This window comes from Pan troglodytes, chromosome 2 (assembly GCF_028858775.2).
Source record: "Pan troglodytes isolate AG18354 chromosome 2, NHGRI_mPanTro3-v2.0_pri, whole genome shotgun sequence".
In the NCBI taxonomy this organism is placed as follows: Eukaryota; Metazoa; Chordata; class Mammalia; order Primates; family Hominidae; genus Pan; species Pan troglodytes.
In genome coordinates this window covers 125,450,748-125,594,926 of record NC_086015.1, presented here as the reverse complement: position 1 = coordinate 125,594,926, position 144,179 = coordinate 125,450,748, and the positions used below count along the sequence as shown (strand labels likewise).

The following is a 144,179-nucleotide window of genomic DNA, read 5'->3' as shown; positions in this document are numbered from 1 at the left end:
CACTTAGTATTATCAAGTGCCTTTCCCCTCCAAAGCCTGATAAGCCAAGAGAAAGGGGAAACAGGCAGTACATTTCAGGTATCATTCCAAGGAAGTCTAGATTCACAGAAAGGCATGTGGAAGCATACATTATATGGTTGTTACATTTGTCTTTCCTTGCCCTTAAGAACAATATTCCTATTTTGTACAGATGCACCTTGACTTATGATGGGTTATGTCCTGATAAACCCATCATAAGTCAAAAATATCATAAATCAAATATGCATTTAATGCCCACAATAAGCCCATTGTAAAGTCAAAAAATTGTAAGTTAAACCACTGTAAGTCCACATGTTCCTGAACTTAAAATGAGGTTATGTCCTGATAAACCCATCCCATAAATAAAAAATATAAGTCAAAAATGCATTTAATACTCTGATAAACCCATCTTAAAGTTGAAAAAGCTCAAGTTGAACCACTGTAAGTTGGCGACTATCTTCTTCTTTTTTTCTTTTCTTCTTCTTCTTCTTTTTCTTTGACACATTTATTCAGCATCATGATTGGACTATTATACTTAGCAATCTACAGCATGGGTGTAACAATAAATGGATTAATTAAGAAATGTACATTAAAACCTTTTGTTGGAATGCTTTCTACTTTCCACAGAACAGAAACTAGAATAACCTGCTATACAATTAGTCACAAATACACTCCTTGAGGTTTTTTTTTGCCGATGCACATGAGTATTGTCTAAAATATGCCTTCTTTGTAGCAGCTAGGCCCTGCCACCACTATGCTTGGCTAAGTTCACAAATCTATTGTAACCTGTAAGCTCCCTGTCACTTCTCTGGCTCTCCTCTCCTGCTAAGCTGTGTTTCCTGGCAGGAATTGAAGTCTTCTGCCATTGCCATAGCTACTGCTGTTGCTGGAGCTGCCATAGCCACCTTGGTTTTGTGGTTTGGCAAAGTATTGGTCTCCACCACTATAGGGGCCAGAGATTCTGCCTCCAAAGTTCCCTCCCTTCATGAGTCCAAATTTTAAGATTGATTGTTGTTTTTTCAGAAATCACTGTAGCTTCCACCCCCTCCCAAATTGCTTCCACTCTCACCACCAAAGTCACTGATGCCTACTCCATTGTTATAGCTGTCATGGCTGCCACCCCCATCATAGCCACTGCCCTGGTTTCCAGAATCCTGTCCACCACTTCCATAGCCTCTGCTTCCTCCAGAGTAACTAGGGCTGCCTCCTTCATAACCACTATCACTACCAAATCCATTATAGCCATCCTTATTGCCACCATATCCACCATCACCACAGCTGCCACCAAAGGCACCATAACACTGAAGTTTCCTCTGTGACCAAAGTTGTTATTCCCACCAAAACCACCTCCATGACCACCACCAAAGTTTCCAGAACCACTGCAGCCTCTTTGGCTGAACAAAAAACTAGCCATCTCTTGCTACTACAGGACTTTCTTTACTTCACAGTGGTGGCCATTCACAGTATGGTATTTCTGAATGACAGTCTTATCTACGGAGCCATGATTACAAAAACAAAGTCCCTCTTTTTGCCAAAGGTTACAAAAGCAACGCCCCTCTTTTTGCCACTGTCTCATCCAGTCATGATTTCAATCACTTCAATTCTTCCCATACTCTTCAAAATAATCTCTTAGGTGATGTTCTTCAGTGTCTTCTTTAATGCCACCAACAAATATCTTTTTCAGAGTTAAGTGGGCACCTAGTCTCTGAGAATCTTCTCTTGAGACAGCTCTCTTTGGTTCCACAACTCTTCCATCCTCCTTGTGTGGCCTTGCATTCATGGCTGCATCCACCTCCTCAATAAGGGCATATGTGACAAACCCAAAGCCCCTGGAGTGTTTGGTGTTGGGATCTCTTATTACCACACAGTTGGTGTGTGGTAATTGTCCCCATTGCTCAGAACGGCTCTTCAGAGTCTCGTCGGTTGTTTCAAAGCTCAACTCTCAGATGAAGAGCGTCTGCAGCTGTTTGGGTTCTTTAGGAGACTCTGACTTAGACATGACAGCAGTGGGAAGAGAGACTTTATGCTTCTTCGGCGGTGTCCATTGGCATAAAAGACTTAGCTAATGGATGAATCTGTGTATATAATTCTTCTGTTGGTAAAGCAGTTCCAGGCTTAATGAATTTATGGATTGCTGAAGCCAAAACCATCAGGCTCTCAGATTTCCTTCCTTTCCCCAATCCCCATAGATGTATCTGTCCTCTTCTACTTTTCCTATGTCATCTATTTAAATGGACTCTTACTGAGTCTAAAGGATATGAAAAAAAAATAGAATGAACTCTTAGAAAAGACTGCAAATCTTTTGCAAAATGGTACACATTAAAAAATCTTATGGGTATCTACATTTTGACGGAGTAAGTGCTTTAAGATGAAGAAATAGAATGGTGAAATTTTATGGATGAGGTGAACAAATACATTTTGGGAAGTAAGGTGGTTTATAGCATCTATGCATCACATCAGTTAGATAATCACCTCTCAGTTTACCTGTAAAACTGGTGTTTCTTTGATTTAAAAACTTGTTCTGATTTGTTAAACCACAAGAGTCTATTCTACTCCCATACTTCTCTAGGAACCTGCCTGTATCCATTTCAACAGCCTGAAGTTGGCAAGGGTGGCAGTTCAGAAGTTGCTGCACAAGGCAGGAGGAAGTTTTATAATATGTGAAAAATAATGTTGGAGTAAATAATTCTAGAGAAGTGTTGAGAACTTAACAAAAATGTATCTAAACATAACTATTTATATTACTTACATTTTCTCTAGATTATAAACTCTTTTTAAATATACAGTTCATCTAGGAGCAGGGGCTCATACCTATAATCCCAGCACTTTAGGGGGCCAGAGTGGCAGGGTAGCTTGAGGGCAGGAGTTTGAGACCAGCCTGGGCAACTCGGTGAGACCCTGTCTCTACAAAAAACAAACAAAAAAAGTAAGCCGGTCATGGTGGTGCATACCTATAAGTCCCAGCTCTGCAGGAGGCTGAGGCGGGAGGATCGTTTGAGCCCAAGAGTTCAAGGTTACAGTGAGCTATGATCACACCACTGCACTGCAGCCTGGGCAACAGAGTGAGACCCCGTCTCAAATACGTATACACAGTCTGCATTAAATTTTCTTTAATGATTATCTTTAATTGAGCTGATAGTTATTTCTCAAAAAGTATAATGTACATATGAATTTACGTCTCTTAGCTAACCACATACTAATTATTGGGGTCATGATATTCTAGTCACTTGGAGTTTCTTGGCCATCCTTGACTTCTCTGGCTATAGAAAATTCCTAAAAGTACAGGAAAAACTTTTTTATTGTAAAAAGTAACAAAAATTGTAGCCAAGACAAGGCAAATTTAAAAAACTCATTCTGGCCACAGAGTGCTCTGGCTTTCCACTGGGGCTGGTTGTCAGTAACAGCCAGGGAGTGAGGCCATAAGGAGATCCCCAAAAGGTGAGTTCTGAGCCTCCGTGAGTTAGAGGTTAGTACTTTGCAGTGAATTAGGGATGGAGATGCTTTAGGCGAAAGGAAGGCTGGGATTGGAATGTGAGGGGATTATTTAACCCATATGTGCTTCTACGGTCCTGGACTTGGCTAACTTCAATGAGGCTTACGCAGATGCACTGAGAATGAAGATGGAAGATGGGATGAACATAACTAAAGCCAACAAGGCTGGGGGTGTACCTGCCCTAGGGCTCCCCTCTGGGTGCCAGGACATAGAGGGTGAGCGGTGGGAGTGAAACGGGAAGAGTTCCCTTGTCCCCCTCACAGGGCGTGTGACAGGGGGAATGGCTCACTTCTTCAGTGCCCAGCTGCTCAAACCTCTAGGGGGAGCATGCAGAAGGGTAGGTTGTGGGGCTCCGACCCCACAGCAGCATCTAGGGCTGAATGCTTACAGCTCCTGAAGCCCCAGTGGGTGTGTGTTACAGAGTGCTCTTTTAGCTTTGCTGTCTGTAGGTGGCTTGTGTCAATCAGCTCTATTAGACCCTCTGCCTTATAAGGACAGAGGGCGTTCTGTATCCCGGGGTTTTTGCCTTGGTGTACCAGAAGAACCAGGTCACATGTGGGCTTGGAGAATGAGTGTAAGGATTTTTATTGAGTGGTAGCTCTCAGCGAGGTAGATGGGAAGGCCAGAAGGGGGCTGGAGTGGGAAGGTGGTTTTCCCCCTGCAATCGGGCTTCCGGGCAGCTGGGCTCTTCTCCGACCACCCCAGCCAAACTCTGCATTGTTCCACCAGTCGATGGCCTGCCGAAGTCTGTCAGTGCCTGTGGGTGTGCTCTTACGCTGGTGTGTTCCTTTCCAGCATCTGCCGGTCCCTGCCGGTGTGCTCTTACGCGGGTGTGTTCCTCTCAATTTCCAGCCGCTTGTGTCCTCAGCCATTGGTGTGTTCCTCTTGATGTCCAGCTGCTTGTGTGTGTGCCCGCTAGGATCTTGGAGTTTTTATAGGCACAAGATAGGGGCATGGCAGCCCAGGGTGGTCGTGGGAAATGCAATATTTGGGCATGAGAACAGAAATGCCCATCCTCACCAAGGTCTGTGAGCACAGGTCTGGGGCTGGATCCCCAGCGAGGGACTACGCCTTTCCCTTCCCAGCACTTTCCCGCCCCACTTGCCCCACTCTGTATCAGGAGCATAGTTTGCAGGGCTGCAGGAACAAAGAGCTACCCAACATCTTTTCAGAGTAAAATTTTCAGCCACCCGCAACTTTTCTCACTTCAAAGTGAGTGTAGCAGCAATCATTTCCCTCTCTCTTCTCTTCAGGACAAAGAAACTAGTGGTCTCAACAATCCCAGTGGCTTTTGGGTCCTCTCAGAACAATGTAGAGAAGCTTGTATGGGCTCAGGGGTCATTCAAACCTTTGCTCAGTAGCCTGGATTGTGAGTTGAGTTGCGTTTTTGCCCTTTAGGGGAGAAAGAAGTTGTTGTAGAGGCCTACCCACCCTGAATACTCATCAAATGAACCAGCAATACTGGAGTTGCCTCAGTTTTTATGACTAATAGTAAATTCCAGGGTGGAGTAATGTTATACAATCAATGTTGCTGTGCCTGTCAATATAGAGAAAATTCTGCCCTGCCAGAAATATACACGGATCATAGGCTCTCCCAGTGTGACTTAGTATCAGTTTACGCCCTAGGAAAAATGAGCCCTAAGACTCATACATAATCATAGAACCAAGCTCTCAAAGGCTTCTTGATAAATGTTAATTTATGAGTTTGGTTTTAGCATGGATTAATTAATTATGCTGCTAGGTTCAACTTAGCAGTGCTCTGGTAAGTTGGGCTGGGAACCACCCACACCAGAGTCAGCTGGGATGCCTGTTCAGTGCAGATTCCTGAGTCCCATTCCTAGATTCATTAAATTACAGTCTCTTGAGGGTGGGCTCTAGAGTCTGCATTTCAAAAAGAGCTCCCAGGTGATTCTCATATGCATTACATTTAGAAGCCTAGTAACTTACAATGTTGGTGTCCTAAGTTTATAGAGGCAGGAGGGAGGTGAAAAGGTGGAAATCTGGAAGAGTAGTCCACTGCTAGGTGGAAAACATTTTTACAAAGAGAAAACACGTGAAAACAGCTGAAGAAAGAGCCAAAGCAGATGTTGGCAACACGTGCTATTCATATTGAGGTGGGTGCAGGTGGATTCTGGGTTCCTGTTGCAGCACATCTAGTATATACTACATGGGGGCCTATAACGTGTCAGTCCTGCAAAGTTTTGTCCTAGCTGAGGATGCTGTGCCTAGGCAGGTGGAGCTCTTTAATCAACAGGGACAGGTGGTGGCTATAGCTTCACCACTTCATGGGAGTGTCATTATCTTCTATGTCATTTCCATTTGGATCCTTCTAGTGTTCCTTTTCCCCTGCACTGACACAGCCACGTGGGAGAGAAGGGAAGGGAGAGTTAAACTTTAAAACTTCTATTTATTTGTATCCATTGATATTTAGAAACACTGGATTCTTACAGAGGAAGTTTTAAAGACTGAAATAGCATATTAGCAACCCAAACCTTACATTAAACTAAACAAATGAGGTCTTGGCATAATACTTCTAAGATGTTGGCAATTTACAACTTAAAAGCTCATTGCATAGAAACTGAGGGGGAATATTGCCAGGAATTATGCAAACATACTGGCGGTGATGACTTTGCAACATCTTTCAAATTCACCCTTCCTTGCTGTTTTCATAGCTATCACTCCCTTAAAGCTTTCATCACCCTCTTATTGGCTTATTGTTGACACTCCCTGGTTGGATCCTACCCTTCTAGTTTCTCCTGAAAACCAAGCTCTTTCTCATACACTGAAAAAATATTGCTTCCTAACTTGGGTACTTCCTGTCATCTATCAAATTCATTTACAATTTTAAGAATAGCCTCCAAGTACTCACAGGTCTTCCTGAACCAGATTCTCTCTCAGAGTTTCTCTCTAGCTGGGTCCTCTTAGATCCTCTTGCACCTCTTTCTCATTCTCATTCTTGCTCCTGTCTCCTTGTTCATACAATGCCCCTTGAAAAGGATGTCATTCCTTCTGTTCTCCATTAATCTATATGCAATACTGCTTTCAAAAACCACACTACCCAAAGCCTTCTGTGGTTTCCTCTAGTTCTTGGTTTGTACTACATATTCCTCTTATCTCAGTTATAACACATATATTTTCTGTTTATCTTCTTGCTGATCTGATTATAATCTCTTCCATGGCAGAAACTGTTGTCTTGATTGTTAGCCATCACATCTCCCAGATTATGAAACACAGCAGCTGCCCAGCAAATATGTGAACAAATTCATAGATCTCACCACTTTCTCATTGGGAGAAGAGGGCAACCAGCCAACATGGACTTCTGGAGTCCTTGAAGGGCATTGGATAAACATGTCTTTGTCAAGTTTTAGGCCAGGCGCGGTGGCTCACGCCTGTAATCCCAGCACTTTGGGAGGCTGAGGCGGGTGGATCATGAGGTCAGGAGTTCAAGACCTGCCTGGCCAACATAGTGAAATCCTGTCTCTACTAAAAATACAAAAATTAGCCGGGCACGGTGGCACCTGCCTGTAGTCTCAGCTACTCAGGAGGCTGAAGCAGGAGAATCGCTTGAACCTGGGAGGTGGAGATTGTAGTGAGCCGAGATCATGCCACTGCACTCCAGCTTGGGCAACAGAGTGAGACTTCGTCAAAAAAAAAAAAAAAAAAAAAGAAAGAAAAAAAAAAAAGAATCCAAAGTAAAGAAAATACAACAGAACAGCCAGGAGTTCAAGGTTATATTCCCTGATGATCACAGGGCTCCAGTTTCTCTGCATTGCTGGCCAAGGGATGGCCCAGATGCTTGGACAGTTTGATCAGTAACTTAACAAGTCTGTTCGTATAAGTGAGTTGGTTGGCAGTCTCTATACATGGCCTGAATTAAGCCTGAGGCCTGGTAGTTTGATCTCAGCCAGCACAGTTATGGACCTGCTGGGTTGCACAGTTCCAGGAGCATTATTCATACTGTATTCTAAAATGGAGCTCAAGTTCGTGGGATGTTTTACTAAGAATATTTTATTATTTTTCAGTAAAAAAAGGTATGAAAAAAAGAAGGCTTTTGTGGAATGGCTTTAACTTCATCCCAATTTTCAAAAGAGGGCTTTCTGGAGGTAGAGTACCACAGCAGTTAACAGCATGGGCTTTGGAGTGAGGGACAGCTGAATTCAATAATCTGCATAGCTGTGTAAACCTGGGCAGGTGACTTCACCTTTCTGAGCATCTGTTTCCTTGTCTGTAAAATGGAGATAATAATAACTACCTCACAGGGTTGTGAGAATTAAATGGAAAATGTATGTAGAAAATTTAACTCTGTGTCTGGTATATGTGTAGTTAGTGTTCCTAAATGGAAACATATTTTTGTTTCCAGACATCTTATAAACTATAGCAACCATCCTTACGTTTTTTGTCCTCAGCTGCATTGTGAAGGGTCTAGAAATATAAAGGGAGATGAATAAAGTAAAACAGGATAGAAGGATGCATTTCGATTTTTGGATTAATTTTTCAATATTTGAAATAGAAGAGATAAAAGTCTCATCACTATAACCAAGCCAGTTTGGATACCTAAGTAGTTTTTCTTCTTTCCTTTCATAATGTAAAATGTGGCACTTAGTAGAGATGTTGGGTGGATAATATTGGGTGGTCTCTTGGTTACAGGGTCTACTTCCGACTGACTCCTTTACCTTCTCCTGTATATTGTCATCCTTTCACAGTCCATGCCTTGGTCTTCTCATTTCCCAAGTCAGAAAGATGGGTGTTATCCTCCAGTCTTCTTTCATGCTCAGCTCTCTCATCCAGGAATTCCCAGCGCTTGTCAGTTACATCGACTCCCCTCACTTCTGTCCATCTGGCCTGCACTACCCTGGCTCAGGCCATGGTTATCTCACCACTGAAGAACAGCAATAGCTTCCCCTGGCCTCCTCCTGCAACCATGCTCCTCTTTCTACACACAATATCCAAATATTTCTTCTAGAAAGCAAAGCCAATTGTATTGTTTCCTTAATGAAAGTCCTTCAATAGTTTTCCATTATCCTTAGAGTGTACTTCTCAGTCTTTAGCACAGCCCTCTCTGACCTGGCTCCTGTCAAGTTCTCCTAAGCTGCCCTATTCCTCTTGCTTCTTTGCTTAGGTTGGAAACACTTCCTTTTGCTTCCGTTTGCCAGCGTGATTTCTATTGATCCTTCATGCCTGTTATGGTTTGAACTGTGTCCCCACCTAAATTCATATGTTGAAGTTCTAACCCACAGTACCTCACAGTGTGACCGTATTTGTGTGCCCAGATTTGGCAATGACAGGGGAGCTCTTCTTCATCACATTCAAAATTTTTCACTAGTTATGCCTAAGACCAGTGCTGTTCCTGCTTCTGATACCATTCCTCTACCTTATCTGACCTACAAGCCTATGTGAGAAGGTGAGGCTGTCAGATTTCTCCTGAAATAAATGAGACAGAGCAGAGCCTGAAGAGAGAGGGTGGGGTCAGCAGTTACGAAGTCTAGGATAAGTAGTTAGACCAGATGTTTACACAACAGGTTCTTCATGACTGAACCTGTGAGCCAGGACATTCATCAACTATATGACATAGCAAGGTTACTTCCTGGTTCTGTAGTCATTTGTGGGGCGATAGTACAATCATAGTACAGTCTTCTCTTTGGATCAGTAATTAGTATACGTATGATTTGAAAAATATTTTTATTAAGCACAATATCTGAGAATTAAAACAATAAGATAGTACATTTTCCATGGGACAGACAGGAAATTTAATTAGTATAAACAATTTCCTTGGTGAGCAAGAAAGCCCAACCAGAGACTGAGATAATTTCAGGGAAGCTTTCTTTTCTTTATTATTCTCGTCATTGAAGATCCCTGCTCTTGTTTTTTTAAAACCATTTTTTGAAGTACAGCATATACATAGTGTACAAATCATACTTCAATAAATGCTTTTAGTTTTAAAAATATTTCTCTAATTATAAAAATAACACATGTGCATTGTAGAAATATAGCTGCCCAATGGGTTCACCTTGCCCGCTGTCTAGACAGAGCCCTATCAAGACAGGGAAATTGTAATGGAGAAGGAGTAATTCACATAGAGTCGGCTGTGTAGGAGACCAGGATTTTATTACTACTCAAACCAGTCTCCCTGAGCATTTGGGGATCAGAGGTTTTTTTTTTTTTTTTTTTTGAGATGGAGTTTCGCTTTTGTTGCCCAAGCTGGAGTGCAATGGCGCGATCTCGACTCACCGCAACCTCTGCCTCCTGTGTTCAAGCAATTCTCCTGCCTCAGCCTCCGGCATGTGCCACCACGCCCAGCTAATTTTTCTGTTTTCAGTAGAGACGGGGTTTCTCCATGTTGGTCAGGCTGGTCTCGAACTCCCGACCTCAGGTGATCTGCCTGCCTCGGCCTCCCAAAGTGCTGGGATTACAGGCATGAGCCACCGCACCCTGAAATAAAATTTCCCCAGCTGAGTCCTACACACATTAAACTTTGATAAGTATTGTCTTTTGTTTTTTGAGACGGAGTCTTGCTCTGTTGCCAAGCTGGAGTGCAGTGGCATGATCTCCGCTCACTGCAAACTCTGCCTCCCGGGTTCAAGCAATTCTCTTGCCTCAGCCTCCCAAGTAGCTGGGACTACAGGCACGCACCACCATGCCTGGCTAATTCTTGTATTTTTAGTAGAGATGGGGTTTCACCATGTTGGCCAGGATGGTCTTGATCTCTTGACCTTGTGATCTGCCCGTCTTGGCCTCCCAAAGTGCTGAGATTACAGGCGTGAGTCACCGCGCCTGCCCAAGATCAGAGTTTTTAAGGATAATTTGGTGGGTAGAGGCTTGGGAAGTGGGGAGTGCTGATTGGTCAGGTTGGAGATGGAATCATAGGGGTTCGAAGTGAATTTTTCTTGCTGTTTTTTGTTTCTGGGTGGGAGGGCAGCACCAGTTGAGCCAGATTGCCGGTCTGGTTAGTGTCGCCTGATTAGTGGAGTGCAGGGTCTCCGAAATATCTCAAGTACTGATCTTAGGTTTTACAATAATGATATTATCCCTAGGAACAATTTGGGGAGGTTCAGACTCTTAGTGCCAGAGACTACATGACCCCTAAACTGTAATTTCTAATCTTGTAGTTACTTTGTTAGTCCTACAAAGACAGACTGGTCCCCAGACCAGGAGAGGGTCTTTTCAGAAAGGGCTATTATCAATTTTGTTTCAGAGTCAAGCCATGAACTGAATTCCTTCCGTTAATTTGGCCTATGCTTAAGAATGAACAAGGACAACTTAAAGGTTAGAAGCGAGGTAGAGTCAGTTAGGTCTGATTTCTTTCACTGTCATAATTTTCTCAGTTATAATTCTGTAAAGGCAGTTTCAGAAATATTCAAACATATGAAAAGAAAATCATTATTACCAATAATCCCACTTGTAATTTCACCACTGAGAGATACATTTTAAAATTCTGGTGAGGAATTTTGCAACCTTTTTTAAAAGGCTATATTTAAGTATATACATTATAAAATTGTGATTGCACAGTTCCTTTATTATTGCATACACCTTTATCATTTTTATAGTGAATATTATCACATAGTCTTCCTCAATGTGACATTTAACAGTTGCATAAAATTTTTCAAGCGATCTTACTCTAATATGGAAACATAGGGCCACAGTACAGAGAAGTACTCAGTTGAGGAAAATGGGGTTAGAAGTAGAAAGTGTATTTGCCAATTAATTTCAGTAGATGGGGTGATGATTATAAATATGAAATTGTGCAAGCAAGTCATCTAAGAACTTATATAAATACTGAAAAATAAACATGTGGCTGGATAATATTTCAGGCATTTACCTGCACTTTTATTCTTCTTAAACTTCTCCCTGGCCTTTCCCCCATTAAAGCTAGTGGTCAGTCTGTCCTCATTGTCACAGGAAGGAGATGTTGCATGTTAGAAAGCAGAAGTCTGCAAGTCTTTCTGTTTTCTGCTTTTAAGACATGAAATTCTAGAATGGAGAGAGTGTAGAGAAGATGTCTGCATGTAATGGAAGTAAGACTTGAGAATATTGTCCCAGCTAAGTGGAAGGAAATAAATGCACAGAGAACTCTGAGGCCTGGAGCAAAGGAGGGTGGTAGTAAAACTCCAAAGGTGAAGTTGCTTCCAGCTGTGTCCAGGAAGATGATTCCTCAGCTGTCCCAAAGATGTTAATAGTCCCCACTGACTTCACATAGGAGAGATGCTGTGACCAAATGCAGCACGGCTACTGGCTTACTGAGGGCACTCAATGTGCATCGCCCCAGGGCTTCTCCTCTTTAGCAGTGAAGCTCCTTAACCTTGAAAGACTTATTTATGGAGATGGGGCATTTTATAATCGCTGTCTCCTTCTAGGAGTTGCTTTAAGGCGGCCTGTCACCAGGTATGGGTCTAAAAGCAGCTATCTTCTTTCTCTTCTCTACCATTTACAGGCATTTTTGCACAGACTGACCACAAGTATACATTTCCAACATTGTATTCTTGTAGCTATTAGAACCAGTTATGTGGCCATCAAGCTGATCAGATCTTGGTGGAAAGATGAGTGTTCTCACGGGTGAACAGGGGAGAAGAATGAATGCATGGATTCCTGTTTTGGCTCATACTTCAGATTCTGACCGTGTGGAAGAAAGGACTAACAGAAGGTCAAGTAGAGCTCTTACCTGGAACTCGCTGTTCCATGAAGTAAGTCTAAGTTAGCTGTTCTCATTTACAGCAGAGTTAGTGGAAAACTATTTTTTTTTTTTAACAGTAGAAAAGAGAAGTGAGGTTTTCTGGGGGCTTCCCAGTTGGGAATTTTCACGTCTAAACAACAGTAAGGCAGTGATTCTTAGACACATGAGGATAACTCTGGGAATCTGTGGTGAAGGGAGGCAGGGAGAAGGACATGTAAAATTTGGAAACCCACATACATATTTGGAAGAACAAAGATTGCTTTTCAAATAATATGAGCTGTATAAAAGATGTGACATCTTTCAAATTCTTGTTTAATGGGGATGTAAGTAAATAAAGTTTGAGGAACTGCTTTAGGCTGTAGAAAAATGTGCAAGATAGTGTAAAAGAAGTATAAACCTAGTGTTAGCTAAATAAGGAATCAATACCAGTTTAATCAACAGAGACACAAAGCTGGAGTTTAGAGAACATCTAGCCCAATGGTTTGCAAACTACAGCTCCGTGAGTCAAATCTAGTCCAGCTGCTTGTTTTATTTTGTTTTAAATAGCCCTCAGACAATGGTTTTTACATTTTTAAGTGTTTGAAAAAGAAATTAGAAGAATAGTATTTCATAATGTGTGAAAACTATGCAAAATTCAAATTTCAGTGTCCACCAATAAAGTTTTGTTGGAACACAGCCATGTATTGTCAATTGCTGCTTTCATGCTACAATGACAGAGTTGAGAAGTTGCAACAAACAACGTATGGCCTGCAAAGTTTTTTCATTTAAAAATGTTCTTTTCAGAGACAGAGTCTCATTCTGTTGCCCAGGCTAGAGTGGAGTGGGACAATCATACCTCACTGCAGGCTCCAACTCCTGGACTCAAGCAAGCCTGCCACCTCAGCTTGCTGAGTAGCTGGGATTACAGTGCCAGCCACTGCACCCTGCTGGCCTGCAAGGTTTTACCTGGTACTTTACAGAAAACATTTGCTGACCTCTGAGCTAGCTCACAGTTTAGGCAAAGAAATTGAAGCCCTGAAAGTTTAACTGATTTGTTCAAGCTCAGATGACTACACACAGTGGTAGGTTCTTAATATTATTAATGAAGTCTCTTTACAGTCTATGTATTTTTTGGTTATTGCTACTATGTCAGCAGTTTTACTTTCCCTCTGAATCTTTTCTAGCTCCAAAGATATTTCCTAATAGAATTTCCTAGAGAGTACCCACAAATACTTTTGGCAAACACAAGGTATGTTTTGCTTTGCTTCTAATGCACCTTTAAAGGATATTAAGCATTTAGCTGACCTTTCCAACTAAGGCACCTGTAAACTGCTTGAAATGTCTGCATAAATTAGCTTCCAAGTCTGTTAGCATGCTGTTTATTACCGTTTCAGAACTTTACACGCAATTAGGATGTATTGCCACCAAGTGGCCAATGGCACCTCTGTTATGCTTTCTCCACTGGGCTATCACAGAAGTATCATAGTTTCACAGGATCTAGTGGTTGGAGGGTATCTTAACTCCAGCCGCTTAGCAAGGAATTGTTGCTTAAAGAGATCATTATGCCGTCTGGTCAAGTGTTAGAAATAGAAAGAGTTGTTTTTTCAAAGTTAAGCATACATTCTTACTTAGTCACTTTTAAAGCCAGATAGAAAGAAATGCAAACTCACAAATAAGATTTGGTGTTATCCTGAGACTTCAATTGTTATTGATCATTGATAAAACTAACCCTGTTGTCAGGCTATGTAGCAGCTTCCTAACTCAGTTGGTTATTTTCAATTAAGTATCCCTCAGAGGTGTCTTAAAACAATCTGACATAAAAGCCCTTGCAGCCTGATTATTTCTCTTTTTATTAGAAAAGAAATGGTGCTAACTTTGCTTATAACCTATCAGGACAAGAGCCTGCTCACCTTCACAGCCTTTTCTTAACCTCATGTAATGGTGTGTTCGTGTCTTTTGCCCATTTTTATATTGAGTTTTGGGGTATTGCCCATCACCTATGACAGATGTTGCAAATATTTTTCTCTCAGTTTGACTTTGCCTTTGGTGCTCTTTTTTGTGATGTGCCAATTTTTTATTTTTACATAGTCAAATTTATCAATAAGTATTTTCTTTTACTGAACCTGGATTTGGAGTCACAGTTAGAAAGTCTTTCCTCAGGTTAATAATTCACCATTGCTTTCTCCTAGTATTTATATGGTTTAGCTGCTGCTGCTTTTTTTTTTTTTTTTTTTTTTTGAGACAGAGTCTCGCTCTGTCGCCCAGGCCAGAGTGCAGTGGCATGATCTCGGCTCACTGCAACCTCTGCCTCCTGGGTTCAAGTGATTCTCCAGCCTCAGCCTCCTGAGTAGCTGGGACTACAGGCATGCGCCCCCATGCCCGGCTAATTTTTGTATTTTTAGTAGAGATGGGGTTTCAACATATTGGCCAGGCTGGTCTTGAACTCCTGACCTCGTTATCTCCCAAAGTGCTGGGATTACAGGCGTGAACCACCATGCCTGGCCAGCATCATCTTTTAAGTTTAGATCTCTGATCTATTATGAGGTTATTCTTCTTCTTCTTTTTTTTTTTTTTAGATGGGGTCTCTCTCTGTCGTCCAGGCTGGAGTGCAGTGGAGCAATGTCGACTCACTGCAACTTCTGTCTCCTAGGCTCAAGCAATCCTCCCACTTCAGCCTCCTGAATAACTGGGAGTACACATGCGTGCTATCACGCCTGAGTAATTTTTGTACTTTTGTAGAGAGCGGGGGTCTCACTATGTTTCCCAGGATGGTCTGGAACTCCTGAGGTAAAGCGATCAGCCCACCTTGGCCTCCCTAAGTGCTGGGATTACAGGTGTGAGCGACAAAGCCCAGCAGAATTTATTCTTATGTATAGTTTAGAGTGTGGATTCAATTTTATCTTTCTCAAAATGGCTATCACGTTGTCTTCCCACCATATATTAAATAGTCATATTTGCCCCAGTGATTTTTTTAGATGCCATATGATTTTTTTCTACCATATTTTAAATTTACATTTATATTTAGGTTTAATTCTGGACTTTGAATTCATTTACACAGATCTATCTATGTATGTGCCAATACCAAACTTTCATTATGGAGCTTTTCTTTTTCTTTTTTATTTTATTTTATTTATTTATTTATTTTTGAGACAGAGTCTTGTTCTGTTGCCCAGGCTGGAGTACAATGGCACTCACTGCAACCTCCACCTCCTGGGTTCAAGCAATTCTCCTGCTTCAGCCTCCCAAGTAGCTGGGACTACAGGTGCCCCCCCACCATGCCCGGCTAATTTTTTGTATTTTTAGTAGAGACAGGGTTTCGCCATATTGGCCAGGCTGGTCTCGAACTCCTGACCTCAGGTGATCCACCCGCCTCAGCCTCCCAAAGTGCTGGGATTACAGGTGTGAGCCCTCACACCTGGCTGGAGATTTTAAAATATATTTTAATGTCTGGTAGTGCTACTTTTCCCTTATAGTCCTTCTTTTTCTTTTTTCTACCCACCTGACCACTGGCCTTATGGTTCTTTTTCAGTTTTTTTTTTTAAAGCTGTTCTTGCACATTTATCTTTTCACATGAACTTTAGTATCAACTTATCTAGTTTCAAAAAATCTTCTTGATATATTTAATTGTGAATCGACTTGGGAAGAACAGACATCTTTTGAATGTGATCCTATCCAAGAACATCTTTCCATTCATTCAAGTCTAGTTTTTGGTATTTTAGGAGTGTTTCAAAATTTTCTTCATACCGATTTTGCACATGTCTTGTTAAATTTATTCCTTAGAATTCATCTTTTCTTGTTGTTATTGTCAATAGGACTTTCTCCTCTATTTTATTTTCTGATTGGTTACTGTTAGTGTTTCTAAAGGCTGTTGATTTCTGTTATGTTAGTTTTATATCCTGCTAACTTTAGAATTTTTTAATTGCTTTGTTAGTTTTACTTTGTTTTTCTAAGATTTTACAAATATTATGTCATCTGTAAATTGCTAGCTTTAGGACTGAGGTGTATATATTTTATTACATTAATAAAAAAATACATTAATTCCTACATTCTTGAGTGCCTTTTTGACAGCATTGCTTCATCAGGTGTAGTGGAATGGTGATTTTTCTAGTCCTGTCATTACTTTTGCTATTTGTGCACGTTGTTATATTTAGTTTTTGACAGTTTTATTGTGGTATATAATTGATGTACAATACACATATTTAAAGCATACAATTTAATTAGTTTTGACATACTTATATAGCTAGATAGGTTATTATGTAGTCTGTTACTAAATTCTGTATATTAACTGAATACTTACATAAAGAAGAATTTTCCATCATCAATGATTTGATTACCCTGAAATACAGTTCAAGTAGAGAAAGGAAGGCTAAATGCTTGCTTCTTTCTCTTATCAATGAACAAATAATAACTTATTGCCCTGAAACTTCCAATTGTGAGAATTAAGTTTTTTAAAAATTCTTTTTTTGGGAGGATGGGGTTTAAGAGAGTGGTATTATGAACTAATGAATTTTTGTATATTTAAAATGTTTCAGACAACCTACAGAATGGGAGAAAATTTTTGCAAACTATGCATCTGACAAAGGTCTCATGTCTAGCATCTATAAGGAACTTAAATCTACGAGAAAAAACAAACAACCTCATTAAAAAGTGAGCAAAGGACATGAACAGGCACTTTTCAAGAGACATACATGCAGCCAACAAGCATATGAAAAAAAAAGCTCAACATCACTGATCATTAGAGAAATGCAAATCAAAACCACAATGAGATACCATTTCACACCAGTAAGAATGGCTATTATTAAAAAGTCAAAAAATAACAGGTACAGCCACGGTTGTGGAGAAAAAGGAATGCTTATACACTGTTGATGGGAGTGTAAATTAATGCAGCCATTGTGGAAAACAGTGTGGTGATTCCTCAAAGACCTAAAAACAGAACTACCGTTTGACCCAGAAATTCCATTGCTGGGTATATCCCGAAAGGAATAGAAATCATTCTGTCATAAAGAACTTGCATGTGTATGTTCATTGCAGCACTCTTCACAACAGCAGACACATGGAATCAACCTAAATGCTCATCAATGGTAGATTGCATAAAGAAAATATGGTACATATACACCATGGAATACTGTGCAGCCATAAAAAGAACAAGATCATGTCCTTTGCGGGAACATGGATGGAGCCGGAGGCCATTATCTTTAGCAAAGTCATGTAGGAACAGAAAACCAAATACCATATGTTCTTACTTATAAGTGGGAGCTAAATAATGAGAACACATGGATACATAGAGGGGAATAATAGAAACTAAGGCCTACTAAATGGTGGAGGGTGGAAGGAGGAAGAGGGTCAGGAAGAATAACTAATGGGTACTAGGCTTAGTACCTGGGTGATGAAATAAACAGAACAACAAACCCCCATGACATGAGTTTACCTATATAACAAACCTGCACATGTACTCCTGAACTTAAAAGTTAAAAAACTTTTCAATCAATTACAATCATCTTCTTTTACTGATGCTCATATTGTTCCATCTTAGGCTTATAGAAGCCCCTCAAGTTGGCTCTTATGTGTTTTTGATATAATTACAGTGGACTTTGATAGCTTCTTTGTTTTTTGGCACAATAACATATCATAGATTCAGCTTGTATATTTCCTACCACAGCCATGGAATCAATCATTTCTCTAAGAAGTCCTGGTTCCTTTTAATAGGGAATGGCACATAGAACTATGGGATATTTGTATATTCTCAAAAAAACTTTCTAAAATTATATGTTGGTTCAGTTACCAATGATGTACATTAATGACATACATTATTGGGATAATGCTTTTTAAATAAATTGTCTAAGTTAATAGTGTTTAGTTTTGTCTTTTTTATATCAGAGCCAAATAATTGATTTCAAGTAATATTATTCTATTTTGCCTATTATCTTTACTGATGATCTATATTTACTATGATCTATATTTACTTACCACAAAAACTGTTAAGAAAGGGAACAAGGACCAGCTAACAGGGAGGCCTGAGGACTTAGGCTCACTCTTTAGGTGACCGGAAACTTGAGCAAACAACCAGGTCTTTCTTTGTTTCTGACTCTTTGTCTACATAGGCAGGGGTAAAGGCAATGACCTGTCTTTGTGAATAGTTGGCTGCTGTGTATGTTACTTGGTCATTTGATGTTAGCAACCTGTTGGTCTTAGCCAGAGAAGCAAAGGCAGCCAAGAGAGGCCTATAAAAGGGGCCAGATAAATTAGAGACACTTTCATCTTTCAGACCCAGAAAAAGGAAGTGGGTATGAGTGAAAAAACAGACCCTGGCCATTCCTCACTTAAGTCTCTTAAGAGAAAGTTTTCTTGACAGAGTGATGGGGAGGAGAAAATGTGAGCCTTAAATTGGATTAGAAACTCAAGTTTTGGCTGGGCATGGTGGCTCACACCTTGTAATCCCAGCACATTGGGAGGCCAAGGCAGGCGGGGGGCAGGGAGGATTGCTTGAGTCCAGGAGTTTGAGATGAGCCTAGGAAACATGGCAAAAACTTGTCTCTACTTAAAAAAAAAAATTAGTGGGGAGCAGGGTGTGGTGGCACACTCCTGTAATCCCAGCTACTTGGGAGGCTGAATTGCTTGAACCCAGGAGTCAGAGGTTGCAGTGAGCCAAGATCATGCAACTGCACTGCAGCCTGGGTGACAGAGCGAGACTCAGTCTCAAAAGCTCAAGTTTTACACTAGACAAGACTTCTTTTTAATAAGTGAAAATGACTGGAAAGATGTAGGTTCTACCCAAAATTCTGGTAAGGGATGGGAAAAAAGATTTGGCAAAGCCTGGTCAAAGGCAGTAACTGGAGGAAAGTAAAACTATTTGAGTTTGTAGCCCACAATGTTCAATAAACTGGATATATTTGGTAAGCATAATGGAAGACGTCAAATTTTTGTGCATTAATATAAGAAATAAAGATTCTGGAATGAAGACTTAGGTAGGATTTTTATTTATTTATTTATTTTTGAGATGGAGTCTCACTCTGTCTCCCAGGCTAGAGTGCAGTGGTGCGACCTTGGCTCACTGCACCCTCCGCCTCCGAGGTTCAAGCAATTCTCCTGCCTCAGCCTCCTGAGTAGCTGGGATTACGAACACCTGCTACCATGTCCGGCTAATTTTTTTGATTTTTTTTTTTCGTAGAGACGGGGGGGGGGGGGGGTTCACCATTTTGGCCAGGTTGGTCTCGAACTCTTGACCTCAGGTGATCCGCCCAACTCAGCCTTCCAAAGTGTTGGGATTACAGGCGTGAGCCACTGCACCTGGCCTAGGTGGGATTTCTTTAAGCTAGATGTTGACAATCTCTCCTACCCTCTCATCTCAGGCTTTTACTGCAACTCAGTTATGCTCCACCAGGTGGTAGCAGATATCTTGGCTCTGTCATCCACAATATGATCAAATTATAATTTTCTGTATGAATTCCATTGTAGATTTAAACTATATATTTTCAAATAAAAATTAAAAACTAACCATTTTAATAAAAACTTTTAATCATTAAGTATTATTTTAGTACTTAATATCTAATATATTTATATTACTTATTTTAATACTTAATATCTAATATATTATATTAAGAATTATTTTAATATAAATAGAAATCAGTATTGACTAGTCATATTTTCTCAAGTCAAAAAGGCAAACTATATAAAAGTATTTTTCATTCTATCTCTAGCTAATCCTGTTCTTGTCTCTGGGCTTACTAGAATGATACTGTTTAATTTTTTCTCTGGCGTTCTCTTGTATGTCCGTAGAAAATGACTGGCACAGCTCTGGGACTTTAGTCAGACTTAGAAACACAAATTTCTTGCAGCCTCCTTCTGCTACTGGTTGTAGGATGTTGGTGTTTAGGGAATAATTTTTGTGCCTGCCTTCTTTTACTTGGCAATAATTTTCTATTTATCATATTCAGAGTTTCACTTTTATCCCTTCTGTTGGCAAAATCAAGAAATGAAAATCTCTGACCTGCTCAGACTAAAAATCCCCATTCCACCAAGTGAGGCTTTCTTCAATGAGAGGGCAGTAATTTCCCACTGATTCATAGAAGAACATCACTTTTTTTCCCATGAGCTTTTTGACTGGAAACTTATCTAAACTATTTTACATAAGGTGGTAGTTATCTTGCCACAAATCTGAGTTGCTACAAAATAGCTTTAAACAGTTCTATACAAAGGGAGCATCTTGAATCCAAAATGTAAAGTTTCTGAGCAAAAGTTTAACAAACATTTGTAAAGAGTTTTAAAAAACAAATCCCCCAACTTTTTGTTACCAAATTTCTAAACATTCAGAAACAGTGTAGCAAACACCTCTATATCACCACTCAGATTACATAATTATGAGCATCTTGCCATATATTTTAACATATATCTGTGTCTATTTTTTTGTATAAAACATTTAAAATTGAGTTGCAGATATTGTGACCAGTTACCTCAAAACTGTTTGGCATTCATCCCCTAAATATAAGGACATTTTGTTACATAACCACATTATCACCCCTAGGAAAACTAACAATACTTCCTCAATTTTATCTAAAAATCAGTTCAAATTCACATTTCCCAAATTTTTCTTTAATTCAAATGTTATAATTACATTTGGTTGCTATATCTCTTTAGACTTGTGTATTAGAAATGCCATATATGTGTGCCATGTATGTGTGTGTGTATCTATCTATCTATCTATCTATCTATCTATCTATCTATCTATCATCTAACTATCTACCTAGATACTGACCTTTTGATGAGACCAGAACAGTTGTCCTATAGAATTTCAGTATGTTGGATTTGTCTGATTTTTCTCTGTAGTGTCATTTAATCCTAACATCATATTGTCAAATGAATTTTATGACAACCAATTCCTATTACCATGTGAAAGTTTTCAGAAGTTGCAGTGGTTTGAACACACAAAATCTTTGTGGTCTGAGAAAGACCTGATTCTTTCATGGTTCAGGAAGACTCGCAACCATAGAATGTCAGAGCAGAACCACCCCTGCCTCCCCCAGTGGACACATTAGAAAACTGAGGCCTAGAAAGGGCAAGTGTGAAGGTGTCTGTTCTATTGCTGTTGTAACAAATGACTGCAAATTAGTGGCTTAAAACAACACAAATTTGTTACCTTATAGTTCTGGAGGTTGGAAGTCCAAAATGGATCTCACTGGGTTAAAGGTACTGGCATTTCTTTCTGGAAAGTTTAAGGGAAAATCTGCTCCTTGCTGTTTCTAGCTTTCAGAGGCCACCTGTGTTCCTTGGCTTCTCGTCACTTCTACCATCTTAAAATCTCTCTCTGACTCTGACCCTGACTCTCCTGCCTCCCTCTTCCACTTATAAGGACCCTTGTGATCCAGCCCACCTGGATACTTTTCCTATCTCAAGGTCATCTGATTAGTGATCATAATTCCATATGCAACCTAATTCCCCTTTGCCACAGAACATATTTACAGGTTCCAGGGATTAGGACATAGACATATTTGGGGGCCATTATTCTGCCTACCACAGTAAGTGATCTGACAAAAATTATACTGCGAGTTACTCGCAAGAATCCTTTAGTACACTGCCATCTGAAATGTTTGTTTGTTTTGCAGTGGAATTTGGTAAAAGGTGATACTATATTGAACCCTGTTCAAGAGAGTTTAATAGAAGAGGCATTAAAGGGACTTTTTTTATTATAGAATGGCATTTTTTTTGAGACGGAGCCTTGCTCTGGACGGAGTCTTGCTCTGTCGCCCAGGCTGGAGTGCAGTCGTGCTATCTCCGCTCACTGCAAGCTCCGCCTCCCGAGTTCACGCCATTCTCCTGCCTCAGCCTCCGGAGTAGCTGGGACTGCAGGCGCCCGCCACCACGCCCGGCTAATTTTTTGTATTTTTTTAAAGTAGAGACGGGGTTTCACTGTGTTAGCCAGGATGGTCTCGATCTCCTAACCTCGTGATCCCCCCACGTCGGCCTCCCAAACTGCTGGGATTTAGAATGAGATTGTTATAACCAGGTCGATGCAGTTTGGTTCTGGAGGATAGTACTAATTTGTGTATCTGATATATCTGAAGTCAGATCATTTTACCCGCTAGTTCTGTTAAGGAAGCTAAGTGTTTTCTTTGACTACAATTAGAGAATCCAAATCACTTGAATCTTACTATTAACTTCAACTTGACATCCTAAATTCTATTTGCCTTCTTTTATCAAGTACAGTGAAAGAATCCAAAAATGTAGGAGAGGCATACACACCTTTTGTGGGTTATCTGCTCAAATCAAATCCAAGAGGATCATCCATCAATGTCCAAACTCACGCAATGTCAAGACTTACTGCTTTACTAAAAGGTGAGTCTCTGCTGTGGTCTTAGATCCTTTCAAAGTCCATAAGGCTCTGTGGGGTTGACTCTTGTTAGGATAATTTCTATAACTGCCAATGTTGCAAAGAAATTTTTGTTTCTGGCTCGAATAAATATTTTCTCCAGATCAAAATTTTTGTTTCTGGCTTAAATAAATATTTTCTCCAGATCACACTCATTGATGTCTCATGAAATGCAATAGAATATGTCTCATTCATGTTGGTGGGGTTTTTCTGAAGTGGCAAATGAAAATCATTGAATATTGTTGATCAAGTAGGAAAATCCAGTTTATTGGGAAGGGTGAATTATGAGGTTTTAGTTAACAGAAGTGAAATGTTTTAAGTTAGTGGTTTTAGATCACTTATTGGGGGGAGTCAGACAAGATAGGAAGGAAGAAACTACAGAATCTTGCCTATATAACAGAACAGGGAGTTGAGCCAAGAAAATAGCTAGAGTCAAAACCAAATGTGTCGAGGGATTCAGTTGAACTTTGAAATCTCTACTCTTGGGTGTCCTGATTATGTGGCTGACTCCTTAAGGGTATTATAATGAAAAAAGCCACAGCTCCCACCTTAGGGGAATGTCTGGAAGGAGTTTGGGAGGGGGCTTGGGACCAAGGAAGTGATCTTGAGGGCATGATTTTGAATTTGAAATAATGGTTGTTAAAAAAAAGATTACCCAAGCACTAGGCAAGATGGTCAGGCAGATTTTACTGGAGGGGACCGTGGCAATAGGTGAAGGGACCACTGCAACAGGGTCTTGCCAATCAGACTTAACTCTGACCCCAACCAGGACAAGTGGGGATTCGTAGCGAAGGAGCAGGGTGGTGACTGTGGGTGGAAAATGACTAAGAGGAAACATCAGGGATAAGGGGTGTCTGGCTAAACTAACTTGATAGGATTCTTGCTGCAGGCAGGCCAGGGTGATAAGATATTGAGGGTGGTCAGATACGTAGAGTGGGGGATTTTCCCTAACCTGACTTAACAGGATTCTTGCTCACATTTGATTCAACAAGGACAGGGAGGGAAGCCCAAGGTTGGGCCTAGTTATGAGGAGCACTCAGAGGAGCTTGACTAAAGTTTTGGTCAAAGGAAAGAGTCTTTGTCCCTGTTATTATTCACACCTGTGAACTCAAGAACATTTTTGGGCATATCACCTGTGTTGAATCTTCCACGGAAGTGGCTGTCAGGGGAAGTAAATGGAGTGTTTCTGTGTATCTGCATTGCGTCATTTATTTTATCCGGTGGCCCTTGCTGCCTGGAAAAGAACCCCAGGACAATAGGAATTTAGAGTTTATTCTTTTGCATGTTCTTAGGTCCTGGTCAAGAGGGTTGCCTGGAGGGGCAAACAGAAACTATCTATATCAGAGGATGCTTCCAGGTGAGGAGAGTATATCACCCCCATTAAGGAACCTGGAGGAGACAGGTCTCCAGCAATGGAAGAAGGCTCCAAAGAACACATGAAAGTACCCACAAGCAAGAGTCAGCTGTAACTTGCTTTCCTTCCTCCCTGTGTCCCAGTTTCGGAGGGGTTAACCATGTGTGCACAGATGAAAGGGCACGGCTCAAATGGGGTGAAGGGGGAAATGGCTAACCACACCCTCTTCTCTGACTACAGGCTTGTTCATCTGCAGGAGGCCTGAGCTGAGGAAGGAGAAGAGGCCCAAATGAAACTGTGTTCAGAGTTTTGACTATCACATGAAATTGTACAAAAATGAAGTTACTTTAGGATTCTATCCCAAGAGCTTTGCTTGCTCAATAAGATTGTGACAGTTGTGATGGTCCAGGCTGGAGATGTCTGGGGCCTTCATTAGCATGGTGGGAGGTGGAGGAGGATGATGAGGCACAGAAAGAGGAGACCTTGAGCAATGCTGATAACATTTTGTCTGTTTTGTGTTTGGTTGCATAACAAAGTGATGTTAAAAAATTGTTCTTTGAATGTTTTGTCTTCCACCTTATCACAGGTCACCTAATATTGACCAGAGTGTGGGAAATGAATTAGCACTCTCCATAGCCTATCCAGTCAATAATTCTGCTGGATTTACCTCAAGAGCCCAAAACTGACTTCCTCTAATCTCCTGTCTCCTAGAATCTTGGCTTTCGTAGCCCTTAAATCACAGTTAAAATATATATCTCAGATCTCAGATAAGGCTTTCTTCTGTCCTCCCTTCTTTTCTTCCTTCCTTCCCTCTCTCCTTCCTTTTTACAGCAAAGTTATGTAACTTTACAAAAGAAAAGCAAATGAACAATAAACTCAGTTTCCTCCATCCTATTCCCTCGTTTTGCTTTTCAGTGAAATTGTATCCATGTTATCCTGTGTGGATATCCTATTCTGTGTCCTGTTCTTCCCTAAACATTATTTCTTGAACTTGATTGTGTTTTGACATAGTCCACATGTTTGCATAGCTAATGTCTGTGGGCTCCCTGACATGGAATTATAGCATAATTTCCTTAGCCTGGGTGTTGGGTGCTGGATCCTCTCCTGTTTTTCTCACAGGACGTCAGCAGTTGCCAGTGCTCCCCGGGTGCAGGCCTCCCCTCAATACGGCCCAGACAGGTTCTCTTTTAGCCTGAACACATTGGTAACTAATTAATTTTGCTGCCTGTTGGATTATTTACTTGGGACTGTGCATAAAAGAGAAATTTCTGGCACAAAGGCTAAGAAGGATCTGTTAAGAAATTTTTAACATTTTGCCAGAAGACGATAAAAAATGTGAACCAGCCAAGAGTTGGTTCATCTAAGGATAAGATCATAAATGGATGAAATGTTAGAAGATCTAGGGGACTTGTTTTTCATTAAGCTCCAGGAAGGCCTTTCTGATATAGTCCAAAGAATTACTTTTTAACCTTGTTGTAAAAGTCTTAATTTGATTTTAAATTTTTTGCTTTCCAACTACAATTTTAGCTGCCTGGCAGACTTTCAGGTTCTCTTTTTTTGTGAGTGTTTGACAAACTTTTCTTGTGGCTGATTGAACCAGTCAAATCAGTGAAATTCTTTTGTGTGATTTTTTTTTGACTAATAGTATTTTTTATCTTTCCACTGCTTTTTAACATTTTTTATTATGGGAAAAAATTTAAAACTAAAAAAAAAAGGGAAATAGAAAAACGAACCTTCCTTTACCTGTCACCCAGCTTCAATGACCATAATTTTCTACTCTTCCTGTTTTATTTTTCTCCCTTATTCCTTTTTTCCTCCCCATTCTAGTATTTTAAGGCAAATCCCAGACATCATATGATTTCATCCTTAAATACTTAATGTGCATCACATTTTGTTAAATGACCATGGCACAAAGGACAAAGCAAATGGGCTAAAATGTAAACAGTAACTGAATCTGGGCAGTGGGGATTCAAGTGTTCTTTGTACTACTTTTACTTTGGCAAATTTTCTGTAAGTCTGAAATTATGTCCAAATAAAGCTTAAACAAATGAACAAACCAAAAACATGACCATAATATTGTCCTATCTGAGAACTCAAGTGACAGATTTTTCTTGTTTTACGATACATTACGCTCATGGAAAGAAATTAAGGAACAAAAGCCCAGAAAAATATTACAAAGAAAATACAAATCACTAATAATTCTGACACCCAGACATAATCACTATTAAATCATTATGCATTTTCTCCAGGCTACTAAATAGACACTTGTTGTACTGGACCCGTATTAACTGCAGTAGGGATGGCACTAGGTTCAAGAGGCTGAAGAAGAGACCTGGAGCCAGCAAAGCAGGCACAGGGTTTCCTGAAGGGGACTTAAATACAGGGCAGTCCAGTGGTGGTGGACTGGATGGGAGAACCTCAACCTCTTGTAAAAAGCATGCAGTTCGCATAGCATGTTCACTTAGCACTCTCCCCCCAGCAACCTCCATCTGGAAACCCTCATTTCTTGTTAACTTATTACTATCAGGTCGGGTTACCATACAACACCAACACACACAAAGACACACATACAAACATATGTGTGTTATTTAAAAAGACAAATAGTACTAATTGGCTTATAACAAAACACACTTGTTGCCACACTCCCCTGTAGCACCCTCCCCTGCAGTGCAAGTTCCCGCTGTCTTTCCGTCTCCTCTGCCAGCAGGTTCTCCCTCATGGTAAAATGCCAGGTGTAGTTCAGCCCCCAGCACAGCATCTTGTGGATCTACCACAGCTGTGGAGATAAAAATAAATCATATTTTGCTTATATTTTTCTTAAGAGAGTGTGTTTTCCATGTTGTGTTTGATCTTAAAAATCTTTGTTTTGGGGTGGTAGACACTGCGGACGGGCTTGTTCAGTAGCCACTCTGACCCTCTTCTAGCAGGTCTTCCTCCACTATAGAGGCTGGGAAACAAATGCTACATTTCCAGACTCCTTGACAGCCAGGGCTCTGCATGTGGCTGATATGAGACTTGGAAAGTTGGTGTGAGTGGGGCCAAGCACAGGCAGAGGGATTTGGTTCCTCCAGCTTCAGTGAAGGTTCCAGTGTCTTGTTCTCTGTGTCTTGGTGCTAAGTGGAAGGCAGGGGAGGTTATGAAGCTTTTTCCAGAACACCCTCATAGGGGGATTAGGTATTTCTCCTGGGTGAATTGATCCTGATTGTATAGCAACTAAATTTGGATCACTGAGCCTCCCAAAATGTTATAAGCTTCCTAATACCATATAACAAGTACCTTTCTGCTTGAACTAGTTAGAGTGAATTCTATTGCCTCCAACTAAGAAACCTGACAGAAGAAATCATTGCATTCCATGGTACTTCCTGAGATTTCAAAAGCAAATCCTCTAAGCTTCAGTCACCCATGGTTTTAATAATTATTTATATTTTGCCTATATTCCTGAAGTTCCTTTCAAATCACTTGTTTTATTTGGCAAACAACCATAGTTGGTAATTAGGCAGGTAATAGTCTATCTACTTTTCTTTTTTTGAGACAAAGTCTGGCTCTGTTGCCCAGGCTGGAGTGCAGTGGCTACATCTTGCTTCATTGCAACCTCTGCCTCCTGGACCCAAGGGAGCCTTCCACCTCAGCCTCCCAAGTAGCTGGGATTACAGGTGCATGCCACCATGCCCAGCTAATTTTTTGTATTTTTTGTACAGATGAAGTTTCACCATGTTGCCCAGGCTTGTCTCACACTCCTGACCTCAAATGATCCACCTGCCTTGGCCTCCTAAAGTGCTGGGATTACAGGCGTGAGCTACCATGCCTGGCCTATGTACTTTTCATAGTGGAAAGTGAGACAAAGAAAGCTTAAGTGCCTCATCCAAAGACATGTAACTTATCTGTCATACTGCCTAGAATCCCCCTCTTTTCCACTATTCTATGTCCTCGGCCCGTTCAGAAATTTAAAAGTCCCATGAAAGTCTTGGGAGCTAATTAGAGCTCTAGAAAAATTTGTAGGAGGGGTGACCTACCCAATATGGTGATTCCTATCTAATATGATATGCTTATCTGTTTAAAATTTGGTTGCATGTTTATTTTAAATTCTTTTCTTTATTTTCCTGTTATAATTTTGTGCTTAATATACAAAACTTGGGAAAAATTTAGAAAATCCTAAAGAAGCAGAAACAATTATCCATTAGTCCACTACCAAGCAATCTTCATTTATAATGCTCATCATCACTGGCCATCAGAGAAATGCAAATCAAAACCACAATGAGATACCATCTCACACCAGTTAGAATGGCGATCATTAAAAAGTCAGGAAACAACAGGTGCTGGAGAGGATGTGGAGAAATAGGAACACTTTTACACTGTTGGTGGGACTGTAAACTAGTTCAACCATTGTGGAAGTCAGTGTGGCGATTCCTCAGGGATCTAGAACTAGAAATACCATTTGACCCAGCCATCCCATTACTGAGTATATACCCAAAGGATTATAAATCATGCTGCTATGAAGACACATGCATACATATGTTTATTGTGGCACTATTCACAATAGCAAAGACTTGGAACCAACCCAAATGTCCAACAATGATAGACTGGATTAAGAAAATGTGGCACATATACACCATGGAATACTATGCAGCCATAAAAAATGATGAGTTCATGTCCTTTGTAGGGACATGGATGAAGCTGGAAACCATCATTCTCAGCAAACTAACGCAAGGACAAAAAACCAAACACCACGTATTCTCACTCATAGGTGGGAATCGAACAATGAGAACACATGGACACAGGAAGGAGAACATCACACACCAGGGCCTATTGTGGGGTGGGGAAGGGGGGAGGGATAGCATTAGGAGATATACCTAATGGTAAATGATGAGTTAATGGGTGCAGCACACCAACATGGCACATGTATACATATGTAACAAACCTGCACGTTGTGCACATGTACCCTAAAACTTAAAGTATAATAAAAAAAAAAGAATAAAGAAAAATTTGGAGGAGGGGTGACTGACCCAGTATGGTGATTCCTATCTAATATGATATACTTATCTGTTTAAAATTTGGTTGCATGTTGATTTTAAATTCTTTTCTTTATTTTCCTGTTATAATTTTGTGCTTAATGTACAAAACTTGGGAAAAATTTAGAACATCCTAAAGAAGCAGAAACAATTATCCATTAGTCCATTACCAAGCAATCTTCATTTATAATGAGTGTATATTTATAATTTATAAGTTTCTCATTTATAATGAGAGGTCAGATAGAAACAAAACATTTAAAGAAAATCAGGACATTCTGAACAATAACCACATCTTTGGGTTGATATCAACGAAGACAATCACATTCTTCCAAAAACATTTCCTGATGCCTTTACAGGAAATCCTGTAATGACCCCAGGGTTTATTCTTGGGCCTTGATCTCTTACCTATTTTCACCAAACTTGAAAATATTTGCCATCCATGTGCTGAAACTTCAGTCACAGAGTTTGCTGCTTTTATTTGTTCTAACTTCCTGTGCTATCTAGTTACCCAGGTGCCCACATTTTAGAGGCAGGGAGCTGGTGCTGTATCTCTATTATTCCCCCCGCCTCTACCAATAAAACTGTTTTTCTTCTTCTTTTTTTTTTTTTTTTGGCAGGGTCTTGCTCTGTCACCCAGGCTGGAGTGCAGTGGTGCAATCACAGCTCAATGCAGCCTTCACCTCCTGGGCTCAAGCAGATCCTCCCACCTCAGCCTCCTATCTGCCACTACAGGCGCATGCCACCATGTCCAGCTGTTTTTTTTTTTTTTATTGTTTGTAGAGATGGGGTTTTGCCATGTTGCCCAGGCTGGTCTTCAACTCTTGGGGCTCAAGTGATCCTCCCACCTCAGCCTCCCAAAGTGCTGGGATTGCAGGCATGAGCCTCTGCATCTGGCCTCAGCTGTTGATTTAAACGGGTACCCCTGCTTGTCTCCACTCCAAGTGTCCTCCACTCTTGTCCAGGGGTCAGGGGAGGGGATGAATGTGGTGGTTATTCCCAACAGAGGAGAAGGTTCCCCTAGCCCCACTCGGTGCTAGAGTCACAGTTGTCCCTCCAGTTCCCAGAGGCACCTTCATGCTGGCTCTGCCCAGCTTCCTGCCCTGTTGGCCTTCACCTAGCAGTTCTCCATTTCTCATATCACTTGCTGAGCTTTTCCTCTCAAGGCTAAGACTCTTCTTTGGATCCTTGGAATGCACCTTTATTCCTGTGACAGGTTCTACCCTGTGCTTGTTGTTTCCCTGACCCCTGCCTCACTCCTTGCATAATAGCAAAGTCACTCAAAGTTGTCATCCAAGTCTTGATGTTTTTTTTCCATGATCTGGGCCAGGAAAACCAGCATCTCCCAGAGGCTGTGATCTCACTGTGGCAACTTCCTCCCACCTACCCTAATTCCATCTACCTTTGGGAGTATTCTTGTCTCCAGTGGACTCCTAAAATGACCACTCAGGCTCAGACAAATGAGGGCCACCTCCTCCGGTGATTAGCAGCCCTTATTGATGTTCCATTATTCTTGTAGCAATAATTATTTCAAATGCAGCAGATGAGCAAAGGGAAGCTCTGGCTGGGCAGAACCAGCCCGTAGCTATGTGATTTCAGCCAGAGCAAAACGACAGACAACATTGCCTTGAAATGTGCCTTTTGGAGACAGAGGTAGGGTAGCCCCAACTTCCCCAAAATCAAAATTAATGCAATTAGACAACGTGTGACGATCATAGGGACTTTCAGGGTATTGATGTTATATGCTGATTGTCACCTCTAAATTTCCAACCTAAATTCTTAAAATCTTCTAGGACACTTTCATTTGAGTGAAAATCTTTTTAACTTTATAATTCATTTTAATTTTCAAAAGAAATGTAAGCAGTTTCCCATTGTTAACAAAACCTAAGAAATATTTTAAAAAGTAATTAAAAGGTGATCATATATTTACCTCCTGACTTCCTTTATTCAAGAGAAAAGCAAACACTAGTTTGTTGAAGCTACCAATTTCAGGTTTCTGCTACTGACAGATAATAGAATGAGACAACATGGCTGTGTATTTTCTATAACCAAAGCCAGCAAAGACTTAGAATATGAGGTTTATACTTTCCCAAGCAGATGTAGAGGAATAGAATATTAGAGGGGAAGGAGTGAGCTAGGTGAAGGGAAGAGGACCACAGTAAGAACAGGAATAGATCTCTGAGACAGGCTCTGGCTGCCAAAACTCAGGGAAGGAGATAACAATACAAATGTATTTGTTTTCTGTTGCTGCTGAAACAAATTACTATAAACTTCATGGCTTAAAACAACACAAATGTATTATCTTACAGATCTGGAGGTCCAAAGTCCTACAAGGGTGTCACTGGGCTAAAATCAAGATGTTGGCAGGGCTGCATTCCTTTCTGGATGTTTTAGGGGAGAATCGGTTTTCTGGCATTTGCCAGCTTCTAGAAGCAGCCTGCCTTCCTCAGCTCATGTCCACTTCCCTACGCAAAGGCAGTACAGGCCAGTGGTGTTTTTCTCATACTGTATTGCTCTCACACTGACTCTTCTGCTTCGTCCACATTTAAGGGCCCTTGGGATTCCACTGGACCCACCTGGATAATTTGGGACGCTCTTCCTATCTCAAGGTCAGCTGATTAGCAATCTTAATTCCACTATACTTTAATTCACCCTTGCCATGTAACAACATAGCCATAGGTTCTAGAGATGAGGATGTGGGCATCTTTGGGTGACCATTATTTGCCCACTACGAAGTCTATTCAGGTTTGGAGACATGTACCCTGTTTCTTCTCTGGTACCCTGGAAGCTTTGTTAGCCTCCATAAGCTCTGTGTACTGTCATGGGGAGACAGCAGTCAAGTAGACATGGAAGTGAGGCTGCCAGTGATTTCTGGGCCTCAGGGATGAGCATGGAGGTAGCTGCAAGAGCTAGCAGGCCCCACAGGGACCGACTGGTTAGGACAGTGAGGCATGCGTGAAAACCACCACGAATCCCATGATGGGACCAGATGAGGATACAATGCCTCAGAGCACGCCAGCGAAGGCCAGATAAGATTGCTTTCAGCAATGTCATGAGGGAGCTGCTGATGACTGAGGAGGCCCACCCCAACATTACAAAAACCCTCCTGGAAGGGAGAAGGAACAACCTCTGAATTGATCCCCAAACATCTAAATTGGCTCAGAAAACACTGAGGTTACTGTGAAAACCCCGATTCGACTAAGATGAAGTTTCTGTCACTAGGCTGGAGGGGAATTTGAGATAGAAATTAAGTTGTTGTAGAAAAACAATGCAAGTTCATATTTCACACCCCTGATTTTGTGCTGAGTTGTGCCTGCTACGTATAAATTGGGACAGTGTTGCTGTATCTGCCTTTCTGACAACAGCATTGGGAGAGACTCCTTATTTGCAAGCACTTGGTGAAATGAAAGCTCACTGTAAACCTATGTTTTCCTCCTAAAGCCCCTTGGGTGACATGGACATTGAAGTCAAACCCTGGAGGGAGAAGTATGTCACATTCTGTTGAGGCTGTTCCCTCATAGTTATTTTGAAACCATCACATTTTCAGCATTTCTTTTAAGACCAAGTAAAATGTTAAATATAAATCCCCACTCAGCTCGGTGCCTTGCTCAGAGGCATGACTGCAGGGAGGCGCAGGCTGGGTGGGGGCCGGTGCCCTTCCTAGGTGGGGAGCAGGCACCTCACTTGGGTCATCCTGAGTCACCACATTCTGCTCACAGTCACGCTCCCACATGGTGCCCTCTAATGGTTTCTCATTATAATCTTAACAACTATCAAGTCCACCAATTTGCCCTACAAATCACTGAAAGGCGCCCCTTTGGAAGAAAGTGGTCAGGGGAAGAAGTCACCAAGAGCTGTAAAATTTGAGGCTTCAGGAGATTTAATTGCAATGGTTTGGCCTCAGCTTAGAACCTCCTGCTAGACTGGTGATGGTCTTCCCTGGATGCTGGAGGTCCAGGCCCTGACACTGCAGACACAGGGCATTGGGCCACCTGAAGGGCTGACCAGCTTTCTGGCTTCCTCACCATGAGCCAGTGATACTAGGGCTGACCCCATGTGTTGGGCCCAGAGCTCTTGGGCTTATTACAGAGAGAGTGATTGTGATCAGTGGGCTAGGCAGTACAATCTGAATGGTTAATATGTATGTTTTGTTTTGTATTTGAAGTAAGGGAAAAAATAATTATTACAGTATCAGTAATAATATTAACTAATATTTATTGAATGCTTATTGTGTGCTAGGTACCAGGCTAAAGTACTTTATATACATTATCTCGTTTAATCCACATAAGAGCTCTGAGGGGAAAGAATGATTATTATCCTTATTTTAAAGATGAAGAAGCTGTGGCTTAGAGAGGTTAAGGTTCCCTGCCTACAGTCACTCAGCTTGCAAATGACCAAGCCATGGCTTGAACCCCGGTCTGTCTCTCTGACTCCAGAGCCTGGGTGACCGGCAGTATTAACACCACTGCTGGAGGGAACATAGCTCTGACATTTGGGGGTGGATCTTTCTTGGAACCACGCTTTCCTACCCTAGCAGCTATTAGCAGGCCAATAATTGAGAACTTACTCTGTACAGGGACAGGGTGGATCTGGCTTCAGGAATTCTTTGGGGTAGAGACGGGAGGGACTTCTGGACCCTTGAGTCCCTGAAGGGGCTCACATAAGGCTTAGCTTATGGGAGTGAGGATAGTGGGGTGGGGAAATAGAGCTCAATAATACTGCCTTATATAAACCAGACTGACATTTTTCAGTTTATATTGTCCATGGACTATTACAACAGAAGCATTTTCCTAAGGATAAAGCTACATATAGGAATATTAATTACAGATACAGCTCATTGGTTTATGCAGTCCCTTCCTAACAATTTGAGGTGATTCTTGTGATCCTGGAATCTAAACATGGCATCAGTATCATGTCCTGGACAGAACCAGACATATGGTATAGGAGGGGTGCAAACCTTCTGGATGTTACATAATAGCAGCAGGTAGGAGACAAAATATCATATGGTTTTCATAAATAGGAGGAGATACATTCTCCTTATGTTGTGAACATTTAAAATTCAGTCAGTTGTCAAGGCATTGGGCAGGACTGGTGACATTCTGTCTTTCAGACTCTCAGCTCTGGTGGTGGCAAATTTGATGTCCCATCAGTCTGCACACTCTGGAGGGTAGTTTAAAGCCATAGTTTCATCTCTGAGCTGTTGGGTGGGATAGAACAGAGGAAGAGACATTAGATGTGGGTGAACAGCAAATCTGACCGTGGAGATCTCAATGCTTTGACAAATGCAACCACAGAAACACAAGGCTCTTCTTTTTTTTTAATTTTAAAGGGAACATGGGTCAATTCACTGTCATTTAAGATGGTGTGACTAAATTCGGGGCATTTGATGTGTCTATTATCCCTTCTTCCTCAGAGGAAAGGAGTCTGGGGCGATTCCTCATCCCTGGGACCCCAAGAAACCTCTCTGCATTCTCCCTAGCCCAGTCTTCTCCTTCCATTTTATGAATTCAATACGTTTTCTGTAACAGTGCTGCCTCCACCACTGATGACAAAGCTCTGTGAACTGGACACTACAAGTGCTGGGGACAACTCTTCAGGGTCCTCCACCTCTGGCCGCTGGTCTCCACCCACAGGTCCTTGCAGACCTGTTTCCTGGACGGTCAGATCTAAGTCCGTTTCCCCGCACTGCAGCGGGAGTAATGGCTGGTGTCGAGTCAGCGTATCGCTGCTTTTCTGGGCCTCCAGGGAGTTCTGGTGCGTAGAATTCCTGTGGGCCATGGCGTTCTTCTGAGGCTCATCAAAGCTCAGTGAGAAGGTGACCGTGCCGCTGCCAAAGATGACCTTCTGCTTGCATCTGGGCTGCTGCTGAGATTGTTGCTGCTGTGGGAGGGTCAGGGGCTGCTGCTGCTGCTCTTGCTGGGTTAGGGCCAGCGGCTGCTGCTGCTTCTGCCTCTCGGGCTGTGGGAATGGGTCTTCGCTGTTGCTCTTGCTGCTGATGGAGGAGGAGGGGGTGGATCCCGTGGAGCCTCCAAGGCTGCTGGACCGCTTGCGGGAGACGTTGCTGCGGCGCAGCGTGGCCCGGGCAGCCACCTTGAAAGCGTGAGCTGCAGTGCTGCAACGCACCTCCTCGATGGTGTTGCGGGATGGCTTGAAGAGAATGATGTAGATCTTGTTGAAGAAGATGCACGCCAGCAAGCCAAAGCTGGCTGCCAGGATGGCAATCACCTCCACGGCAGAGACAAACTTGCCATAGGTGCTGGCATAGGCTGGAATGAAGGAGATCCAGACGATGAAGAAGATGAGCATGCTGAAGGTGATGAACTTGGCTTCATTGAAGTTCTCCGGCAGCTTCCGGGACTTGAAGGCAAAGAAGAAGCAGACGGCTGCCAGCAGGCAGGTGTAGCCGATCAGGAAGCCCAGGGCCATGAGCGAGCCCTCGTGGCACGTGATGAAGATGATCTCATCCTCCAGCTCGTGGTTGCGGTAGCTTGAGGGGGGCGCGGTGTAGAGCCAGATCACACAGATGACAATCTGCATGAAGGTGCAGAGGAAAACCAGCAGGAACTGCAGGTTGAGCCCCCACCACTTGCGGTGGAAGCTGGTGGGGATCTTGGCCTCAAACACCAGGAGGACACGGTTGGTTTTCACCAGGATGCATGAGATGCAGAGCACGAAGCTGATGCCAAAGGCCGGCTGGCGCAGGCGGCACGTCCAGTCCTGGGGCTCCCCGATGAAGAACAGGGAGCTGGAGAAGCAGCAGAGCAGGGAGAAGAGGAGGAGGTAGGAGAGCTCTCGGTTGGTGGCCTTGACAATGGGTGTGTTGCGGAACTTGATAAACACACCCAGCACAAAGGCTGTCAGGAAAATGCCCAGCACGGCAAAGAGGGTGAGTGCGATCCCAAAGGGCTCTGTCCACGACAGAAACTCGATCTCCTTGGCAATGCAGGAGGTGTGGTTCTCATTGGACCAGAAGTCATCTGGGCACTTGTTACAGGCACTGGCATCTGTAAAATGTCCCAGTGAAGAGTGAGTTATTGTGTGGCACAGACTAAAATGTGTGAGTGTACATGTGGTGGTGGGAATACATAGTTTTTTGGATGTGGTCACTACATATTTTCTCCATTTTGATGAAATCATTCTGATTTTCACATTATCAAAAATATGCTGAACCCCGACATGTTTAATAACATGGTTAATTTCATGTAACTCTGATGGTTCTATTGTTAGTTTGTTTTCCCTTTGCACATGACATGGGTGAGGCCCTTGTTTCACTTAACACTACCTGCTGATGGCAGGGAATGATCAACCTTGCTGGACAGGTGGCTGCCCTGCACACCAGAGGTCTAGCATGGCCCATCAACTCTTTGCAGAATGATTCAAGCTTAGCCTGATTTATTTATTTAAATATTATTGGGTAATATCTGAGGTTTACAACATGATGTTGTGGGATACATATGGGCAGTAAACTGGCTACTCTAGTGAGGCAAATGAACATATCTGACATCTCACATGGAGAGTGATTTATTTTGGATATATGCATGGGCTTTGTAGACATGCCAGAGCAGACTTCCTTTTAGATCAAGGCAGAGTATCCCATGCACATGACCTGTGCTTTCCTCACTCCACATCCACAGCTTTTTGATGAGGGAGGCTGCAGACTCATTCAATTGACAACTGTTTACTAAGTCTCTGCTAACTCCCAGGCAGTATGCAGTTTTGGGCAGTGAAGGGAGCATGGGTTTTGGAGTTAGAGATCTGGATGGAATCCTGGCCATACAACTTACTAGTGATGTGACTTTGGTCAAGCTTCTTAACCTCTCAGAGCCTCAGTTTCCTAATTTATAAAATGGGAGCAGCAATAACCCCATTACTGGGGTGAGGATAACATGAGATAATATCAACTATAGTTAATATTTATAGAGTACTTCTAATATGCCAAAGTTTTATTTAACAAATATTTATCTAGAACTTACCATGTGCATTACCAATATTAATCATCTAATTCTCAAAATTCTATAGGATAGGTTTAATTATTATTCCCACCTAAAAATAACCTGAGAAACAGGAAAAACACAAGTAAGATAGCAAATTCAGTGCCAGGCACCCAGCAGGCAATTCTATGATGGCCTATTAACTCTGGAGTCTGGAGCAGACAGAACTTTGTCCATTCAGGGCCACTAACCTCTAACAAAAAGGAAATATACTGGCCGACAATATGAAGTAAGAGAAAGATGTGTAATAGGTATTGTTATCTTTTACAGTATTAAAAGAACATCTAACATTCTTTTTCTATTCCACCTCCATGCCCAACATTTTGTGATGCTCAGACATACCTTTGTTAAATGAGAAACTGTGCAAAGCACCATCTCAGCCCAGCCCTTCCATGGGCTTCACTGACCCCAGGCCTCCGAAGTGGACCAAGCCCTGCACAGTGCCCAAGAGGGGTTTCCTTACCTGTCTCATCACTATACTCCCCATCAGGACACTCCACACACTCAAAGCAGCAGGTGGGCTCCCCCTCAATGATCCCTTTCCTGGTCCCTGCCAGGCAGTCTCGGCTGCAGTTGGAGAAGGGCACCTGGAGGACAGACAGCACAAAGGTGAGTGGCTGTAGTTGTAGGGTCAGCGGCCAGCCCTACTGTCTCTTCAAAACATGTAAGAGGGAGGAGTTTGGGCACAAGAATCAGTGTGACAGACGCTGGGCCCATTCCAGGCAAAGGGAGGTCCAGAGGTCCTTGGTTCTGATATCTGTGAAAGGGACAGATGACTATGGGAAAGTGTGTGTGTATACATGCACACACACACACATGTGCATGCACACACACACACACACACACACACACCCATGGGATTCTATGATGATCTGGGAAAAGCGCCACTACTTTCTACTACTTGAAAACAGATGAAAAATACTAAAACACTAGACAACAGACTCAAAGGACATAAGAAAGAAAATGCATCATGACCATGGTGGGTTTATGCTCAGGAGTGCAAAAAAGTCTAATATTAGACAAATCTATAAGTATTATTCACTGTATTAGCAAATTAATGGAGAAAAAAATCATATGATCACCAACAGATAAATAAAAAGCATTTGATGAAATCCAACACAAACTATTGATAAAAGCCTAGTAAAAAAGGAGTGGGAAGAAATATCTTTAACTTGAAAAAGGGTAACAAAAAACCTCTTAGAGTAAACATCATTCATATAGAGAAAACATTAAAAGTATTTCCATTTAAAACAAGGATATCCACTATCACCACTACTCTTTAACTTTGCACTGGAGGTCTTAGCTAGTGGAATCAGACAAGAAAAATAAGTGCATACATTTTGAAAAGGACCAAATAAAACTGTAGTTATTTGCAGATGATATGGTTGCCATAAAGAAAACCCAAAAGAACAACTGAATTATTAGAAACAACTGAAGAGCAGGCCCAGGCTAAAATGCCATAGACTACTAGTGTTCTTACCAGAATTTCATTAGTTTCTGTTAAAAACAAAACAAAACAAAACAAACAAACAAAACCCTTCACCTTTTGTTGTGTGCTTCTGGTTAACTTCCAGGTTCTTCAGTGGTTTTTGTCCAGTTTTGTCCAATTTTATCATTGCTTCACCATTTCAAGAAGTCCTGCTTCTATCTCATTCTTTGCACCAGCTAATTGAGTATTCATTCTAGAAATTTATTAGTCATTTACTATCTAACAATCTATATGTTTCAAAGACAAGAAATGTATCATAAGAATGAAGTCTGTTTTGCAACAGCATATGTATCTTAAAGGTAGAGAGCACTTCTCACTCATCTTTGTAACCCCAGGTACAAAGCCTGGAGTAATGCTTAATACATAGTAGGGCTCTTACTATTTCCATAATGTCTATTTAATGGGTCTCCCCTCTACCTACTACTTTGTAAGATGTCTTACAAACACAGAAAGCAGTAAAGTAACTGTCGTTGTTTCTAGCAGAAATGACTGGCTTGACAAAGGAGTTAAAAAAAACTTGAACAGAAGATGATTGACATTATCTTCTAATGAATGAGGAATGGAAAGGCAGTAATGGACCTGATGATTGCCAAGACTCTCATGACCCAGGGAAGGGAAGGGGAGGGGAGGGAAAAGGACAACTCACATCATCATCTTCAACTATGGTGACAAGGTATCCTCAGAGATGTGCTCTCAGTCCTTGAGTTGCCAACCCATTTGATCACTCAATGAAAGCTAAAGGCCCTGTTTTCCAAACCCACACTAGGAATGCTTCTAAATTTTCCCCATTAAAGAATGATGGTTGCTTCCTCTCTTCCTATTTGAATACCCTTTATTTCTTTCTCTTGCCTGATTGCCCTGGCCAGAACTTCCAATATTATGTTGAATAAGAGTGGTGAGAGCGGGCATCCTTGTGCCAGTTTTCAAGGGGAATGCTTCCAGCTTTTGCCTTTTCAGTATGATATTGGCTGTGGGTTTGTCATAAATGGCTTTTATTATTTCGAGGTATGTTCCTTCAACACCTAGTTTATTTAGAGTTTTTAACATGAAGGGATGTTGAATTTTATCGAAGGCCTTTTTTGTGTCTATTGAGATAGTCATGTGGTTTTTGTTTTTAGTTCTGTTTATGTGATGAATTACGTTTTGCAGGAACAGAAAACCAAACACCCCATGTTCCCACTTATAAGTGGGAGCTGAACAATGGGAACACATGGACACAGGGTGGAGAACAACACTGGGGCCTGTTGGGAAAGGGTAGTGGGGTGGAGAGCATTAGGGAAAAGAGCTAGTGCATGCTGGGTTTAATACCCAGGTGATGGGTTGACAGGCGCAGCAAACTACCATGGCACACATTTACCTATGTAATAAACCTGCACATCCTGCACATGTACCCCAGAACTTAAAAGAAATACAATGAAAAAAGAATAATGGTTGCTGTATCCTTTGTCAAGGTAAAGTGAGGTTCCCTTCTATTCCTAGAGTAACGAAATTTTTGTTTTTAACCTGAGAGGGTGTTGAATGTTAATAGATACTTTTTCTGTGTCTACTGACATTGCAGAACTTTTATCTTTTATTCTGCTAATGTAATAAGCTACATGTATGAACTTTGTAAAGTTTGGCTATCATTACATTCCTGTACATTCACCGCTAACTCTACTAGCAGATGATGTTTATTTTATACATTGCTGGTCTGTTTGGTGATATTTTATTTAGGATTTGAGCATCTATGTATATAAACAATATTGTCCTATAATTGTCTTTGCTTGTATTGTTCTATCTGTTTTTGGTATCAAGATTATATTATCATCACAAAATAAATTTAGTAGCTTTCCTTCTTGGTTTCTGCTAGGCTGTGAGTGCCAAAAATCTCAAAATAATAACTCCCAACAAGACTGAACTGTATTTCTCTCTCGTATAAATGTCTAGGGATGTGGTCTAGAGTGATATAGCACTCCATAATGTTGGACACCTAGACTCTTTCTACCTGGTGGTTCTGACATGTTTGTCTTTGCCTCATAGTCCTTGATAGTGGCATTTGGTTTCCAGGAGGCAAGATAGAGGAAGGGATGAAGAAGAGAGCAAAGGATACTTGCAAGCACTTTCTTAAAGAAGGTTCCCAGAAGCCATCCCAAAACACTGCCACTTACATCCCATTCTCCAGGATTTAGTCACGGGGCCGCACTTAGTAGAAATGAAGGCTGAAAAATGTCATCTTGAATCTGGGTAGTCATGTGTCTAGCTAAAATAGAGTTCTATTTTTAAAGAAAAAGAGGAGTATAAATAATGAGGGCCTATAGGAATGTCTGCCTTGCCTCTTTTTCTCTTCTTCTTAATGGTTAAGGAACAGGCTGAAGGTCACACAATGGCTTGACTGGAGAGCTGAGATTCGCGCTCAGGTCAGTCTTCAAAGTCTGTACTTTTCACTACACCAAACTCTGCTTTATACCAGTCAAGGCTTAGAAGAATGTCTCCATCTGGGTCCGCTTACTGCATCCTTCAGCAACCATGAGCTAAAGAGAAATCCTATCACCACAGGAGTGGGCTGAGGTAGCCACCAGAAAGATCCATTTTTCCAAAAAGCAGTCAAGTATCTCCAAGCCTCCTCAACAGTCTTATTAAAGATGCCTGTCCAATTCTGGCCAAGGAAGCTCATCTGAATTCCAAGACCCTAATTAAGGTGTCTCTTTTACTTCTTATTTGTTGCAGCAAAACAAGGAAAGAATTATTGGCAGCATAGTGTAGGGAATGGAGCACTGAGGTCTAAGTTAGGGCCCTTGGGGTCTGGTCTCAGCTTTTATACTGACCATCTGTTTGGCCTGAGAAGTCACCTTTGCATCCTAAAACCTCAGTGTCATCAACTTCAAATTGGAAGCTTGGATACAAGGATCTTTAAAGATCTATCTAGCTCTAAATTTAGTGCTACATTTGTAAGAAAATTGAGAACATCAGTTAAGTATAATGCCATATTAATAATACTTTGCATTTATATATTAGTAGTATGATTCAGTTGATCATATGCTTTTCATCCTTGATCTTATTTGATCTCAATAACAACTTTGTGAAATACGTAGGGAAGTTATTAATATATAATTTATAGTTAAATATAGGTGGTATTTTTGTGGTCATTTCCACAACAGTACAGAAAATAATAGAGTAGATCCTAAGATTTGTTGAGTATCCATTGTGTGCTACGTTTGAGGTAATGTTTCCATGGAAAAAAATTAGATTTAACTTATAACTGTGTCAACTATTCCAAGAACATAAGTGACTGAATTAATGAGAATTCCCTGTGTTATTCATCTATCAATGTTTAAGCCCATGATGTACATAGCCTGGGAGAGGACAGTTAGGGCTATGGAGAACTGTACAGGAGATAGCTCCCTGCTGCAGTGGAGAGACAATGCAGTAGAGAATTCAATTCTATGCATTAATGGGGGTGAAAGATAAACCGGATGATCCAACAGGGGTAAACAGGTGGCAGTATAGCTGATCAATTTAGACTCCAGTCAGTGAAAATATGTGATAAATTAGACAAAGGTATAATTAGTGGACAGAGGAATATAACATCTGGAACCCCCCAAATCTCCATCCGGAAAAGTCATGACATATTTATAATTAAGAACCCAACCTCTGAGGTGTAAGCTATTAAAAACGGCACACTGTGGATGAGATTCACTGTCTATGGGAGACCTTCCCAGTGGTAATCCATCTACATACTGGGTAACAGTGAAATTGTAGCATCTCATCAGGAACCTGTCAACCTAAGAAGCATTTAATAAGACGACGAAGTGAGTCTTTGGTTATGTTATAAAAAGTGGTCCAAGATGGCTGGGCGTGGTGGCTCACGTCTGTCATCCGAGCACTTTGGGAGGCTGAGGAGGGTGGATCACCTGAGGTCAGGAGTTCGTGACCAGCCTGGCCAACATGGTGAAACCCCGTCTCTACTAAAAATACAACAATTAGCTGGGTGTGGTGGTGCGCCTGTAATTCCAGCTACTTGGGAGGGTGAGGTGGGAGAATTGCTTGAACCTGGGAGGCAGAGGCTTCAGTGAGCCGAGATTGTGCCACTGCACTCCAGCCTAGGCAACACAGCCAGACCCCATCTCAAAAAAAAAAAAAAAAAAAAAAAAAAGTGGTCCAAGATGCTCAAAGGTGATAGTAAAAAGGCAAATGCAAATAGAAATGTGGTGGGTCTTATCCAGGCTTCCTGGGAGAGTTAAGAGGATGCCCTGTCTAGGATCTGTGTTCTTACAGAGGACCTGGATTCTTAGCAGCCTGCTATATTCTAGGACACAAACATCATAGAATGGTCATCATTCCAGTGTATCACGTTTCTCTTCCTTAAGTGCAAATTGACTGAGGGGTGGGCTTCTGGTTATTAACAGGCTTCTAGCTGCAGTGATACTCAGACACACAAGCATCCTCCTCTTTGTTACAGGTCTCCTGGAGGAGGAGAATAAATTGTTCTTTTGATTTACAGTTCAGCAGCCCGGGCTGTCACACTACCTCTGTGTGAACTGTCCAGGCTGTGAGGGTGGTGACAACACCAAATGACTCAGGTGAAAACATCCAGCTCCATTTTGGGCTCCAGTGTCTTTCAATGGCTGTTACTGGCCATTGAGGTGGGATCAATTCTTTGTCATGTAAGCTTGTCCCACACATGCTGGACACTTAGTATCCCTGGATCTCAAGTGCCGAAGGCCATTAATACTTCCTGGTCATTGTGACAACCCAAAAGCAGTCCCCTCCACTCTAAAACTTGTCTCCCCTGCCCTCGGCCGAGCTGAGAGCCACTGACTTGACCGATGTTTACATTTGCTTAAATATTTTGCCCTGGGTAGGGAAAGTTTAAGCCAAGGAAACTTTGTGGCTAGCTATGGAGTCATATTTGTGAAAAATGAAACTGTTTCAATACAGTAGGAAGGCATGGGGCTCAGGTTCTGGAGATTCTTCTCTTTACACTAAACACTATGGATTTCACAGGGAGCCCCAAGATTTCAAAGGCCAGAGAGTTCAGGGAAGTGGACTCTTTATTTTGGAAGTCCAGTGGGGAAACCAAAGGCCCTCCCAAAGCCCAGCACAGTTTCCTGCCCCTGGTGGAGACATCTGGTTTTCTGATGGACAGCACCTACCTCCCTGGAGAACCCACTCCACAGGATTTTCTCCTCGTTGATGAAGAGTCTTTCTCCCTTCTTGGCATAGACGTTGTAATACCCGACTTCCTTAAACACGATGGAGCCATCCTCTGGGGAGAGGTGCCAGTTGATGATGGAATAGTTCCCCACCAGGTCACCACACTCATCAAAGGTCACCTGCTCCCCCATATTGTTTGTAAAGTTTAGATGCCGTAGGTGCTTCAGGACCTAAAGAGGAGCAAAGAATGAGTACAAGCCCCAGGGCTGCCACATAGAACCAATTAGGTAGGCTGTGCCCTGGCCAACAACGGTAGACTATCTTGTTCCAACAAAGTGGGAGGAACGTGACTTGAGGAAGAGACAGCTTTTTCTAATTCACACCAAAGTACTTGCCTGTGTTAGCAGCAGCCCTGTTAAGCCATGGGCTTTAATTATTATTCAAATTATAATTAGGGTAGGAAACACTTTCTTGAAGATGGGGAAAGGAAAGGGAGACATCTCACCTGGCAACTGGCCAGGTCAAAGGTTCTGCAGGTGTGCCATCACCTGGTGGTGCCCCAGGAGGGGCAGGATTTATAAGCCAGAGTCCATCCCTGGCATCTTCTGAGCTGGGCATTGGGGAAGGACAGGAGAAATGACTGAGTGCTCTTATTCTCTGCACTTTCCTTTCCTATGGTCCTGCTGCTGTGGAAGTGCTTTGCTGCCAAGATTCACAGAAAGGGTGAAGGAAGAAAGAGATGAAGCTGTGGGCAAAGTCCGGCCATTATTGTTGTCAGAGTCATGGCAAATCCTTGAATTTTTATAAGGTTTTAGATGTCACAAAGCCTTTGCACAAAAAAGTCATCATAATAATTACTAACACATATCACATGTTGTCATGTAAACATTTTAGATATCAGTCATTTTACTACCATTGAGGCACGACCCTAAGTACTTTATATCCATTATCTAATCAAATCCTCACAACAAATAGTATTAAGCTTATTTTATTTCTGGGGAAACTGAGGCACTGAAAACTTTAAGTATCTCATCCAGGGTCACAATCCTGCACTCTTAATTGCTGTACTCTACTGCAGAATCGCTGGGCTCCTGCCTCTGCTTCCTCACATGCTCCTGACATCAGTCAAGAGGAGGCAGTGGGCACTCAGCCACTTATCTTTCATGTGAGGCCAGCCTTGTGTCACTGTGACACCACGTGAGAGTAAGGCAGGGTCCAGCCTGTGAGTGTAGGGTACACCTTCCACTGCACCTCCTGAATCTCCAGTAGTCTCCCATTCTGAGCTAATTTTTTTTTGGTTTTGTAGAGACAAGATCTCACTATGTTGCCTACGCTGGTCTCAAACTCCTGGGCTCAATCGACCATCCTGCCTCAGCCTCCCAAAGTGCTGGAGTTACAGGCATGAGCCACTGTGCCCAGCCATTTATCATTGTTTTTAAGTTACTTAAAATCCAACGTCTAATCTCACACTGGGACAACATTTGGGCTGAGTCCATCTAATGAATGGCCTTAATAGGCCTTTCTGAGGCCAAATTATTCTGATATGTGTGACAAACACGTGGACTGAGCCAGTACCTCTCCTGTCCCACTCCACTCCAGAGATGGCACTGCTTCTTAACAATTGATATCTGTATTAACTTTATTTTTAGACAAATATTTATTTATAGTAAGGAATATTAAATATAGGAGAGGAGTCACTTGGATTTATCCGTAAGTAGCTCCAAGACATGCTTGGGGGCAGAGTCCATGATAGACTATGTGCGCTCACAGGCATACCACCCTGGGCGCCTCCCTTAACCTGCAGTCTGTGAACGCTGCTCCATTGGCAGGCCCTGACTGCCCTGACTTTCAACTCAGGTCTATGAAGGAGAGGGATCCCTCACTCCCTGCTACTTGGTTCTGCAACCAGAGCTGCTGAGCCATCCTCAAAAAAGATGGAGAATGGCTCCTACTAAGGATTTGTGTCCCTCGTCTTCTCCTGAGCCTTCCCACCTTCTCTGATGGTTGACAACCTTATGTTTGCCTTCATTTTTACTGAGGCCTTAAGGCCGTCAGTGCAGAGGAGGTGTTCTAGATGCGTTCCTTTCTTTTACCTCCACCTCCACTTCCTATCTCTCCTCGCTGTTGGGGTGACCTGACTTCCTCCTACCCAGAGTGGTGTACATCCTTTTGTCTCTACCCCAACACATCCTTTTCCTGACACATCCTTCTTGCCCTCAGAGGAACATGCAGTTCTTCTGCTCTTTAATACTGCCCCCACTCCCACATTGGTCGAAACCTTGCTCTTAGCAGTTTGGGGGCCTTTCTGACATGGCCATCATCCTTCTCCATGCTGTAATCATGCCCCTCCCACTTCCTGCTGGGGACCTACCATGACTCAGATGAAATGTGCTTCAAACTTATCCAGGTAGCTTCCAAAGCCCTCCATACTTTGGTCCCGTGTACCTACCATGACTTGTCAGTGCAAATGTTTCATCCTAATCATAGAGTTTCCACTATCCTGTCCACATGCCATGCCAGGTCTGTGTGTGTGGAAAAGGAGATGAGAAAAGTGAAGAGGTAGGAAACTACCTCTTATTTGTACTTCCTATGTGCCAATCCCTGTTCTAATACTTAATACATACTATATCATTTAATCCTCACAACACCTCTATGGATTAGAACTATTAGTATCTTCATTTTCTAGATGATGAAACGGAGGCATAGAAAGGTCAAGAAACTTGCAAAAGTCATATAGCCACTAAGTGCTGGAGCTATGGGTTAAACATGGCTTTTCTACAACATCATCCTACACCTCTAATATAAATTGCTTACAGTGTCCATGGCAAATATTTGTTAGAGGTCAGTAATACATCCTTATTGAAATGCATATATAGTGGTAAAGCTCTAGTAGTTAGCATACATTTCTTCTTCCTATTTAGGTTTCAGTTCCTTGGTTCTTAACATGCCAGGCAACAAGCTGCTTCTCTCCTTTGTCCACTAGTTCTCTGCAGTGGAACTCTCCCAGCATCAGGGTAGAAGTGGGGAGGGGAACTGCACAAGATCCTTTCATAATTAGCTGGTCATCTTTCACACTGGTCAGACAAGTGACTTAAAGCTCATCCCTGGCTACAAGTCTTCTGCGTTATTGTTGGCATGGGCTGGAGATTTCCACCATAAACCTAACTTCAAAGGAGAAACAATCAAAAATCATTTTCTTAATGTTTCTAAGTAGTCATTAAAAAACTCATGATAAATACAAGACTGGAATTTTATAATATTGGAATCAATCAACCAGGAAATATTTACAGAGTATCCACTGTGTGTTCTGAACTGGGCTGCAGAACTACAGGATATGGTCATCCCATCCTCATGGAGTTTTCATATGGATTAGGGGATAAAATGCACGACATAAATATTCAATGAAGCAGTAAACAGTGCAAGATAAAATATAGTTAACTGCTAACTGATGGGGTATCATCTCTAAGTACAGAGAAACTTAGAGGAGATAGAAATTAAAAAGGGCTGAAATGATCAATGCAGGTTTCAGGCATATTTTGGCTGGCAAAGGACAGAGGGAAGGAAGGTGTTAAGAACAGTGGAACAGCATGGGCAAAGATATCACATTAGGAATAAACATGATGTGTTATGGGGCCAGTAAAGAGATCAATTTCTCAAGAATCATGTATGTACTAGAGAACAAGGGGAAATACAGAAGATAAGTAAAGAGGAGCCAAGGCAAAAAAGAGGCTAGATTTCACATTAAAAAGTATTGGATCAGATAAGAAACAGGGCTGATTGAAACGTAGAGAACATGGGGTCCTCCATAGACTGCTGGTGGGGATGTAAACTGGTGCAGCCACATTGGAAAAAACGTCTGGCAGTTCCTTAAAAAGTTAAACATAGAGTTATCATTTGACCCAACAATCCTACTCGTGTGTGTGTGTGTGTGTGTGTGTGTGTGTGTGTACATTCCTAGGAGAAATGAAAATAAATGTCCACACAAACATTTGTACATAAATGTTCATAGCAACATTACTCATAACAACCAAAGGTGGGAACAATCCAAATGTTCATCAATTGGGTAAACAGATAAATAAAATGTGGTATATCCCCACAATGGGATACTATTTGGCTGTAAAAAGGAATGAAGTACTGATACATGTTACAATATGGAAGAAGAAGCCAGTTACAAAAGATCATACGTTTTATGATTTTATTTATATGAAATATCCAGGAAAGTCCAAATGTATAGAAACAGAAAGTAGACCAGTGTTTGTCTAAGACTGGGGCTTTGGGGGCCTAGGGAGTGACAGAGGATATGAGGTTGCTTTTTGATGTGGTGAAAATGTTCTAAAATTGACTGTGGTTATGGTTGCATAACTGTGAATGTATTAAAAGCCACTTAGTTGTATACTTTAAATGACTGAATTGTATGGCATGTGAATTACATCTTATAAAGCTGTTGCAAAAAAGAAGGCATGGAAAAGGACTTTAAAAATCCAAATATGAATTAATTAGTGAAACCGACATTTGTAGTTGGCAGGAACCTTGATAACAAGGTAGCCTCTAGGATACTTGGTGTAGCGAGTTGAGTAATGAGACATGGCAAGTCCAACTTCGGATGTGGCAGGGAGATAAAGAGTAGGCAGGAGGGAAGAGATGGCAATGTAAACACCTTATCTGGAGAAGGAAGCACTCTGGAATCTTTGTGGCTAGGAATGTTGTACCCACACTTCATTAGACCAAACTTCTCTAAAGCAGGAACTGTCTTATTTCCTTCTGTATCTCCAGTGGTTTGTAGAGGGCCTAGATTTTAGTGGATACTCAAACCTTGTCTTTTGAGTGCATAATTAATAGAATAGATATTAAACCTGTAGGTGTCCAGCATGACTATGTGGACAAGTCGTGCCCATGATGAAGTTTTTATCAGTCTGAGGATAAATGAGAAAAATAAGGTCAATAGGGCATCCGTATTAGCTGAAAGAAGTAGGCAGAAAATCAATAAAAATATAAAAGACTTAAAAGACTTGGACAGTACTATCAACCAACTTGATCTAATTGATATTGACAGAACAGTCATCCCAACAACAGAATATACATTATTTTCAAGAACACAAAATATTTATAAAGATAAACCATATTCTGGATTATAAAGCAAGTTTCAATAAATTTAAAAATATTAAAATCAAACAAAATATGTTGACTCCAATGGAATTAAATTAAAAACAAATAACAGGAAAATGTTTGGAAAAATCACTGGAAACTTGGAAACCAAATAACACACTTCTAAACCTGACAGCCAAAGAAGAAATCAAAAGGAAAGTTGGAACGTATTTTAAACTGAATTAAAATGAAAACACAGCATATCAAAATTTGAGGGATGCAGCTAATAAAATATTTATAGTGAAATTTATAGCAGTAAATGTCTATATTATAAGAAAAGAAAGGTTTTTAAATCAATGACTTCAGTTTCCAAATAAGTAACTACAAAAAGAAGAGCAAATTAAACTGAAATAAATCAGAAGACAGGAGATGACAAAGATCAGAATAGAAATAAATGAAATAGACAACAAAAATATAGAGAAAAATCACTAAAGCCAAAAGCTGATTCTTTGAGAAGATTAATAAAGTTGATGGATCTCTAGCCAGACTGATCAGAAAAAAGGGAGAAGATGCATATTTACAATATGATAAATTCGAGAAGTGACAACACTACAGATGCTGCAGACATTATAATTATAGTCTGAGAACATTGTAAACAATATTATAAATAAAGTTATGCCAGTAAATTTGGCAAATTAGACGATGTGGACAAAGTCTTTGAAAGACAAACTATCAAAGCTGACTCATATATACCTAAATAGCATTCTATCCATTAAATAAATTGAATTTTCCGTTCAAAATTTTCCCACAGGCCACGGACAGTGGCTCATGCCTGTAATCCCAGCACTTTGGGAAGCCGAGGTGGGTGGGTCACTTGAGGCCAGGAGTTAGAGACGAGCCTGGTCAACATGGTGAAACCCCATCTCTACTAAACATACAAAAATTAGCTGGTGGTGGTGGTGCATGCCTGTAATCCCAGCTACTCGGGAGGCTGAGGCAGAAGAATCTCTTGAACCTGGGAGGCGGAGGTTGCAGTGAGCCAAGACCATGCCACTTTACTCCACCCTGGGCGACAGAGCGAGACTCCATCTCAAAACAAAACAAAACAAAACAATCCTACAAAGAAAACCAACTAAAGGTGGCTTCACTGATGAGTTCTGCCAAAGATTTAAGGAAGAATTAATACCAATTCTACAAAAGTCTTATAGAACATCAAAAAAGAAGTCAATACTGCCAAACTCATTCTGAGGTCATCATTACTCAGACACCAAAACCAGACAAAGATATTACAAGAAAATAAAACTATAGACCAATAGTCCTCATGAACATAGAAGCAAAATTTCTTAACCAAATTTTAGTAAATCAAACACACGAATACACGTACAAAAAGGAATATACATTATGACCAAGTAGGATTAATCCCAGGAACGAAAGGTTGGTTTGATGGTCAACTACAATAACATACTACAAAAGAAAAACCACATGATTTTCTGAATAGATACAGAAAAAGCACTGATGACATCCAACCTCCATTCCTGATAAAAGCTCTCGGCAATATAGGAATAAAAGGGAACTTTCTCAACTCTATAAAGGGGATCTATGAATGTTAACATCATACTCAGTGGTAAAATACTGAATGCTTTCTCCCTGATCAGATGCAGACAGTAATGTCTGTTCTCACTATATCTATACAAGATTATACTGGGAGTTCTAACCAGTTCAATTGGGCTGAATCAGGCCGAGTAAGACTGAAAATATGATCTAAATTCTAAACTGAAATAAACAAAAACAAGCAAACAAAAAGGCCAAAATAATTTTTTTTAAAGTTGCTTCTTTTCTTCTTTTAGGCATATTTATTAGTACAAATTAGGCTAATAAATTGTTCCTGATAAAGATTCTTAGGAGGCCTACATCAGTTAAAAATGCAAGAATAATTTAAAATTTAATGGTTTCTGGATCTTTATGCCTCAATAACCCTGTTTATACTCTTAAAATCCTTACCAAAACATGCTTTCCTTCATGTAATTTACTTTGTTAATAATGCAGAGCTAAGTTCCAGCCCCAGTTTATGAAGTCAGCATTACTGTGGTTTCTTGTGTGAGAGTTTTCTGACCACTTCTCTGAGATCACTGACCTCGCTTATCTGTGCCTGTATCTAGGTACTGTGTTACTGTCCTCCACTGTCCTCTCAGGAGTTATTTTTGTCCCATTTTCTTTCTTTATTCATTTGTTTATTCAACAAGTATTTATTAAGGGACCACTACTGGCCAAGCAGGCACTGTTTTAGAAAGAAGAAATACAGTAATATTCAAGATGGACAGAGATGTCTAATAGACTCCAACCTGGTTGGCTGTGTGCACTCTCAATTATTTGCACACTATACTTTCTCTTTGTGTAAGGACCGAGGTGTCAGGACAATTGTTGAACACCCAGGGTTCAAGGCAGTGGACCAGTGTCTTCACTTGGAAACCACTGGCTGATCTGGCAGCCTCTCAGGAGCTAGAAGGCATGTGGTGCCCAGAGGGCAAAAGTCATTCTTTTAGCAACTCCTTTGGCCTCTTTGGGGAACAGATCACCTGGAGCAGATGTAGCTTCTTTACTAGCTAGATATATTACTTTAGGAAAATCATTCTGACTTCTCTGGGTCTTACCCTCCTCACCTACAAAAGAATAATACTCAAGACAAATATTTACTGCACATAGTACATAGTCACTATCCTAAGCACTCTGTGCATATTAAGTAATGGTATCCTCATAATAAACTTAACAAGTTTCATGATCTCTATTTCTCAGGTGAGAGAGAAAAGTGAGGCACAAGGACACTAAGTGACTGCCCAAGGTCATAAGGCAATTATGTGGCAATTAAAATTTAAACCAATTCAGTCTGGCTTGAGATTCCAAACTGTTAACCATTACACTATACTACCTACTCACATGCAGGAGTGAAATTGGACATCTATTAAGTTGTCTATCTCTAGTTACAACAGGTTAACTGGTATAAAATGTAGGTTGAGAAAATGGACATATTTTAAAAATGAAATGGTAGCGATGTGTAATGCTTGTGGCAACATGAGGGGCCATAAGTGGGAAAATGGTCTAACCTGAATGACATCCTGATCTCCATGCGTAGCCAGGACTTCCCCACCTGGGGACTTTCCGTAATTTTTTTATCAACTTTTTTGAGGTATAATTTATATACACTCATTTTAAGTGTATAGTTCTGAATTTGGGCAAATGTATATGCTTGGTAACTACCACTGCCACCTTCCCAAAAGGTTCTGTGGTGTCCCTGAAAGTCAACCTCTACCCACTCGCAGCCTTAGGCCACCACTGATCTGCTTTCTTTCTGTCAGTAGAGACAGAGTATCGCATAAATGAAATCATACACTATGTACTATTTTTTTTTAGTCAGTATTCTTTTGCTTAGCAGGACATTTTGTGACCTTTCCTCCAAGGAGTAGATCCTTCTCCGTATCCACAAATTCTATCTACCCTTCAAGACTCGTCTCAAATGATATGTTTTTTTTTCCTTACTTCAAATCCTAACCTGAATTGTATTGTACTATGTCCTCACAGCAGGTATATAAATAAAATCACATGAGTGTGGAATATTTTCTACTCAAAATTTGTACGTTATCCACTTATAATCAATAAATTATTATGCTTACCAAGTCATATCTCTAAGTCACCTCTTTAAACATCTTTAATATTTCTTTTGGCAGGCTGACTTGCAAGTTTTGCATTTGGGCGTTTTATTTTCTGCATAATATCTTGCCTTTAATTCACATAACAGGGAAGATGGAGATGAAAACCATTTCACTCCTAAGAGCAATGACAGGGAATCTTTAAATTGATAATGATTGATCCACAAAAAAAAGCAACATAAGTTAGAAGATAATTTAGATATCTGCCCGAGAGAGAACACTCTTTTTATTATTTATTTATTTATTTTGAGACGGAGTCTCGCTCCGTTGCCCAGGCTGGAGTGCAGTGGTGCGATCTTGGCTCACTGCAATTTATGCTTCCTAGGTTCAAGCGATTCTCCTGCCTCAGCCTCCTGAGCAGCTGGGACTACAGGTGCCTGCCACCACACCCGGCTAATTTTTTGTATTTTTAGTAGAGACAGGGTTTCACCACGTTACCCAGGCTGGTCTCGAACTTCTGACCTCATGATCCACCCACTGTGGCCTTCCAAAGTGTTGAGACTATAGGTGTGAGCCACTGCCCCTGGCTTCTTTTGCTTTTAAAAAGGAACTGACAGTTCCTTTTAAAATGAAATATAAAATTTTACTTGAGATTATTATCCAATATTATATGCTTCCAAATTATTTATTTTATTTGGGGAGTAATATGAGGAAAAAGAATAAACGAAGGGGAAGAGAAACAAAAAAAGCCAGTAGAAAGATCCGAACATAGGAGAACTGCTTGAACCTGGGAGGCGGAGGTTGCAGGGAGGCAGAGGTTGCAGTGAGCCGAGATCGGGCCGCTGCATTCCAGCCTGGGTGACAGAGCAAGACTCTGCCTCAAAAAAACAAAACACAAACAAACAAAAAGATCTGAACATAGAACATAACATACAGACACAAAGAGACTTATAGGCTCACAAAGAAAACACCACCAAGAAAGACACATAGATCTAAAAGAGGGGCAAATACAGGACATGCATGCACTTAGAAGCTAACATACTCTTTTATGCCATAATATTCCCATCTTGTGGTCTTTTAGGGTATTTCCCCTAAAAGATTTTAAAGTCAAACGGTTGCTCATTATAAGCATAAATGGAAATCACCTCTTGGCACACATTCTTAGTAGCGTCAATTGAATTAAACTGAACATTAGAGACTAGAAACCCCCCCACTCTGGTCTAGGACTTCCAGCTCTTATACAGATAATGAGGGCCAGGTCACACAGATAATGAACAAGATAATGAAGTTCATTATCTTGCCCAGTTCCTGTGGTAAGAGCATGGGGAAGATCCAGGCCCAATTCCCTTCTCTAACGCCAGCCATGTTTTCTTATCTCCCTTCCATCTTCTCTGGCTGTCCTCACAATTTATCCCCCATTCCCCAACTTCCAGCAGTACCAGCAATTTCTAGAAAGATCAGCTCCATCTGACTTCCATCTTCACCATGGCTGCATGCCTGTTTTTTGACTAGTGAGTGTTGGTGTGAGGTGCAGGAGAGTAGGAAGCACACCTTGTGCATGATCATCCTGAGAGAAGAAAGAAGGTGATTTCATACTTACATGATGTTCCACTCAAACTTGATAGTGGGCACGTGACCAAAGCTTGTCCAAACAAAGCCTAGAATACCTTGGCCACAGTGATTGATTCAAGAATGGGTTGTTGGCTCAAACGGTTCCCTGCAAAGGCCTATAGGTAGTGTTGACAGGTCAAATCAACTAGACTGCTATTCACTCATTCATTCATTCTATGAATATTCCAGCACCAGGCATTCTGAACATAGTACTGAACAATACAGGCATGGTTCCTGATCTTATGAAGCTTAGAGTACAGCAAAGGAGTAGTGAAGAGAGAGCTGGGAAGGGATGTGAGGAGGGCTTGGGGGTCTCCAAGAAGAGATCAGGAGGCAATTGTGAGTTGTATGCTCATAAATCACCTGCTAGTGCTACTTTTGAGGCATATGAGTTGACTGATAAATATTTTTTTGGGGAGAAAGAAAGGAAAAAAATTGTGATTGACCCTTATAACTAGAATTTTAACTAATAAGTGTCTATTTCAGTCAATTAAAGAGCTGTGGAAGCTTAAGCTGGGTATATAAACATCAAAAATGAGGAAGCGAGAATGATCAGAAAATGTGTTGTGGGAATACGATTTGAAAAGACTTCCAGGGGAAAGTGGATTTTGAAAACAATTTAAATGTTCCTGGTGGAAAATGACAGCAGAGATAAAAATTGATGGCCCTTCTGGTGTGGGCTATGGCCTATGCAAAGATGCTGTGCCAAAAACTAATGAGTGATTTGTGAGGAGGTGTCATGCAGGTTGGCTTATAGGGGAAGAACTGAGAGAAGGCAGACATGGAGTTCCAGCTGGAGACTTGGATTAGATTATAGGTGATAAGTTTCCATATAGATCTTAATATTGAGAATGAATGAATAATTGCTAGTTGATTTCCTGATGAAGATATAGGTCTTAATAATGAGAATGAATAATTGCTAGTTCATTTCCTGGCCAAGATCTCAAATTCTGGAACGCCCACCCAACAGCCTGGGTTCCTGAGGCTCAAAGGAGACTCACACCAGGCACTCAGGACATTTTGGCCAATATCCCATGTTATTCCTCCCTAGAGTTCTGATCCCATTTTCCTATCTGTGCTGTCTCCTGGGGAGATTTTTCCAGACCATGTAAGAGTCAGGAGAACATATCTTTACCTGGGCCATGGTTGGGTGAAGTGTCTGTGTAGTGGACATTTTGAATGTTGGCTGCTTTGCTTCTATTTCTTCCTCCTTTTGGTAATGGCATCCTGACTTCCCATTGGGGATTCACTCCCCCCTTACTCTAAGTCTATGTAGTCTGGAGGACTGCTAGCATCAGGGATGGATCCATGACTTAGGAATGGTCAATAAACGTGGTTTCTGGAACTTTTACAGGATATCTTGGGAAGTAAGGAGATCCTAGCTTCAAGCTGCTACAGAAGCTGAAAATTGCTAACCCTGGGGAATGAAGAACAGAAAGATGAGATGAAAATACCTAGCTGTACCTGGAACACTTCTGAGATTTTTAGTGACATGACCCACTCACTACATTTCCTCTTTTTTTGTTTATGCCAATTTGGTTAGGGCTTTCTATTACACAACTAAAAGTCCCAGTTGTGACTATAGCCTGTCATGGCTTTTTTTTTTTTTTTTTTTTTTTTTCTCACAGGTCCAAGGTCTGGTCTTGACCATCGGTATTTTATTTCCTTATCTGGAAGAGGAGCCATTGAAGAGTACAACTGCCAAGTTTCCCCCTTGAAGCCTGTTTTTCCTTCAACCCTACTCTTCTCTTGCAGTTTTTTCAAGAGCTGAGGTCCTCCTTGCATTGGACGTGAGAGGTAAGAAAGAAAAGACGATAGTAACAACCACCTAGAAGATTGCCCCCTTACTCCTCCTACTTAAAACCCCATACCTTAGCATCATCACTCCTGAAGACTTTAGAGTGCCTGACCTTTATTACAGCACCTCTATCTTGGCAAGGTAGGGGTTCCGTGTGAAGAAAGAAGCTCTGAGTACCCCACAGAAGTTAGAAATTTTAGCCAACAGTGATGGTTGGGTAAGAGGTTCCCATATAAGAAGGGCTGAGAACTTGAAGATTCTGGCCTATTTGACCAACTTAGACAGTCACTCCTTGTCTTTCATGAGAATCTCTACAGTGACTGATACAAGTCGTGTGCTTTTTACTTCTTGGTATCCTTCCCAAAGGGTTTGTGGTGGTTGGGTTCTGTATACAAAGGTGTTCTAGTTATCATTTTTACCTAATTCATGGATTAATTAGAGATGTACTGAAATCCTACTATAATAATCACACATCTGTTTAGAGCTTGAAAGTTTACAAATTGCTTTTACATATATCATGTCATTTAATGTCATGAACCTAAGTCAAAAGAACATTGAGTGGAAAGTAAGCTAGACATTAAGTCTGTGTCACAGATGGAGACACTGTGACTTACAGCCATGGTTTGCCTAAGATCACACAGCTAGGAAATGGGGGAGCTGGAGGCTGGGACATTCCATTCAAATTCAGGAATTCCCGCCCTCTCCACTGTCATGCAATCTCTCTGATAGGTCAGTTTGGAACTAAGGAAAATACAAAAGGAGTGTAAAACATGGTCTGATTGAAAAAAATAAGGCACATATGCAAGACCCGAACAGCTATTTAGGATATAAGCTCTTGAAATGAAAAAGATTATGATGTCTCTCCTGTGTGTAATTCAAAAATACAAAACAAGGCTAAACAAGTGTGGGAACTCCTCTTAAGTTCTGATTTTTTCTATGATAACGACTTCAGTGCTTCTTTTTGAAACACTCAATATCAAATCTTTTTACAAAGAGTTTTTGTTTTCTGTGCCTTTGATTTGCTTTTGTCCTAAGCTGTGCTTAGCTGACCTGCTGGGTGGCCTGGTATAGGCTGTCAGTAACGTAATGGCAAAAGTGGTGGCTAAACACAATAATACTAGCTTTATGCCACTTAGTATATGGAATGTAATAGGTACTCAAAAAATACTTCTTACTCACAAGGGAACAATATTGATAATTTAGACATTAGAAAAATACCCCACTCATTACTAAATCTGTTCTGGGATATTTGAAAACTTTTGGGGACCATACTTCAGTTATTCTGAATCACTGGACTAAAGAACAGTTGACTCAAGGCTTTAAATAGATAATCAAATTACTATCAATTTTGCTCAAATCAGTTGCTCAAGATTTAAAAAAGGTACTTTGAATCCAAAGCTCCATTTAGTGGCCTCATTTAAATATTGCCCTTTTCAAGTGACCACTATTTTTCTTGCCTGGAGTTGCAGCCCAACTCTGCTTTATTATACAGCAAATTGCTATATAAGTGAAGGACGCACCTGCCACGCCTCAACTTTCTTGATGTCTGCACAGGAGCCATTGGTGAAGAGCCCTTTCCCAGGTAAGCAGGTATATATATCTTGCAAGGCGTGGGCAATGGAGTAGACTGCTAAGTACACATTGTAGGATATCCGTAAATGCGTGTAATCTATGTAAGGGGTCTCGACACTGCTGATGTTCTCATCCCCTGTACAGAGGGGTCGGAAGGCTGTCGAGCTGTTGCTAAACCTGTCGGCACTTTCTTCGTGACCTCTCAGAAAGGTGTCCACAGGTAAAGGTCCTTTTGCACCTTCTTGGAGGTGGCAGTTAAATGTTTCTTCCCAAAACTCCTTGGCAAAACCATTGTGGACAGACTTCCTGGGATGGACCTTCTTCAGGAATTCCCGGAAGCCTGGGATCTGCCCAGCCTTCAGAGCGAATCCAATGGTGCCTCCAACCACGTGGAAGTACTGAGGCATGGCGATCAGGGAGGAGCTGGCCCAGGCCTCGCTGGCCAGCCAGATCTTGCCCGTGATATTGCGCCGGACAATCTCCTTGATGAGGGGCTCAAGATCTGGGCCACTGGAGAAAACCACGATGACTTTGGCCGTGGAATTTTGAATCACCTCCACCACATGCTGGATCTCTTCCTCATCAGAGTACTGGGAGATGAGTTCACTGAAGTCGATGCAGATATCCCTTTCCTCAGCTTCCTCTCGAAACTTCTCAATCCCCGGCCGCCCATAGTCATCATCAGCTGCAATTGTGCCCACCCAGTTCCAGCGGAAATACTCGATGATGTCTGCCATGGCAGTGGCCTGGTGCTCATCATTGGGGATGGTTCGGAGGAAAGACTTGAATTGATTCTTGTTGCTGAGGAGTCTGCTGGAGGAGGCATAACTGACCTGGAGAGAACCAAGAACATGGTGAATGAGTGAGTGAGTGAGTGAAGAGGTGCTGAGTGAGCCTCCAGGCTGTTGTGGAGGTGGCTTTCTGAGCATGCCTTGGTCTCATTTATCAACTATGCTGTTCACTGTGTACAGGATGAAAGAAAGGGTAAGGAAAAGCAGCATCTGTTCCACTCCAGAGTGAGCACTTAAGCACCTTTCAGTCTATGAGGGAGCATCCCAATTCCCAATGGATGATTCTTCACAATGCTAACTTCAGAACTGGGTCTGGCCATAAAATCAACCCAACAATAGTGGGATGTACTTAGCCTTTCAAGAAGAGTCTTTATGCACCGTTTCATGTTTTCTCTAACCTCCTCTGTGCTGCCTCATTGGTTATAATATATCCATGTACACAACTTTGGCTTGTTGGGCTCAGCTTCTGATCTGAAGAGTTTAACTTCCCTTTACTGCAATAAACACTTTGTTCATAATTTGCCTCTGGAAAGAATCAGGTTCCCCATGGATTATAAACTTAAGGCTCTTCAGAGGAGTCCCCGGGAATTCCCTTTTCTTATTCTGCCTAATTTCTCTCTTCCCCTCCTCTGGTTATTCCTCCTCCTCCCTCTCCTCCCCGCACCCCAGTACTTTAGAAAAAACTAACCTTAATTGCAGTCATTTCTGAGAACTGTTTCTTTTAGGCTCAATTAGACCACTAAGACCACTAGGCTCAATCCCCCTGTATCACAATAACAATGACGTATGTAATTAAATATCATCAGAAAAACCTCCCTTCCTCTCCATCCCACTATTGTTGGATTGATTTTATGGCCAGACCCACTTTTTTTTTTTTATTATACTTTAAGTTCTAGGGTACTTGTGCACAACGTGCAGGTTTGTTACATATGTATACATGTGCCATGTTGGTGTGCTGCACCCATTAACTCATCGTTAGCAGACCCACTTTTGAAGGTAGCATTGTGAAGAATCTTCCATTGGGAAGCACCTTCCAGAGCCCTTTCCTTTATTCAGTTATAGGTGATGGCTGAGCCTGCTTGACAGGCTTTTGATGTGGGTCTTGAAAATCTTAAGAGGCTGAACAGGAACCCTGGAGAAGCTGTCTTGACATGTTTGCACTCTCTAAGACACAGCCACTTCTGCATCTGAGCAAGGGTGTGGACTACCAAGGGAAGAAAGTCTTGCCCTTGATGTTAAGAGATCGTTGCTTGAAGAAGTAGCCAAATACCATGTAAAGCATTAGTTAGTGCAGAGCTTTCCCACTTCTTCTCACATTATGGCAACACATGGAGCAAACAGAGGAAGCTGATCAACCCTGGTGGGAGTGCTCTGACCACTCAGGCCCCACCTGGTTACCCCAACACTTGAGGAGATCCACATCTTTGATGAGGCCGGCTTCAGCTCATTTGCAGCACTCTGTGTCATCATGGCTCACCACTTAGGAAGTTCCAAGTTATGGGACCATTTTTTCTGAAGAACGAAACATTTTTACACAAATGGAATTTCTTCTAGGAAATGAAGTAGCTTAATATCTTGTGTTCTCTAGTTTTTCCAGAGAGATTTTAAACTTCTTAAGAAAACAAGTCGAAGGTATTTGGGAGAATGCCTTTTTAATATCTTTCACCATTTAAAACAATTAATTTTCCATGTCCAATATTTTTAAGTAAAAATTTCCAGACCATCCTGGTTAACACGGTGAAACCCTGTCTCTACTAAAAATACAAAAAATTAGCCGGGCGTAGTGGTGGGCGCCTGTAGTCCCAGCTACTCGGGAGGCTGAGGCAGGAGAATGGCGTGAACCCGGGAGGCGGAGCTTGCAGTGAGCTGAGATCCTGCCACTGCACTCCAGCCTGGGTGACAGAGCCAGACTCCATCTCAAAAAAAAAAAAAAAAAAAATTTCCAATGTGTTTCTTCTTATTGATGGATAGTTTCTACATTAGAAACATAAAAGGCGTTGGTCTGTAAAAAAATTAGGCCAACTTGACTAAAAAGCACGTATGACTGTTTTCTGACAAGAGCTTTTATTTTAGAAGTTATAGTATAAAATTGATAATTTTTTCCTTTATCCGAATAAGGTATTCTCGAAATACCACAGAACTTATGAGGCAGGTGGTTAAATTAAGTAATTTGTTTAGATGTTATTGTTTTCAGAGAATTCTGTTAGCAGACCCAAACAATAGGCCTCTGAATCAGATTTTTGCAAACACAAAACCTACCATTTAAAAAAATCCATCCATTATTGCTTGCTTCTTGATTTTTTCAAAAATAGGTCAAAAGGGCTTTAATGGAATAAAAATCAAAAACAATAATATTCCTCATGGATATGTTCTCTTAAGGAACGTATTTATAATGTTTACCAAGTTTTTAAAAAGCAACTCTAAAGTGGGGTAAATACCATTTTGTGCCCCAACCCCCCCAAAAACCCCTCAGAAACACACAAAACTTTTTTTTATTGTAAGAGGGGAGAATTTCAAGAATGATTCAGAAAACTGTTCCAACCGCAATTTGTCTAGCTGGTCTGCTTGTTCCATCCACTTGGTGGCGTGGCTGGCATACGAAATACCCCTGGGTCCATGACCCTACCCGGCAGGGCCGTGGTTCCCAGCCCAGCTGCACATTAGAATCACTTCCAGAGTGTTAAAACCTCCCGACACCTAGGCTGCATCTCAGCTCAATTAAACCTTGATCTTTGCGGAGTGGGACTTAGGCACCAGTATTTTTAAAGCTCTCTAAGTGATTCCAATAGGTAGCCATGGCAGACATGGCAGAGAACCCCTACTGTAGATAGACTTATATTGGTTTGATTGATAATCAAAGCACTTTTATAATTCAAACTCAACTTAACCTTATCTTTCATCCAAAACACAAAGAATTAACACGCCCCTCCCCTTTTCATGTTCTTTCTTTACTTGACATCTTAGCCTGTTGGCCATGGGGTAACAATAACTTACTTTAACTATGTATCTAAGTTTGAATATACGCAGCACATTTACTGATACAGGCTTTGTCCGATCACTTTGGCACAAAAGTTACAAAGCCAGGGCTTCCCCATGGGAAACACCTTTAATTCCCTGAAGTAAGGATTCCGTAAATGATGACAAAACTATCTCTTGTCTCATGTATATAAAGAGATAATGGCAATCACCAAAAAAAAAAAAAAAAAAGGAGCCCTCCCAACATAGAAATGTAAATTTATCAAAGGTACTCTTACAAATTTTAAATATTAAACATTCAAAAAATAAATTTAAGGTGTAGTTTATAGTTTAATTTCAAACTTAATGTAAGGATGCATCACAATTGAGCTGATTCTCCCACCCACAGACATTTAGGTTGTTTCCATTTTTTCACTATTATAAAATGATGTCATAGATTTATAAATATTAAACTGAAAAACGCTTTGCTCTATAGCGTTAAGAAGGAAAATGTCAGGTTATAAAATGGCATTTCACATTTGTTATCTTTTTTTGGTGAAAAAAATGCACCACTGAATGTTTATTAAAGCACTTGCTTCAATAAACTGTTAGTAAATGGAAATGCAACCATCTCTCCACCTAGGCTAAGTTCCTGCAAAGTGGAGACTGCTTATACATATATGCTCAATAAATAGTTTTTGAATGAAATAGAATTTTCTCCATTTCTGGAATGTGCAACACAATGATTAAGTTCCTGTTTTGTGAGAAAATATGCTCTGCTTCCCTCTGAGCTAAAGTTTCAATGAGACAGTGGAGCAGCGAGACTTTTCAGGAAATGGAATTCGGGACAGATATTTTGGATTTGAGAGGTGGGATTTACCTCATATGCTCTGATTCCTTTTAATAAAAGCAGAAGGAAAAAAAATTTACTAAAGGAATAGAGTGGGAAATAAATAACTGAATGCCTCTTTTTAAAAAAAGACAGTTTTATGCAAGGTACATTTAAAAGAATTTTGGAAGCATAGCGAAGGTATCATTGACATTGTGGACACTGGAGTTTCAGAAATCCCAAATGGTCATGATACAGCATATCAACTAAATCATAGGTCTTTTGTGCCAGAGATGGGAATATGGTAAACCGTATGGATATTGGGCATGGCACCCCCAAGCCTGCTTCTTCTGATCCTGCTCCCAGTGCCCCGTCTGAGAAGGCTTGAGTACCTGGGGAATGTAGAAGAGCCCCAGCAGATTTGCCACTGCCGTGGAGACGCCTGAGCCAGTTGCTCCCACCACAGCAATCGTAGAGGGAATGTGCTCTGAGCAGTTGCAGAACTCATCAAGGTTCAAAGAATCAATTTTGTTTTGAGCAACAAAACTCAGGGTGGCTTCCAAGGCCTTAGAAACGGTGTTGCAAGTGTCAAATATCCTGTATCCCAGCGTCAAGTTGGGAAGAAGGGCTGGGCTGCTGTTTATCTCCTCTATGGCAAATATCATAGCCTGTAACCAGCGAAACCCACGGAAATTATACCTGGAAGAAAGAAGAAGTGGAAGAAAATGGGAAGCTTTCTAGTCAACGACTTTAGAGTAAAGACCGGGCAAAGCTGGGTTTGAATCATCGAACTGTTACTACTCTCTGGCTTCATGGCATGCTCTGTACAGAGCCCTCTCTGTTAAAATGGGGATGACACGGCCAGGCGTGGTGGCTCACGCCTGTAATCCCAGCACTTCGGGAGGCCGAGGCGGGTGGATCACTTGAGGTCCAGAGTTCAAAACCAGCCTGGCCAAAAACATGGTGAAACCCCATCTCTATTAAAAATACAAAAATTAGCCAGGTGTGGTGGCAGGTGTCTGTAATCCCAGCTACAGGGGAGGCTGAGGCAGGAGAATTGCTTGAATCTGGGAGATGGAAGTTGCAGTGAGCTGAGATTGTGCCACTGCACTCCAGCCTGGGTGATAGCGTGAGACTCCATCTCAAAAATAAATAAATAAATAAAAATAAAAGAAGGATGACACTTGCCTCATAGGGTGACTGTAAAGATGATGACATGAGCTAATTATGCAAAATCTTCAGCATGGTGCCTCACACAGAGACAGAGAGCAATAATGACAATAATAAAAATAAAAAGAAGAATAAAAGATTGCTATTTGTAATTCATTGAATAATTTGTATCTGTCTTCTGCAGTAATGAATTTGAAGTAGCTGATATGAGGTACTTAAATAAAAGCAATATGTAGATGTACAAGAAAAGGACCAGGAAAACATAAATACATTAGGATATTAATATGTGGGTGCCTAAAAATAACCTCAGATCAGATTTGCAGAGTCATAAGTTTAGACTATGACATTCCTGAAGGTCAAGGGGAAAGGGACGTGAATGATCTCATTTTTGTAAACAAATAACAAACCTATGAAGGCCATACACAGACAGTCTGGGGTGTACAACAGTGGTTATTTCTGGGAGATGGAAAGCTGAGTTTTAAAATTATGTGCTTTTGGCTTATTTATACTTTATATCTAAAAAATGAACATACATTGCTTTTCAAAGAAGAACATTTTAAATAAAAATCAAACAAGTTAACAAGAGAAATAGGGTCAGTGACATAGTTTTCACTTCCCTAGCACTTTGCTCAGAGTCAGGGCTCAGTAAATGTGCTGAATCAGTGTATTTGTGTCTAGAGGAAAAAACAACTCACCAGGTTCTTTCTTTATATTGTGAGTTTCACTACTTGAACTCAGTGACAGTGACAGGAAGTGAGATATAGAATCTTTTATACTCCATTGTATTGTTAGGTTCCCTAAGCTCTTGGTCTAACTTTTAATGTGATGTTTTCTGTTACCATAAGTTTCCTTCATGTATTTGTTTAACTATTTGTTTTAAATCTACAAAGTTATTATGAAATATTAGATTTTTTTTACATTAAACATCTATGCTGCTAAGCTAGTTTTATTATCTTTAACATAATTTAAAAATATATATTATTTTAGGGCAAGCCTTTTGCTTGATCTTAGGTCTGTATACACATGGCACATATACAGCTCTGTGCAGCAGGGTACAACAGAGTATTTGTCCACATGGGTTATGTGAAGGATATCATCAGCATCCGTGCAATTCTGCACTTAGATTTCCTGCATTCATAAGAAAAATGTGAAAATATTATCAATTTACTAGCTCTCATTAGAACATGAACAGAAATCCAGTTTTATTGGAACAATCCTAGTTTTCATTTTCATTTTCCAGCTATTGGGAAGAGCAAGGAAAAGTGCTGGATCCCTTCTGGAAGTTGCAAGTCTCTCTAGAAGATGGGTCAAGATTTGGAGCACAGTCAGTCTCCAGTGTAGATTAGGGGAGGTGATCAACAGTCCCAACCATATTCTGCAGAAGTCAGATCCCATTTAAAGAGATGTGCCTCACCCTGGAGACTATATTCTAAAAGGGTCGCAGTAAATTAGGGGGCATCAGATGGAGGACAACCAGGATGATGATGGGTCTGGAAAGCATATCATGGAGAAAATGATGATAAAACAGACTATGTGGCTTGGAGAAGAAAATATTTGATGAGACATATTAGCTCTCTTCAAGTGGCTGCAGAGAGAATCTATTGAGAGAGTGAGATGCATTCTTGGCAGGGTGGATGGGGGGTGGGGAGGGTGGCGAGGGGGGATAACCTTCCTGTGCAAAAGACTTTTTGATGGCAGTAGTTCAAAAATGCTATGGACTACATCTTACAGTTTGAAGATGCCTGGGTCGTGCTGACTACTGTGGTTTCTTTCAACTTAAATGCCTTAAAAAAAAGAAAGAAAAAAAGAAAAAGAGTGAGGCAGCCAGCACTCAGGTATTACTATCCATTGGAGCATGTAAGGTCAATGGGGGATTTTACTACTCAGGTTTGCAAGACCTGCAATAAATTTCCTTCTAGGTACTTAGTCTTCCATTAAGCAACACTGCTGCCAGGTGAACGATGACAACTTGGTCACCAAATGACCACCAGGTGCTTTAACAGGCCATGCATGGATTTTCTACTTAATATCATTGACATTTTATTTAAAAAGAAGTCTTCAGGAAAAAAAAAGGCAGGTTGTAGGGGCAATAAGCTTCAGCACGATTACCAATCAATCACTATTCTTGAAAAGATAGGACAAAGTTTGAAAAAATTATTTTGGGTTTGGTGCAGCTTTTCTCCAACCACTCAGAAGAGAAGAGACTGGCAGATTAGGCCCCTCTTCTTACCTGATACATTCCACAGACTCCGGCCTTGATTTGAGATCTTGATCTTTAGCTGCTACTCCAAAATGAATAGGAAAGAGTCCTCCAAGGATAATGTCCCCTTTCTTTTGGGCTCGCTGGTCTGGCCCGTAGGCAGAGGTGTGCCAGGTGAGGGCCAAGAGGACCCAGCAGCAGCTATAAAATGCCATGGTTCTGCCGTCTCTCCAGGGCAAGGGATGAGACAGCTAGGAGTTTGGAGGCTCCCAGAAGTTTCTCCCTTGGAGCAGTTCACTCCCTGCAGTGGGGACACATGTCTACAGATTGATTAATAAAATAATAGAAGACGTGGTGTTTGAATCTCCATTTCTGCCTTCCTCAATCCAGACTTGTAATGTGGGTGGTCCTTGAGTCTTTGGAAGCCACATCATGCAGAGGCCTCCTGTGATGCCTTCTAAAAGAAAAGAAAGACAAAATGGATTCAGCTAAACCTCAATCCCATCTTGTTATGACCACTGCAACCAAGGTGGCTCAGAATTTCCATTTAGAGGGGCCTAGGGGTGGCAGACTGAAAAGGCCTGGCTTGGAGTCACCTTTTTATAGCACTTCTTGTAAAATACAGGAAACTTCAATTGCCCATATTGGGGAAGAACTATGTTAGGTTATGAGAGGTCAAATTTTAAAGAGGCCCTTGATAACCTAAGACCTCCGCTGGTGCTGATGCTGGATTTTAATCCATTCATTTTCCTGTGTGAATGAGGCATAAATTTGGCCTATTAGTAGCAGCAACTCCTTTTGTTATAATAATATTAGCGATATTTTATTCAGCATGTAAGTTCTTATAGAAAATATAGAATGAAGCTGGGTGCAATGGCTCACGCCTGTAATCCTAGCACTATGGGAAGCTGAGGCAGGTGGATAACCTGAGGTCAGGAGTTCAAGATCAGCTTGACCAACACGGTGAAACCCTGTCTGTACTAAAAAAATACAAAATTAGCTGGATGTGGTGGCATACGCCTGTAATCCCAGCTACTTGGGAGGCTGCGGCAGGAGAATTGCTTGAATCTGGGAGGTGGAGGTTGCAGTGAGCCGAGATCGTGCCATTGCACTCCAGACTGGGCAACAAGAGTGAAACTCTGTCTCAGAAAAAAAGAAAGAAAATAGAGAATGAGTCATATTTAAGCTTAAATCTGACTTTGAACCAAACAAAAATGTTGGAAAAGACCACTTATTCTTTATTTTTTATGATAGTCTCCTTTTTTTGTGCAGGTCTCTGGTTTCAGTTTGTAATATGACACCCTGTAAGCCTTTTAAGAACAGTTCTTATACAAAATTCAGAGAAATCATGGATTAGATTGTGTTTTACAAAGATCAACAGCTGGATATAGGAGAAAGCCCTCCTGCTATACTATGATTAGTAGAGTAGGAACTCTGCTCTTCTCACTCTGCACCCTATCTCACTCACCCTGTGAGTCAATTACCAATTACAGGTTTGATGGGGCTAAATATCCAGCCTGTCTTGAGGCTCAGGGCCAAGCACTGGACTGCCAACTGGACACTGCCACATGAATGTTCCACAGATTCTTTGAATTCAACAGGCCCTAAACTTACCTCCCTACCGGACTTGTTTCTCCTTCACTGTTTTCTATCTTAGAAGATTACATGCCATCCACAGAGACACAAAATAAGGAGCCATCTTTTCCTCCTTTCTGTTCTCATCATTGTCCTTCATATTTAAACAATCCCTAAGCCCTGTAGATTCTACTTCTTAATTCTCTCTGGAATCCATTTACTCCTCGCCATTTCCAAGACTTTTAGTCCACCATCATTTATTTCTTTTTCTTTTTCTTTGTCCCTCTCCCCTCCCCTCCCCGCCTTCTTTCTTTCTCTCTCTCTCTTTCCCTTCCTTCCTTCCCTCCCTTCTTTCTTTTCTTTTTTCTTTCTTTCCTTTCTTTCTTGCTTTTTCTTTTCTTTCTTTCTTTCTTTTTCTTTCCTTCCTTCCTTCCTTCCTTCCTTCCTTCCTTCCTTCCTTCCTTCCTTCTTTCTTTCTTTCTTCTTTCTTTCTCTCTCTCTTTCTTTCTTTCTCTCTTTCTTTTTCTATTTCTTTCTGACAGAATCTGGCTCTGTCGCCCAGCCTGGAATGCAGTGGCGCCATCACAGCTCACTACAACCTCAACCTCCTGGACTCAAGCAGTCCTCTCACCTCTGCCTCTTGAGTGGCTGGGACTACAAACACATGCTACCCACACCTGGCTAATTTTAAATGTATTTTTTTTATAGAGATGAGTCTCACTCTGTTGTCCACAGCTGGCCTTGAACTCCTAGGCTCAAGTGATCCTCCCACCTTGGCCTCTCAAAATGCTAGGGTTGCAGGTGTGAGCCACCATGCCTGGCCCTGCCATCATTTTTAACCTGGATTTCTGCAACTATTTCTTAACTGGCATTCTCATCTCCAGTTTTGCTCTTTTGCAATTTGCAAATCTTTGGATGCCACAGGACAAGTGCTTTGGAGCACAGGCTCTGGATTCACACCTGGCTTTGAATCATAGTTCCACTACTTTCTAATATGACTTTGGGCAAGTCACTTAATGTCTGTGATCTAAACAAAATAATGCGTGGAGAGCCATTAGCACAATGTAACTAGTAAACTCATAGAAAATACTGGCTTTAATGAATACCCTTCCACTCTTGTTAGTCTTCTCTTTGTATGTCACACTCCAACCTTGCTGAACTTCTTTCAGTTCCTCAAGTACATCAGGCTCTTAAAATGCTCTGATCTCACACTTGCTGTTCCCCTCCTTGGTCCCTCTGGCCTAAACTTGGCCTGGAAAACATCTACTTATCTTTGAGCTTTCAGATGTCCTTAATTGCGGGGCATGTCTGGGTGAACTGTAGGCCTTCGGGTGAATGAGGAAAAGAGCTCCTTCTGGGGAGCACATGGCTTTGAGTCAACATGCACAGCTTTAGTGGAACACAGGTTGGATTTCAGCCCACATCAACCCCTCAGTTGTGCAGTAAGCAATTTGCAAGGCTCTTGAAGGAGGACTTCCCTGAACCCTTAGGTGAGGGAGGTCCACCTGTAAGAACATAGTCTCTTATGTCTTGGATCTTGGAGCTTCCCTCTTGGAAGGTTCATCACACTTTATTACAGTTATGTTCATAAACGTCTGATTCCAGAGCTCAATCTCTTAATCATTGTCATATGGTGCCTCTTGCTCCTTAGGAATTCCACCTTCTCCTCCAACAGCATTCCTAGCAGAGTGTGCTGAGCCTCAGGTGGAAGGATGACCCCAGCAGATGCTCAATTTTCATGGAATCTCCTCCTGTAATGTCTGAACATCCATGACCATCCCAGTTTTCTGACCCTAGTCCTGCTTTTAGATTTTTGGCCTTATTCCTTGGACCCTGGTCATATGTTCACTCATACATTTAATAAGTACATGTGCTGGGAATATAAAGGTGACAAACACATGCATGTTTATATCCTCAGGAGCTCTCAGTCCAGGGGGTAGGCATGCTGGGCTAAATGATCAGAATTTACCTTAACACTCAGAAGTGGAAAAAAAAAAAGTAACTTTTTTTCTAAATTCAACTTTGTCCTGCAGCACTTACTTCGTACAGTGTCTGAAATAGTAAATGCTGAATAAATGTTTATCGAATAAAAGCATTAAAAAAGAAAGTACTTTGGAAAGAGACAGAAACTAGCATTTATTGATCCAGGCATTGTGCCAGATCCCTTAAACATTCCATGTATTTTGAATTTCACAACAATTTTGTAATGAGGGTAATACCAAGTCCACTTTCTAGATAGGGAAATAGATTCTTTGTATATTCAGCTTACTCGAGTGAGCAGTTTTGGCACTTGACTTAAGAATGCCTTAAGAACTCAGAATTTTAAGGAGTCCCATGGACTAAATTAGGTAGGAGAGAGAACATTATAACTGGCTAGGGTTAGTCACTGAGACCTGTTAAATTTTTCCTGTGAAATATTAACTACTTGGAGTTTATTAACTTAATTAGTTCATTCAACAGAAAATTAATGGCAATAAGGAATAGAGGAAGGAGAGATTTGGGGTCAATTTGTAGCAGTTAACTCTCTCAGTCTAACATATTCTTCAAACCACCCTTTTGAGTTCAGTTGTCAGGGTCGAATTTGCTTCCAAAGCTGAGGGTCATTCTAGATCCTCCATCTCCCTGTCCTCCAACATCCAGTCTCCTGGTCCTGTGATTCTGCCATTGCTTCCCACTCTGCCTTCTCCTACACACTCCTGTGGCCAGTGCCTTTGTCCAGCTCCCATCACCTTCTACCTTCCATGTTGTAAAAGCTTTATTTTCTTTGTACTTGACTCCTGGTTGCCCCTTATCCCTTCTCCCCGCTTCCTCTATTCTGCTGCACGGAGGTGGATATGACAGCTAGAGACCATCTTGAACAAGGAGCTACAACCTAGGAAATGATGGTGCCATGAGCTAAGCTTTTCGTAGAGCAGAACCTTAATATTGAACTATTCCTGGACTTTTGCCTGACAGAGAAAAAAGGCTTCTGGCTGGTTTAAACCACTGTTATATTTTTTTTCTTACTGTAGTCATCTCCAACAGTATCTAGCAAAGAATCACAAATAAACTCATTTGTTCTCCTTACTATACATTTATTCCATTTAAATCATATATAATCATGTTTGCCTTCCTGCAAATGAGTATTACAAACAAAGCTGAAGCTAGTATTTGTTCTTTCTCTCAATGGCAGATACATCTTGGAAGAAGAAATGATCCGTGCACCAGGTGGTTTTATGTTTAGAAGGTTCTTGACATCAGGAGGAGTGTTTCAGTACGGACAGATAATGGCTTGTTAGGCTTTTCAGCCAAGGATCGGAGATGAGGGCAGACCAGTCAATGGGTTCCATGGGTTCATGAAGTTATAAATTCGTGCAATGATTTACTCATTCAAAAAACATTTATTGAGCTCTCTATGTGCTAGATACCAGGGAGTGCAAGACACTAGGGAAAGAAAGTTGAAATTTTTGCCTTCGAGGTGCTCAAGGTTTAAAAAGAGACAGAAAGGCGCATTATAAGGACGGTGATCTAAATGTTATAAAGAGGCATGGTTTAAGTGTTGAGGGAGCACAGAGCAAATAGTGATATTCTCTGGTGATTGCTGGGAAAGAGAATTAAGTCAAGGTGGGGACCAGAAACTTCATGAGGCCAAGGCCTGTCTCTTTTCTTCACCATTGTTGCCTAGCACCCAGCACAGCACCTGGCACAAATGATTCACAAATATTCGTTGAACAAATGTATGAAGTGTACACAGTAAAGACCAGAGGCTGGTTGGGCAATTCCTGGACAGGACAAGGAAGGGGTCACCCCACGAGACTGATGGTTCCTGTAGGCAGAGGCTTCTCCATGATCATAGCTGCATCCTCAGCATCAAACAAAGAACCTGGTACTAAATGGATGCTCTAAAAATGTCTGTTGAACTTGTTGTCCAAAGAGTAGCTATGTGGCTAATCCAAGTTCCAGAGTCAAGACAAGTTAACAGAGGATAGCAAAACAACGTCAGGAGTGAACACTGCCACATTTCAATTTTCTTCCAAATAAAAACCACCCCTACTCTCACCTCTTGGCCTCAACATTTCTGGAAATTGTGAATCTCTAGAGCAAAATGATTTTGCTCACATTTCAAATAGAGAAAACCCAGGCGCAGACCTTCTGAACATAAAATCACTCAGTAAATTAAAGGCACAGCAAGCTCAAAAGCTACTATTTTTGAATTCCTAGATGGCAAAAAAAAAAAAAAAAAATTCTAGGTTGCCTAGAAAAAAGAGAATTATAAGACCAAATTTGATTTCCAATAGAATTTATCTCCATAACGTGAGTACACTGCTATGTCTCTGGTTTATTGTACTGTAATCTTTACTCTCTTTCGTCACAATGATCATAAAGATACTAACAGTAGGGTTTGAAGCCACTATTGCAGAAAGGTGAAATGTGTATGTTTTAATGAGGGTGAACAGGAAAAATAAACCTGAAAAAGTTTAATCAATAATCACCAAACTCATGTGCCTGGCTGTAGTTGCAGCTTCCTTTACCTCTTGCTGAAGAGACATCCACAATATGGGTTTCTATACACAGCTGGTGCACATTTGCCAAAGAATTAGGGACTCTTACCTGCCATCACCAATACGGCCATCCCTAGTTCTATATCAGACTTCATTCCTTCTGTACCAAAGCAAGGCACATGTTGTTTTAAAATGAGGGCCCTCTTTCGGCACTGGGGGAAACACAAATTGCCCGGTCACCCTTGGCTGCCTCCCACAAGCCCAAGCCTGGCTTCTGCTGTCTGCCTGCCAGCTGCACACGGTCTTGCCCTCCATCTCCCTGACAACAGGTGTGACTTTTGGGGAGTCCATGCCTCATTTAGTTCTGGTAATGGCTTAATTGAGTTGGAAAAATGTAAAGACAGGAGCGTAATGAAAAGCAGCTGAGCTGGGTGGGTTCTTGTGAGTCATTGGAAAAAGCTATCAGGGAAGGGAGGGAAAAGGATGAACAAGAGTGGTGAGGAGCAGCACAGGGCACAGAGCAAAGTGGGGAAACAGAAGCCTAGACAAAGCAAAGAAAGGCTGTAAATAGAGGAAGCTGACATTCATTAATGCTGCATCCTGAGCTCCTTGAAGACAGGGCCAGGTCTGTCCCATCCGCGGCCTGGAACATGGAGGGGCTCCATGATGATGGTTGAGTGGGTGCATACTTGTGTGTACTGCCCGCAACATAACAAACTCTGTGTCCACATAGGACTGAATGAGTTGCTGGCGACATAGCCCACAGGAAGTTAAGAAACTTCTTGTCCTGAACTGTTTCCTTTATGCCTTAAGTCAGCTCTGCTGATGGATGTATGAACACCAACAGAGTTAATGAAATGGTTCATTTGAAAAGCGAAGATATGCAACTCATGTTTTTATAAAGAAAAATGCCAGAGCCTCAAGTCCTACATAAAAGAAACATTTCTGTGGAATAACATCCTGGGGTTGCCTCTCCAAATCATAAGGAACCCTGACTACCCAGGGTGGCATTTTTCAGTCTGATGTCCCAAGATGTGTCACTAGGAAGTGTTCTGGGGTAAAACAAGTTTGGGAACTAATGTACACTCTGCCACAGGAGCACATATGCCTCCTTAAAGGCTCTGAGAAGTCCTGCAATAAAGATTATTGCTTATTTTGGTATGGGACACTTTTTTTCTTCCCTGAAGGACACTTTTCATGATGCCGTGAAACATGGGCTTGGAAGTGCTGACTGAGTGGAAAGCATAAAGTCTGTAATCTGAGATTCTCGCATTTGTTTAGGTGTATCTTTGAATGGGGAGATATGTCTGCCCCTCAATGGGCATAGCAGTTTTTGTAATCCCAGGTATGAAATTCCAAAGGGTATTATTGGAAAGAAGGACTCAGGTGGGGTGGGTGACTGCTGATGTAACTTTGAAGTCATTCTCTGGTCTCAGGCATATGTTTCTGTTCTCTGCTACTCCTGAGGGATGGGTTTCTATTGTACATAGAAAGTTGTACACTGAGCCTTTCCGCATCTACTTGCAACTCTCCTGACCTCACACAGTGTCTCTGTCTGAGGACCACTGGGGACATGTGGTGGTGTGCTTGTAATCTGGCTTCTAAAAGAAAAACAAGACCTGACTTGTGGTGTATGCTAAATATTCCCACCATGGTCAGTTTCAAGCTACCAATGGTTTAACAACATATTTGTAAAAATTCTGAATATTTAACCATCGGCTCTCAAGAGCCAATAGAAGCCTGTTCTAGCACATCATGGGGACATCTTTCTAAGCAAATGGAAATTCTGGTTTTCTTTGGAAAACCTGGCCAAAATTATTTTATAGGCATTACAAATCTTCTCTCTTCTCCTGTTTCCTTCTTTGAGTGTTAGGAAGCTGTAAGCCAAGTTTGTGGCTCCGCTGTAGCTAAAATAGAAACCAAAAGCATGCATTTTAGTGTTCTAACATTACGTGTGCATTATTTTAAATTCTTGCACATATTTTACCCTGATTTCCTCACCACATTAAACCTTTCATTTTTATTAACAGCAACAGGGATATAAACACGAAAACAAACCAATAAATCTGGATTTTTGCTGTGAGCAATAAGAACTGTCCCCAGTTGAAACTCTCTGTGTAATTAACAGGAAAGGGTCTGGAAAAGTCATTCTTGCTTTATTAATTGAGTGGGTAGACACATCAGGTCATTAATCTAAAATACAGAATTTTAGAGATAGAAGGGACCTGGGAAGTTTATCTGGTTTACACTGAAATGTTCTGACACATGAGCGTTTGAATCATTACGGCCAATGTTATCATGAACAGGAGCTGGAATTCACAAATCATTGTAAAACTATGTGAGGTTTAATAATCAAAGGGCAAGCTTCTTCTTACTGAAAAGGGAAGTAATTTTTTTCCCCCTGATTTGTCAGCGCACAGTTTGTCTTTAAAATGTCAGTTTAGGACTTCAGAGGACTAAACTTACTTTCAATTACAGCACAGAATCTATTTATTATGAGAATTCTTTTAGTTTTAATTGGACCGCAGGTGCACAAAATTGGATTAATCATAATCCTTTGTTGGTGATACATCCTCATTCTTGGTCCAGACCTGGCCCACTTTTATTTCCTAAGTTATTTTTAATAATTAATCTACCACCTAAAACAAAAAACACCCATAGTAACCTACCGGTGGGTTCCTGTATTACATCCTGTTCTTGTGCCTCTTTTTTTTTATTATTATACTTTAAGTTCTAGGGTACATTGGCACAACGTGCAGGTTTGTTACATATGTATACATGTGCCATGTTGGCACTAAAGAAGCCATTATCCTCAACCACATGCCGATCATTCCTTTCTTCTCTCCTCACCCCATCCTTTTAAAAACTTCATAAATCATAAGACAGAAAGACTGGTAGGATACACACCGAAATGTTAAGGATGATTAGATCTCATTGATGGAATTCTGGTTTCTTCCCTGTTTTATTTTTTGTTTCTGAAATTTAATAAAATAAACATGTACACTTGGTCCTCCATACATGTGGGTTCTGCAGCCATGGATTCAGTCAACTGCAGATTGAAAATATTTGGAAAAGATGGATGGCTGTATCTGTACTGAACATGTACAGACTTTTTTTCTTGTCATTAGTCCCTAGACAATAGAGTATAACAACTATTTATGGAGCATTCACGTTATATTAGATATTGTAAGTAATCTAGAGATAATTTAAAATATACAGGAGGATGCGGATAAGTTATAGGCAAATACTATGCCATTTTATATAAGAGACTTGAGCATCTGCAGATTTTGGTATCTGAGGGGGTCCTGAACCAATCCTCCATGGATACACACAGACAAGTATATTACTTTTAAACCAGAAAATATGTGGTAGAATGTTATTAAAACAATGGCTATATGAATGGACATAAACGTTAAACATGAAAAACATCGCAAAAAAGATTTTACTTAGATTTTACCACCTATTCATACTGTATATCCTTTGAAATATATTTTGAAAACTATGCTTATTGATACTTCTTATCTTCCATCCTTTTTGTTATTATCTATTTTTACTCCCTTATCTTTATCTCCCTTATCCTTCTCTCACTCTTAAAATAAAATTTTAATTGAAGCATGATAGACATCAGATATGCACAAATCATACAAGAATTTCCACAATGTAAACATTCATGTAACAAGCATCCAAATCAAAAAACAGAACCAGAACTCCGGAGCCCCCACTCATGCCTCCCTAGAGTCATTACCTTCCCCAAAGATGACCAGTATTCTGACTTCTACCATCAAAGATGGGATTTTCCTGTTTTTGAACTTTATATAAGTAGAATTATGTAGTATCTGGCTTCTTTTGTCCAACATACTTGCAAGATTCATCTATATTGTATGTAACCAGAGTTTGTTTTTTCTCATTATTGTATAGTATTTTCCTATGATTCTACCACACATTACCTATCCATTCTCCTGCTAATGAACGCTTTGGGGTTTTAATGAACAGTGCTGCTATGAACTTTCATTTTTAATTTTTAATTTTTTTGGGTACACAGCAGGTATATATATTTCTGGGGTACCTGAGATATTTCGATAAAGGGATGTAATTTGTAATAGTTACATCATGGTAAATGGGGTATCCATCCCCTCAAGCATTTATCTTTTGTGTTACAAACAATCCAATTATATTCTTTTAGTTATTTAAAAATGTATAATTAAATTATTATTGACTATAGTCATCCCATTATACTATCAAATACTAGGTCTTATTCATTCTTTCTAACTACTTTTTGTACCCATTAACCACCCCTGCTTCCTCCCCACTCCCCAACTACCCTCTCCAGCCTCTGGTAACCATCTTTCTACTCTCAATGTTCATGAGTTCAATTGTTTTAATTTTTAGCTCTCACAAATAAGTTAGAAGATGCAAAGTCCATCTTCGTGGCTTACTTCACTTAACATAATGATCTCCAGTTCCATTCATGTTGCTGCAAATGACAGGATCTCATTTTTTTTAATGATGGAATAGTACTCCATTGTGTTTATGTAACACATTTTTTGTATCCATTCATCTTTCGATGGACACTTAGGTTGCATCCAAATCTTGGCTTTTGTGAATACTGCTGCAACAAACATGGAAGTGCAGATATCCCTTTGATATACTGATTTCCTTTCTTTGGGGTATATATACCTAGCAGTGGGATTACTGGATTGTATGGTAGCTCTATTTTTAGTTTTTTGAGGGGCCTCCAAACAGTTCTGCATAGTGGTTGTAGTGATTTTTATTCCCACCAACAGCGTATGAGAGTTCCCTTTTCTTCACATCCTTGCCAGCTTCATTATTGCCTGTCTTTTGGATAAAAGCCATTTTAACTGGGGTGAGATGATATCACACTGTAGTTTTGATTTGCATTTCTTTGATGATCAGTGATGTTGAGCACCTTTTCATATTCCTGTTTGCCATTTGTATGTCTTCTTTTGAGAAAGGTCTATTCAGATCTTTTACCCATTTTAAATCTGATTATTAGATGTTTTTCCTACAGAGCTGTTAGAGCTTGTAATATTCTGGTTATTAATCCCTTGTCAGATGGCTAGTTTGTGAATATTTTCCCCCATTCTGTGGGTTGTCTCTTCACTTTGTTGATTGTTTCTTTTGCTGTGCAGAAGGTTTTTAACTGGATGTGATCCCATTTATCCAGTTTTGCTTTGGCTGCCTGTGCTTCTGGAGTGTTACTCAAGAAATTTTTGCCCACTACAATGTTCTGGAGAGCTTCCCCAATGTTTTTGTTTAGTAGTTTCATAGTTTGAGGTCTTATATTTAAGTATCTAGTCCATTTTGATTTGATTTTTGTATATGGTGAGAGACAGAGATCTAGTTTCATTCTTCTGCATTTGGATATCCAATTTTCTCAGCACCATTTATTGAAGAGACAGTCTTTTCTCTAATGCATGTTCTTGGCACCTTTGTCAAAAACGAGTTCACTGTAGGTGTGTGGATTTGCTTCTGGGTTCTCTATTCTGTTCCACTGAGCTATGTGTCTGTTGTTATTCCAGTACCACGCTGTTTTGGTTACCATACTTCTGTAGCATAATATGAAAGTCGATAATGTGATTCCTCTGGTTTATTCTTTTTGCTCAGCATAGCTTTGGCTATTCTGGGTCTTTTGTGGTTCCATATAAATTTTAGGATTGTTTTTTCTATTTCTGTGAAGAATGTTATTGGTATTTTGATAGGAGTTGCCTTAAATCTTTTATTGCTTTGGGCAGTATGAACATTTTAACAATACTGATTCTTCCAATCCATGAATATGGAATATATTTCCTTTTTTGTGTCCTCTGCAATTTCTTTCATCAGTGTTTTATAGTTTTCATTGTAGAGATCTTTCACTTCTTTGATTAATTCCTAAGTATTTAATTTTACTTGTGACTATTATAAGTGGGACTACTTTTTTGATTTATTTTTTAAGTTGTTCACTGTTGGCATATAGAAATGCTACTAGTTTTCGTATGTTGATTTTGTATCCTGCAACTTTACTGAATTTGTTTATCCATTCTAATAGTTTTTTTGGTGGAGTCTATAGGTTTTTCTAAATATAAGATCATATCTTCTGCAAACAAGGATAATTTGGCTTCTTTCTTTCTAATGTGGATGACCTTTCTTTCTTTCTCTTGTCTGATTGCTCTAGCTAGGAACTCCGGTACTATGTTAATAACAGTGGTGAAAGTGGGCATCCTTGTCCTCTTCCAGATCTTAGAGGAAAGGCTTCCAGATTTTTTTCACAATCAGTATGATACTAGCTGTGGGTTTGTTTTATATGGCTTTTATTATGTTGAATTACGTCCATGTATGCCCAGGTTTTTGAGGGCTTTTATCATAAAGTGATGTTGAACTTTATCCAATGCTTTTTCAGTGTCAATTGAAAACGATTATATGATTTTTGTCCTTCGTTCTGTTGTTATGATGTATCACACTGATTGATTTGTGTATGTTGAACTATCCTTGCGTCCACAGGATAGATCCCACTTGGTCATGATGAATGATATTTTTAATGTATTGTTGAATTTGGTTTGTCAGTATTTTTTAAAGGATTTTTGCATCAATATTCATCAGAGATGTTGGCCTGTAGTTTTCTTTTTTGTGTGTGTGTGTCTTTGTCTGGTTTTGGTATCAGGGTACTACTGGCCTCATACAATGAGTTTGGAAGTATTCCTTCCTCCTCTGTTTTTTGGAATAGTTTGAGTAGGATTGGTATTCATTCTTCTTTAAATGTTTGATAGAATTCAGCAGTAAAGCCATTGGGTCCCAGTGTTTACTGGGAGACTTTTTATTGTGATTTTGTTTTCATTACTTTTTATTGGTCTGTTCAGGTTCTGGATTTCCTGTTGGTTCACTCTTGGTAGGTTGTATGTTTCAATTAATTTATCTATTTCTTATAAGTTTTCCAATTTATTGGCATATATTTGCTCACAATAGCCTCTAGTGTTCCTTTGAATTTCTGTGGTATCAGTTGTAATGTTTCCTTTTTCATCTCTGATTTTATTTATTTGGGTCTTCTCTCATTTTTTCCTAGTCTGGCTAAAGGTTTGTCAATTTTATTTGTTTTTTCAAAACACCCACTTTTCATTTAATTGATCTTTTTATTGTTTTATTCATTTCAATTTCATTTATTTCTGCTCTGATCTTTATTATTTCTTTTCTTCTACTAATTTTGAGTTTGGTTTGCTCTTGCTTTTCTAGTTCTTTAAGATGCATCATTAGGTTATTTATTGCAAGTTTTTCTTCTTTTTTGATGTAGGCACTTATATCTTTCAATTTTCCTGTGAGTACAGCTTTCACTATATTGCATAGGTTTTGCTATGTTATGTTTCTATTATCATTTGCTTCAAGAGATTTTTAAATTTCCTTCTTAATTTTTTCACTGACCCACTGGTCATTCAAGAATATGTTGTTTAAATTCCATGTGATTGTATAGTTTCCAAACTTCCTCTTGTTATTGATTTCTAGTTTTATTTCATTGTGGTCAAAGACAATGCTTGATATTATTTCAATTTTTTGAATGCCTTAAGACTTGTTTTGTGACCCAACATACGGTTTATACTTGAGAATGATCCACATGCTGAGGAGAAGAATGTGTATTCTGTAGCTGTTAGATGAAATGTTCTGTAAATATCTATTAGGTCCATTTGTTTCATACTGCAGATTAAGTCTGATGTTTCTTTGCTGACTTTCTGTCTGGAAGATCAGTCCAACGCTGAAAGTGGGGTGTTGAAGTCTGTAGCTATTATTGTATTGTGGTCTCTTTCTTTAGCTCTAATAATATTTGATTTGTATATCTGGGTGCTCCAGTGTTGGCTGCATATATATTTAAAATTGTTATACCCTCTTTCTGAATTGATCCCTTTATCATTATATAACGACCTTCTTCATCTCTTCTTACAATTTTTGTCTTGAAATCATTTCATGTGATATAAGTATAGCTAGTCCTGCTCTTTTTTGGTTTCCATTGGCATGGAATATCTTTTTCCATCCCTTTATTTTCAGCCTATGTGTATCTTTATAGGTGAAATGTGTTTCTTATAGGCAACAGATCATTGGGCCTTGTTTCTTCAGCACTTTAAACATGTCATGGCACTCTCTCCTGGCTTATAAGGTTTCCACTGAAAAGTCTGCTGCCAGACATATTGGAACTCTGTTGTATGTTATATGCTTCTTTCCTGTTGCTCTTTTAGTATCCTTTTTTATCCTTGACTTTCAGGAGTTTGATTATTAAATGCCTTGAGGTAGTCTTCTTTGGGTTAAATTTGCTTGATGTTCTATTACCTTCTTGTTCTTGAATGCTGATATCTTTCTCTAGGCTTGGGAAGTTCTCTGATATTATCCCTTTGAATAAACTTTCTACCCCTATCTATTTCTCTACCTGTTTTTTAAGACCAGCAACTCTTAGATTTGTCCCTTTGAGGGCATTCTCTTGATCTTCTAGGTGTGCTTCATTCTTTTTTGTTCTTTTTTCTTTTGTCTCCTCTGACTGTGTATTTCCAAATAGGGGTCTTGGATAAGACCAAGAAAAATTCTCTATAGTACCAGGCAGAGACTCTTGTTCTCTTCCTTACTTCCTCCAAAACAAACACAGCCTTTCTTTCTGTGCTGAGGTTCCTGGAGCTGGGGGTGTGGTGACACAAGCTTCCCTGTGGCCACTACCACTGGGACTGTGCTGGCTTAGGCCTGAAGCTGTCACAGCACTGGGTCTTGCCCCAGGCCTGCTGTAACCACTACCTGGCTACCATCTATGTTCTACCTCAGTGCCCTAGGGCTCTGCCATCAGCAGTGAAGAAGCCAACCAGGCTTGTGTTCTTCCCTTAAGGGCAGTGAGTTCCCCCAGGCATTGGGTGGGTCCAGAGACACAGTTGGGAGCCAGGATTTGAGCCAACAACCTTAGAAATCTACCTGGCATTCTGTTCTACTGCATCTAAGCTGGTCCTTAAACCACAAGACAAAGTCCTTCTCACTGTTCCCTCACCTTTCCACAGGCAGAGGAGCCCCTCCTGGTGGCCACCAACACCACTAGCTCAGGGGGAGTTCTGCCTGGCCACTGAAGATGTTCATTTAAGGCCCAGGGGCACCTCAGGTTGTGGTGAATGCTGCCAGGCTTGGGACTCACCCTTCAAGGCAATGGGCTCCCCTCTGGCCCATGGCAGGTCCAGAAATGCTGTCTAGGAGCCTACACCTGGGCTCGGGACCCAAGAGCCCGCTTGGTGCTCCACACCCTTGTGGCTGAACTGGTACCTAAGGTACCAGCAAGAAAATATCCCCTTTGCTTTTCTCAAGCAGAAGGAATCTTTTGCCATTGCCACTCCAGCTGGGAAGGTAGTAAGTCACACCTGAAACCAGCATGTCTCAGAGTCTCACCCAAAGCCCATGGCACACTACCTGGGTATCACCGTTGGTTATTCAGGGCCCAAGGGCTCTTTAGTCAGCAGGTGATATATTCTGTCAGGACTAGCTCATTCCTTTCAAGGCAGTGAGTTCCCTTCTGGCCCAGGGCATGTCTAGAAATGTTGTCAAGGAACTAGGGCCTGGAATGGAGGCCTTATGACTCTGCCTGGTGCCCTATCCTACCTTGGCTGAGCTGGTATCCAAGGTGCAAGACAAAGTCTTCTTTACTCTTTGCTCTTCTCTCCTTAAGCAGAAGGAAGGAGTCACTTTAGTTGCTGTGAGCTGTGTTACCTGGAGTTGGGAGATGGGTGGAACAAGCACTCCCTTAGCCACCCTGGCTGGTGTCTCCCTAGGTCACCTGCTGCCCTAGTCCACTGGCTCTAGTGTTAAGCCTAGCCCAGCACTAGGAATTGCTTAGTTAGGAATTATAGTCCTTTTGTCCTAGACTGCTTTTCAAGCTTATGTAAGACCCCAGAGCACTTTAACATGTGGTGGTGAGGCTTGCAGAAACTCAAGTTCCGACTGCTTAGGTGGGTGATTCCCCTCTGGCTAGGGCTGGTCCAAATGCTCCCTCTTCCTCAGCGAATGCCAGCTGAGCCCAGCACAGCTTTTCTCTCTGCTGTGACAGGTCAGCACTGAGTTCAATGCCAAGTGGCCCAGTCGCTGTGCTCTCCTTCCCCAAAGTGCACAGATTTTCTCTTGCACCACACAGCCACTGCTGGGGGGATAGGGGAGGGGTGGTATCAGCGATTCAAGGCTGTCTTTCCTACCCTCCTCAATGCCTCTTTGGGCAATATGAAATTAACACCCAGTGCGGTGATTGTTCACCTGATTTTTACTTCTTTTGATGGTGCTTTTTTGTGTAGTTAGTTGTTAAAATGTGGTGTTCCTGCAGGGGGGAACCATCAGTGGAGGCTTCTGTTCAGATATCTTGCTCCACCCTCAGCTATAAGCTTTCTTAAACATGCCTTTTTGTGAATGTATGTTGAATATATACCTAGAAGTGGAGTTGCTACATCATAGAATTTGTGTATCTTTAGTTTTAGTAGATACTACCAAAAAGTTTTCCAAAGTGTTGTACCAATTTATCTTCCCACTGCACTCTATGAGAGTTCTATCACTCCATGTCCTTGTCCACCCTTGGTACTGCCAGTCTTTTTCATTGTGGTCATTGCTTGTCTTCCTTTTATATGATTATATTGTATCTACCTATGTTCCCAAAATGTATTTAAAATTTTAGTTGTTTTAAGCTTCATAAAAGGGTATCATACTATATGTAATCTTCTGAGCTTCTTTCACTTAATATCGTATTAATAAAATTCATCTATATTGTTGTATTTTACTATAATCCATGATTTTAACTGCTGTATAATATCCAACTGTGTGAATATATCACAATTTATTCATTCATTTTCCCATTGGTGGGCATTTGGACTTTTTCAATAGTATGGCAATTCTTTCAATTGGCTTTGAGATTGTGCAGGAACCAAGAAAGAGCTCTGTGGAATTTTAAAGACACTTAGGCCAGGTGTGGTGGCTCATGCCTATAATCCCAAGGTGGGAGGCTGAGGTGGGTGGATCATGAGGTCAGGAGATTGAGACTATCCTGGCCAACATGATGAAACTCCATCTCTACTAAAAATACAAAAATTAGCCGGGCATGGTGGTGCACTCCTGTAATCCCAGCCACTTGGGAGGCTGAGGCAGAAGAATCGCTTGAACCCGGGTGGTGGAGGTTGCAGTGAGCCGAGATCACACCACTGCACTCCAGCTTGGTGACAGAGCAAGACTCTGTCAAAAAAAAAAAAAAAAAAAGCATAAGTACTGTTAGCTACAATTAGCATCTCTACAAATTTCCAGGCCCAAAATAACAAGCCTCCAGTGTTTCATTACCCCATTTTAAAGAAGATTTTACCTCACAGTTAACTAAAATCACATCTATTTTAAAATTAAGGCCATTTATTCTTGCCTAATTTACCACTGCAATGAAAGGCCAGAGACAAAAATTTTCATTAATTTAAAGATAGAATCACCTTCACTTTTTTTCAGGCTTAACTATCCAAATTTCTTTCAAACCTTTCTGCTTAGGACTACTTCATATTTTTCTAGATATATTTGTTAATATGCCAAGAACCTATTCTAAGTTCTTCATGTCATTTTTTAGAGCATGTTAACAGAAATTGGTACCATGATTTGGGGCTGACCTGAGGTTAAAAGAATTTGCGTCCCACTGGAGATTTCAAGATGTGTTTGTTAGCTTTTGTCCATAACTCCACAATTTGGCTGACTCATGTCCATATTCTGGCCTTCTAGGGCCTCCTTGATTTCCTAATATACATTTGCTTGAGTAGTCCCTTCAGAACCTATATCTGTTTTTTTAATCCCCAAATATCTCAGATTGAAAATGTTCAAACTGAATTTTATTTTTGAAGAACTATGCCTCCCCACTAAATTCATTATGAATTTTGTTCCCATTTTTGAAGGAACATGTCTCCCTGTCAGGAAATGTCAGGAAATATGTGTTGACTTATTAGCTGGCCCCTTCAGCTTTGCCCGGAAGAATCATGAACCAGCATTTAAAGAATGAATTTTGGAACATGCTACATTCAGTTGCCTCTATGAGAAGATTATCCATTGCTAAGGACACCTGAAGCTGTTCTGGAGGAAGACTGTCTGGAATAAACTTTCCCCAAATAAGCCCACGGATGTTTCTAACCCTGACTTTGATGCTGGGTCAGCCAATATATCCTCACACATGGTGGAAACCCATTCAATTGATTTCTTTTAATGTGGTAACCCTCAGAAAGAAACTTCTTGTTACTGTAAAAAGAGCCTCCTATCTGTTGGGCATGGGGCCGGGTGCAGGGCAGTGAGTCTTAAATTGTGGTCCTTGGACGAGCATCAGCACCATCACTTGGGAACTTGTTAGAAACACGAATCCCATCCCAACCTACTGAATCAGAAACTCTGGGTGTGGGGCCAGCAACCTGTGTTTTAATAAGTTTGAAAGCCATTGCTAGACTGTCTTTTATATGCATCTGTCCAGGGTCATATTCTGTTCTGAGCTCTAAAAAATGTGTTTCCTAAAAATGATTGTTTAAATTTAATTTTATTTATGTATTATTATTTTTAGAGACATGGTCTCACTATGTTGCCCAGGTTGGAGTGCAGTGCCATGATCATAGCTCACCGCAGTCTGGAACTCCTGGGCTCATGATCCTCCTGCCTCAGATTCCTGAGTAACTAAAACTATAGGAACATGCCACTACCCCAGGTTATTTTTAAAAAAATTTTGTAGAGACAGGACCTTGCTGTATTGCCCAGGATTCTTCTGATACTATTACTTTTCTCCAAGGATAACACAGCCAAACAAAAATGTATTTTGAATGGATACACAACAGTTTCCTGTCAATGTCAATTCATTCTTCAGTTTCCCTGAAACCTTTCTCCTGCAAAATAACTGCTAACATCTTATGAAACCAGTATTCCAGGAAAGCACAGTTCAGAAGTCATTGCTGTAAAGTTAGGGTAACTTTCTGAATCTATAATCAATATGCATGGTCTGTGAACTAGAGAAAATGGCCACTAACCATAGATAGACTACTTCTCACCCTCTCTTCCCAGCCACATGCAGGGGATTTACCTATGTGGTTATCATTTGCGTCTACCTTTCCGAGCAGAGTCTTGGGTGCTCTACTTTACACTTAAGTCTTTCATTATTAATTCCCTTTTTAAATTTGTGGAATGAGTATATATTCTTCACAACCAATCCATCAGTCCCAGATGGGAAGGTCTGGGACCCTGTTTACCTGCAACTGTTAGAAGTCACAGCAACTGTGACTGTTAGAAGTGTCCAGCACTCCCTGGTCCTTCTCTACTCTCCTGCGAGCCCTTTCTATGAGCTCTTCAGGGGCTCTTTCTTCGGGAACTGAAACGGTCCCAAACATTCCACAATCTGTGCTGATGCAGTGCACTCTCAGTGTCTCTCTGCCTTCTTCGGCTTTGCCCAGAAGAATCAGGAACCAGCATTTAAAAAATAAATCCTGGGACATACTACATTAAGTTGTCTCTATGAGAAGATTCTCTGTTGCTAATGACACCCGAAGCTGGTCCGGAGGAAGACTGTCTCAGATAAACTTTCCCCAAAGAAGCCCACACATGTTTCTATAAACCTGACTTTGAAGTTGGATTAGTCCACATAGCCTGAGCCTCAGTGAGTGACTCCTGTCCAGCTGGTCAGGGTAAGAGATGACTAGGGTCAGCCTGCTATACAGAGGCCTTACAAATAACTCTTTCCACTCTGATTCTTCCATTACTTATTTGAAATAACTATATTCCATTTGAAATAAATAAAATTCCATCCTCTCATGTTTGCTTTCTTCTTTCTTCTCTCCCTCTTTTTCCTTCATCCTCCAACAGTTTCCAAACTGATTTTAAACCTCTCAATCTGTCTAATGAGAAGTAAGATCTTTAGAAAGTAATGGGCAAAGGTTATTATTCCTCTTCTTATTCAGCTGTCCCCACGTGTTGGTTACATTACACCAGGGGCCAGCCAACTACATTCCATGGGCCAAATCTGGTGTGCTTGTTTTTATAAATAAAGCTTTGCTGAAATACAGTCATGCCTAATCACTTGCATTGTATCTATGGTTGCTTTTGTGCTGCAAGGGTAGATTTGAGTAGTTATGCCAAAGATTGGCCCACAAAGCTTGAAAGAGTTACTATTTGGCCTTTTACTGAAAAAGTTGATTGACCTCTTCATGAAACTGAGCACAAAGAAAACCCTACTTTTGCCATGAACTGGACATTTCCATGACTTTGGAAACAGTTATGTGCCTGATGTGAGCAATGGCTTCTCCAAGTTGAAAGGAGCTGACTTCACCAGCTTTCTCAATCAGAGGAGTAAGGGTCCTCTAGTTTGTTTTGTGTCCAGAGATAGAGGTCACTTCTTTCCCTTGGTTATCATCTGACTCAGGAGGCACCAGGAGTCTGGTTTGTTTACCACTGGCTCACATGAACAGAATAGAGTAGGTTGTGTGGTGGGGGCTCCCCCCAGTGAAAAACTTTTAGCTAAGGGTGGGAAGTCCAAGCTGTGAATCTGAATCAGCAGCAGCAACAATTTTTGTTCCCCTTAGATACTGTCAAATGGGTCAGTTCCACTGGGAGCTGGTTACCTTCCTGTGAAGATGGCTTTAAGGGGAGGTGGTGGCGTTTGGTTGGGAAACAGAAATACCACAACCACCCAAGTTGCCCATGTGTAATCCGGGTGGGGCATAGACATAAAAGGAGGAAGTCCAGACTTCAAGTGAGAGAAGAAACATTCGCTCTGGAGACAGTTTTAATTCCGTTCCCACATCATCAGGTGGACAAAATTCCCCTGTGAAGTCGCCCTCTTGCATTTCTCTTCCTCATTTTCTCCTCCGCTACTTCCCAGCTCTGCTCCCCAACACCCTGAGGCCCAGAGCAGGGTACGTGTGGTGAGATTAGAGAAGAGCAGGGGAGGGGACTGATGTCAACTCCATCCAGCCAAAGACCCCCAGGACTGGGCTGGAACTGGTGAGACAAGAGAGACACCAGGAGAGCAAAGTGTAGGGTGGCATTGCTTCTCATGGCCAGCCCTGCACTTGCATGAGGAACACCCTGTGCTTGGACAGGACATAGCAGAGAAGGAGAACGGTGGCGTGTCTCACCGACAGGGTGTTAGAAAGGACTTACAGGAGTGGGGTTTGTGGTAGGCGATTTTGGGGACGGTTTAAGGAAGTGGAGCTTTGCATGCTGTCAGAAGCGGGGGTAAATTCTATGATTCCATATCTTAATAAATCTTGTCTAGAAGGGAGGAAGACTAAGTGAGACTGAAGCTGTAAGGGTAAAGGAGTAGCAGTCACTCCTCCGAGCCAGAATAGGGAAATGTTTGGTTAGTTCCATGGTTTGGACAATGTTAACGTTTTTTGTCTGTGTTCAGGCATGATTGTGGAGTGGTCTTATTTTTGTCTTTAACATGGTCACAGAGACATCTTGCTTGCTGTTGATGTTCTGTGAAGTTGTTTATGTTTAACAGGAGAACGCCAAGGCCTAGCTTATGGGACCACCCAGATCCAGGTTGTCAGGGGCCACTTTTCTCTTTCTCAGCAATCATTTCACTTTCTTTGAAGTCACAATATCACAGGATAGTAGAGTCAGAAAGGGCTTTCGAGATCATCTAATTGAAGACTCTCACCTTGAAGATAAGGAAATGGAACATGTGAGCTGTTACCTGCCTTGCCAACAGCCCACAGCCAGTTAGCATCCCACCTGGTGACTCCTGGGCCCTGCATACACTGGCCCTGCCTCCTCTCCGGCTGCGTCTCCCACACCACTCTCCCTCTCTTGGCACTTAGCCTGCCCTCCCTTCAGTTCTTCCAGTGGGCCAAGTTCTTTATTGCCTTGGGCCCTTCCCATCGCTCTTAGAATGCTCTTCCACCCCTCTGACCTGTGCCTCTTGCTTAATTCATTTCTCTTCATCCATCAGGGATGAGGCATTCTTCAGGGATCCTTCAGTGGCTCAAACACCACTTCTCAAGGAAGCCCCTCCTGGTTCTCCAGGCCTCACTCTCGTGCTCTCTGCATCTGCGTGGCACTTTCCTGCCACAGTCCCTCCTGCTCTTTATGCAGCCAGGGACCTGGTCTGTCTTGTTCATTGCTAGCATACTCAGGACACAGCAGACACTTAATGAATGGCTGCTTTACTTCAAGCCCTGTGGAGGTTCTATCACTAGAATTCTTTTTATAGTACAATAAAAAAAAGGGATTGTGAATCTTTTCTTGGGGTTGCAATATAAACTTAGAGTCCAGTTGCAAGCAAAGAATACAACAAGCTGAAGTAAAACTGCTGAGGTGTTGCAAGTAGCTGGAGGGTGAATCTGATGATCCCATCCCCACGTCGTCCTTCCTGCGATGGCTATCTGGACATGCGGGTGTGCTGGGAAGGCCAGTGCACAGCCAGGAGCCCTTCACACCCCTGAATCACAGGGAGGTCTTTGGCTCAGGGGTGACTGTAATCTGAATCTGCCTATCAGTACTGCTCAAGCCCGTCGGTATTTACAATGTTAGAAGAGAATGCAAGGTAAATTGTTTAGTGTGAAAAAGGCTATAAAATGAGATAGTCTTGAGAGTTCTTTGATTTTTTTTTTTTTATGAGTGGGAGGGGGGTAATGGGTGTCTTTGAGATGCTGATGAAAATTGTGGCTGCTCTTTCCAGAAAAATGCACATATGCATATAATTTCTTTCAATTCAGATGTTTCATGTACCAGAAAGGCAAGGTTAAGTGACTAGCACGAGATTACAGAGAGATAGAGGAAGAATGGAAGATGAGTTTCCTTATTCCCCATTTAGTAACCTTTTCCTTATGTGCCTCGGTCTCCTCATTGTCCACACGGGAATAACAATAGTACGGTTGCTGTAAGGATTATATTAAAACAATACTTGTAAGAATTTAGCATAAAGTCTACCACATAGTAAATGCTCAAAAAACATTAGCTCTTCGTATGATGATGATAGTGTGCCCCTCTCTCTTCCCAAACAGTGCCTTTACTAATTGAATTGATCAGCATGATGACTTGCCACCTCCTGACCAGTCCTAGAATGCCTAGTTTAGCCCACTTGTGGGATGGCCACCTTCAAACAGCAAGTGTATGATGCTGAGACAGGACTGGGGCAGAAAGTCAGGTAAGCCACCCAACAGGTGGGCCAGAGGAATGGTGTCCTCTGAGACTGGTTAGCATCCTGTCTGCATGGTGGATGGGATTAGCTGCAGGACACACTTCTCACCTCTACAAGGGGATCATGATCATGACACTTTCTGATGTCTCTAAAGCGACTGCAGGTGGATGATGACCCTCAAAAAGCTGCAAAAATTCTGAGTGGATGGTAAGCAGAACACACAAGAAGGTCCTTGGGGGACAGATGAGTTTCAGGTGTCAAATGCACAAATCCCTGATTCTTTAAGTATCAATCCGATAGGTCAATGCAAATATTTGCAAGCAGGTTTGCAAAGAAACTAAAAAAAGAGAAACCCCCTTTGGCTGAAGAAGTCTAGTGGAGGGGACAGAGAACTAGAAGGGGCCAGGAGATGGTGGTTCTAGTCCCCACCTAGCTGCTCCTCCTTGGGACAGCTGCTTCCTTCTCTGGGCTTTGGTGTCTTATCTTGTAAGATGACCAAGTGGTATCACGGGCTTGGTGGGTCCCAGGAAGCCCCTTCTATGCAGGTGGAACCTCAGTGGAAGAGACTGGATTTGGAAGTGGGCTCTCCTCCTGTTTCCTTTCCAAGTCCTGCTCAGGTGAGAGGGTCTTCCTCCTCCCTCCCATCCCACCTCCCACCTACAGAGATGGGTTCAGCCACTGCCCTGTTGCAGGGGGTGGGGGATGGTGGCGCAGAGAGGGGAAGCCCCTCAGGGAAGGAGGTTGCTTTCTCCACGGTCAGCAGCACCCCCGCCCCCGCTGCTCCTGCGTCCCTCTCACGCCCGCATCCGCTGCAGGCCAGGCTGTGCTGGAGCAGAAAGATCTAGGCTCGATTTTCACCCCGGATGTGGCGGCAGCGTCAGCAAGGAGGAGAGGTTGTTTTGTAATGCGTGGCGCTAAAGGAGCGTTTTCCCTGGACTTGGGTTCTGGCCCTCACCGCGAGGCGTCATCGCTGCCTTTGCTTTACTGGTCCATGCGAGTGACTCCTTCAAACAGCTGCCGGCAGGCCTGGGCTGAGCTTGCAGGATCTCGTCCCAATGTCCCAGACTCTACCAGGGGTTATTGATAACTTAAGACCAGAAACACCAGAAACATTTCTGAGCAGAATGAATACATGATTAGAATCCAATACTGTAATGCCGGGGCCAAGAAGGCATCTCAGAATATGTTTAGTATAAATCTTCCACTTTACAAATAGGTAAACTGTGGCTCAGAAACAGGAAGCAGCTTGCCAAGTCACAGGCCACACACTAGCAGTGTTAGCAGTAGAACAGAAATGTACAGTCTCTTATTATTTCATAGTTTACTTGGTTAGGAATGGGAGGCTTCCTTTTTTATTTATTTATTTAAAACAGAGTCTCACTCTGTTGCCCACCCAGGCTAGAATGCAGTGGCACAATCTTGGCTCACTGTGGCTTCCACCTCCCAGGTTCAAGCAATTCTCCTGCTTTGGCCTCCCGAGTAGCTGAGATTACAGGTGTGTGCCACCATGCCCAGCTAATTTTTGTATTTTTAGTAGAGGTGGGGTTTCACCATGTTGGCCAGGCTGGTCTCGAACTTCTGGCTTCAAGTGATTCACCTGCCTTGGCCTCTCAAAATGCTGGGATTACAGGTGTCAGCCACCAGGCTTGGCTGAGGCTTCTTACTTCTAATTTTTAGTGTGCAAACTTTTAACACAGTAAACTAAACCACATTGGAAAGATGCATTTTATTGGAACATTAAGATATGGCCAAATTATGCAGAATTTTAAATTTGGAAAGGATATTAGAAGTCATCTAACTCACTTCATTTGTTCATGACTGTTTAGAGGCAGAGAAGGGTATAGACTTCTGTGGGCTCTGCCCACTGCCATGACTGTTATGAAATAAACTCACCTAAATAGAAATGCAAATGAACACTACACACTCTGGTAGGAAAGTAGAGAATTTTGCTACAAGAAGAGTGGCCTGATTTTGAGGGTGGGTGGAGGTGGGTGGGAAGCGTATAGACGTTGGTAAAAAGTGTTTAGCAGATTTAAACAATGTATATATTTTATTTAAGACTGTTTACAATAAAATATATACTTAGTCCAGAGTATTCATATTGTGGGATTACTACATTTTAAGTTTAATCAGGGAGTTTTCCATCTTGAAGTGACTTAACTGCACATAGGCAAGGCTATGTAAATCAACTGTTGTAACCCTAAGAATCTGAGCATCAGATCATTTATAATAAGATGGTAAATACATGATTGAGAAGTCCTGAAAGGATAAATCAGTGAATATCTGAGGGATGCATTTGAGAAGAGTGGGGCATTGAGATGGTAGGTGTGGACAGGCAAAGGAGAGGGTCAGGTGTCATGGTGTGGAGGAGAGGATGGTGGAGTCTCAGGGGTGGTGGCACAGCGGTGGTTCTGGGCCCTTCTCAGCTTCCCCTTTCAACATGGTAGCTGTGAGCATGGATTCAGTTCAGCTCTTACAGCAAATGTAATGGGGGATAAGCCTTACCTCACAGGGTTGTTGTACTAACACATGTAAGTGTGTGGCATGTCAGCCCTCAATAAACATATGCACCTCCTGTCCTGTTCAGCCCCTTCTACTCTTCTAAGTGAGCAGTCCTTCAGCCCCTTCTCTTTTCAGGCTCCTAATTCCAGCCAGAGACAGATGGGTCTATGTAGCTGAAACACATGAGGTGTAATCTCAATTGAAGAAGTCCAGATTAATTCCTTTTGTCTGCACCTGGTTAATACTATTTCTAATAGGAAATAAAGGCATTTCCATGTTCCACAAGTGAGGCTTGGTGTGCAAAGATGGTATAGTCTCATAACAGAATACAATGTAATCTTTAAGAACATGTCATAAAACTACCTAAAGACATAGGAAAATGCTCATTATATGCTGATAATTTTAATAAATTAAAAAACAAATTTATGAAATAGCATGTACAGTGAAACTAATTTGTTTTCAAAATATGACTAGACCTAGGAAGAAAAGATGGAGCACTATTAGACCAAGAAGAGATTACTAGTGTTAGCCCCATGATACTTAAACAACAACAGCAACAAAACTACCTGAGAGTCAGGGAATTAAGTGACTTGTCCAATACTAAACAACTGGTAACTGGCAAAGCTTCAGCTGGAACCAGTTCTCAGATCCCCAATTCAATGTTCTTCCACTGGACCATTTGAATCTGCTCCTCCCTCAGACTGCTGGTGTCCTTCACAGGCATATACATCTCAGGAAGGACATATTATTTTGAAGTAGCCATACTGACATGAGCACAGTCATTTAGATGTCCTTAGAAAATAGGGATTTATTTATTTACTTATTTTTAACTAGTTTTTATCTTGGCTTTCATTTTAGGTTCAGGGAGTACACATACACGGGTAAATTGCATGATGCTGAGGTTTGGTGTACGAATGATCTTGTCACCCAGGTAGTGAGCATAGTATACTATAGGCAGCTTTCAACCCCAGTGCTCCTACTGAGAGGTGACAGCGTGCTGGCAGCCCTCGCAGCCCTCACTCACTCTCGGTGCCTCCTCGGCCTTGGCGCCCACTGTGGCCGTGCTTGAGGAGCCCTTCAGGTCACTGCTGCGCTGTGGGAGCCCCTTTCTGGGCTGGCCAAGGCTAGAGCCTGTTCGCTCAGCTCGCAGGGAGGTGTGGAGGGAGAGGCATGGGTGGGAACCAGGGCTGCGCACGGTGCTTGGGGGCCAGCGCGAGTTCTGGGTGACTGTGGGCTCAGCGGCCCTGCACTTGGAGCAGCTGGCTGGCCTGCAAGCCCTGGGCAGTGAGGGGCTTAGCACCTGGGCCAGCAGCTGCTGTGCTCGACTTCTCACGGGCCTTAGCTGCCTCCCCACGGGGCAGGGCTTGGGACCTGCAGCCCGCCATGCCTGAGCCCTCCCCACCCCAATCCCCCACCATGGGCTCCTGCATGGCGGGAGCCTCCCCGATGAGCACCACCCCCTGCTCCACGGAGCCCAGTCCCGCCAACCGCCCAAGGGCTGGGGAGTGTGGGCACACGGCTGGACTGGCAGGCAGCTCCACCTGTGGTCCCGGTGCGGGATCCACTGGGTGAGGAGGCTGGGCTCCTGAGTCTGGTGGAGACTTGGAGAACCTTTGTGTCTAGCTAAGGGATTGTAGGTACACCAATCGGCACTCTGTGTCTAGCTCAAGGTTTGTAAACACACCAATCAGCACCCTGTGTCTAGCTCAGTGTTTGTGAATACACCAATCGGCACTCTGTATCTAGTTAGTCTGGTGGGCATTTGGAGAACCTTTATGTCTAGCTGAGGGATTGTAAATGCACCAGTCAGCACTCTGTATCTAGCTCAAGGATTGTGGACACACCAATCAGCACCCTGTGTCTAGCTCAGGGTGTGTGAATGCACCAATAGGCACTCTGTATCTAGTTAGTCTGGTGGGGACTTGGAGAATCTTTATGTCTAGCTAAGGGATTGTGAATGCACCAATTGGCACTCTGTATCTAGCTCAAGGTTTGTAAATGCACCAATCAGCACTCTGTGTCTAGCTCAGGATTTGTAAATACACCAATTGACACTCTGTATCTAGCTAATCTAGTGTGGACATGGAGAACTTTTGCGTCTAGCTCAGGGATTGTAAAGCACCAATCAGCACCCTGTCAAAATGGACTAATCAGCAGGATGTGGGTGGGGCCAGATAAGAGAATAAAAGCAGGCTGCCCGAGACAGCAGTGGCAACCCGCTTGGGTCCCCTTCCACGCTGTGGAAGCTTTGTTCTTTTGCTCTTTGCAATAAATCTTGCTACTGCTCACTCTTTGGGTCCACACTGCCTTTATGAGCTGTAACACTCACTGCGAAGGTCTGCAGCTTCACTCCTGAAGCCATCGAGACCATGAACCCACCGGGAGGAACGAACAACTCCAGACGCGCTGCCTTAAGAGCTGTAACACTCACTGCGAAGGTCTGCAGCTTCACTCCTGAGCCAGCAAGACCATGAACCCACCAGAAGGAAGAAACTCCGAACACATCCGAACATCAGAAGGAACAAACTCCAGACATGCTGCCTTTAAGAACTGTAACACTCACCGTGAGGGTCCGTGGCTTCATTCTTGGTCAGTGAGACCAAGAACCCACCAATTCCAGACATACTATCCCCCCATCTTCCCCCTTAATGTAGGCCCAAGTGGCTTTTGTTCCCATCTTTGTGCCCATGTGAATTCAATGCTTAGCTCCTGCTTATCAGTGAGAACATGAAGTATTTGGTTTTCTGTTTCTGCATTAGTTTGCTTAGGATAAAGGCCTCTAGCTGCATCCATGTTGCTGCAAAGGATATGATTTTGTTCCTTTTTATGGCTGCATAGTATTCTGTAGCATATATGTACCACATTTTCTTTATCCAGCCCACCACTGATGGGCATCTTGGTTGACTCCATGTCTTTGCTCTTGTGAATACTGCTGCAATGAACACACGAGTGCATATGTCCTTTTGGTAGAATGATTTATTTTCTTTTGGGTGTATACCCAGTAGTGGGATTGCTGGGTCAAATGATAGTTCTATTTTAAGTTGTTTGAGGAAACTCCACACCACTTTCCACGGTGGCTAAATTAATTTACATTCTCACCAACAGTGCATAAGTGTTCCCTTTTCTCTGCAAACTCCCCAACATCTGTTTTTTTTTTTTTTGGACTTTTTAGTAATAGCCATTCTGATTGGTGTGAGATGGTATGTTATTGTGGTTTTGATTTGCATTTCCCTAATGATTAGTGGTGATGAACATTTTTCCATACATTTGGCCACATGTATGTCTTCTTTAGAGAAGTGTCTGTTCATGTCCTTTTTAAATGTTTTTTTTTCTTTTTTTTTCCTGTTCAATTGTTTAAGTTCCTTACAAATTCTGGATATTAGACCTTTGTTGGATGGGTAGTTTGTGAATATTTTGTCCTATTCTGTAGGTTGTCTGTTTACTCTGTTGATAGTTTTGTTTGCTGTGCAAAAAGCAGCTCTTCCCTTAATTAGGTCTCCCTCATCAATTTTTGTTTTTGTTGCAATTGCTTTTGGGGACTTAGTCATAAATTCTTTCCCAAGGCTGATGTCCAGAATGTTATTTCCTAGGTTTTCTACTAACATTTTTATAGTTTTAGGTCTTATATTTAAGTCTTTAATCCAACTTGAGATAATTTTTGTATATGGTGAAAGGAAGGGATCCAGTTTCAATCTTCTGCCTATGCGAGCCAGTTAACCCAGCACCATTTACTGAATAGTAAATGATTCTGAGATGATCATATGGGGAGTCCTTTCCCCACTGCTTGGTATTGTTGATTTTGTCAAAGGTCAGGTGGTTGGAGGTGTGTGGCTTTACGTCTAGCTTCTCTATCCTGTTCCATTGGTCTATGTGTCTGTTTTTGTACCAGCACAATGATGTTTTGGTTACTGTAGCCTTTAGTATAGTTTGAAGTCAGGGAGTGTGATGCCTCCAGCTTTGTTCTTTTTGCTTAGGATTATTTTGGCTATTCAGGGTCTTTTTTGGTTCTACGTGAATTTTAGAATAGTCTTTTCTGGTTCTGTGAGAAATAATGGTGGTGGTTTGATAGGAATAGCATTAACTCTGTAAATTGCTTTGAGCAGTGTGGACATTTTAATGATATTGATGCTTCCTGTCCATGAGAACGGAATGTTTCTCCATTTGTTTGTGTCTTCTCTGATTTCTTTCAGCAGTGTTTTGTAATTTTTGTTGTTGAGAACTTTTACCTCCTTGGTTAGCTGTATTCCTAGGCATTTTCTTCTTTTTGCGGCTATTGTACGTGGAATTGTGTTCTTCATTTGGCTCTCAGTTTAAATGTTATTGATATATAGTAATGCTACTGAATTTTGTACATTGATTTTGTGTCCTAAAACTTTACTAAAGTTGTTTAGCAGTTCTCTGAGCCTTTTTGCAGAGTCTTTGGGGTTTCTAGGTATAGAATCATATTGTTTGTGAAGAGAGAAACCTTGACTTCCTTTCTTCCTATTTAGATGCCTTTTATTTCTTTCTCTTGCCTGATTGCACTGGCTAGGATTTCCAGTATTATGCTGAATAGGAGTGGTGAGAGTGGACATCCTTGTCTTGTTCCAGTTCTCAAGAGAAAATGCTTACAGCTTTTGCCCATTCAGTATGATGTTGGCTGTGGGTTTGTCAAAGATGGCTCTTACTATTTTGAAGTATGTTCCTTTGATGTCTAATTTGGTGAGGGTTTTTTAATATGAAGGGATGTTGAATTTTATCAAAAGTCTTTTCTGCATCTATTGAGATAATTATGCAGTTTTCATTTTTAATTCTGTTTATGTGGGAAATTGCATTTATTGATTTGCATATGTTGAACCAACTTTGCATTCCAGGAATAAAGCCTATTTGATTGTGGTGGGTTAACTTTTTGATGTGCTGCTGGATTAGGTTTGTTAGTATTTTGTTGAAGATTTTTGCATCGATGTTCATCAGGAATATTGTCTGAAGTTTTCTTTTTTGGTTGTGTCTTTGCCAGGTTGTGGTGTCAGAATGATGCTGGGTTCATAGAATGAGTTAGGGTGGAGTCTCCTCCTCCTCAATTTTTTGGAATAATTTCAGTAGGATTGGAATAATTTTACATCTGGTAGAATTTGGCTGTGAATCCATCTGGCTCTGGGCTTTTATTGGTTGGTTGGCTTTTTCTTACTAATACAGTTTTGGAGCTCATTATTGGTCTGTTCCAGGTTTCAATTTTTTCCTGTTTCAATCTTGAGAGGCTTGGATTTCCAGGATTTTATCCATTTCTTCTAGGTTTTCTAGTTTGTGTGCATAGAGGTTTTGATAATATTCGCTAAGGATTTTTTGTATGTCTGTGCGGTTGGTTGTAATGTCACTTTTGTCATTTCCAATTGTGTTTATTTGGATCTTCTCTTTTTTCTTTATTAATCTAGCTAGTGGCCTATCCATCTCACTTAATTTTTTGAAGAACCAGCTTTTGTCTGGATTTTCACATCTCAATTTCATCAAGTTCAGCTATGACTTTGGTTATTTCTTTCTTCTGCTAGCTTTGGGGTTGGTTTCCTATTGTTTTTCTAGTTCTTCTTGGTGTGATGTTAGGTTGTTAATTTAAGATATTTCTAACTTCTTGATGTAGGCATTCAGCACTCTAAACTTTCCTCTTAACACTGCTTTAGTTGTGTCCCAAAGATTCTGGTATGTTGTATATCTGGTCTTATTAGTTTCAAAGAATTTTTTGATGTCTTCCTTAATTTCATTGTTTACTCAAAAGTCATTCAGGAGCAGGTTGTTAAACTACCATGTAATTGTATGGTTTTGACAGATCTTCTTGGTATTGATTTCTATTTTTATTGCTCTGTGGTCCAATAGTGTGGTTGGCATGATTTCTACTTTTTTTTAAATTTGTTGAGACTTGCTTTATGGGCAAGCATGTGGTTGATTTAGAGTATGTGCCATGTGCAGAGGAGAAGAATGTATATTCTGTTGTTTTTGGGTGTAGTGTTCTGTAGATGTCTATTAGGTCCAATTGGTCAAGTGTTGAGTTTACGTCCAGAATATCTTTGTTAGATACTGCGTTGATGATCTGTCTAATCCTGTCAGGGGGGTGTTGGAGTCTCCCACTATTATCGTGTGGTTATCTAAATCTCTTCATAGATCTCTAAGAACTTGTTTTATGAATCTGGGTGCTCCATTAAGACTTCTTGTTGAATTGAATCCTTTATTATTACTACTACTAAGAAAGGATTATTATTATTATTGACCTTTTTGATTGTTGTTGGTTTAAAGTCTGTTGTATGTGATATAAGACTAGTAACCCCCAAATAGGAATTTTTTTTCTCTAATAAATGATGCAGTAGTGTGCTCAATGGATATCCTCCCTCTTCTTGAATCTTTCATGGATGAAGAGGTATAGGCAAGCTGCTAGGCACTCTATGCATACACCCAGAGTACACAGGCTATTAAAAGTGGTGGATATCTCAGGACTTATTTAGCAGATGAGAAGACCAAAAGTCAGAGATAATTACCTTTACCCCCAGCTAGGAATGGACCCTCCCAAGGGCAAAGGGCCTCTTCCAGTCCCCTTTATCTTGTTTTGTAGAATCTACTAAAAAATAATGCTATTGTCTTTTAGAGGCTATTCCCGAAAAAGATCAGCCTACTCCAATATTGGCAGAAAGCTGTCAGCCAGTTCTCTCTTTGGGGTAGAATTATAGTCAATATGCTAGGGCAGGGAGGAAGGCTTTGAATAGATGTGTAGATTCAGTTGTTTTTATGGAGACTGTGCTGGCTTAATGGATATAAAAAGAAATGGGAGAGGATGGGAGTTAAATGGAGAAATAAGAGGGAGGTGAGCAATAGGTAAAAGGTATTATACATTTGCCATAGTTGTTCATTAAATCTTCCCAATAATCTCCACAGATACTATCGCTATTCACAAGATGAACTTTGTGAGACTCAGAGAGGTGAAGCAACTTGTCCAAGTCATGCTGTAATAAATGATGGGGGGATTATTTAAACCTAGATTGCATTATTCCCAGGTGTACTGGGATTTCATTGTTCACTGGTGTTCTAGATATTTGTGTTGTTGTTGTTACTATCTTTCTAGTGGCAATAGATCAGTAAAGATTCTACACCTTTAGGAACCAAAGATTCACTGAGTTTGGGGTTCAGTTCTCAAGGTGGTTTAATAAAAATTGCAGAAGTAGAGCCTCTTCCATTCCATCAGTTTCATTTTTTCATATTTGTGGAATGAAGAATTAATGAATTCAGAACTCCCTCTGAACCTCTGTAGATTCCTACTCTGCCCCACTGTGAGCCATCTAGGTGAAGGTGTGCTATGGGCAGGGGTGTCCTAGAGCTGGGGTAGAGAGGGGCTTGCGCTGAGACAAGAGAGACTTTAGCACTAAGATGGCAGCTGGAACAGTGAGCATTGATGGTTCTCCAAGGAAGGGGGTGAGGGGAAAAGAAAATGAATGGTAATCTTAAAGTAGCATTTCCCAAAGTGTTCTTGATAAAAAATATATGGAAAAATTCAGTTAAATAAAACTCAATGTCTCTTTCTACACTCTGTGTCATGCTGGATTCCCAATATTTGGAAATAATTAGTACTATCAGACATATCACTGGCTCCTGGCTTATTGTTGGGATAAACTGCCAACTTTTAGGTGTTGTTGGGTAGAAATTAGCATTGGCTGGGAATTGAGACTGGAGGAAGGCAAGATGAAGTGGTCAAACATAAACAAACATTTATCAAAGTCGTTTTTCTTTGAGATGGGGTTTTCTCTGTCGCCCAGGCTGGAGTGCAGTGGCGCGATCTCGGCTCATTGCAACCTCTACTTCCTGGGTTCAAGTGATTTTCCTGCCTCAGCCTCTCAAGTAGCTGGGATTACAGGTGCCTGCCACCACAGCCAGCTAATTTTTGTATTTTTAGTAGAGACGGGGTTTCACCATGTTGGCCAGGCTGGTTTCAAACTCCTGACCTCATGTGATCCATCCACCTCGGCCTCGCAAAGGGCTGGAATTACAGGTGTAAGCCACCATGCCCAGCACAAAGTCCTTAATATTTTAATGTACGTTGTTGAATCACCAAGAAGAGGACCCAGCAACCAAAGCAGAGAGTTTAGAAGACAAAAATAATATCGTTACTTTTCTTAACTCTGTCTTCTCTTCTTCTGGATATCAAGCTCAAAAAGCTGTAAATCCTTGGTGTTCTATGATTTATTTAATGCATTGTGGTAAACTGTTATCAAGGATGCTGGTAATGACATACAGCAACAGAGATGTTGCTCTGTATTTCTTCAGAAATTTTCAGTCTGTGTAAAGCTGGATTCCCAATATTTGGAAATAATTAGTACTCTCAGACATATCACTGGCTCTTCGCTTATTGTTGGGATAAATTGCCAAATTCTTCTAGCTGTTGTTGGGTAGAAATCAGCATTGGCTGGGGATTGAGACTGGAGGAAGAGCAGGATGAAGTGGTCAGACACAAACAAGTTTCAGGAAGAGGTATGCTGCTGTTTTTTGTAACTGACACCAGAATGGATCATCCTTCTTTGTTGTCTCTATCTTGGGATCAGGTGTCTCTTCTCTTCTCTCTTTTTAAAAAATGGAGATGCTTGTGGCCCTGCAGGTTAACATGCCCTGATGTACCATTACTGACACTCCAGCAGCCACACACGCTCATCGCAGTAGACACAACATGTGCTTACATATATGTGCATGCAGGCATACCCACACAGCAGCAACTGAGCTGAAACTTGTCACAGAATCCTGAATATTTTACCTCATGTGGAAAATAATGTTGAAATGGCAGAGAAATAGACAAGATCAAGAAGGCAAGTATTTTACTGGTAAGGCTACCAAAAAGCCTCACACTCTAGATCAAACTAAATCTGCAAGGCAGGGATCCCTCTTGTCTAAATCAAAAGGAGCTAGAGAACACTGAGATTGCACTGCTTGGTATTCCACAAGTAAATCTCCAATGTCTGACTCATCCACCAAATGTCTCATCCAATGGTGTCATAGGTGGCATATCTCCATCCCTGTAACCTTGAACTGGCAGCTTTGCCACTTTAACCTCCACTGTTGACCCAGCTCTACCCTCACCCAGGTTCTGAACTGGTTACCACTTCTGGCCCCAGGCAAACAGCACTGATAGAAACCCAGCTCAACAGATTCCTCCCTTCACTGTGAGCTGCTACAGACCCTGATGTGACTTTGGTGACCCCAGTCTTGATGACCCCTGGCCCTGATCCCAGCTACTCTGGTGCTGGGTTTGGTCCCTGAACCCTGATCTGGGCTGGGTCTGGTGAGATGAATCATAGGTAGGTTACACCAGGCTGTCAACTTATGCAACGGAATCATGCCACCACTTCTTTAGGGGTCATTTGGATCTTCAGTGAGGCCAGTTTGTTAAAATCCCTGTGATATCTGTTTCTCTTTCCCTGATCCACCATCACAGTCCCAGTGCAAGTTATCATCCTCTATCACCTGAATGACTGGCTTCTAACTGTTCTCCCTGCTTTTACTCTTGGTGTGAAATAATTAATTTTTCCCCGTTTTTCACACAACAGAGTAATCTTTTAAACATCAGTCAGGTTATTCTAGCTGCTGTATTTAAAAAAATCCAAAATCTTCAGTATGACCTACAAATGACCTACCACCCCATTTTGTACAATTCCTCCTTGCTCACTATTTCCGGCCACCCTAATTTCCCACCTATTCCTGGAATACATCAAGGTCTTTGAACTTACTGTTTCCTCTACCCAGAATGCTTTTTCACTGGCTCTCTTGGCTGTCTTTCTCATCCTTCAGGTCTTACCTTAAGTGTCACATCCTCCTGAGTTACTCTCTCTGACATGTCCCTTATTTTTTTGTTGCAGTACTTATCTGTAATCACCCACACTGTAATATGTAATTATAATTTGCAATGCAAACACATCACTATTTGTTTACTTGCATATTGTCAACTCTTCAGTTCCAATCCCCTCCAAACTGTAACCTATTGAGGGCAGAGACTTTTCTGTTTTGTTCACAGTTTAATCCTCAGTACCTAGCAGAGCATCTGGGGCTCAATAAATACTTGCTGAATGAATAAATGGATTCTCCTCATCTTCTTCTTCTACCTCCTTTATCCAGTTCACCACCAGATCTTGTGGATTTTACCTTGTAAATAACTTTTTTTTTTTTTTTTTTTGAGACAGAGTCTCGCTCTGTCGCCAGAGCTCTGTCGCTGGAGTGCAGTGGGATGATCTCGGCTCACTGCAACCTCTGCCTCCCTGGTTCAAGCGATTCTTCTGCCTCAGCCTCCCGAGTAGCTGGGACTACAGGCTCCTGCCACACCGCCTGGCTAATTTTTTGTATTTTAGTAGAGGCGGGGTTTCACCATGTTGGCCAGGCTGGTCTTGATCTCCTGACCTCATGATCCGCCTGCCTCAGCCTCCCAAAGTGCTGGGATTACAGGCGTGAGCTACCATGCTTGGCCCGTAAATAATTTTTGATTCTTTTCAGCTCTACCACTATGGCCCTGTGTTAAGCTACCATCAACTCTCCCACGGCCTGCTGTGACAGCCTCCTACACTTAACTACCTGCATCCACTTGGGCCCCCCTCCAATCCATTATTCTCCTTGCAGTGGCAGGATCTTTGAATACAGAAATCTGTTCATCTTGTTTGAATCACTTCAATGGACTCCCTTTGCTGTTAGAGTCAAGAGCACAATTCTTAACAGGGTCTGTGATGAGACCATGCCTGCCTTGTTTAGTCTCCTACAACCCCCAACCTCATTTTCTGCTCCACACCCCCTCACTCTGCTTAGATGTGACTATGCCTATGCCAATATCTTTCTAACGTATAGAGCCTAGAAATTCTAGTCCTTGTATTAATAACACCAAAAATAATAGCTAACATTTATTGAACATTTTTTTTCTGTGCCAGGCTATGCTAAGTACCTGAAATTTTGTCCTTTCAACCACTATCAGAATGGTACAGTTATTACTTTCATTTGTACAGATAACTATAGTTTTTAGTCCTTCTTCCCTTTTTATGCAGCATGAGAACTTCTGAGAAACCTTCCAGATCTCAGATTTCTCTGTTCGGTGTAAGATGAGCTGATAAGCTGAATGTCAAAATTCAGCCTCAAGGCCTTTGCACATGTTCCTTCTCTTGGGAATCTGCTTCTCCTCAATCGTTGTTACATTATTCCTACTCGTTCATTGGATTTCAACTCACACGTCAATTACTTTAGGGAAACATCCTGAATCTTCCTTGCCCCTTTCCCATCTATCACACAAGATTGGGTACCATCAGCTACATAACCTCATAGAATTGTATTTTCCCGGCCAGGCGTGGTGGCTCACACCTGTAATCCCAGCACCTTGGGAGGCCGAGGTAGGCAGATTGCTTGAACTCAAGAGTTTGAACCAGCCTGGGCAACAAAGAAAGATCCTGTCTCTACAAAAAACTACAAAAAAATTAACTGGGCATGGTGGCATGTGCCTGTAGTCCCAGCTACTCAGGAGTGGGAAGATGGCTTGAGCCCGGGAGATGGAGGTTGCAGTGAGCTGAGATCATGTCGCTGCCCTCCTGCATGGGTGACAGAGCCAGACCCTGTCTCAGAAAAAAAAAAAAAAAAAAAAAAAAAAAAATTTTACTTTCCCTTCACTGCACTCAAAACAAGTTCTAGACAAATATTCATTGCTATAGTTATTTGTTTACTGTTTGTCTCCTTTGTTAGACAGTCAGCTCCACGTGGATAAGGTCTGTGTAGTTCACCATTGTATGTTCAATGCACAGCACAATGCCTGGCATATAGTAAGCACTCAATAAATATATGTTGAATGAATGGATACAAATCAAAAAGTAGACATTCCAAATGGCAAAATTACATTTGTAAATTATGCATGATTAACAGTATCTCACTGTTGATGAGGCACTCTTTCATGTGTCAAAAGTCACTCATGACATATAAGCTACTATCTTTCTAACTTACAGAGCCTAGAAGTTCTAGTCCTTGTATTAATAATAATAACACCCAAAATAATAGCTAACATTTAATGAGCATTTTTATGTGCCCGGCTATACTAAATACCTGAAGTTTAGTCCTTTCAACCACTATTAGAATGGTATAGTTATTACTCTCATTTGTACAGATAACTATAGTTTTTAGTCCTTATTCCCTATTTATGCAGCATAAGAACTTCTGAGAAACCTTCCAGATCTCAGATTCCTCTGTTTGGTGAAAAATGAGTTGATAAGTTAAATGTCAAAAGAACTTCCAGGTAACTAAGGAAACTGACCAGATCCTTCTAAAATTCCATAGACACCCCAGACTGAAGTCATTTGCCACACAGGATGCAGGAAGCTAGAAACAATGGTGGTAGTGATTCAAACTGTGTCCTGCCTGCCTTCTATGATTTCCCTTGCCCATGATCAAGTACTGGAAAAGTCAGGTAAAATGGACATCACATCAAGGACAAGGTAGCCCTGAAGGGACAAACCTGCAGCCCAAGGAGAGTACAAGGGGAAAGAAGAGCCCCCACCCAGTTAGGATTCGATGATGTGGCTGTCTGTGAACTGACTGTCTGCAGGAGGTGTACCCATCAAGAAACAAGATTAATTTGACAAATATACTTAAGCAGTAATGCCTAACATTTGTATAGGGCTTAATCATTTGCAAAAGAGCTTTCATGTCCCTGACCTAATTTGAGTCTCATAACAGCTTGTGAAAAGTGGACATTATGAACACCCCATTAAAGATGAGCAAACACAGGCTCTGTGAGGGTAAGGACCTAACTGAGGTCCACAGCCCTCAAGAAACACAGCCTTGGCTCAGTTCTAGTGGTTATGATCCCCAACACTTCTGCAACCTCATGCACCTGTCCTTCAGATACAGTCTCTCTGAGGGCAGGTCTTGTTGGTCACTTCTGACATGGGTGCCTCTCATGGCAATTTCTGAGCTGTCCAAGAAAACCAATTATACCTGACTTGGCACCAAAATCTTGTCACACGGCTTAATCATTACCTTATTCACTGGACTTCAATGGCTCCTGGCAACTCTGACCTATTTTGAAAAATCAAATCCTTTTTCCAAAGTGGAAACTTTGACAAAACTGATGATATTCCAAAAAGTGGGATATATAGAAACCTACCCTGAATAATGTTCACCAAATATTAATGATGAACTTTCAGGTGCTTTTAAAAAAACCTTTAAATTTGTGTTCTTTTCTGCATGATTTGAGATCTCTGTAATAATCTGTGCTTCACTTTAATAAGAAACAATAGAAAGAGGTTTCTTAAATAAAGAAAAATGTTGGAAGCAAATAGGCCAAAATATTTACAGTAGCTAATTATGAGTTGTGGATGTAGATAGATGGCTGTCATCTTTTTTTGTGCATTCCTGCACTCAACTCCCTAAGAATCTCTTGAGCGACGTGGAAGCATCATGGGATAAGCAGAAAGCTTTTCAAGGGGCTTTACTTAAAAGGGGACCACATTCATTTGGTCGTGCACATACCAGCATGATGGTTTAAAATAAATCAGCAGATTGTTTGCCTCATACAAAGCCCAGCTGTCCAGCTGTGCCCTTAGTTCACCCACGGAGGCAGAGGGCCGTAATCATGGTATGGCCCAGCTTTCTCAAGTGCATAGGCAAAGACTTTCTCCATCTGTTATTCAAGATGCTAGAGGCAGTTATGTTCGAGATGGCAGCAAAAGCAAGGATAGACCTACCTCCTTCCTTCTTCTACCTGCTTCCTTAGCAGTCTGGAAAACTCTGCTTTAAGTCCCTTGAATGTGTGGCATGGATTAGTCTCTCAGTGATGCATTCCACACTTCTGTGGTTAATAAATGACTGAAGAAAAGCAAGTCATTTATCATGGGCTTTCGTGTGACCCTTTGTCCAGTCAATGAAAAAATACTGTGCTATGAATGCTTTCAAACAAGGAATTTGCCTTACTAGCCTGCTGCCACGTGTCCAGTTAGGGGACATGGTCTTTTTTTAGTCACTTTCAGTCCAAGGACTCCTTAGCAGCCAGGAGAGATTTTATTTGGCTAAATTCTAGCCATTAGAGTCTAGGATGTAAAGTGTACCTATACAGTTTATGTACAAAATGAATGACAATTGAGTTTACCTGAATAGTAGTACATCTTTCCCTGTTGGATCAGAGTTGGGACTTAGATATGTTCAGAATGTGGCATTAAATGATCTCAGTGATCTGCCCGCTTCTGTATCCATCCCACCTCCTCACTGAGGTTTACGCCTTCTGAACTAAGAGAACAACAATGCCATCCCTTCATTATCCTGTCTGAGCCAAAGAAGAGATAGTCTGCATAGAGTTAGTTCAATGGTTCTGGACTGCGGATTAGGAGGACTGGGTCCTCTTCAGCTCCGCAATTGTTTGTCTATACTGCCCCCCACCCCCGCCACGTTGAGATACTATATAGCCACTGTGGTATATTTTAAAAGAAGTTCTGAAGAATGCCCTTTGTTTTTCCTTTACAAGACAGCATAAATTAAAGTCTTTAATGAGAAAAATGGATACGCTCCATTAAAGAATCTTCAAACGGATACTGTATGTAGAAAAAAAGAACTCAGGGCCATAAAGTAGAATCAACAAACCTAAAAGAGCCAATGACAGGATCTGGCACAGAGATTAGCAGGACAAAGAGACAGTAAGCAACAACAACAAAAACCCAGGCACTTTCAGCAGTCACCTTGGAGTTTTCAGGAAGAGGACATGACACAGGGTCAAGTGTTGAGGAGCTAAACATGGGCAGACAAGACACTGATATGGGTCCAGAACAATGGCAGATCCTGGTTAGAAGAGACAATCATGTGGAAGAAATGAGAAACCTATTCTCAGGTGGAGGGCTGTCCCTCTCAGCAACCACAGCTGCAATAGTCAGGTGCCAGTATGAGTAAGTCATCTCAGATCATCCTTGCCTTCTCTTTGCCATGGTCACTGAAACAATGTTGATTTCAGTAATTCAGCTAGGTTTTTTGACACAGGCTTAGTAATTGTACCCAAATAGTAAGCAAAACTATTGAAGAGTCTGGATTATACATAGGCAATATATGAGCCACAGGGTCCAGGTAACTACTAAAGTGGGTTATTAACAAGGACCAGGAGGACCAAGAGACGTATCATACTCAGCCTTGGCCCAGAATTCATATCAGGTATGGTGCCAAGTATGTATATTTCAGTCTTAGAGAGAGGACCCAAACGAGCCAGTGTTTGTCCAAGCTGGACAATGAAAGCTTGGTAATGAAGCCATAAAGAGGAAACAATTATGGGAACTAACTCTGAGAGTTTGCCTGGAGAACTCTAGTCAGGACATGATTGGGGTCTGCAGGATGCTGAAAGAGGTCTTAGTGTTTTCCTGGGTGGGTACGGACAATAGGGCTGCAGGCACAAATTAAAGGGAGACAGATTTTGATGTGATGTAAGGAAGAATTTTCTAACCATAAGATCTGTACAATAATGCACTAGGTTTTCAAAAGAGCACAAGAAAAATGTCCTTCTTCCAACAATGAGGACTGTGCAACAATAGAAATACATGTGATGGTGTAAAAGCATTCAAAAAGAGGCTGAATGATCATCTCTGAGGGAGGCCAAGAGGGCATCTGGCCCTGGGTATGTGTGGACGTGAGATCTGCATGTCCCACTAGAAGAATCTGCAATTCTAAGAACTATCTTGAACTATATTGTACCTTGCTTTCTGGGTGCTTAGGTAATTTTACCTTGAGTCTCACAAGAGTAAATGCATCCCAGAACAATGAAGTAACTTGCTTAAAAATTGTAGAAAATCGGCCAGGCACTGTGGCTCATGCCTGTAATTCTAGCACTTTGGGAGGCTGAGGCAAGCGGATCACCTGAGGTCAGGAGTTCGAGACCAGCCTGACCAACATGGAGAAACCCCGTCTCTACTAAAAATACAAAAATTAGCCACGCATGGTGGCACATGCCTGTAATCCCAGCTACTCGGGAAGCTGAGGCAGGAGAATTGCTTGAACTTGGGAAGCGGAGGTTGCGGTGAGCCGAGATCGCGCCATTACACTTCAGCCTGGGCAACAAGAGGGAAACTCTGTCTCAAAAAAAAAAAAAAAAAAAAAATTGTAGAAAATCTGGAATCAAAACTCCTCCTAGGGATATAATTCTCATTGATTTCTTTTTTTAAAAAAATTATTTAATTTTATTTTAAGTTCCGGGATACATGTGCAGGATGTGCAGGTTTGTTACACAGGTAAACATGTGCCGTGGTGGTTTGCTGCACCTATCAACCCATCACCTAGGTATTAAGCCCAGCATGCATTAGCTATTTATCCTGATGTGCTCCCTGACCCCAACTTCCACAGGCCCCAGTGTGTGTTATTCCCCTCCCTGTGTCCATGTGTTCTCATCGTTCAGCTCTCACTTATAAGTGAGAACATACCGTGTTTGGGTTTCTGTTCCTGAGTTAGTTTGCTGAGGATAATGGCTTCCAGCTCCATCCATGTCCCTGCAAAGGACACGATCTGGTTTCTTTTTATGGGTGCATAATATTCCATGGTGTATATGTACCACATTTTCTTTATCTAATCTAACATTGATGGGCATTTGGGTTGATTCTATGTCTTTGTTATTGTGCACAGTGCTGCAATGAACATAAGTGTGCATGTATGTTTATAATAGAATGATTTATATTCCTTTGGGTATATACTCAGTAATGGGATTGCTGGGTCAAATGCTATTTATCGTTCTAGGTCTTTGAGGGATTGCCACACTGTCTTCCACAATGGTTGAACTAATTTGCATTACACTAACAATGTAAAAGCATTCCTATTTCTCCACAGCCTCATCAGCATCTGTTGTTTCTTTACTTTTTAATAATCACCATTCTGACTGGCATGAGATAATATCTCATTGTGGGTTTGTTTCGTGTTTCTCTAATGATCAGTGATGTTGAACTTTTTTTCATGTTTATTGGCCGCATAAATGTTTTCTTTTGAGAAGTGTCTGTTCATGTCCTTTGCCCATTTTATTTTTATTTATTTTTATTTTTTGGTGGCAGAGGACAAAGTCTCACTCTGTTACCCAGGTTGGAGGGCAGTGGCGCGATCTAGGCTCACTGCAACCTCCACCTCCCAGGCTCAGGCACTTCTTGTGTCTCAGCCTCCTGAGCAGCTGGGACTACAGGGGTGTGCCACCAAGCCCAGCTAGTTTTTTTATTTTTAGTAGAGACAGGGTTTTGCCATGCTGGCCAGACTGGTATTGAACTCTTGGCCTCAAGTGATCCACCTGCCTTGGCCTCCCAACATGCTGGGATTACATGTGTGAGCCCCTGTGCCTGGCCCCTTTGCCTATTTTTAATGGGGTTGTTTTTTTCTTGTAAATTTGTTTAAGTTCCTTGTAGATTCTGGATATCAGGCCTTTGTCAGATGGATAGATTGCAAAAGTTTTCTCCCATTCTGTAAGTTGTCTGTTCACTCTGATGATAGTTTCTTTTGCTGTGCAGAAGCTCTTTAGTTTAATTAGATCCCATTTGTCAGTTTTTGCTTTTGTTGCAATTGCTTTTGACATTTTTGTCATGAAATCTTTGCCCATGCCTATGTCCTGAATGGTATTGCCTAGATTTTCTTCTAGGGTTTTGATAGTTTTAGGTTTTAAATTTAAGTATTTAATCCATCTTGAGTTAATTTTTGTATAAAGTGTAAGGAAAGGATCCAGTTTCAACTTTCTGCATATGGCTAGCCCATTCTCCCAACAGCATTTATTAAACAGAGAATCCTTTCCCCATTGCTTGTTCTTGTCACATTTGTCAAAGATCTGATGGTCATAAATGTGCAGTCTTATTTCTGAGTACACTATTCTGTTCCATTGGTCTATGTGTCTGTTTTTGTACCAATACCCTCCTGTTTTGGCTACTGTAGACTTGTAGCACAGTTTGAAGTTAGGTAGCATGATGCCTCCAGCTTTGTTCTTTTTGCTTAGGATTATTTTGGCTATATGGGCTCTTTTTTTTGGCTCCATATAAATTTTAAAGTAGTTTTTTCTAATTCTGTGAAGAATGTCAATAGTTTAATGGGAATAGCACTGAATCTACAAATTACTTTGTGCAGTAAGGCCATTTTCATGATATTGATTCTTCCTATTCATGAGCATGGAATGTTTTTACATTTGTTTGTGTCCTCTCTGATTTCCTTGAACAGTGGTTTGTAGTTCTCCTTGAAGAGGTCCTTCACTTCCCTTGTTAGCTATATTCCTAGGTATTTTATTCTGTTTGTAGCAATTGTTAATGGGAGTTCATTCATGATTTGGTTCTCTGCTTGTATATTGCTGGTGTATAGAAATGTCTGTGATTTTTACATATTGATTTTTGTATCCTGAGACTTTGCTGAAGTTGCTTATCAGCTTAAGAAGCTTTTGGGATGGGACAATGGGGTTTTCTAGATATAGGATCATGTCATCTGCAAACAGAAACAGTTTGACTTCCTCTCTTCCTATTTGGATGATTTTATTTCTTTCTCTTGCCTGATTGCCCTGGCCAGAACTTCCAATGCTATGTTAAATAGGAGTGATGAGAAATGGCATCCTTGTGCCAATTTTCAAGGGGAATGTTTCCAACTTCTGCCCATTCAGTATGATATTGGCTGTGGGTTTGCCATAAATAGCTCTTATTCTTTTGAGATATGTTCCATCAATACCTAGTTTATCGAGAGTTTTTAACATGAAGGGATATTGAATTTTATCAAAGGCCTTTTATGTGTCTATTGAGATAATCATGTGGTTTTTGTCTTTAGTTCTGTTTATATGATGAATTACATTGATTTATTTGTGTAATTTGAACCAGCCTTGCATCCTGGGGATGAAGCCCACTTGATTATGGTGGATAAGCTTTTTGATGTGCTGCTGGCTTCGGTTTGCCAGTATTTTATTAATTTTTGTATTGATGTTCATCAGGGATATTGGACTGAAGTTTTCTTTTTTTGTTGTATCTCTGCCAGGTTTTGGTATCAGGATGATGTTGGCCTCATAAAATGAGTTAGGGAGAAGTCCCTTGATATGGTTTGGCTCTGTGTCCCCACCCAAATCTCATCTTGAATTGTACTCCCATAGTTCCCACGTGTTGTGGGAGGGACCTTGTGGGAGATAATTGAATCATGGGGGCAGGTCTTTCCCGTGCTATTCTTGTGACAGTGAATAAGTCTCATGAGATCCGATGGCTTCATAAGGCAAAATTTTCCTGCACAAGCTCTCTTTGTCTGACACCATCCACATAAGATGCGACCTGCTCCTCCTTGCCTTCTGCCATGATTGTGAGGCTTCCCCAGCCACATGGAACTGTAACTCCAATTAAACCTCTTTCTTTTGTAAATTGCCCAGTCTTTATCAGCGTGTGAAAACGGACTAACACATCCCTCCTTTTCAATTGTTTGGAATAGTTTCAGAAGAAATGGTACCAGCTCCTCTTTGTACCTCTGGTAGAATTCAGCTGTAAATCCTTCTGGTCCTGGGCTTTTTTTTGGTGTGAGGATGTTTCAGAGAGACTGCTTTAGGGCAGTGTTCTTCAAAGTGTGGACTCCAGGACCAGCAGTATCAGCATCAACTGGAAACTTCTTAGAAAGGCAAATTTTCAGACCTACTGAGTCATGTAAACTCTGGGGTGGGGCCCAACAATGTGTGACTCTGATACACACTTGAGTTTAAGTACTACTGCATTAGGAGGTGGTTTTTGGCTGGGGACTTAGAAATCCTGCCCTCAAGGTTTCAGGGGAAATGGTATATACTGAGAATATTAGCTGAGACCCCCAAGCCCCAATGTCGAACTCTAGTGACTGAGAGTGAACTACACAAAAGATATTTTTCCTCCACTACGTTAGCCTAAATAATCTACATCTAAGGCATGCACTCTTTCCTTTTTCTCCAAGGCTAAACTTCAGGTTCACTCTTTCTAATCAGTATGAGGAAGGCATGTTCCAAAATACATAGCCATTCAGTGCTGGAGGGAAAGAAGCCAGACATGCTTTCCACACATTCCAGGTCTCCAGAGGCCAACTCATTAGTCTCAGATGTCTGCTCCCATGGGGAGAAAGATAAAATTGATAAAATTCAACATCCTTTCAAGGGAAGACCTTAGCAAGCTGGGAGTTGAAGGAAATATCATTAATGTAATAAACAGTGATCATTAAAAAAATCTATGCCCAATACCACATTTACTGACAAAAATCTTAAAAGTCTTCCCTTTAAAAATCAAGAGCAAGACAAGGATGCCCCATCATCACTTCTCTTTATCATTTTCCCAGAGGTTTCAGCCAGCTTAGTAATATAACAAAAATATATCAAGCATGTAAGGTTTTGAAAAAAAAGATCATTAATTACAGAAAACATGATAATCTTAACATCTACATACAAATAATTAGAATTAATAAGAAAATTTAGGCTGGGTGTGGTGACTGTATTCCTAGCTGCTCAAGAGGCTAAGGTGGGAGAATCACTTGAGCCCAGCTTAAGCAGCATGGTGAGACCCGTCTAAAGAAAAAACAAAGAGAGAATTTAGCAAAGTTGCTTGATATAAAGTATAAAAGAATCATTTGTATTTCCATTAATAATTGATAAGTGAAATATATACTTTGTAAGTAGATACTACTTAAAATAAAAAGTTTCTCAAAAATAACATGAACTATTCAAGTTTTTCCACTTTTTTGAGATATTCATTTATTGCTATGAACTCCCTTCTTAGTACTACTTTTGCTATAATAATAACACATTTTGTTATTATTAGACCTAAAGGGAGAGATAGACTGCAATACAGTAATAGTAGGGGACTTTCACACCCACTCTCAGTAACGGACCAATCATTCACAGAGAAAATCAACAGGGAAACAACAGAGTTAATGCTATGAACTTCCTTTTCAGGAAGGAAGTTTATTTACTTCCTTCTCAGCAAAGAAGTTTATTCTTAGGAAGGAAGTTTATTACAAGTAGTTGCTACTTACAACAGTAACGAAAAGTAATTTTCTGAAAAATAAAATGAACCATTGAAGTCTTTCTACTTTTTTGATATAAGCATCTTTATTGCTATGAACCTCCTTCTTAGTACTGCTTTTGTTGTATCCCATAGATTTTAGTATGTTGCATTTCCATTTTCATTCATTTCAAGACATTTTAAAATGTCCTTCTTAATTTCTTCATTGACTCATTGGTGTTCAGAAACATAGTGTTTAATTTCCATGTGTTTGTGAAGTTTCCGAAGTTCCTCTTCTCATTGATTTCTAGTTTTATTTCATAGTAGTCAGAAAAGATACTTGATATAATTTCTATTTTTTAAAAAATTTGTTTGGACTTGTTTTGTGGCCTAAGATATGGTCTATTTGGAGAATGTTTCATGTGCTGATGAAAATAATGTGTATTCTACAGCAGTTGGGTGAAATGTTCTATAAATGTCAGTTAGGCCTATTAGGTGTGTTGTGTAGTTTAACTCTGATGTTTTCCTGTTGATTTTCTGTCTGATCTGCCCATTACTGAGCATGAGGTGTTAAAGTCCTCTACTTGTTGTAGGGGACTTTGCAATACAATACCATTGTATTGCAGTCTATCTCTCCCTTTAGAGCTATTAATATTTGCTAATATGCACCTCACGGAACTACAAAAGCAAGAACAAACCAAACCCCAAATTAATGGAAAGAAATAATAAAATTAGAGCAGATATAAATGAAATTGAGACTTAAAAAAATGGGTCGACAAAATGAAAAATTGTTTTTTTGAAATGATAAACAAAATTCACAAACTTTTGACTAGAGTAAATAAGAAAAAAAGAGAAGACCCAACTAAATACTATCAGAAGCAAAAAAAGGAAACATAACAATTGAGACTGAAGAATTACAAAGAATCATTAGAGACTGCTATGACTATTATGCCAACAAACTGGAAAATCTAGAAGAAATGGATAAATTCCTGGACACATACAATCTACGAAGGTTGAAACATGAGGAAATCCAAAACCTCAATAAACCAATATTGAGTAATGAAATAGAAGCCATAATAAAAGTCTCTCATCAAAGAAAAGCCCAGGACCTGATGCTTCACTGATGAATTCCATCAAATGTTTAAAGAAGAATTAATACCAACTCTACCCAAACACTTCAAAAAAATTAAAGAAGAGAGAATACTTACAAACTCATTGTTCGAGGTCAGCGTTATCCTGATACCAAAACCAGATGAGGACACAGCAAAAAAAGAAAACTTACAGGCCACTATTCCTGATAGACATAGATGTAAAAATTCTCAACAAAATACTAGCACAATGAATGCAACAACACATTAAAAAAATCATTCACCATGATTAAGTAGGATTCATCCCAAGGATGCAAGGATGGTTCCACATACTCAAATCAATAACCATGAAACATCACATTAACAGAACCAACAACAAAAACTGTATGATTTTAATAGATATTTAAAGGGCATTTGATAAAATTCAACATACCTTTATGATAAAAAAAAAACCCCTCATCAAACTGGGCATAGAAGGATCATACCTCTAAAACAATAAAGACCATACATGACAAAGCCACACCTAACATCATAGTGAATGGAGAAAAATTAAAGGACTTTCCTTTACAATATGGAAGAAAACAAGGATGACTATTTATACCACTTTTATTCAATGCAGCATTGGAAGTCCTTGGCTAGAATAATTAGGCAAAAGAAAGAAATAAAGAACATCCAAATAGGAAAGGAAGAAGTCAAATTAGCCTTGTCTACAGACAACATGATCTTATAATGAGAAAAACCTAAAGACTCCACCAAAAAACTATTAGAACTGACAAATGAATTCAGTAAAGCTGCAGGATACAAAAATCAACACTCAAAAATCAGTAACATTTATATACACCACCAGTGAACAATCTGAAAAAGAAATCATAAAAAAATCCTATTTATAATAGCTACAAAGAATATAAAATATCTAGGAATAAATTTAATCAAATAAGTGAAAAATCTATATAAGGAAAGCTATAAAACACTGATAAAAGAAATTGAAGAGGACACACACAAAAAATGAAAAGTTATTCCATGCTCATGGATTAGAAGAATTGTTATTGTTAAAGTGACAATAGTACCCAAAGCAACTTACAGATTCAATGCAATCCCTATCAAAGGACCAATGACATTCTTCACAGAAATAGAAAATAAAATCCTAAAATTTACAAGGAACTACAAAAGACCCTGAATAGCCAAAGAGCAAAGAACAAAGCTGGAGGCATCACACTACTTGACTTTAAAATTTACTACAAAGCTATAGTAACAAAATCAGCATAACGGCATAAAAAAACAGACACGTAGAACAATGGAACAGAAGAGAGAACCCAGATAGAAATCCATGCATTTACAGCCAACTCAGCTTTGATAAAGGTGCCACAAACATACAATGGGGAAATCATAGTCTCTTCAATAAGTGGTGCTGGGAAAACTGGTAACTTCCCATATGCAGAAGAATGAAACTAGACTCAGTCTCTCACCATACACCAAAATCAAGTCAAAACTGATTTAAAAATATAAGACCCGAAACTATGAAATTAACAGAAGAAAGCACTCGGGAAATGCTTCAGGACATTGGTCTGGGCAAGGATTTTTTTGGGTAAGACTTCATAAGCACAAATAACAAAAAGGAAAAATAGAAAAATGGGATTACATCAAACTAAAAATCTTCTTTACAGCAAAAGAAACAATCAACAAAGTGGAGAGACAACCCACAGAATGGGAGAAAATACATACAAACTGCCCATCTGACAAGGGATTAATAACCAGAATATATAAGGAACTCAAAACAACTCAATAGCAAAAAAATGAATAATGCAATTTAAAAATGGGCAAAAGATCTGAATAGACATTTCTCAAAAGAAGGCATACAAATGGTTGACGAGTATATGAAAAAATACTCAACATCATGTATCATCAGAGACATGCAAATCATACTATAACATGATATTATCTTAGCCCAGTTAAATCGGTTTTTATAAAAAAGACAGGCAATAATAAATGTTAGTGAGAATAAGGAGAAAGGGGAACCTTCATACACTGTTGGTGAGGATGTAAATTAGTACAGCCACTATGGAGAATAGCTTGGAGGTTCCTCAAAAAATGAAAAATAGAACTACCATATGATCTAACAATTCCACTACTGGACAGATATCTAAAAAGTCAATATATCAAGAAGATATTTGCACTCCTATGTTTATTGCAGCACTGCTCACAATAGCCAAAATATGGAATCAACCTGAAGTGCCCATCAATGGATGAATAAATTAAGAAAATATGGGGGCTGTCCGCAATGGAATATTATTCAACCATAAAAAAGAATGAAGTCCTGTCATTTATTGTAACATGGATGGAACTAGAGATCATTATAGTAAGTAAAATAAGCCAAGCATAGAAAGACAAATATCGCATGCTCTCATTTACATATGGGAGCTAAAAAGTGGATCTCATGAAAACAGAGAGGAGACTAGTGGTCACCAGAGGCTTGGGGGATGAAGAGAACTTGATTAATGGGTACAAATACAAGGTTTGATAAAATAAATAAGACAGTGTTTAGATAGATCAGCAGGGTGACTTTAGTTTACAATAATCTATTGTATATTTCAAAATAGCTAGAAGAGAAGAATTGGAATGGTCCTAGCCTAAAAAATGACAAGTATTTAAGGTGATGGATATCCCAAGTACACTGATTTCATCTGTACAAGATACATGAATGTATTAAATTATCACAGGTATCCACAAACTATGTATGTCTATTATTCATCAATTAAAAAGAAATGAAAAAATGGAAAATAAACTAAAGATGTACAAGAACTTTATGGAGAAAAATTCAAATGCTGAAGGACATTAAAGAAAATCTAAATATAGTCATACACTACAAACTGCATATACCATGGTGGTCCCATAAAATTATGATGGAGCTAAAAAATTCCTATCACATAGTGACATCTTACCTATCCCAACATCATAGTACAATTACTTTATTTTTAAAGATAAATTTAGTATAGCCTAAGTGTACAGTGTTTATAAAGTCTACAGTAGTGCACAGTGAGTCCTAGGCCTTCACATTCACTCATCACTCGCTCACTGACTCACCCAGAGCAATTTCCAGTCCTGCAAGTCCCATTCATGGTAAGTACCTTATTATACATGTGTACCCTTTTTTTGGCCTTTTATACCATGTTTTACTGTACCTTTTCTATGTTTCTATATGTTTAGGCAGACAAATAGTTATCACTGTGTTACAACTGCCCACAAGAATTCAATACAGGCACATGCTGTACAGGTTTGTAGCCTAGGAGCAATTGGCTATACCCATATAGCTAGGTGTAAGTAGGCTATACCATCTAGGTTTGGGTAGGTGTACTCTGTGATGTTCGAACAATAATGAAATCACCTAACAACGCATTTTTCAGAACATAACCCCATTGTAAAGCAACCCATGACTGTCTCTCCTGTGTTCATACAGATAGGAAGGCTCAATATTGTTGGAATGTCAGCTCTGTCCAAATTCACCGCAGTTCTAATAAAAAATCTCAATAGGTGTATGTGTGTGTTGCAAATGCACAACTTGGCTAGTTGATTCTTATAAGTTATGTGGACAAGCAAAGAGCTGGGAACAGTCAATACCTCAGAAGAAAAAGAACACAGAAGGGAGGCTCACCCTATCTGCTCCCAAAGTTTAATACTTGGCTGGAATAATTGAGATAGTTGATAATGGCAGGGAAGACAAACAGTACAGAACAGAGCTCAGAAGCAGACTCATGCATACACGGGACCTTGATAATTGACAGATGGTACTGTGTATTGGTAGGAGAAAGCGCAGACTATTCTATAACAGTATTGAGGCAACTGGTTATCCATGTGGAAAAAATTAATTTGGATCTGTACTCAAATCATACACAAAAATCAATTGCAAATGCCTTGAAGATTTAAATGTGATAGGAAAAACTTTTAAGAATTTAGAAGAAATTATAGGAGAATGTCTTTATAACTATTCTTAAGAAAGGTTTCTTAAACAGCAAAAAAACCACAAAAGGTGAAAGAAAAAATGATAAATTCAATTACATTAAATTAAGAAGCACTGTTCATAAAAACAACCTAAAAGTGAAATAAGCCACAAATTGGAAGATGATAGTTACAGCAATGTAAACGTAACAGATTAGTATCCAGAATATATAGCATTCCTATTGAAAGAAAAATAGAAACCTCCCACTTGAAAAACAATGGGCAAAAGATATTCACAAGCATTACATGGAGAAAAAAATATGAATGGACAAAGAGAAGAAGCATATACTCATTGGTAATCGAATTGAAACCGCAACAATTTGGCAATGATTCAACTGTTGGCAAGGATGTGCTTAGCTGAGCTCTCTCTTACACTAATGAACAAGTTTAAATGGGTAAAATCACTTTGGAAATCCATTTTGCATTGTCTAATAAACATAAATGTTTTTTACTCCTAGGTATAATTCCCTAGAGACTTTTGTACATGTGCCAAAGAATCATACAAAAATATTGATAACATTTTTTATAACAGCAGGAAACCACAAATACCAACTGCTCCACTGACAGAAGAACAGATAAATAAATTTTGGCACACTCATACACTGAAATTCTAAACAGCAGTAAAAACGAATAAACTACAGTGATAGTCATTAACATGGATTACTCTCACGAATATAATACATTTTTTAAAAAATTGAAAAAGTGCAAAGAGCGTGACTCCATTTGTACAAAACTCAAAACAATGCAACATTAAACAATATATTGTTTAGGGATACAGCTGTTTCTGGTATAAGGTAATATATGTATGTGTGTATTTATTTTGCTTTTATTATGATTTTTATTTGACACATAATTATACATTTTATGGGGTACTGTGTGATATTTCAATACATGTATACAATGTGTAATGATCAAATCAGGGTAATTAGCATATCCATCACCTCAATACTTTATCATTTCTTTGTGTTGGGAGCTTTCAAAATCTGCTCTTCGACCAGGTGTAGTGGCTCATGCCTGTAATCCCAGCACTTTGAGAGGTCAAGGCAGGTGGATCACCTGAGGTCAGGAGTTTGAGACCAGCCTGACCAACATGATGAAACCCCATCTCTACTAAATACAAAAAATTAGCCAGGTGTGATGGCTCATGCCTGTAATCCCAGCTACTTGGGAGGCTGAGGCAGGAGAATCGCTTGAACTGGGGAGGCGGAGGTTGCGGTGAGCCAAGATTGCACCATTGCTCTCCAGCCTGGGCAGTGAGAGCGAAACTGCATCTCAAAAAACAAAACAAAACAAAAAAATAAACAAAAAAAAATTGCTCCTCTAGCTATTTGAAAATATACAATAAATTGTTGTTAGTTATAGTCACGGTATAGTCCTGTAGAGCACTTGAACTTGCTCTTCCTAGCTAGTTGTAATTTTGTATACCTTAACCAACTTCTGGTTATCACCTCCCACCCCCGCATCCTTCCTACCCTCTAGTAACCACTATTCTACTGTTTACTTCTACGAAATCAGTCTTTTCTTTTTGGTAATATATGTGTTTTTTTTAACCCTCACATTCTGCAAAACTAAGGATTAAAAGTAACAGATTATGGACTATTTTTATACAGAAAAAAGAGAAATAATCCTCTATAATTTTGTAACCAGAATTTAATAAAACAATAAAAATCCTAATAAAACACTGGGAAAATTATAAGGCAAATTACATTCTTAATCAATAAATACTACTTTCTCCATTTACATTAAATAAACACCACTGCAAATACAATAATTCAGCATATAGAAAAAAGGAAGATAATTTCTTAGGAGAAGGTTTAAGGAAGGGTTGAAGAAGCTACCTTAGGATAAAATGCCCAAAGATCAGGAAGAACTATATAATAAGCACTTCTCAGATTGAATAGAAGGCCAAAGCGAGCCAAGAGGAAGAACTTGCAGTGGATGAGTTCCATGTACAGAAATTCACAGCTTGCTGTATTCAGCTGTGTTAGTGTACCCTGCAGGCAGCTGCAGTTCCTTGGTGGTACAGATCATTTATGTATGGGGAAAGATGTATAAGCAATGTGACTTCCATGTATATTGACGCAATTCCCTTATTTACTTATTGTTTATGAACTAATGTGCATTACAGTAACACAAGTAGTAGCATAATGAACTGAATATGTAAATATCATAAATCTATAAAAAGAGGGAATTTGAAATTCAAATTTGGGAATGATTACTTCTTTGGAGGAAAGAGCAGGAAAGATTTGATTAGGAATACAAAGAAGTTTCAAAGAATTAATTTTCTTAAGCTGAATTTGGGAATACAGGTGTCCATTTTATAATTATTCTTTATCCCCCATATATATATATATCCTCTCATATATATGTATATATAAAACATATTATCTCTAGCATGAATGACAATTTTATAATAAAAAGACAAAAATTTTTTGAGTAATTTCATAGTAAAATGTTAGGAAGATATAAAATGAACAATCAAAAAATGAAGTTAGCTATGTAATTCACTAAGAAACTAGTGTTGTTTTATTTGCCTAAAAAACATTTCCTAACTGTAAAATACACGAATGATGTAGAAAAGTAGGAAGAAGAAATAAAAAGAAACAAAAAATAAAAAATCCCTCAAAAAGCCCATCACCAAGAGACCTTATTTCAGTGATTATATATACACATACATATATAATTTTTACAGAAATGGGATCATATTATACATTCTGGTCTGCAACTTTTATTCAAAATATATATTTGTTATCATAAATACATACATATTATCACAAAAACATAATATTTAATGACTCCTAGTAATTCACAGTATGCATGAGTCAAAATTTACATAGCCAATCATGTACTGCTGGGCATTTAAGATATTTCTTAAATTTTTACTACTACAAATAACATTTCAATTACTTATTTTCAAGTACTTATTTAACATTTGTCTGATCATCTCCTCAGCATTTATTCTGAGAGGTGGAAATTCTGTGTCATAAATCCTTTTCTCTGAGTTGGCTACAGATAATTTGCTCTTTATGAAGACGACTTGCTTTTCATCTAAACTTTTTTAATAGAAGGAATGCTAATTGATGTTGTTTCAGTATTTTATCTCCTGAGGTTAATTATTCCTTCTATAATCAATTATGACCTAAAGAAAAAAGCATGAGTCAGAAAGCTCTGCAGAGCTCTGAGAAGTCAGAGTGGTGAGACATTTTTTAAAAGATCTGAAAAAATGCTTCAGGGAAGGCCCAAATCAAAGGCTTAAATGATTAGACTCAGGACTAGCAGTTGAAACAGTCAATGAAGAATAAAAATAGATGAGAGACTGATAGGTGGACTTTACAGGCAGTAATGAAAGGGGGTCAATGAAGGAAGCCAAAGCTGGCAGGCAGATGATCAAAGTGATGACAGCAGAAAGAAAAGCTGAAGAAGGAATGGGGCACTCTGCAAGGACATCTTGAAGCCTGAAAGAAGGGGAGGCGATGTGATGAGTTTAGGAGATCGATACGAATCAACAGCACAAGGCAGTTGGGAAGTGGCCTAGTCCTGACACTGGATCAAACAAAACACCCTGAGTCAAAAGAGAAGAAAAACAAATGAAAACCCAAATTAAGAAAAAAAGAGTTATTAAAGAAACTGAGGAGACAGAATGTTGTGTCTACAGAAATGCTTATTTGGTTATGGGGGAAATTATAAATATAAAATGGGAACACTGATAAATACGAACATTGGTCAAAGGTCTTGTAATTTTTTAAAAAGTACAGAATTTCCTTCACAATGTGAGTGAGGGTAAAGAAAGATAGCTACTAAACTCTAGAGGAAAAAATAAGGGCTGCTGGGGTTCACAAAACTAGTAGAGGGAGGTGGAAAGGACATTTAGTTAGTTAGCTTGCTTTGCTCAAACAAGTTATGAATTTCCCACTGGAGCCACACAAGGATACATAGCACCAGCAAAAGTTCAGTTTTGTGCCAATATTTCCAGGCCAAATGATTAGCTCCCAAGCTCAGCCCACCAGGTTGGTGGGCAAAAAAATGACCAAGAAGTTAGCATAAAAACACCAACAGAGGAAATGCCCAAGATGGAAGTCCAAAGAGATGTTGGTCAAAGGGTACACACTTTCAGCTCTAAGATGAATAAATTCTGGTGCTCTAATGTACAGCATCTTGGTTGTAGTTAATAATACTGTATTGTACACTTGAAATTGGCAAAGAGAGTAGATCTTTAATGTTGTGACCACACATACAAAAAAAAGGTAACTGAGGTGAGGTGATGGATATGTTAACTAGCTTGATTGTAGTAATCATTTCACAATATTTACATATGTCAAATCATCACATTATACATCTTAAACATATACAATTTTATTTGTCAATTATACCTCAGTAAAACTGGGGGTAGCAAAGGGGACAACATGCAGACAATTTTCCTATTAAAAAAATAACCACCATCCTGGGCAACATGGTGAAACCCCATCTCTACAAAAAATACAAACATTTGCTGGGCATGGTGGGGCACGCCTGTAGTCCCAGCTACTTGGGAGGCTGAGGTGGGAGGATCACTTGAGCCTGGGGAGGTCAAGGCTGCAGTGAGTTTGGACTGCAGTTCACCACCGCACTCCAGCCTGGGTGACAGAGCGAGACACTGCCTCAAAAACAAAACAAAACAAACAAACAAAAAAACAAACCCCAAAAACCAAAACCAAAAAGTTAAAAAAAGTAAATGTCAACTAAAAATTAATTATTACATAGTAAAAAAGATAAAAGAATAAAAATTAGTCTTAATTCCAGCACCTTACTTCATCTCACAGCTTTTCACATTTTTAGATATATGTTACATATTCATGTCCTAGTTTGATATCATTTCTCTTTGAGTTTATTTCATAGTATCTATTTTTTAAAAATTGATTGAATCTGAAATCCTATGGTATGTTATTTACCATACCATATGTTGTATATGTTATTTACCATACTATATATTTATGTTATTTACCATACCGTACCATGTGTTTATATCATGAACACATTTCTATGTCACTACATAGTCTTTTTCCACATTATTTATAATTACGACTTGGTATTTCATTGATTATGTATCATGCTTTATTTAGCCAATTCTCTTTTATTGGACATAGAACCTGTTTCAAATTTTTCATATTATGAATATGGCCATCCTGAATTTCCTTAGGGTAAAATCTTTGAACATATCGACGATTATTTCCTTAGCATAAACTCAGGCATGGGAATTGTTAGATTAAAGGATAAGAATATTTTAAAAAGCTTTTTATATGTATTGCTAAATTGCCCTCCAGAAAGGGTGTATTCATTTATACTCTCGCAGCAGGGTATGAAAGAGCTATTGAAAAACTCATTACATCTTTAAAAGGTGAGTTAAAAGATTCCATAAACTACATTTTTGACTATGGCTTTGGAATGATATGAACTGATTTTGAATCTAGGTTGTTCCACTTACTGGCCATGAGACCTCATACAAATCACTTAACCTGACTAAAGCTCAGTTTCCCCATGTGTACTGGGATAATAACTACCCAAAATTTTTGATAGGATTAAACAAAGCAATGTATAAAATCTTTAACATAATGCCTAACGCATTGTCAACACTAAATAAACAGTAAATGATATTCCTCGGGATAATTTTTTCCCCTAGTGTTCCACTATGAAAACTACCAAGAATAGCGCATGGAATGAGGCACCAAAGAGAAGAAATTCAGATTACAGAACACACCAAAGGAAACCATCAAGAACACCACAAAGCTGGTTCATAAATATGGGTCAGAAAAAACCCATTTGAACAAGAAAATTAATTCAATCTGAAATTTTGCAGTAGTGGTGGTGTCAGTGTAGCAGTGTAGCTACATGAACCTGTAACACAAACACAACCAGCACTTTTGAACTAAATGGATGGGGAGGAAATGAAAGCACCACAGGAAATCTCACCCTTTTGCTGAGAGGCCCAGCTGCTCTGTAGCCCTGTTACAAGGAAATGACAAGTTGTGGGAAAATTACAAAAGGAGGATTACAAGCTCTGGGATGTGTAAGTTGAGTGTTGAGTGCTGTCATAGTGGGTTGATAACGCTGCCCAACTAATAATAGGAGTAATAACCTCAGAAAGATGGAGAAGGGAGGGATGGAGGGAAGTGAAGAAAGAGAGGGAGGAGGAAAAAGGAGGAGGAGGAGGAGCACGAAGTAGGAGGAGGAGGAGGAAAAAGTAAGAAGAAGAAAGGAGGAAGAAGAGGAAGGGAGGTGGCAGGGAAGAATATAACTAAAGTGTACGGACCAAATGAATGTGTTGGCCATGCTGCTCCCAACAGATCTCACTGCAGAAAGTAGCTCCATAGATGTATAAGCTGGGAATGGGCAGGCAAGGACTCTTGGCATATACTTGGGTGATAACGTGGATGTTGGGTGAAACTGGGAAGTACGATAATGAAAATGGAATTTGAATAAACATGGAAAGAAGGGAGTTCTGGAAACCCTCAAGAGGGCCAAGGGTTATAAGACATGGCTAGTACCTCTCTGCCAAGTAGAGGAAAAGTTCCTTCTCATAACATTGAAGAGAAAAGCTCCTTCTCATAAAAAGACTTCCTTCTCATGACATTGTGGAACCACAAGGCAAACACTAACAAACCACACAGGGAGGGAGATTAGGAAGGGTGAAACCTGGCCTATTTTTTTGCCTTCTTGTTGGTGTGGCTTGATTTCACCAAGATAGGAAGGGACAAGTGGTGGGTAGGGGGACAGGAAGGAAGAAGAGTAGAAAGTGCGGGGGTGAAGGAGGCAATCAGTCCTCACCATGGCTGTTCCAAGGGGGACCCAGAGAAGCATGAGATGGGCCCTGTTTTCAAGGAGCTCTAAATCCAGTTAGGAAGACAAAAATCCCTTGGTGAAAAAAAACAAATGCATATATGATAAAAGGCCAATTAGGAACAACAGATGCAGCTGAGTGTGGGCTGTGCAAGTATATTTGGGGACACTTCATGTTATAGAAGGCCTAGATTGGTACCTGAATAGGTGATAAGGAGATAGGGGGTTCCAAGCTGGGGACTCTGCAGGAATTAAGTAGTGGAGGCAGGAATGAGAAGGCGTGTAGACTGGAGAGCACGGGATGTGTACCACCATGTGAAATGGGCAGGACAGTAAAATGAAAAGAGCTTAGGCTTTGGGGCCAAGATGACTAGTTTCCACCACCTACAAACCCTCAGGCCTAGGACCTCAGTCTTCTCATCACTTAAATGAGGGTTATTGGGAGGGTTTTTATCCCTTCCAGGATAAAAAGGATAAAGTATAAAAACCCTTCCAATAACCCTACTTTCAGGGTTGTCAGAAGGATAAAAAAAAAAAAATAAAGTAACTGTAGTAACTGTGTTACTTTACTGTGACTAGATTTGGCAGATATAATCAATGTTAATCCCTTTCCATAGTTTTACCTTTCTTGCAGAATCTCCAAGATTGTCATTATGAATTAATAACAATCTTACACATTTGAAAAGACTAATTTTGAAGTCAAAGCTAACTAGAGAGCAGGTATATGTATTTTGAACTAATCTCCTGGCCAAGAAACTTTCCACTTTTAACTGTGTTACTGGCACATGGTAGGTACTCAGAAACTGATAAATAATTTTATTACATTACTATTTCTAGGAATAAAAGCACCCCATAGAAATGAGAGGATAGGGCCAGGTATGGTGGCTCATGCCTGTAATCCCAGCACTTTGGGAGGCCAAGACAGGTGGATCTCTTGAGGTCAGGAGTTTGAGACCAGCCTGGCCAACATGATGAAATCCTGTCTCTATCAAAAATACAAAAATCAGCTGGGCGTGGTGGTGCATGCCTGTAATCTCAGCTACTTGGGAGGCTGAGGCAGGAGAATTGCTTGAACCCAGGAGGTGGAGGTTGCAGTGAGCTGAGATCGCCCCACTGCACTATAGACTGGGTGACAGAGTGAGTGAGACTCAAAAAACAAACAAACAAACAAACACAAACAAACAAACAAAAACCAGAAATGAAAGAATAGGAGAATGATAATATGAAAAAAAAAGGTCGAAGATTTTCGGAAATGAAAAGGTTCAAATAAAAAGATACAATGTGAGGGGTGATGAAAATTAAAGAAGGAGTGGATTAGAGTGCGGCTACCTGCTCCCCTCTCCAAAAGTTAAAAACTTTCCAAACTTCAAGTTGTAACTTTAAATTTTAACTTGACTGAGCATATTTATAGTAAGAAGTTCACTTCTTCAGAAAGCTAAATAAGCTATGTGTGTTCATTTTTGTTGGTGGACAGGAGTTCCATGAAATCTGTATAAGCTGGAGAGGCAGCTGGATCGTGAGAAGAGTAGAGAAAAGAGGTGATCCATGGATCAGCCTTACCATCATCGCCTGGGAGCTCGCAGGAACTATATACATTTGGCCCCCACTCCAGACCCGCTTAATCAGATTTTCTAGGGGATAGACATTGGTAATCTATGCATTAAGAATATTCCCCACCTTAAAGTTTGAGAGCCCTGGGATGGAAGATTTGGGAAAGTTTCTTGGCCAAGAGATTAGTTCAAAATACATATACCTGCTCTCTAGTTAGCTTTGACTTCAAAATTAGTCTTTTCAAATGTGTAAGATTGTTATTAATTCATAAAGAGAATCTTGGAGATTCTGCAAGAAAGGTAAAACTATGGAAAGGGATTAACATTGGTTATATCTGCCAAATACAGTCACAGTAAATGGAATAAAGTAGATCTGTGTCAGTTCACTGACGTTTTGTTGCTATTTAAGTTACATAAAACCTTTAGGTGTTTAGAGCTTTGAGGATTTTGGAAGTGTAGACCTGTATGAACCCATTTAAGTCGCATAACAGCCCTATATGTTAGATACTCTTATCGTCCCCTTTGTACAGATGAAAAAAGTAGGGCCTGGAGAGGTTCCAAAGTTACAGGGCAGAGTTACATGACAGTTACATGACAGAGCCAGAATTTGAATCCAGGTGGTAAGACTCAAAATCATGCTTTTAGCTGCTAGCCTATGCTGCTTCCTATCCACCACACTGTATTTAACCATTCCCTTATTATTGGACTCCTAGGCTTTTTCCTGTGTTTCAGTTTCAAATACTCACTGTGAAGAACATCACTGGGCATAAGTCTTTAACCATATTTCTGATAATTTCTTAATGATACAATCCACAAAATGAAATTCTTTGGTCAAAGGCTGTGAACAGTTTTAAGGCAATTGTTTTCCAGGTAATTTGTTATGACAGTTTCCATTGTGCCCCACTCCACTAGCATTATCTTCAATATCTTAATGTTCCTGATAAGGAAATTGGTATATCATTGTAAAAATGCTTCCCTTATTCAAGAAAAGTTAAAATATTTGTACGTTTCACCACCCATGTGATTGTCTTCATTTGAAAACCATTACATCCTTTGGCTACTTTTTTGAAACCATGGTCTTAATGTTCTTCCTATTAAATTCTATGAGTTCTTTATATTCACAAATTTGAACCTTTTGGCATATTTGTTGCAAAATTTTTTGAGTTTATTTTCATTTTAATTTAATTATAACCTTTTATATACAAGTATTTTAAATGTTGGCCAGGCAGGGTGGCTCATGCCTGTAATCCCAGCACTTTGGGAGGCTGAGGTGGGTGGATCACCTGAGGTCAGGAGTTCATGACCAGCCTGGGCAACATGGTAAAACTCCGTCTCTACTAAAAACACAAAAATTAGCCAGGCATGGTGATGTGCGCCTGTAATCTCAGCTACTTGGGAGGCTGAGGCAGGAGAATTGCTTGAACCCGGAAGGCGGAAGTTGCAGTGAGCCAAGATCGCACCGTTGCACTCCAGCCTGGGTGGCAGAGTGAGGCTCCATCTCAAAAAAACAAAACGAAACAAAAAACAAAAAAACCCAAGTATTTTAAATGTTTATGTAATGAAATCTATCAATATTTTCCTTCATGATTCTCTGCTACTTCTATACTTAGAAAGAACTTCCTCATTCTTACAAAATATCCACTGCTCCCCTCTCCAAAAAATAAAAACATTCCAAACTTCAAGTTGCAACTTTAAGTTTTAACTTGACTGAGTGTATTTACAGTAAGAAACTCATTTCTTCAGAAAGCTAAATAAGCTATGTGTGTTCATTTTTGCTGGTGGACATCCTTTGAGTTCTGTGAAATCTGTATAAGGTGGAGAGGCAGCTGAATCTTGAGAAGAGCAGAGAGCTAGGAGTAGGTAGAATCAGCAACGTTAACCAGATCTTTTACTTATAGTTGCGCTTTCTTTGGCAAGCCAACCTTTCAGTACCCTGGTTTCCTAATTTGTAAAATGGAGATAATACCTTCCCTGCTCAGCTGCCTTATTTATCTCCTGACATGTTCTGGGAATCAAATGAATTAATATTAAGAGGGTGCTTTGTCAATTGCGACTGTTATACCAGTCTATATACTGAGATTTGTTCATTCACTAAGTCACTCATTCATTTGTTCATTCGTTGATTCATTCAGCTCCTCCAGTGTACCAGGCACTATGATGGATTCTGGAGTTTCAATGTTGAATAAGACATGCTGTCTATGCTTGATGAGCTTGAACAACGTGTATTAGCTCATATAAGTCTTTTAACAACCAAAGAGGTAAGTAGTGTTAATAACTGCAGTTTAAAGATAAGGAAAATGGGGCATAGAGAGGTTGGACAACCTGCCCAAGGTCACGAAGCTAGTGAGCTGTCAAACTGAGATACAAGCTCGGGTAGTCTAATTCCTGGCCCTAGGCTATTACCACTGCAGTGTACTGCCTCTCAAAAGATGAGGATGAATGGAAATTGGTTGATAATTGCATGGAGTATAAAGTTTACTTGGACTATTTTCATTTTTAAGAGTGTGAAAAGAGAAGATCACCTAGCCTCCTCACTACCTTTCCCCGAATCTCTTAATCGACAAGCACTTAGCACATAAGGGCTCCAACTGGCAGGGGCTTGGGGCACTGGGATGAGTAGACCCAGATCCTGACCCAAAGGAGTGCATGGTTGGATGGACTGGAAGCCTGAAGCTGTGGTAGAGAGCCTCAGCCTGAGTGTCACCCCCACCACCATCAGCTGTTTAAGATCAGCTTGCACCCTCCACCCCACTTCTCTTCCTACCCAGTCTCTCTCACAAGGGCTACCAGACTGGAGATCTGGGCACCACAGCTGGCGTCTCTGAGTACACAGTGCCAACTCAGCATCTGACATGCAGTTGGGACCCAACTGGTGAACAAAACTAAACTAAAAGCTTATGTCAAATTATAGAATATTTAGAAAAACTATATGAAAGATATGATAATTCTTTCAACCATCAACTTCTGTTAAGAGGAGAAAAGCAAAACTTTGTTCCTAAGGACAAACAATTATTGAGGGGTACAACTGCAATGTCTTTGAGCCTGCTTCTTTCTACCTACATGAAAAACAAAGATAAACAAAAAATATGCTTAATAGGAACTCTACCAACAGAAAATATGGGAGGAAGAAGTCAAATTACTCAATTTTTCTATTTGTTAGTAATTTTACTTGCATGTGTGTGACAGACTTGTTGAAGGAAGAATGGCTAAAATTAGTTTCCTCTCTGCAGGTATCATATTACCTTTGCCCCCATGATCACTGATAAGCATTCACTGAGGGTGGAGGAAAACAGGTTTCCACCCTGGTTCCCAGGGAAAAAAAAATCAATCATAGATGAAAAACACATTAAAACAAATTAATTCAGGTTTACTTAACTCAAGAAATCTGCACGCTTCCTGCTTTTTCAATGTGAGGAAAGACCCTGGGGATTAACTGAGCCAAAGGATATGAGCTAGTTAAGCACCTACCATACGCCACACATTGTGTTTAGCACATTTAACTCATTTAAACTTCACAACCGCCCTGTGAAGGAGACATTACCTTAGCTTCACAGATCTCAAAGGAAGGTCCACCACTAAAAACTGAGGCTCAGCTAGGTTAATGTCATGCTGAAAGTCAGAGATAGAAAGCCCACTTTCCACCAAACTAGACTGTCCACGGCAGAGGCTGACCTTGTTTTCCTCATTTCATATTTGACCATCTCACTCATTTGGCTCTGCCTAATTATAATGTTCATTTCTGTGGCTTTGAGTAATAATACAGTTGTTTGAGCAACTGAATCCAAAAGCACACCCTTAATCAGCACTTCCTAGTATCCACCTTTGGTGGAAACAGTAATAAAGCTCTCGGCAGCTTTTCAACAAACACTATCACACATGTCTGTATTGTTTCCTGCCTTATGAATGGATACTGTGGTTACCAAGACTGCACTGCATGATGAAATAGGAACTACCTGAATCCTCTAATTCTCATGGACTTTAATAAAGTCCATGTGGACACCTCAGTTAGTGCTTATTGTATATGAGAAGACATGAGAAAAAGGAGAAAAAAGTGAATCAGGCTGGCGTCAGGCAAGAGTTGAACCAACAGTACCAGGCATGAGTGAGGGTACATCTGTCACTTCAAGGCAATGACAAATAGGTGAAGTCTAATGTCCACCCACTTTGAACTGAAAGCCTCCCAGAAATAGAGAGAGAGAAAAAGAGAGAGAGAGAAGATGGATATTATATTTGGTATGGATTAACTGATCCTATTTTATGTTCAGACACAGAAATGATCAAGGGCTCTTCTGAATCAGAGATAGCATTTTTTTTGGTACCGATCATGAAGTTCTCTGTATACAAGCACTTCCCAGATTCCTGATCCCCAGTCCTGGTTGATACTCACTTCTTCTTTTCTATCCCAAGATCACTTGAATGACAGAGTCAAAGGATAACAGACCAGAATCTCAGGCTTCACCTCTTCAAATCCTCTCCCTCACTGACCACATCTAATGAGTAACTTAGTTCTGTGGTGGAGTCTACTTTGACGATATCTCAAGCATTTAGCTAGTTTTCTCCATGGCTGCTGCCATGACCGCCATGGTTCAGGCCATCATTACCATTATCTAAATGGTTATAATGTCTCTAAATATTTACTTTGTTCCAAATGACCCCCCTTCAACTCAGCATCCACATGCAGCCAGAGTGATTGCAAAAATGCTCACGAGTCACTCCTCTATGTAAAACCCTCCAGCAGCTTCCTTTGCCCTAGAATAAATAATGAATAGCCAACAATTCCTGAGTACATAATCTGTGCATATCTTATCTGAATCTTTGCAGTAATCCTATGAGGGAAGTATTACCTTTATTACCATTAATTACTGTGGCTAAATTACTTAACTGAGGTCCCACAGCTAGAAAGTGGCAGAACCACAACTCAAACCTTTGTTTCTGTGACCCCATCATGCATACTTTAGCCACTTTGCTAGCCTCCCTACCTCTTGGCTCCTTATGCTTCAGCTCCTTGAACCACTTGCAGGTCCTAGAACTTGACATGATGTTTCATGCCTCTGGTTTAGTTGTTGTTAATTGCTTGTTTTTGCACATGAATCTCTCTCCCATTATACCTTCTTCTTTTGTCTACCTGGTGTCACTCCTCATCTTTCAAGATTCAACTCAAGCGTTACCTCCTCCAAGAACCTTTCCCTGACCCTTCCTCCTTTGGTAGAATTGACCACTCCCTTCCCTTATACATCAACGTACCCTGATTATGCTTTCATTGTAATGAACACAATACTACCTGCACATGGATGAGCATGACTCCCTCTCAGACTTCTATGAACTCCTTAAATGTTGGTACTCTGTCCTAGTAATCAGTTTTAATTATACTGTCTAGCACAGCTCTGGGCACATACAAGGTTTACTGTAAACACTGTCAAATGAATAAAAATATTTGTTTGAATGTTAAATATGTTGCTTCAGTGCAATTGGTGATTTTTTTTCTTTACTAAAGAGCTGTATATGAATCTTTGAAAAGGATCATGCAGCTTTAGAATAATTGAAAAATTCTGGCATCCTCCCAATTAGAGCAGTGGCTAGGGATGAAAGGAAGATATTACAGCCCACCTGCCACACCTATTTTCACCTACTAAAGAATCTATTTAGTGATAACATCGAACAGTGTATAAACCACATTTGGTATCAGGGTTATATATATATTTACCTTATTAATGGGAATATGGATGATTCACATTTGAACTGCAATGCACACATTTTATTGTACACAATAAAATAAGTGGATAAGCATAAAGTTAATTGAAACATTTAATTATAAAGCAAGAATACAGCAATGGCAAACCATGACCAACTGAAGACAATGCAGCTGATACTGTGATAACAAAGCATTCTTTCCCAAAGTGCCAAAAATGCCAAGTTGGCACATGTGCTCATGTAGTACAGCAAATGTCACATGGCAGTTAGTCTTCTTAATGACTAGCAGCCAAACACCATTCCTAGTGGATACATTCTGGTCCTACGTAAATAACAAATATATCCTCAACCTTCCTCTCCATCTTTGAATCTTGGCTCAAGGGAGATCTCCTTGAGAAAGGCTTCCCTGGTCTCACAGTTCAGTCTGTATACACCCTCAAAGAACTTCGTTTCTTTCCTTTAGACAGTTTATCTTAGTTTGTAATAACATATAGTCAATATTTATTTTCCTAACAGCTGCCATCCCAAAGCATCTGTAAGCTCCAGGAGAGCAGGGACCTCACCTGGTTTTATATACCAGTTAGTTCCCAGTGACTGGCACATAGCCAGGCACTCTATAAACATTTTGAATGATGAATGATGAACGATTTTTTTTACCTCTTACTTATTGCCGTGTTATCTTAAGAATTATATGCAACTCCTCACCAGTCTCAAACTTGTAGTTAACTTCTTCCTCTTCATTATACCCCTACCCTATCACAAGGATCAGTCATTATTTTCTCACCCTCTCCTCCCCACTCTCTTCCACCAAAAAGTCTTAGAAGTGGCAGCTTCTAATCAGCCTGAACTTTCTGACATGGTTGGGATCCAGTTCAAGGTTATGCAATATGAAAAGATAAACAAAATAAAGGAAAAATGTGGAGACTGGAGTACCTATTAGGTGATTTTAAACAATGGACACAGCTCCTAAAGAACCTGCTAATTCAGTAAAAAAGAAAATTTTTAACTAATTTAATTTCAACCACTCTGTTTTATCATAGAGACAAAAACTGGTTGATTTGCTGATTTTTTTTCACTTACTATGTTTTGGTCTAGCATAGAAGAAGTCTTGGAACAGAGCTGACTGTGCTGATTATTGGCAGGAAGTAACTCGCATGTGTGGTCTCTTAGAAATTATATGGAGACGGTTCCCAAATGACAGGGCTCTGTGCTTGAGGAGTCTTCTCTACTCAAGGATCTTGGCCTGCTTCTTCCTTCCTACTTCCCCTCCAACTTCTCCTACATCTTCCCCTCCCCTTTTGTCCACCACAAAGCTTTGTCCCTCAGCCCCTTCATTGGACACCTGGGAAGCAGGTATAAAGCACCCGCTCTCCCAGGTTCCTACAGAGGAAAAATCCTAGGCATGCCAGTTAGGGAATCCTGGAGTGGAGATGGGAAAAGCAACAGCAAGGTGTGACTGATGAAGTTCTGTTTTAAGGAATAGGAACTACTGTGGTGTTAAGTTCTGGAAATCCAGAGCATTTCAGAAAACAGCCTGCATTATTTCTCTCAGTAACAGACTACCTAAACTGCACTTGGAAGATCCAGTTTAAGGGGAAAGATAAGTGTGTTTAGAACTTGACATGGACTCTTCCCCAATGTGCCTTTTCTTCAAATCTCTGGGATAGTTGAAGAAAGTAAACGAAATGTCTTCTCGTTAGTGGGCTCCCTACCCTGAGGACCACCTTGTGAAAAATATTCGAGGACAAGAGAGGCGTTGCAAGAAGGAACACTGGAGATTAAGGGATGTGGGCAGTGGTGGTGACATCATTTTCTGGATAAAGAATCAAAAGACGGCGACAGAACACGTAGAGTGGGAAAGGCTATGGGTGTAGAAAGGAGACAGCAATAGACACACGCTAGTGCACGCATTGCCTCTAGAAGATAAATGTTTGTATTATTTGACTTAAAAAAAGAAACATATGCATGTTATCTATTGAAAGCTATAATGTTAAAATAATGATAAGACTCCATCAGTCTGGTATGCCTTTTTTTTTTCTCCCCAGGAAATACACATAGAGGCTGGTGCTCAGGCCCCGGGAACTAACAATCTAATTTGATGCCACTGAAGCAAAGTTCCCAAGACAGCTGGTAGCTTGGACCAGGAATCCTGTGAGGGCACTGACGGCCCCTGGGGCCAGAGCTGACTCTGTGGCCCTCCCCTCCATATTCATACACTCTGTAAAAGCTACCTGTCCCCTTGTTAACACGTGGCAAGCGAGTCCTTTCTGACTATATCACAGGCAGAAACAAGGCAGAGGCACAATAAACTACCAACAGCAGGCGTTTTGGTGCGCGCTCCCGTTCATTCGCGTGGGCGACCCGCTGCCCGTTCTAGGGGCACTGAACAATCCAGTTCTGAGCCAGGGAAAGCCTTGATCCTGTAATCTGGTCCCTACTTTCCCCCACGTTCACGCCCAACGCTCCCAGGCTGGAGCTGCTCCGGCGTGTGCCCCTCGTTCGGCCCCGAGCCCTTGGCCCCCAGACCCCGCCACGGCCCCTCCCCCACCAGGGGCGCTTTCCTCCCGCCCTCCTTGGGTTCCCCGGTCCTACCTGCGCCGCGGCCAGGGCTCCCTCGCACAGAGGCAGCTCCGGCCCCTCGGCCGTGGGTCTCCACGAGGATGGGCTCGGGTCTGATCTCAGGACGGCGCGCAGACCCCGCTCCCTATGCCAAGGTCACGGTCTTGGAGAGGCGCGTCTGGCTTGCTGCGCTCCCGGCGCCCGCCTTCGGGTCCGGCCACAGCAGCCCCCGCAGACCCTCTGGGCGGCCGCGGCGGCCCCGGCCCCGGCCCCGGAGCTCCGCCCCTCTCCTGCTCCCCGCCCGCTTGCCCCCTCGGGGTCCCCGACTGCCAAGCCCAGCTCCCCTCGTAGCCCACTCGCGGGCTGCCCTCTAACCCCTACCCCAGTTAGTCCCGGTTCCTTCACCGTCTCCTTAGCCCGCAGAGAGCTTAGCTGACTCTTCAGGGTCGCTGAGGGCTCGTCTTCGGTTCCCCGAGGGCCACACGTCGGCTCGGGTCCCCAGCAGACGGCGAGCCCCGCGCTTAGGTCCTCTCCTGCCCTCTCCCGTGCCGAGCCAGGGGTTCCCGGCTCTCAAATCCTGTTCCCGCTGTCCTCTTCCCTGACCCCTACTCCTTGGCGATGGAAAGAAGCTTAGGGCGCTTACGACGCCACCAACGTTCTCTGTGCCGAGGGTGGCACATTTTTTTTTTTTTTCTGATATAAGGCCAGAGATTCACAGTAAAATAAATACAAATCGCGTGCCCAAACTCTTACTCATTCTGCAAGACTCAGGTCAAGCGTTGCCTGTGCCACAAGACCTCGGTGCTGGCAAACAGCTCCCTCCTTCCACTCTCCTGCGCGAAAGGGCGCGCGGTCCTTCCTGGCTGCAGCCAGGTGCCTGTTGCACTTGGTCTACTCTACCCGACTCCACAGCGCGCTGCTTGGAGGCCCGGACCTGGCCTTGCTTATCCTTGTCCCTAGCCCCTGGCACGGTGCCTGCCACCCATCACAGCACTAGAATATTTTATGAATAAGTGGAAAATTAATTTCTTTTGTAGAAAACCAGTTTTTTGGTATGTGTTTGTTTGTTTTTGGCTTTTTACTCTCAAATAAAGCATACTCCTTTGGGTGGGCAATTTGCTAGGCTCTATAAAGAAACACCAAAAATATTATCCCCTTTAATGCAGTATTCCACCCTTGCGGAAATTTCCAGAACAAAATAATATTCGTGCGGAGATTTTTTTTTTTTAGCAGGATCATTTGTTACAGAAAATAATTTTAAAAACCACAAAAAGCAAACAGAGCCAAACTGTCAACAGTAGGAAATTGGTTGAATAAATTAGGGTGACTTAATGGGACATTATACAACCGTTAAAATGATAAACATCAAGACAGAAGTGCTTCAAATTCTTTTTAGAATAAGGAGGGAGTATGTATTTATTTATAAAGCAAAAAAAAATAGGAAAACATGAAGTAACATGATAAAATGTTTGCAAAATACTGTTAAGCAAAAAGCAGAAAATTGGGTCGTTTACCATGTTTAAGAACTTCAAACAAAAATGCAGATTTCTTCTCTGCAAAATGGCGATAACATCTACCTCAAGGGGTCCTTGGAGTGTTAAATGAAATAGTCAAGGAAAGTGCCCTGTATAGAATGGATACTCAACAAAGTTTCCATTTCTTTTGTTCAATGGAACACAGACTCAAATCCAGCATGTCAAACACATCCTCATTGTGGCCCAGTTCTGCCCATTTGGCTTCCTTTCCCTCAAATACAGGGTAGGAGAAGGAGCTGAGCAAATGCTAAAGCACCAGTGAAGGGGCAAAATCTGGTTAATAGGAATAAATGTGAAGTCCTCCCTCAGGCCGAAACACCCAGCAATGTAAGTAATGGAGGATGTGGCTCAGTAGTGGTGCCTATCAAAATACCTTAGATTTTATTTTAGTTGGCTACAAGCACAGCTTTGTGAACACCCAAAGGCTGAATGAGTTCACTTCAAAACCTGAATGAGAATGCAGTCTTAGGCTGAACTGATGCTCTTCACTGGTCGGATTACACCTGGGCATAATGTCCAAATTTGGGCACTATCTTTAAGAAAGTATTACTCTGAAGATCTATTATTGCTTCCATTTTAAAGACGAAGAAACTGATGCATACAGTTTCAGGTATTTAGGGTTGGGTGGCTAGGAGTTGGCAGAGCCAAGAGCTGAACCTGATCAGCTTGACTTACAGTCCTGGTGCTTGATCGCTTTACCAGTGTGTCCCAGTGTGTACATCTTCCAGTAGAGATTGGAAGAATGGTATTGGGTGGTACACAGACAATACAATTAGATAACAGTGGATCACAAGGTGAAAAAAGATATGCCCTTTTTACTTCTTTTGTTCCTATGGATTATGTCAAGGAAGGAGTATCATTTTTGTAGTATTTGTCTTTGCACCCCTCTGTAACACTTGCTAATCTCCTGTTTTAACAAAGACAGAGCTTGCCTCTCACTCAGAACCTTTGCTAGGCAACAGCTCCTAAGTAGAATTTAATATCATTGCTTTCTCTTCCATCTGTTATTATTCCTTATGCAGTTAAGTTCCAATTGACATAGTTTTCCACTGACAAAGTGATGTGGTTTCCATTTAAGGTAAATTTTCTTATGTGAGAAAAATGAGCAACTTGAAAGAACTAAAAGAACTAATAGGACCAGTGATATTTAAATTTTGGAAATACAAGCCCATACTCTATTATGACCAGTGGATAGAAGGAATGACAGGCAGGTTTCAGTCCATAATGAATCAGGGCTGCCTGGGAAGATGCTGAAGGACAGCCTTGGGAGTTCAAACGCTATGGCTAGAAGCTTTAAAGTTCCTGCCAACCAGGAGAATCTGGGATTCTTGACAGCAGGGATTCTCAGGTATCTAACCTCTAGAAACACAGATTTTGGAGCAAGTTACATTCACTCCTTTTGGACAGATCCCAAAAAAGGGTTCCAAGTAAGCTCAGAACAATAGCAGCACCTCTGTGACCATGGTATAATTAACAGAGCACTAGCAGATTCTCTCTAAGGTAACTTTTGAAAGAGACAACATTTGAGAGGTTTACACTTCAATCATTTACTCCCTTACACCTTCTTCTGGTATACCCCCTGTTCCTAACATCCTCGAGGGTCAAGATGATGGGGCTGTTCCTCCTTCCTTTCATGTTCCAGCATTTCCCATCCCCAAATTCCATATCGTGTGGCCTCTGTTTCCCCTAAGGCAGCTCCCCTTGCTATTTTTTTAACCCTTTGGATCAGTATTAAAATGGATATGTGGGGAAAAAAGGGTTTATAGGGTCCCCAGCAGTTAAAAAGTATCTTTGGTATAGGAAATTTATTTTGAAACCATAAAGTCTGAAAATCCATAATGTACAAAACCATAATCTGATTGCCTTATGGTTCAAGAATATTTGGTGAGTAGACATCACCTGGGCCCCTGACTGCTAAGAACAGAAAGCCACTTGGGAACCTATTGGGCAGATAAGCTGGAGGGAAAAGACCATTCAGACAGTCCAGTGAAAGGACTAAATGCTTCCACTGGAGGAGCTACATCAGGGGAAGCTTGTTCAATTGGATTAGGAAATTCTTTCCTGAGACACCTCTGATGCCTCTCTTTTCCTCACTTACTATCTCCAACCCATCTACAAGTCCTGATGGATTGACTTTCAAAATACATCCAGACTCAACCTCTCTTTCCTACCTCCACCACTACCAGCCCTATCCAAGCTGGCATCATCTTTCTCTTAGAAGACCTCCTATCTGGTTTTCCTGCACTGACCTTGCCTTCCTACAGGCTGTTCTTCCCAAAGCAACTGCAATGACACATTTAAAAATAAAATTGGATTCGGTCATTTCCCTGCTCAAAACCATGTCTGTAATGGATTCCTGTCTCAGAGTGAAATTCAGTAAAATTCATGGCCCATTAAGGCCATCATCATGTGGGTCCTGGCTATGTCTCTGATCTCTCTACCAGCTTCCTTGGCGTCACACATACTGGTTTCCTTGCTGGTCTTTGGATGTGCCCAGCATACCCTGTGTTGGACCTTTGCATTTCCTTCTCTCAGTCTGGGGCTCTCTTCTCCCTCTTTTTTTTTTTTTTTTGGAGACTGAGTCTTGTTCTGTCACCCAGGCTGGAGTGCAGTGACACAATCTCGGCTAACTGCAACCTCTGACTCCCAGGTTCAAGCGATTCTCCTGCCTCAGCCTCCTGAGTAGCTGGGATTACAGGTGCGTGCCACCATGCCTGGCTAATTTTTGTATTTTTACTAGAGATGGGGTTTCACCATGTTGGTCAGGCTTATCTCGAACTCCTGACCTTGTGATCCCTCCCTTCTTTTGCTCTCTATTCAGAGAGGTATTCCTTTGGCTTTCGTATCTCATAAATGACATAGCCCCTCTTTCATCTTACTCCATCACTGTTTCCTTACCCTGCATTTTTGGGGTGTTGTAAACTTTACTGATGGCTTGAGAACAATAAAATTGGTGGTGGAGATGGAGTCACAGAGTGGTTAGAGCAAATTGTAGCATCAAAAACAATTTTATTTAATTTTTAAATTTTGTTTGGTTATTTTTTTTTAGACGGAGTCTCATTCTGTGGCCCAGGCTGGAGTGCAGTGGCACAATCTTGGCTCACTGCAACCTCCACCTCCTGAGTTCAAGCTATTATCCTGCCTCAGCCTCCTGAGTAGCTGGGATTACAGGCATGCACCACCATGCCTGGCTATTTTTTTGTATTTTTTTTTTTTTGAGATGGAGTCTTGCTCTGTTGCCCAGGCTGGAGTGCAGTGGCGTAATCTTGGCTCACTGCAAGCTCTGCCTCCTGGGTTCACGCCATTCTCCTGCCTTAGCCTCCTGAGTAGCTGGGACTACAGGTGCCTGCCACCACGCCCGGCTAATGTTTTATATTTTTAGTAGAGACGGGGTTTCACCGTGTTAGCCAGGATGGTCTCGATCTCCTGACTTCATGATCCGCCCGCCTCGGCCTCCCAAAGTGCTGGGATTACAGGCAAAATAGAACACAATTTTAAAGTGAACATTAAATACTCTGTTCTTTAAAAACCTTTAGGCAATCCAGCTACTGTGAATTTCTCCTTGACTATCTTTCCTCCTGGATTCCCAGTCTCTTGTCTCATAAGTGTAGTGTTTTCTCAATCTTTCACCCACAGCCCTAACTCGTCTTGGATTACTCTAAGAAACTCAGGTGCCAGCCTATTTTCTGTTTTGTTTTAATTTACTTATTTTATTGAAATATAGCACACATTTAGAAATCTGTACAACTTGAATAGCACTATAGAAACCCTCCATAGCCTTTTTCATTCTGTGAAACCCACAGAGTAACCACTAACCTGATTTATAACACTATATATCATTTATATTTGTATTAATAGAACTGTTTATTAAATACTCATTTGGTCTAGCTTCTTTCAACAATGTTTGTGAGATTCAACCATATTTCGCAGTAGTTTTTTTTCCTTTTCATTGCTATATAATATTCTGTTGTATGACTATCACAATTTATTGAACCATTTTACTCTTGATGGACATTCAAGTTTGCTTCCAGTTTTAAGCTATTATGAACAATGCTGCTATCAACATTCTTGTAGCTACTTCTTGGTGTGCCTGTGTTTGCATTTCTGTTGAGCAATATATGGCAGTAGAATTACTGGGTCAAAAGGTATGCATGTTTAGCTTTAGAGGATATTACCAAAGAATTTTCCAAAGTGGTCATACTCATTTACATTTCCACCAGTAGCAAATGAGAGTTCTTACGTATCCATTTCCTTACCAACACTTGGTATAATCTTTTAAAAAATGACTATTTATGGCCGGGCGCGGTGGCTCACGCCTGTAATCCCAGCACTTTGGGAGGCCGAGGCAGATGGATCATCTGAGGTCAGGAGTTTGAGACTAGCCTGACCAACACGGAGAAACCCCGTCTCTACTAAAAATACAAAAAAATCAGCCAGGTGTGGTGGTGCATGCCTGTAATCACAGCTACTCGGGAGGCTGAGGCAGGAGAATTGCTCGAACTCAGGAGGCGGAGGTTGTGGTGAGCCGAGATCGTGCCATTGCTGCACTCCAGCCTGGGCAACAAGAGTGAAACTCCGTCAAAGACAAAAAAACAAAAAAACAAAAACAAAAAAACAAAAAAAAATTATTTATAACTCTGGCTGGTGTAAAGTGGTAACTCACTGCAGTTTTAATTTGTGTTTCCCTGATGATTAGTGAAGCTGAATACCTTTTTCAATGTTTATTGACTATTTGGATAGTCTCTTCAATGAAAAGCCTGTCTTTCCTTCTCTCCTTCCTTTAAAAAAATTGGGTTATTTCTCTTTTAAAAAACTAATATGTAAGTGTTCCTTTTATATTTTAGGCATAGGTTATTTGTCAAGAATAGATTTTTTATTGTAAATTGCCAATTTATAATCATATAAATTATGGGGTACAAAGTGATTTTATAATTTACTAATACAATGTGTATAATTAAGTCAGCTAGTTAACATATTCATCATCTCAGATACTTAACATTTTTTGTGGTGAAAACATTTAAAATTTACCCTTTAATTACTAAGACTATAGATATTGCAAACATCATTTCCATTTCTGTGATTTGCCTTTTTACTCTCTTAATAGTGCCTTTTTATGAGTAGAAGTTCTTATTTTTAGTGTAGTCCAATTTATTCATCTTTTTCTTGATGGTTAGTGTGTTTTAGTCCTGCTTAAGAAAACTTTGTCTACATCAAGTCAGGAATATATTCTCCAATGTTATCTTTTAAAAGCCTTATTATTTTGCCTTTTACATTAAGATCTAAAATCCACCTGGAATTGATTTTTGTATGGGTGAAGTTTCATTTTTTTCCAATGAATATCCAATTGACTTGGCACCATTTATTAAAAATATCCACCTTTCTCTACTGCTCTGTGTCACCCTTGTCATAAATAAAGTACCAGTATACATGTGGGTCTGTTTCTTTACTCTTTATTGTATCCTATCAGCCTGTTTGTCTGTTCTTTTGCCAAAATATCACACTGTCTTATTTATTGTGGCTTTACGATGAGTCTTGAAATCTGGTACAATAAGTTCTCTAACTTTATTCTTCTTTAAGATCGCCTTGCCTCTCCATGGCCATTTACTTTCACATACATTTTTAGAATCATCTGATCAGCACACACACACACACACACCCGCATTAATTTTGGGGAATTACATTGAATCTATAGGTCGATTGTTGGAGAAAATGGATATCCTGATAATATTTAGAGTTCCAATCTGCAAACACAGTATAGCCTTCTATTTATTAAAGTATTCTTTAATTTCTCTCACTAATGCTTTATACAATTTTCTGTGTAGAAGTCTTGCACATATTTTGCTGGATTTATTCTTAGATATTTGATGCTTTTTGATGCAATTTTATTTGGCATGTTTAAAAAATTTTATTCTCAATTCACTGTTGCTGGTACTTTGCTGTATTTTTCTTCTCAGGGTACATCATCACCTCAACACTTGACATATTATATATTTATGTATTATTGTTTATCTCTCTTGCATTAATGTAAACTCGATGAGAGGAGAACTTTTGTCCATTTTGGTCACTGCTTTATCTCCAGTGCCGGAAAACATTTCTGGCAAATACTAGACATCATAAATACTTATTGAATTGAATTGACTTACCTTGGGTTGAAATCGGCTGCTTGCAACTCTCACTCTTTCTTTCTCTAGAACAATAGGAGTAAGTCTTCTTTTTTTTCCTTCAACTTTTATTTTAAGTTCAAGGGTACATGTGCAGGATGTGCGGGTTTGTTACATAAGTAAACATGTAACATGGTGGTTTGCTGCACAGCTCATGCCATCACCAAGGTATTAAGCCCAGCATCCATTAGCTGTTCTTCTTGAGGCTCCCCCTCCTCCCACCCAATCTTGTTGTTTCTGCCACCCCATGTGTCCATGTGCTCTCACCATTCAGCTCCAACTTATAAGTGAGAACATGCAGTGTTTGGTTTTCTGTTCCTGCATTAGTTTGCTGAGGATACTGGCTTCCAACTCCATCCAGGTTCCTGCAAAGGAGATGATCCTTTTCCTTTTTATGGCTGCATAATATTCCATGGTGTATATCTACCACATTTTCTCTATCCAGTCTATCACTGATGGGCATTTAGGTTGATTCCATGTCTTTGCTATTGTAAATAGTGCTGCAATGAACATATGTGTACATGTATCTTTGTAACAGAATAATTTACATTTTTTTGGGCATATACCCAGTAATGGGATTGCTGGGTTAAATGATATTTCTGCCTCTCAATCTTTGAGGAATTGCCACACTGTCTTCCACAATGGTTGAACTAATTTACAGCCCCACTAACAGTGTAAAAGCGTTCCTTTTTCTCCGCAACCTCTCCAGCGTCTATTGTCTTTTGACTTTTAATAATCGCCTTTCCGACTGGTATGAGACAGTATCTCATTGTGGTTTTGATTGGCATTTCTCTAAAGATAGTGATGTTGAGTTTTTTTTCATGTTCGTTGGCCACATGTATATCTTCTTTTGAGAAGTGTCTGTTCATATCCTTTACCTACTTTTTAATGTTTTTTTTTTCTTGTAAATTTGCTTAAGTTCTTTGTAGATTCTGGATATCAGACCTTTGTCAGATGGATAGATTGCAAAAGTTTTCTCCCATTCTGTAGGTTGTCTGTTCACTCTGATGATAGTTTCTTTTGCTGTGCAGAGCTCTTTCATTTAGTTAGATCCCATTTGTCAATTTTTGCTTTTGTCACAATTGCTTTTGGCGTTTTTGTCATGAAATCTTTGCCTGTGCCTATGTCCTGAATGGTATTGCCTAGATTTTCTTCTAGGGTTTTGATACTCTGGGGTTTTACATTTAGGTATTTAATCCATCTTGAGTTAATTTTTGTATAAGGTGTAAGGAAGGGGTCCAGTTTCAATTTTCTGCATCTGTCTAGCCAGTTCTCCCAGCACCATTTATTAAATAGGGAATCCTTTCCCCATAGTTTTTGTCAGGTTTTTCAAAGATCAGATGGTTGTAGGTATGTGGTCTTATTTCTGCATTCTCTATTCTGTTCCATTGGTCTATGTGTCTGTTTTGTACCAGTGTCATACAGTGTGGTTACTGTAACCTTGTAGTATAGTTTGAAGTGGCACATGGCTGCTCATCAGCTCTCTCCCAGCAGCATTTACTTCCCAAAGCCAAACGCTTCAGTTCTTTCAGTAGTCCTTTCCTCATATGGCAAGAATCTCTCTCGTCATATTATCTGCTTCCCTTAGTAGATGGCTCTGCTTTGCCAATGTTTCTTTTTCAATTTGAACTCCCCAAAGTTATTTGGCTAATGCATATGTTAAAGTTAGAATATTCCTTGCCTAAGCTGGCCCACTTTTATTTACTGTCATAATATTAATGTACAGGAAGATTGTGATTGAAGAAAATTCCCCTGACTTTTTTTAACACAAGTGTCTCAAAGTCAGGCTCTCTTCATCCTCTATTTTAAAAATAAAATTTAATTATTTTAACATAAATGTAGAACTTTTGCCAGAGGTGGTTATACTCTGAAGCTAATAAAGCTCAAGCTTTGGGGTCTTTCATTCATATGGCCTCTGTGAATGCTGAGAGATTCTGGGACTTGTAGAGTGTTCTAGGTGGGGAATAAAAACTAGATTATAATCAAGAAATATTTTAAAGTAAGCTTCTCTGAATAAAGGGACATAACTCCAAGACTGTGGTGATTTCTTTCCCATGCTAATAAATATTTACTTTTGTACTGGATTCTTTTTTGTCGTTATTCATAATGTTGTATTTTGTTGTTGTTAAAGAGGGGATTTCAAATTCTATAGGCTTCAGGCCCTATAAAACTTGAATTGGTTCCTGCTAAATTTTGTGGGATTTTTGTTTGTTTGTTTTAGAGATAGGGTCTTGCTAAGTTGTCCTGGCTGGAGTGCAGTGGCTATTCGTAGGTGCGATCGTTGTGCAAACTCCTTGGCTCCAGCGATCATCCTGCCTCAACCTCTACAGTAGCTGCAACTACAGGCACGCATCACTGTACCCAACTTGAACCTGCTGGTATCTTAGCTAGATATCCTAGCACTCCAGTTCATTGAAATCACTTTGAGTCCTGACCACTGTGGTTCATTTTATTGAGCGTGTGCTCGCTTCATGTTTTTATGTCACATTTTGGCAATTCACACAGTATTTCAAACTTTTTCATTATTATTATACCTGTTACACTAATCTGTGATCAGTGGTCTTTGATGTTATGATTGTAAATTTTGGGGGGTGCCATAAATCTTGCCCATACAAGATAGCAAACTTAACCGATAAATGTTGTGTGTGTTCTGACTGCTCCTCCAACTCGTCCTTTCCCTATCTCTCCACCTGTCCTTCTTATTCCCTGAGACACAAAAATATTGAAATTAAACCAAATAATAAACCTGCTATGTCCTCCAAGTGCTCCAGTGAAAGGAAAAGCCACACATCTCTCACTTGAAATCAAAAGCTAGAAATGATGAAGCTTAGAGAGGAAGCCATGTCAAAAGCCAAGACAGGCTGGAACTAGGGCTCTTGCACCCGTTAGCTAAACTGGGAATGCAAAGGAAAAGTTCTTGAAGGAAATTAAAAGTGCTACTCTGGTAAACATATGAATGATAAGAAAGTGAAACAGCCTTATTGCTGATATGGAGAAAGTTTTAGTGGTCTAGATAAATCAAACCAACCACAACATTACCTT

General features: G+C 40.7%; 1 protein-coding gene and 1 pseudogene across 2 annotated transcripts; both read right to left on the bottom strand.

Moving 5' to 3' along the window:
* Positions 1 to 843: 843 nt before the first annotated feature.
* Positions 844 to 2,017, bottom strand: LOC101056955 (heterogeneous nuclear ribonucleoprotein A1-like; annotated as a pseudogene).
* Positions 2,018 to 27,947: 25,930 nt separating this feature from the next.
* On the bottom strand, positions 27,948 to 134,339 carry CASR (calcium sensing receptor). Of its 2 annotated transcripts, none has more exons than XM_516689.6 (7): positions 134,195 to 134,339; positions 65,180 to 65,606; positions 62,172 to 62,478; positions 57,153 to 58,037; positions 43,494 to 43,724; positions 37,336 to 37,459; positions 27,948 to 35,885 (listed from the first exon to the last, which is right to left on the bottom strand). In XM_516689.6, the coding sequence occupies exons 2-7, from the start codon at positions 65,362 to 65,364 to the stop codon at positions 34,381 to 34,383; spliced, it is 3,237 nt and encodes a 1,078-aa protein (XP_516689.2). In that variant the 5' UTR covers positions 65,365 to 65,606; positions 134,195 to 134,339; the 3' UTR covers positions 27,948 to 34,380. The 2 variants fall into 2 exon arrangements, with proteins under 2 accessions (XP_516689.2, XP_016797234.1); XM_016941745.3 differs by lacking the exon at positions 134,195 to 134,339 and adding an exon at positions 133,475 to 133,714 and having other exon boundaries at positions 28,413 to 35,885.
* Positions 134,340 to 144,179: the final 9,840 nt, after the last annotated feature.

Coding starts and splice junctions, on each gene's coding strand:
- CASR (XM_516689.6), bottom strand. CDS start 65,364: ATGGCATTTTATAGCTGCTGCTGGGTCCTCTTGGCCCTCACCTGGCAC. Junction 62,479..65,179: donor GAGTCTGTGGAATGTATCAG/GTAAGAAGAGGG, acceptor TCTTTCTTCCAG/GTATAATTTCCGTGGGTTTC. Junction 58,038..62,171: donor GGCTCTTCTACATTCCCCAG/GTACTCAAGCCT, acceptor GGTTCTCTCCAG/GTCAGTTATGCCTCCTCCAG.